At 43.2% G+C, this 125,788-nt stretch overlaps 1 long non-coding RNA gene across 1 annotated transcript; it reads right to left on the bottom strand.

Annotated features, from left to right (window-relative positions):
• Positions 1–4,500: 4,500 nt before the first annotated feature.
• Positions 4,501–65,037, bottom strand: LOC118571966. The gene is made up of 3 exons (XR_004943415.1): positions 64,972–65,037; positions 18,547–18,629; positions 4,501–6,392 (listed from the first exon to the last, which is right to left on the bottom strand). It is a non-coding gene; the product is annotated as an uncharacterized LOC118571966 (long non-coding RNA).
• Positions 65,038–125,788: the final 60,751 nt, after the last annotated feature.

Below are 125,788 nucleotides of genomic sequence, written 5' to 3'. Positions count from 1 at the left end.
CACTGAGGAGGCCAAGCTGGACTTCTGTTCCCTCCCTGGCTCTGCTATGCAGTCTGCCCTTGGTGCTGCTCATTTCCGAGCAGGCTGGGGTGAAGGTGTCTTTGCTGCTGCTCCACTGAGGATGAGGACTGCTGTGGTCACAGATGTGCTGAGCTCACGTATCCTTGGAACCTGCACTCACGTGGTCAGAAGGATCAGCGATCTGGGGAGAGACTTTTCCGCAGGGATATGTCACCAGAGCTGACTTTGGTGGGGCTGTGGGTGTCTGCCGAGTCCTAATCACATGCAGGTGTACAGTGATGGCCAGTACAAGGAAGCCCAGATGTTCTGCAGAGCCTGAGCTGGGTGGATTTGCAGAGGTGGGATTCCAGTCCCTTTGTGAGGGAGTGAGACCTTGCAGGTGCATCTACACCCTGTGGCTCTAATGGACGCCCAGTCAGAGGGTCACATTCCCATCCCAGAGAAGAGGAATTTTCCTATAGACATACCCAGGAAGGAAATCCACCCCACTGTGGGGAGGTCAGCACAAGCCCCTTTACCAGAATGTCTGAGGAATCCAATACAAAATGAGAACGCTCTACTGGGCCTGTCCATTGTCTTGTGTATTGATGCTATGATTTCCTTTTGGGGTACTCTGCAGGGTTAGGGCTCAGTATCTAATAAGCCACATATTTGGTAGTGGTCAATACTTAAACCTCAAAGGTTTTCTAATTATAGCATAAGAAAAGTAACCATTGTAGTCATATCAGCCACAAAGGGTAGTGGCCCCATTTGTAGTTCCTTGGTGTCAGGAATTGCACAGCTGTCTTTGAATCTACTCTGCTTGGGAAATGCATACATGTCTCTGTCCAACATTTTCAGTGGCATGCCTAGTTTGAAATGCAAAGGCCCACAAATGGGACTTCCTGATAGTCTGACCACTAAGAACCTGCATTCTGTGAGAATTTGCCTGCTACATATGGAAAGAAACATTTACTAATTTAGACAACCTAGTTCATACTGAAATCTAGTGTCAGGCTCTATTTTCTGGCAAGCATAGAGATGATTACAACTCAAGCCTGTTTTCTAGAACTCTCCTTTAAAGGGCAAGGAGGGGTGATAGCAGGAGCTAGAAGGAGCTGGTCAGCAAAGCTGCTGTCCCTGCAGTAATGATGCCGAGAGAGCCAGCGGATTTATGAGCAGCCCTCCTGGGTGGCTGCAAAGAGAGTTAAGTTTGGCTCAGGAGGTAGAGGCAGTTGGCATTTTGGGACAAGTCTCAGAGACTGGGCATGATGAAAACTGGAAACGGTGATTCTCAAGGCTTAAGAGCAGGCACACACGCAGAAGAGTGTGTTAGGCACAGAGCACCAGGTGGCGAGAAGTCGTGGCAGAGTGCATCCTTTGTAGACACCAGCATGTGGGCGTTTCCTCTCCCAAAGTACTGTCTGGTGTAGTTTTTGCCTCTGAAAACTGGACAGTTACAGCTTTTAGTCTTTTACAAGCCTCACTTATGATTAACTACCTCTTCTTACTTCTCTCTCTCTCTCTCTCTCTCTGTGTGTGTGTGTGTGTGTGTGTGTGTGAGAGAGAGAGAGAGAGAGAGAGAGAGAGAGAGAGAGAGAGAGAGAGAGAGAGAGAGAGAGAGAGAGAGAGACTGACTGGGGGGGTTCCTCAGTTGCCCTTTGCCATCCTTCCACTCTGGCTAGGTTTGCCCACTGTGGCCTCCAGGAGGCAGCATGGTGTAGTAGAAAGAACTGGACAAAGCTATTTCTTTAGAGCAGTGGCCTAAAGATCTCAGCTCCTACAAACTGTTGTCTAGAAAATATTTTTAAAAGTGTACTTTAATTATGTGTATTTGTATGTGTTTTTTTTTTTTTTTTTTTTTTTTTTTTTTTTTTTTTTTTTTTTTTTTTTTTTGTGTGTGTGTGCATCTGATTGCAGGTTCCCATGGAGATCAGAGACATCAGATCTCCCTGGAGAAGGAGTTGTAGATGGTTGTGAACAGACCCACAAGGGTACCAGAAACTGAACTCAGGTCACTGAGTGGTCTGAGCGCTTATCCACTGAGCCATCTTTCCAGCCCCAGCAGCTATGAAATCTTGAGTGAGGCAGGGCACTTTGCACACAGGTTGTTTGAACACTGGGCAAGTCAGAGCCTCCAAGGACTGAGAAGCCTGTATGTGAGACAGTGATAGCTTAGGGGATACCTTACCTGGACCTGTTCTTCTTTATGCCAAACTGACCCAACTTCTGCCTGTTCTGTATGAGAAAAGGAAGCCCCTTCCCTTCTCCCCAAGGATACTCCCTCTTCACAGAACTATAGTAACACTGTGTTCCCTATGGCCCTTGCCATGCTTCCAGGGTATCACCTGGAACTTCAACAGGTATCATGTTCACTGATACCAGTCTTGGTCTGGAGGTGGCAGAGACCCCCACTAATGGTTCACATCTGCTCCCTGCCTGGACCAATGGGATCATTTACTTCTATCTGTATGGGGCACAAACAGGAGTCACAACCTGTGAGAAAGCAACAAGGACACACTTAAGAGCCTTTCGGTCCTCATCAGGAGAGCTTTGCTCACATCCTTGCATGGATTTGTTCACAGAGCTTGCTTAACTCTAGCCTTTGACCTCTCCTTAAGCCCCACCCCCAAGTGGAGGAGCCCAAGTATAGACTCTCCTCTGTGCTCAGTGGGAGACCAGGAACAGAGGTGTCTCCTGTTCTGAGAAATGCTGTTTCCTGCATCTTTTCTAAGCCCACTGTGAGAGCATCCAAGGCTGTGTGTGTGTGGAAGCTGCATGGCCCACAGCCAGAACGCTGAGCTAGGTCAGTACGTCACTCCTGCACAAGAGCAAGGTCCAGGAGCTTGGAGACCACAAGTATCCTTACTACCTGGGTGACTGAACCAGCAATGGTGCCTCCACTGCATTGGTGAGAATGAAGGAGCTTGCCAGTTCCTCCCTTGAGGTACCTGTTAGAGCTGGCTGGCCATAAGGCAGACAAGATGTTGAGTGCTACGTGCATGACCTCATTGCTTTATAACAAATGAAACCAAACACCTGCGACCCCTAAGCATAACAAACAACAACAACAACAACAACAACAACAACAACAACAACAAAACACAACCAGACAAGTGTTAGTATTATCCCAGATTCACAGGCTCAGGCAGGGATGAAATCTTACGTAGCATTATGATGCTATGAATAAAAGATCTGGGATTTAAACTCAGTTCTCCTTTTTACTGACTAGAAGACATCTACTGTCTGGAGAAGAAACAATGAGACATAGATGCTGGAGAGAGCTTGCTGCATTTGAAAATATTTTATACATCCCCCAAATATTGCGAAGCTCCAAAATACTGGTAGATTTGCCAGGCGGTGGTGACGCATGCCTTTAACGCCAGCACTCGGGAGGTAGAGGCAGGCGGATCACTGTGAGTTCAAGGCCAGCCTGGGCTACTGAGTGAGTTCCAGGAAAGGCACAAAGCTACACAGAGAAACCCTGTCTCGGGAAAAAAAATGGTAGATACAGAGGAAAGTATTTTCTTGTACACCATCTCTGAGTAAACTGGCATGATGCTTCTCAGTACCTAGATACATCATTGTGTTCTCAGTATAACACAGGCATTCACCTACGTTCCCATAGTACAATCACTGAAGCCAGAAAATTAACACTATCACCTTGAGACTCAAATTGTCCCCTAAACTTACTTTCTAATAAAAGCATTCAATTCAGAGTCAGGGGTCGTGTAAGTATGTCATACTCCTTTAGTTGGAATTGTCACAGCTTTAATATAAGTATGAGGGAAATCAAAACAGAGGACGTGCCTGGCCATCCAAGGGTTCAGTGGCTGAGGGTAGCCAACAGGGAAAGGGCCCCAGACGTGAGCTAACTTGAGCGGCCTCTGGAACTGCTTTCATGACTCAAGGGGTCATATGGGCCTGGATCAAGGGTCCAAGTAATGCTTTTCACACAGCATCAGACAGCTTTATAAGAAGCACTAGGAAGACCACAGGGGCCATCATGTGGCTAACTGGAACATACAGGTAGAACCACTGGGAAACAGATCTCACCACCAGTGACCGATTTTCGTCTCCTGTGCTCTCCTCCTCATCTTCCTCCTTCTATGTTGGAGACAGGGTCTTGCCATGTAGTTCAAGATGGTTTCAAAGTACATAACTGGTGCCCAGGGAGGCCAGAAGAGAGTGTCAGATCCTCTGAGACAGGAGTTACAGAGTGTCATCAGCTGACATGTGGGTGGTGGGGATTGGGCTGTGGGTCCCTGGTCCTCCGGAAGAGCAGCTAGTGCTCTTAACCACTGAGCCATCTTTCCAGCCCCTCTGTAATTCTTAAGGATTCAGTCTCCTGAAACCATATTCTTCCCTCTTTCAAAAGTGAAATGACAAAGTACTGTTTTCCCCTTAATAGTGAGTCTAGCTCAGGCCAACTGCTCACATTGTATCCTTGCCCACAGCACACAGACATCAGACCAGACACAGTAGGAATTGAATGTAAAACATTTATTATAAATATCATTAGGTGATTAGATGGGGAAAGGGAATGAGGCACCAGGGTCTTTTAAGTAGAGTTTGGAAAACACAGAGTAATTTCTGGAAGCAATCAATGAAAGCTATTTTGTTCCAGTAGGTCTGATTTACCAGCACTTGTTTCTATGCATTGATTTTCCACCATTGATGGGACCTGTCCTATAAGCAAGGTACTCAGAGCAAGAATCCTGGCTTCCCAGTCAGCTCTCCAGAAGGCCTCGGTGTGCAGATGCCAGTGAGGACTTGTGTGTAGCACCAACCCTTACTGTGTAGCTAATGGTCTTCTCCATGGTCTAAGAGCTCTCCTTGTCTGGAGTTTGGCTTTTCCCCTCTGAGAAGTTAGAGCTCTGATGCAGAAGCCATGCAGAGGCTGAGAACTTTCTTCACTCACCAGGGAGCTGGAGGCACATCACAACCAAATCTTCCATCAGCATCTTAGGTTTGTGAGAGGAAGGACCATCTCACTGCCCCTGAGGAATGATACAGCTATGGGAGCTTTTCTCTAGAAGAAAATGGAATGTTTCCATTGGGCATCAGCTGTCGCTACAGACAGTGGGGTTTACTGGACTCTGGGACATTAGGATAGAGTCAATTAAGGAAAGGCAGCCTAGCTGGCCTTCCACTTCTCAGTCACGAATACACTTTCAGAGGTGCAGTAATACAAAATTTAATGGATTACTTCTGTTCATTTGCAAAATAGTATCTTTCCAGAATAAAATTTAGGCAAATGGGAAATAAATTTATGCTAATGTTTTACTCAACAATTTAAAACATCTTCCCAAAAAGTATGTTCTAGATTTTCAGAAGGGAAGAATTGTAGGGTAGCGAACGGCATCATGAAAGGCACCAGTTCACAGCTTCCTGTGCATGGAGCTTCACTGGAGGAACCACAGCGATGAGCCACTCCACGGCCATACACACCAGATGTGGACAGTCCATCCCTCCCTTCTTCTCTAGAGCAGCCTGCAGGGACGTGGCATTTTAGGGCTCATTGGAGCCTGCTGCCATCTGGCCATCCTGTGGCAGGTCAGAGTCAGGATCCTTCAGCAACTCTGTCTGGTTAGTTGACAAATGTCAGGCAACCCTGATTCTCGGTTTACTGCAGCAGGAAGAAGACATGCTGGTGACCTCAGCCAAGACCCGTACAACGTCTGACGTGCTTTCCTCCATCCCTGAAGGGAAACCAAGCTTACTGCCAGCGTCCCTGCTCATTCCTCCCTGCAGCAGGAAGAGCAGGGGTGCTCTTCTCAGTCTTACACATTTTACACACCTGACTGCACACTTCACACTCATGGGTGGGTTTTCATTCTCTAGTAAGAGTTTCATAATTTCATCCAGGACAATCGACTCTAACGATTCACTTGGAATCACCTATATTTAGATTGTCTTGGGCTTGTCAGGATCCTGTTGGGCAAACTGCACTGTACCGTGCTGTTGGGCTTCTTGTAAAAAGAGGAATCTTTGTGGAGATCTCTGTGTTTCCTGAGTCAGGGAACATGTGGAATGAGTCATCAACTGTGTTCACTTTTAGCACAGGGAGCGGGTAAGACTGTAAGCCAGCAGGGTCTCATGTTCCTTTTCAAGCGTTAAGAATAGACATTCACCAGTAATCAGAACACACCTACAGCTCCCACGAATCAGCTGTAGGTGCGTTTTCCCAGGGCCAGTTTTTATATTTTGGGCAGTTTATGATTCATCCAGTCAGCAACTATGGCAGCCACCTCCTGGCTGAACCCGAGGACAAAAGCATGGGTGATTCCTTTCTCACAGAGTCGGATATCGCCTTCTGGAAAATCTTTCTTCATGTCTTCATAGTACTTTACTGGACACCAGTCATCTGTTTTACCATAGTAAAATGTCAGCTGAAAGACAAGAAACAGCGCTTTATTGTCCCCTCCCAATGCCAACTGATACCTGTGGACTGCAGTGATTGGACGTAGCGCCTGTGCCCGACTCCGCCCACTGGTCCTAAGGTCCCTTCCAGAGCCCTTGGAGACCCCGGGGTGCAGTAAGGACGAGTGAGGGGAAGAAACCCACCTGGAGACTCTGTGGGGCAGACTCCTCTAACCCACTAAGAGAGGGTCTGACAAGGTCATGTGCACTGAGGCTGGAGTGGACATGGGAGAGCAGAGGGGAGGGTGAGGAGACAGTTAAGCTGACACAGTCCTGCAGGAGTGGTGGCCACACATTAACTGTTTTCACACAGCCCTTTGGGAGGCACAGGGACAGGTTTGCTGAATGAAGGCAGGGAAATCAGTCTGCAAAGAGTCAGGTTGTCTCTGGTTTCTCAATGTACTTAGGAAATGTGATTAGCATTCTAAGAGACTCTGTGGCACTCTAAGAAGCTACATGCAACAGGAAGGCACGCGCAATCCAATGAGAACACTTCACACTCATTCCTCAGGTGACAGCAACCAGCCTGTTTGGCAACAGAGCCTCCTTTGAGGCATTAACTAACATCTTACTGGAGATTTATCTATATATGCATGTGAAACAGATGTGTGTACCACACAGATGCTACGTTATAAGCTGCTGCGCTCCAGTGAAAACTATTATGTTCGCTATAATTCTCCACAAAAAAAGGTAAAATGATATTCAGAATGGTACATAGTGATGATTAAAATTTTTTTTTTTAGAAATTATTTGTGTGTGTTTTGGTACATGGCACAGAGCACATGTGGATGCCAGTGGACTTTTTAGAATTGGTTTCATTCTTCTGTCTTTTTGTGGGTCCTGGGGACCAAACAGGTTATTAGACTTTCATAGTAAAATACCACAGTGATCATCTTTATTAAAAAATAAAGACTAGATTTTACGGAAGTTGTGACATATTACCAAACTAAAAAGTTAGACCCAGCCAGCTCTGGCCCCTAAGTGATCTGAAATAGTCACTGGTGGTTTCTATAACATACCACATTGGCTCACTCACATACAGTCATTTACGCATTAGTGTTTAGCAAATATGACTTGAGTACCTCCTCTGTATGGGGAACCTGTCTTGGGGAAGAGGCAAGAGGTGATACCACCCAAGCCCAGATGTGGGTATTTTGGGTTGGCGGGGGACAGCAGTGGTCCCTTGGAGTTGCTTTAGCTGGAGGAGGACGCTGCGGGGCAGACTAGAGTGAGTCACAGGCATGAAATGCATGGCAATGCTGGTGCAAGCCAATGCCTTGTGTTAGGTGGTGGAGGATAAGCCTGGGGACGGGGCAGAGAAAGATCATGTTTCGATCATCTTCTACACTTAGGAAGGACCCCAGCAGCTGCCTAGTTTTCCTGGCTTCAGTTCCTTCTTGACCTCTGGAGATGTGATCTCTCAAGTGGTGACATCAGTCACAGAAACATCATTTCCCAGGCTCTCTTGGCAATTTTTCTGGTGCCACACCCCTTTTGAAAAAAAAAAAAAAAGCTGTGAGCACAAACTATCTGCAGGGATTAATTACCTGCCAATAACGGCTAATTACTTGAGGCTCTCTCTGGACTTCCCCAACTGTCACTGGGAATCACAAAATAGCTAGTGAGAGCCGTCCCTATGTAGGGCTGTAGCATTTCCACAGTGCAGGAACCCGCAGTTCGAAAGCTAGGTGGCCATCTTGGGTTTGGTGTGGTCTGCTCTGCGGCATCCTGCTATCTGAGGCTACCACAGCAGCCTGGGGCCTTCTGACTAGCATATGCCATGGTGGTGACTCTTGTGAAAACTACTACTGAAGAGCCAATCAGAGGGGAGCAGAGCTGCTGCAGAAGATCCACAAAGTTGTCTTGGACGTTCGCTTCTCGGTGAGGCCTTCAGAACTTGAAATGTTTCCAGTGAGAAGCCCAGTGGGATGAACCCTCGGCACTGGGAGATGCCATCAGCTGCCTCATGCTCAAAGGTATTTGGTGAACGGGGGACTCAGCATGGATTTGGGGACCCTGAAGCTACCTCAGGGTATCAGGAGACAGGTCATGTCCACGTAATTAGAGTATACACTGCATACTGACATATGCTAGGAACCTGAACAAAACATGGTGTGAATTCAGTACGGCATTAACAGTAAAGCCTGGATTTCTCTCTGTGGTTGAGTTACTGCTCAGTTCCAACTGTAACTGTTGGGGTTGGGCCCCATTTGGTTAAATGCCCCACTGATGGTTGGGGCAGGTTTGGAAAAGTTCCGTTTTGCTTTATTTGAAAAGTTCTTCAAGGTAATACACTGAAGGGTTTTCTGTGAAAACCCTGGCTTACAAAACATAGGGCTATCTAATGCCTTTACAAACACTGGCTTGACATACTTCCTGTTCCCTAGATCACTCATCATAGAACACAGACCTGACCAGAGGACTCTACGCCTGTAACCCCAGTATGAAAAATAAAAAAAGTATGGGCCATATGAGAGCGGAGTGTAGGTGAAGCAGAAAGGATGAATTAGTTGGACATCTACACACCGTGGTTAAGTGTGTTTGCGACTTCCATCCAGTCTGTGAGAATCAACCAATGGGAACAGAACAGTGTGTGGGCTCTGTGCTGGGCCCTCACCACACACTCTCACTGTATTGATGCAAAAAGACTCAAGATGGAATTTTAATTCCTGTTTTACAGAGAAGGAAACCACATACCTTCATCAATGTGACTTGCTAGGTTCAAGAATCCAGTGACCTACAACGCTGGATTATGCAGCCAGGAGCTACATTCCCCGACAACACTTTTTATTAGACTATCGTGAGTCAGGAAAACAGAGAACCTGAAGACCTGAGCGGAAGCTAGGTAAGAAAAATCACAGCTGTGCTAACTGTTGCCAATGGACCCAATGTGCTTCTGCATAGGTGCGGCATGGCCATGGGGTGACGTTGGTGCATGAATGCTACAGTTACTAAGGATTCCGGGCTGTCAGTAGGATGTTATAATCAAAGGTTTAGAAGAAAATTAATATTTCCTGTAGTTTATTTCTCCTTAGCACTTAAAAAAAAAAGAGATACCCATGAGAGTTTTTTGAAAAGTACTCATAGGTGAGATGGAAAATTGTATTTCCAAATTGTTGGCGTGATAAGTAAATAAACACAACATTTTATGTTTCCTACACTTCGATTGCCACTTTGCTGTTCCTCTTGTGTTTTCTACAGGTAAATGGGATTATGTCACTGAGGTATCTGCTCATAGATATATTTCCCCTTAAATATCCCTGTGAACTGCTCCGGCTTGTCCCCCACACAGAAACTCTTTTTTCATGTATCCACCCGGCCCCCATCTTTCTGTTTTTGTTTCTGTCTCTGTCCACGAACAGGGCCTCTCATAGGGTCTTCATCCTGTGGTGTGGTAACCAGAACTGTGACCTGTGCGGGGCAGAGACCTAGCTGGTAGTGGTTGGAGTGACTGAAGAGACAATGAGACCCTCTGTCAGGAGATGCCTCTCCTCTGCCCGACTTTCAGAGATCAAGGACAAGGACGCTGCTCCCGCCTCTCCACTTTTCTTCCCCTTCTCTGGAGAAACTGCACCCAAAGCAGGGTATAGTGATATTTTATTTGTATTGAAATGTGATTTTATTTGTATGTTAATAAAGTTGCCTTGAGGTCAGAGCAAGCCAGAGCAGAAGCTGGGTGGTAGTAGTGCACGCCTTTAATCCCAGCACTTGGGAGGCAGAGCTAGGTAGATCTCTGTGTGTTCAAGGACACAGCCAGCATGGCAGACACATGCCTTTAATCTCAATACCAACCATAGAAGACCTGGAGGTCTGTACAAACAGGCAGTGATGAGGAGGTCATGTGGCTGGGTTTACAACCAATGAGAAAACAGGACAGAAAGTCTTTAAATAGACAGGACGCACAGAAGTAGGTCTCTGGCGGAGAGGAAGAACAGCAGAAGCAGTGAAGGGTAAGGTTTTCTGCTCTTGCTCTGACCTCGTGGTTTTTAACTCTGCAATTGGTTCTGTGTTTCTTATTTAACAAGCCAGTTACATCTACAGCAGGGCGTTTGTCCGAGGAAAGAAGTCAGGGTTCAGATACGGACCATCCAGGTGCTTACCTGGGGGTGGGGGCAAGTCAATACCCACGGATGAACGCCCCTGTGCTAGTCACCTGTCTTTACTGCCACAGACACGCAACATGACCGCCCTATGGACAGGAAGCTTTATTTTGGCTTTTAGTCTCTGAAGTTCTAGAATGTGTGACCGACTAACCCTACTACTCTGGGTGTCAGGGAAGGCGATATGTCACAGCGGAGGGCATTAAGCGGTTTACCTCAAGACGGCTGGGAAGTGAAGGGAGAGACAGGAAGGCTTTGGACTCCCACTGTCTCCTTGGAGGGCATGCCCATAGCATCACCTAATAGCACCAAGCTGGAACCAATCTTCAATACATCGCTTTGGGAGAATTATCTAGATCCAAACTAAGATATTTCCATTTTTTTTGCAGCTGGACTTCATTGCCCTGTATCCATCATCTTCTGGCTTCCTGGGGAACATGGTACCCGCTTTGAGGTTCTCTACCGAATCTGAAAGCCACAGGCTTTTTCTCCTCCCCCTCCTCCAGAGACCCAGACACTTTGGTCTTAACCCCGTGAAGCATCTTGTGCAAGGCAAGAATGTCCTTTCGGTTCTTCAAGTCTGCCCCTAGTGGATACAGGGAGCGGCTAAATGCTTTAAAATTTCACTGCTGTCTTGAGCACAGCCTGAGAGAGGATACTGGGGAGGTGGAGGCGGGGGAAGAAGGCTCAGTTGCAGCTTACCTTGGTTCCCTCTTTCTCTTTGTCTGGCTGCTATGCCATTCTTGAGGAAATGAAGATGAAAATCTCTGCAGGTCAGAGGAGAAAACCCAATACCTCCTACTTACAGGACACTGCTTCCCTTTATGGCATCAGAAGGGCCCTGCCTGATGCACCCTCTGCAGGCTGAGCAAGCTATACATCCAAAGGTATGCATGGCGACCATGCGAAAGGCCAGAATTTCTTGTCTCCCTTACGGAGGCTTGCACAAAGGCATCTAGCAATCATCTAAACTACGTGGGGTTGCAGTGAGAAGCTGAGCCAGAACACACTTTCCTTTGCCGAGGCAGCTGAGTGTGAGGCACTGGAGGCCGTTTTTTCCTCCTATGCTTCTGCTGCTTCCTGGGTTGTATGCCTCAGAAAAAAGTAGCAGAGGGGCTTGAGTGGGCCAAGTGAACTGAGAAATGACAGAATCCAGTGCATCAGAACCCCTGCACTTCAGTACTGAGCCCAGACCTGGGAAAAATGTAGCAACACTGTCGTGTTGTCGTGTCCCCCCCCCCCCCCCCATCATGAAGAATAGCTCCCTTAGGCCCTTAGGCATCTTGTGTGGAGCAGTGGCTGTGATCTCAACAGGACTGGACATTCCAGAGCCTCAGCCACACACTCAACATCAGCAACACCTCTCATTACAGAAGAAGCATGTGGGAAGGGAGTGTATGGAGAGGGAAAGTATCCAGTCTTCAAGAAAAAGTACTCAAATGCCTATCTAGGTAGGCTGTGGCTAATTTTTATAGTCGTAATAGTGAGTGCTTACTGAGGGCGTCATATATGTTGGACACTCTTGGTAAGGTCTGAATTATGAGATAGGAATAATAACCACCATATAGCACAACTCCCTGAGAATATATTTTACTATGAAATGGTTTTATGGATGGGGGAAGGCATCATACAACGAAGCAAGGGGCAGGCAGAGCTAGGGTTTGAACCTGGGTTGTCGCAACGCAGACTCTGCTCTCCGACGCGGACGGATCTCTTTTCAATCAGGCTCCGCTAGAGGACTTAAGAGCCCGCGATGCAACCCCCTTGAATGAAGCTCTTGAGGTCAAAACGATGGAGTTAAAAACAAGCCTCTCTGCTTCCAGGACGATCACGACGTTCTGGACAGGCTTCCAGTTAAACAGGCAGAACTAACACAATCCGTTTCAGAGCCGGGCTTGGCGGAAAGGCAAGCCTCGGTGAGCTGGTCCGGGGAGCACTCTCCTACGCTCCGCCAAGCAGGACGTGTGCATGTCAGAAGGATTTGCACGGCCGTTCTGCAAATGTCGGCACTGCACAGGGGCTGTTCCCACAGGCAGCGTGCACCTCTGGCTGAGGCAGGCTAAGTAGAAGATGGGGGCAGAGCTAGGGTGGAAAGCTCCTTCCCTGAGAGCACTCTGCCCCCTTTTTGAAAGCCCCATGGTAGCCCTGGCCTACGGCAGAGGCAACACCACCTTGCCCTGCCACAGCTGCCCACCTTCGTCCAAAGGTTGCAGCCCACGTGCTCTGTTTGTGAACAACTGCAGACCCCTGTGGACCCAGAGTGATATTCAGATTCTGCCCAGAAGCAGCACATAACAGCTGTTTCCAAGAGCCTGGGCCAGAGATGGTCACGGCAGTTTAGAATTTCCCTCCTAACTGAGTTTTCAATGAAAATGTCAAGTTGAGAACCAAACACAAACTCACTTGTCTATGAAGGAGACATGTATCTCCTGATGGTTTAGAACAAGGACAGAATAAGGGAAGGCGGACCTTCTCATTACTTCAGATACACTAGGTGCCTGATAAAGCACAGCAGACCTTGCAGGCGCCCACACAAATCTGGAGCGGTCACATGTACCGTTGACTTTCTTCCCTTGGCTTATCTAGTCCAGAGCTCACCTAATGCCGCTCCTTGCCTCTATTCCCATTATGTTCAGCGGCTCCTCTATCTCCAACCTTTAACTTGAAACGGCCAAGCATCAAACTTCAGACGGCTTCTTTCTTTCTATTATAGACTTCCGTGGGTGGCCACCATGCATACTCACACCTCCAACTCTAGGCCTACCATGCCCAAACCAAAACTGAGCCCAGACTCCTCTTTTTAAGTTTCCTAGCATACATCTGGGCATGCATTTGCTTGGATATTCCACAGGTGTCTCACACACAAGTACCAACCACTCCCACAACCTGGGACTACTTCCCATCCTCCCTCACTACCAAATCCAGACCAAGGGCAACAGTCTCAGATTCCTTCACCCCATCTGCTCACACCCCACCTGCACTAAGGGCCTTTCAGTCTTCCTCCTGAATCATTTCATCCCCAACCCCACAGATTCATTCTTCTAAAGCCTGCAAACAGACATGCCATCTAAATGTAACTGTTTCCCAATTTTCTCCCAACACTTCCCAGAAATTATCCCTCAAGTGGGGTGATCTCACCACATTTATTAGGACAAGTGAATATCTGAATGGGCTGTGGGCAGCTGGTTCTGATTGGTCAGTGGCTATATCATGTAGTCAAATATTCGTAATACCCTCTAGTTCAGTGGTTCTCAGACTTCCTAATGCCGTGACCCTTTAATACAGTCCCTCATGTTGTGATGATGCAACCATAAAATTGTTTTTATTGCTACTATATAATTTTGCTACTTTTAAGATTCTTTTTCTTTTCTTTTCTTTTCTTTCTTTCTTTCTTTCTTTTTTTTTTTTTTTTTTTTTTTTTTTGAGACAGGATTTCTCTATGTAGCCTGTCCTGGATCTCATTCTGTAGACCAGGCTGGCCTCGAACTCACAGAGTTCTGCTTGGCTCTGCCTCCCGAGTGTGGGGTTAAAGGTGTGCGCCACCACCGCCCAGCAAAATGTGTAGCCCAGGCTGGCCTTGAACTCATGATCCTCTTGTCTCCGCCTCCTTCAGCAAATGTAAATGTTTTCCACTGGTCCTAGGCTACCCCTGTGAAAGGGCGGTTTCTGCCCCAAGTGTGTTGTGACCCACAGGTTGAGAATGGCTGCCCTTGACACTGTCCCTTGCTCACGACTTGATCAGTGCTCGAGACCGCACATCGTGTTCCCAGCTACTTTGCCAAATGGGCCTTTTAACTAGCAGTCTACAGACCCTCACAGATCCAGTGTTTGGAGTATAAACTTGTCATTTACCCCTAACTATAATGTAATATTTCTTTCAATTATAAATACAGACAATAAGCCACTGTATTATTAATACGTATATAGTCAAATCATAGTAAACTCACTATAGATGAGCAAAAACAGATTGACACTCATTACTGCAAACTCACAGTAGTAACTCTGTATTATAACTTTAATTATATTTAATTTTAATTATATGTGTGTGCATGTGTCTCTCTGCATGTCTATACACATGAATGGAAGTGTACATAGAGGCTTGAGGCATCAGATCCCCCTGGACCTGGAGATACAGCGGTTGTGGGATGCCTGATGTGGATGCATGAACTGAACTGGGGCCCTCTGCAAGAACTGCTAACCACTGAGCCATCTCTCCAGCACCTGTTATTACCTCTTCCTCATCAATGTGTTAAGAAAGGTGCCCATGGTACTGTATCACAAATTAATTTTTAAAGTATGTTGTTGACTGTGTTCAATATAATCCATATGCTATAAAAGCTTCCTTACTGACCTGTCTTTCCACCCACCTAGCTGGCACCCATTCACTGATGGTTCACCAGAGACTAGGGATTGTGCTGCGCCCGCAGATGAAATAACTCTTCCTTCCGTGGGTGGGGGTGAGTGGAAGGCTGTGCACTCACACCGTGTGTGACAAATGTGACATTCTAACTCTGAACAGGGAGCCATGGGAGCCACGGGATGCTGCAGCTGGGGAAACTTCCTGGAGAGGACAGTGAGAGCCGAGTTCAAGGAAAAGTGGGGGTTAGCCCAGTGAAGAGACAGTGTAGCCTCTGATGTCACCATCGGGCTACACTCCTTTGGAAGCAACTATGGTGCTGTATTTTCATCTGAAAGGGAAGTAATTATTTACTGCTGGAGACTGAAAACCAACACAGCTGTCCAGTACTGGGAATACATTCTGCAGGCTTTGCAAGGAAGAAAGCTGGCCTTGACTTTTCAGAGTTAAAATGGTCAGTTTCCCCAAATATATTCAAACCTCTCTTTGTGTGAGCAATGGAAATCTAATCTTCTAATAGAAGAAAATCTAATTGTGACTTTAAAGCTGAAGCCAGTCGATCAAGGTAGAAGAAGGGTCTGGAACACTGTAGAGACACTGTTTTTAGACTAGTTTTCATATTGCTTCTTGGCTAGATGGTACAAAAATACTCTTTCTGTAATGGTTTTGAGTTGAATAGTGAAAAGTTTTTGCATCAACGATGGTTTAGAAACTTCACGCTGGGCAGCGGGAATAGGCATGGAGGTTCTGAGTACCTCTCCTCGGTGGAAAGGGGAGAGGGCATCCTTGAACACGGCATCTCAGGAAGAGGAATTTGCAGTCTCAGGAGCTGGGCTCTTGGCTTTGACTAAATCAGCAGTTCTCAACCGGGGGGTTGTGACACCTTTGTGGTCAAAGGACCCTTTCACAGAGGTCACCTAAGACCATCAGAAAACACAGATATTATATAACAACACATAACAGTGGCAAAATGACAGTTATGAAGTAGCAATGAAAAGAATTTTATGGTTGGGTCACCACCACATGAGGAAGTGCACAGAGATAGGAAGGTTGAGAGCCACTGGAAGCAATGATCTCTGGAATTGGGGGGACAATGCCCACCTTCCTAGAACTGTGTGTCCAGGTAACTCCCCTTATTTTCCTAAGCTGATGGGACATACTATGCCAAGTCACCTCTATCAAAATTCAGTTGCAGCATGCTTCCTCTGGTATTTCACTTCCTAACAGGAAGTTGCCATCCACTTCCTGTCTCTGTATTTGCTCAGGAATGCTGGGGACCAGGGACAAGCCTAGCTGAGTGGAGAGCTGCCCTTTGGCTGGTGAAGGCATTTCATCAACTCACGGTAAGGGAGTCTCAGTGAGACAGTACTGGAGCTGCATACCAGCAGGACCAGCGACAGTGGACTAGCCTTAGATTCTACCATGCACTTGATGTTGTCGCTTAGAAACACATTTATTCCCTGGAGCCTGAGAGCTTCTTCCTGAGCCTGTGTGAACAGCAACCTTGAAATGATGACTGTCTACCAGATTGTCCCCAAGGTTTCTCCTGAGAAAGTGTCTAGAAACATCCAGCCCTGCCAATCACCATGAGCAGACCTCTACCTGGGAATGATTACACGTGCATATGGGTTTAACTTAGCTCAGGATAAGCTAGCCCCTCTCTGACCTCTTCTGAGCACAGCATACACCAGAACAAGAAGTATTTTACAGCAGCTGGCTTCCCCAGGTGACAGGAACACTTCTAACGTGACAGCTCAGTCTCTCCCCAAGTGTGAAGTTTGGAAGTGAGTGTCTGCCAATCTTACTATAAAGCAGGAGGTGAATCGTTTTTACAAACTTCCAACCTGGAGAACTTAAACGCATTCTGGAAACAGACTTGTTTATAATTTAACTACAAAATAAAATGCTGTTTTCTGGTAATTTCATATCTCAATGCTGGAAGTATTTCAGAGCCCTGGAGAGTAGTAGGTCCTCTTTGCCCAACCTTCTCCAGTCAGATAGGAACAGCTTCCTCTTGAGTCAACACTTCTGTCTCTAGACAACTGCTGCTTAGGAAATATGAAGACCACTATATGATGATGATATGATGACATAAATATCATGACATAAACCAACAGATACTAGCATTTTCCTAGGTCCTGCTGGAGTGAATATCTGTAATACAATGAAATCTTTTCTGAGTAACATATATAATGCTTGGTTTCAGGAAACTGTGTTGGGGGTTGGAGAACTCTGAATCAGCACTGTGGACAGGCTTCAGTCTAATGTCTCCCAGTTAAGAAGAGATCCTCACTGCAGTGCGCTACCTAGGATTTGACTTGCAGATCCTATCAGAGTGCGTCATCCATCAGGGATCATTCTACTGTCCCCAGCAGATGTCAGTGTTCCACACCAGCTGTTGAGTTCTAGGTCAGTGTCTTCTCCAGAAGCATACAGCAAGGCACATACGTACTTTCAGAAACTTCTACTAACGGTGTTAAAGCCTGAAGGACTGAGTAAAATTACTGTAGATCCACTACAATCCATCTAAACTATTTCAACATGTCATCAATATATTAATGACATATTTTCCTCCTAAGCTACCTGTGTTTTTCTGTCTGTGCTGAGGTTGAACTCAGTCCTGGATGATAGCAGGCAAACTCTCTCCCACTGATCCACCACCATCCTGAGAACCAGGCACTAAAAGTCAATGTGCACTTAACTTAGGAACATCCCAATTCACACTAACCACACAAAGCACTTCTGGTGTGTTGGTGTGGGAGTTTAAGAGTGCAGCTCTGGGCTGTGGAGAAGTTCAGTGCAGGTCATGTGCCTTCAGCATGTGCAAGGGCCTAGGTTTGATGGAACTGAAGCAACTGAACAACAACAGTGCAGAATGGGGCTGGAGAGATGGCTCAGAGGTTAAGAGCACTGGCTGCATTTCCAGAGGTCATGGGTTCAAGTCCCAGCACCCACATGACAGCTCACAACTGTCTGTAACTCCATTTCCAGGGAATCTCCAACACTCTCTACAGACATACCTGCAGGCAAAACACCAATGCTCATAAAAATAAATAAATATCTAAAACAAACAAACACCAGCGCAGATCTACCCTCTGCAGGATGACACAGACAGATGATGTCTCAGAAGTGCCACGACTATCTATGTATTAGATAGATATACCTTTGGGCATATTCTAAACCATGGTGGCCATATAGCTCCAGATATAGGCACTTCCAAATGTTTGTGTGAGTGTCTAGTATTTGTAGGTATCACACATGTCCAGATATCTCAGAAAGCTGCTTTTTATGTGAGAACAAGACAGCCCTAAGTGTTGCAGAATGAGAAGGCTCGGCTTCCTGTTCATTAGGTCACATGCAATGTTAGCTCCTCTCCACTGTTTGAATTGTCACACTTCAATGGAACTCATTTATTCTACAGGTGCTATTGAGACCTCACGGCTTAATACATTGTTAAAATAAAAAAGCATTTAACAAAACAAGTGGCAAATTAAACTCATGTAGCTGTAATCAGCTTTACTTACTCATGTAACTTTCAAGGGTAACAGAACCTCGTCTGAATCCACAAAGGCTCCATGTCTTCAGTTCTTAGCCAATTCTAGCCTCGTGTCCTCAGTAAGTGTTTCTACCCATCAACTGACATGCCTGCAGCTTCAAAGTGGTTACCTTAGGTAAATGTTCCTTTATGATTTCATCATCTTTCTTCCTCACGTGTATCATTTCCTGGCTCCCGAGGTAGGGAGCATTAGCTTCATTAAAAAACAAAGAAACAAACAGTTAAACACTTAGAATATACAGAAGAAACACAAATATCAAATTAATTTCCTCAAATTCATGCTTCCGTCTTCGAGAGGCCAAGTGCTATGTGATGTTCGGAATGCGGGTCTAAAAGATGTCTGTGAGCTCTCTGGCAGGCTTGCAAAGGCAAGGTGTGTTTACAGAGGACTATGGCTCCAGGGTTTGGCTGACCCTGGGAGGGGCAGCCGACCCTGGCCAGCAAGGCCCCACGATGCCAATGCATCATAGGTCCCAAGAGCATGACCAACACCCTTCGGGCAAGTGAGAAGAGCTTCTCTGGTATTCCTCCCCCTGCATGACAGCCTGGGAACATCAAACAATAGCAGCAGAGGTTTGTAAATTCACCTCACTGGTTCCTCTTCTCTCAGAACCTCTGCTTTTCGCTCGCCAGCATCAGGGTCTTAACAACCTTTGCTTTCACATTTTGTTTGTTTTTTCAGTTGTTTTTGGCAAGAGGGCAAATGAAGTCCTTCTTACTCACCTCAGGAGTGGAGGAGCTATGTGAAGTTATTGTCATTTGAAATGAAAATCCACTTGGGATGTGCCCAATGGAGGGGTTTGGAAACAAGCAATTTAAACACATTGGCTGCCACTTTTACAACACAGAAGTCTTCATTAAGAGATTACACTTTCTGTCTCTGGAAACATCTAGAAAAATGACACCCCTCAGATTTCACAAGGAAGATTTGATGTCTCCATTTACAGATTAAATACAGAAATCATTTTGACTAACACTGACCAAAGTTGAGATACTTCTTGGCTACAAGATTTTATCAAAATACCAACTACAAGGCACCGAGTCACCATTTGGTGCTACAGAGAAGCAGAATTCAAGTCACACTTGTGGGTCCTTGGGAGGCCCTTCCATGGCTGCCATGTAGTGGTTAGGCCTTCTTACAGCCCTCATGAGAGCTTTATCAGTGAGCATCCAACATTTCCAGGTGGCCTTTCTACTGTACTCCCCGGCTGGAGAGTTATCAAATGGAGGGTATGGAACCAAAGCTCCTATTCCCAGAAATCCATACCCTGTAGGTCAGAGACAGATTCCTCAGTGAACAACACACCATTCCTATGCAAGCCACCCCAAAAAGTCTCAAACCCAGGTGTTTACTCTCTGGAAACTCCGACAGAGCATCCCAGCATCATCCCCTTTCTCTTCTTCAAATCACCCCAGGGCTAACAGGGACCAGACAAGAGACCACACAGAGACCTCAGATATAATGATAGGCAATCCTAGATCTCCCCTGCCATGTACCCAGCCCGCCTCATCCCATCGTCCCTGGAATCCACAGGCTCTGGGTCATCTGTCCCTTCTGCCTCCTGACCTGTAAGGGTGCTTCCTTGTGTGGACCTGTCTGGTGTGGCCTCTCCCCACTACTGGGAGCTGTAAGCAATCCCCTCTCCTTTCAAAGGCCGCTGTGTGCATGTTTATCACCCTCCCTATCTGACTGAAACAACTCAATTGCATTCTGCATCGAGGAGACAGGGCCTCTGGGAAGGTGAGCGCAGTGGCTTTGGCAGAGCAGAGCAGTGGAGAGGAGAGATCTCCAGTCACTGAAGGCTCCAGAGATCGACAAGGGTCATCCTTGAGTTCTAGCTGAGTACTGACCAGCACAGTCATGTGACTGACAGTCAGAATCCAGGGAATGAAACTTCAGAAGGGATTGCAGGAACAACCCTTGAACTGGAAACTGTTCCTGCCAGAGCAGGGGGAAAACTCTTAATGAACAACACAGGAGCTAGAGGACTCAGGGTGGTCTTTGGAACCCCATGTCAAGAAGTCAGACTCTCAGCTGTGGCTAGCTTGGCCATGCTACACTCAGCTATGGCCACAGTACACAGGAGAGCTGGGATGTGGACACACAGGTCTTCAGGATAGGAGATAAGCTGGCCCTTGTGGGAATGAAGAGAGTGTCTAAGAAAGGAGACAGACATGCACCATACGGCAAAAGCACTGCATATGTTTTAAAATTTCTAGAAACCAACAAGAAAGAGGTGATGGCCAAACATCGAAATGCGTACAGACTTGAACAGGAAAAAATCTGAACCATTGGAAATGCTCTCATGTCTGAAAATGTTGTCCTTGAGAATATACTCCAACCTACTTTTGTTTCTACTGTTACCTCATCACTTTTCAGCTCAGTAAACTTCTCCTTTCTCTTACACTGCTCCTCCCTCTCCTCCTGCTCCTTCTCCCCCTCCTCCTGCTCCTCCTCCCCCCCCTTCCTCCTCCTCCTCTTCCCCCTCCTCCTCCCCCTCCACCTCCTCTCCCTCCTCCTCCTCCTCCTCCTCCCCCTCCTCCTACTCATCTTCCTCCTCCTCCTTTCCTCCTCCTCCTCCCCCTCCCCTTCCCCTCCTCCCCCTCCTCCTCCTCAGGCAACTGCTCTGTGTAAGGCATATTTGTCATTTCTCAGCAAGGCTCCCAGTGCAACACAGGGTCAGAAATAATAGTACCAGCCGGAAGTGTCATTCCCTCAGTGGAAAACACACTGCTCTCGGCAATGACTGTCAACGGCATGCCTGATACCCAGCAGATTCCCGAGTTCCAGGCCCTGCTGAGAAGGAAAGGTCTAGCACAAGGACTGAGGAGGAAATGAAAACACTAAAGGTGACACAGGAAACAGCGGCTTACTTAAGCTTCATGAAAGCCTAAATGCAGGTGCACAACGGTTCACAAGGCGCTCAGTGCTGTGTTCTCGCTGCTATGACCACCTCCTGATGTCTGACTTTCAAGTGTCACCGTGGAGTGTCCTTCAGGTGTCCAGGAGAAAGGCTGAAGGGTTCAGGGCAGCTGAGCGAGGTGGACAGTCCAGGGCCAATAGGACACTGACCTCACAGCACAGTGACACTGGGTTTTCCAAGTGCTCATAGTCTGCAAGAAAGGCTGCATTCTGTACAAAGGTGGCCTGCTCTGATGCTGTCCACAGTCAGGCTCAGTCCCCTCTCTTCTGTAACTCCTGTGGCCTGCTCTGATGCCGTCCACATGGCCAGGCTCAGTCACCTCTGTTCTGTAACTGACCTAGGTCTGACTTCCTCTAAGTATCACTCACGTCCTGTTCTTCCAACAGCAGACGCTGGGACACACTAACATGACCCACACCTGCCTCTCTGCTCCACTGGTAACTCACGGGCAGGGGCTGAGCCTCATCCATTAGTCTATCCAGTGCTTTGCTTGCGGCAGTTATATTAAGAAAGAGTTAAGTGACATAAATGGGAAGGGGCTGAGGGAGATGGTGCTTGGCTAGGTACTTTTGGAGGGATATGAGGAAAAGCCTGCCTCTTTATCTACAGTGGTCCCTGATCTGTCATCACTGTGGAGGCCAAAGATGGAGGCCTACGCACACGGATAAGCTAAGCAGGTTCACGCGTGGGGTGAAGAAGCACAGGTAAGAGCGGTCTAGGTGTTTCTGTGGACGTCGACCATGAACTTGTAACCCCCAGGGAGGAGGCGAGGGAATAAAACCACAATCAACTAAAATGCAAGGCTCTAAAGAGATACACCAAAACCTTCGAGCAGAATGTGGGTGGACATCAGCTGTGCAGGCCTTTGGAGGCTTGCGCTCTGGTGCTCCTAGTAGGGTTCACAGGAACGTGTTCCGGAACTGTCTGGTGGTGTAAGCATTCTGGAGGATAAGGATGGTTGGTCCTGAAGCAAACAGAATGACTGAAAATGGACCTAGTTTAATCAGGGCAGGGGACTGTGGAGGTAGAGCATTACTGTGTGTGGGCATATGTACTGTTCTGCTCAATGTGATGGTTCCAGCCCAGTGCAGTGGTACACCACTGCAATTCCAGTATATGGGAGGCCGGCATAGAAGACTGAGAATCTGTGGCTAGCCTCCAACACTTGACAGTCCCAGTTTCCCAATAGACAACACACAAAGCCACTGCCAATCATTATCATCACCAACACCATGACTGTTCTTTGTGGTCTCTTGTGACTGAGGTACTTCTCTAGTTACCCTAAGCATTCTCCCATCCCCGCCCCAAGACATGATTTCTCTGTGTAATTTTGGCGCCTGTCCTGGATCTCACTCTGTAGTCCAGGCTGGCCTCGAACTTAAAGAGATCCGCCTGGCTCTGCCTCCCGAGTGCTGGGATTAAAGGTCTGCGCCACAGCCATCCAGGCCCAAACATCTTAAAAAGGGTGAATAGGTCCTATATGTTCAAACCACTCATGTTCACAGAAGGGAGTTTCTGGCGTTTCTCACAAGACTCATTCAGGCAGAAAAGAGTTCGTATGCTAACTCCTCCTTAGGAGAAGGGTCACTGTGAAGTTATGAGCATTAACTATAGAAATCAACGGGTGTAAACTTACATTTTAAACTCTCTTCAAAAGGTAAACTATCATCATCATGGGAACTGAGGGGCTATTCTACAGATAGGTGAATTGAGGTAAGTTATCAAGAGGGTTAGCCTAATCAAACAGGAGTTCTTAGTCTGAGGCTATCACACTAGGATGGATCAGCTGTGGTCAAGGGACGTGGTGTTAACTGGCTTAGTGAGCATTAGGAAGGTGGTTAGCTCTATGAACTACCGGTCTCAGGATCCTTTCCGGGTGGGGATGTGGCAGGTGTGATGTATTCATCCTAACACCAACAGGAACGTACCCATTCCCTTCAATTCTTCTCCTGAAACTCAAAGCCAAACCCAATGACTTCAACGTCCAAACCTGGAGGGACGCAGCTTCTAGTCTACAGGAAGAGGACTGTGGGAGACACTTTTCTTTCTAGGTAGGAGCCAGTCTTTCGCTTTTTTCCTGCTCTTGCCCTTCTCTCTGTCAATGCTGGAGAGGAGGGTGTAGGAGCTGTCCCGTGCGTGACCCTGGGATTCTGACCAGGAGAAAAGCCCACTAAGGACAGCAGAGTGAGAATGCTGGAGTGTCCACATGCCCGACAGCTGTGGGGATGGGTGCTGCTTATTTCTGCACAGGGGTTGCAGCTCTTTCTTGGCGCATGAGACAAACAGCTTCCTATCTGCTGTGGCCACGGGGATTGAACTTCCTGGTAACAATGGTCCATCTCACTCCTACCTCTAAAAAACAAAGCCGGGACAAAGCTCTGAATGTCCTGGGAGCAAAGGGGATGTGGTGCTTTACTGTGGCAGGGGAGAAGGGAGGCACATTCTGCATCTAGATGCACAGGAGGTTTCCCCGAATTGGGCACAAACCCTATGGACTAGAAGGAGCCTTTCCAAGGAAGATCTTCCCTGCAATGCTCTGATTAGTCCTGAGAGTGGCAGGGACACAGACTGTAGCAGGGCTGCAGGTGTAGAAGGTGAGCTGAAGGTAGACTGGAAACTTGGAGGGTCCTTGGCAAGAGCTTCAGTCGGAACAGAGGCCCAACACAGAAAGAGCGGTGGTAGATCAAGGCCGTGTAAACCTGGAGGCGCTAAGAGAAACTATACAGAATTTGACTGCAAAGAAACCCAGACAAAGACACTTAGTAGGGGGAACTTATTTAGCCTTTCCTATTTACATTGTGGTTCATCTTTGCCAATGCTGCAAAATGTGCATAATAACACAGAAACTAGGTTTAGAAAAGAAATTCTCCCATTCTCAAATTTTCCCATAATTTAGAAAAATGTTCCTTACTTTTGCAGTTCATTATGTTTCTTTCTCAGTCCGGCCTCCAGTGACTATGGGACTGCCACACTGCCTGCAGCCCTGAGTAGACCATGTGACCACTCATTACAACCACCCATCAGTGTGCAAACGTACAATATTATCTATAACAGTATGTTTACTACAGGGAAAGATGTAACCAGTGCTCGGTGGTGAACGATTATTAAAACTCTCACATTTTAGACTGGAAGAGAATTTAAAATGTAAGTAAAAACTGTTCAGAAAAACAATAATACCTTCCTAGGAGTACTTAATTTTAGAAGAGAGATGAGGTCCTAGAGCCATATCATTACCCTTGGTCCTAAATCTAGCACAGACAAACACTTCCTTTCTGCTCTTTTCTCCTTGGATTTTAGGCTGAGCTTCCTCTGATCACCAGGTCCCCAGGTGGGTTTTATGAACAGACATTCAGAGGCTCACCTGAGTGAGAGAGCAGATCACATGGATTTCTGGTCTCTTTGTAGTAAAAAATTTTTTTCTGGGACTAAATGAAAATATTCTGAGAAGAAATTTGGGATATGTATTGAAGCTTGCCATCATTAGCTCGTTAGACAGTTTAAAAGTTATTCCCATGTATATTAAGGAAGGGGAAAGATTATGAAAGTTTCGTTCACAAGCATTATTTACAAAGAACTGCAACCCAGCAGCACTTCCTCAGGTCCTGGGTTACGTTTCTCTCATTAGGTAATGGAAAGGAATTAAAATGTCAGGTCAGCCGAACAAAAAGACCTTCAAACATTTTAAACACTTAACTGTTTGACCTAGATACTGTTGAGCTAAAATATATTTTCTTTTAGCTTTGATCAGAAAATCTAATTTAGCTGCTGTCTTAGTGGGAAGACCATGTCTCATGAAATGGAAGCGCACCCTCTCCAGGGAAAATGTGTAGTAGCACACATTCCTGAGTTGAAATTAATGGGAAAATCCACGCCCAGTCTTTCAGAACAACATGTGAGACAATCCAGTTACAATCTAATGCCCCGATGCATGCAGAGGTAATGCTTATAGCACATGCTCATTGAGTGAGGGCCACTCTCCAGCTGGGAAGTGACATTTCTCTCCCTCCCACTGGAGAAGAACTCTACTGCCACAGAACTCGGCCTGCTAGAGGAATGGTGGGGACGTGAGGTGGAGCAGAGGGCTTGGTGTGCCGTCTTTGCCAAGGGGTGGCAGCACCTGAAATGACTGAGTATTTTGGTTCACGAAGTTTCTGAGCCTATGACAACAAAAACGTGAACACACACTGAAGGACGCAGAAGGATGCCCTATCTAGACAGGGCAGGATTTACAGTCTTCCACTTGGACTAGCCAACTTCCGCCATTTGTTTCCATAAGATATCTCTAGGAGCTCAGACATTACATAATGTACAAACACAACAGGGCAGGCTGCAGTCCAACAGGCAAGTTAAAGGTCATCCTCTGATGGACAATCGGACCATGGAGCAGGTCCCCAGGGAGATGATGTAGCTGGACCAGAAAGAGCACTGGGAATGATTTCTGACCTGATCTTCTGTTAATTCTTAACGACATCACTGACGTGGCCCCAGTATTCTAGGGCATAAGATGTGGATTAGCCTACTAACCACCATCAGGCTGAGGACACCTCTTCAGAGCATCCCCCTTTCAGAGGGTGTTGGATCTCCGGGGACAAGAATTACAGACAGTTGTGAGCTGTTATGTGGGTACAAGGGGAGAACTCAGGCTCTCCTAAAGAGCAAGCAGTGCTCTTAACCACTTGCAACTCTCCAGCTCCATCCCTTAATTCTTTAATAGATTTGAACATTTATCTAGTGTGTGTGTGTGTGTGTGTGTGTGTGTGTGTGTGTGTGTGTGTGTGTGTGTGAGAGAGAGAGAGAGAGAGAGAGAGAGAGAGAGAGAGAGAGAGAGAGAGAGAGAAGACATGTATGCCATAGTGCACATCTGGAAATCAGAGACAATTTATGAGATTCAATACGCTCCTTCCACTGTGACCTTAGGATGTGAAGCTTGACACCAGTCTTGGCTATAGTTTGAATCACTTTAAGGTAAACATAACACACGTACAGTGAGGCACGTCAGATATAAATGTGCAGCACAGCAAGTCATTATAAAGCCAACAGTGAGGCTGGGAAAATGCAAAGAGCCCAGCCTGCCTTGAGTCTCCAGTCATGAGGCTTCACGTCAACATCCATCACCTCCTAATGGTTGTTCTTTCTCTGCCTCACATCAGCGCTCACGCTCCCTTCACAACCAAGATCCTCTGGGGAATGAAGTGTATGGACCACAGCACACTTGAGTGTTACTTCTTTATTCACGCCCATGTTTATAAACCACCTTTGTCGACCTCATCTCTGCTAACTTTCCACCGCATGAACATACAAACGTTCTTCATTTTCCTGATAGTTATTTGAGTTGTTTGCCATCTTTATTCAGATCTTACTTTCTGATGCGGTGTTTTCTGTCTAAAGAACGCAACACAGTCCTTGCAAGGGCAGGTCCTGACGACAACTCTCCTCAGCTGTTTTTGTCTCAGAGTTGTTACTTTTCCTTAACCTTTGAAGGGTAATCTCACAGGGTCGAGATTCCAGATTGGTGTTTTTATTTTTTCTTTCTTTTTTCCTCCTCGACAGTAAAGATGTCACATCTTCTCTCTTCCTGTTTGTGTGGGTTCCATGAAGTTGGAAGCGATTCCTGCCTTCTCTGTAAGTAACGTGATTGTTTTTTCTCCTTGTCTCTCGGGATTTCAGTAGTTTGACTTTCTGTACTTTGGAAATGCATGCCTAACTAGTGTGTTCAAGGGAGGTGTCAATCCACTGTGGTGTCTTCTGAGGTCCCTGCCTGCCTTGTGTGGTGTCTGACATGAATGTAGTTGTTATCTTTTACAGTTTCTTTCTGTTTCTTTCTCTCCCCACGGTATTCCTGTTACTCTTGTTACATCTTTTGTAGATTCCTAGTCTTACGTACTAATTTTTCCTCGTTCTCTTTGCTTTTTGACTTTAAAGGTTTCTATTGAGATATCCTCAAGCTCAGAAACTCTTACCGTGTTCAAGTAACTCACGAGCCTATCAAAGGCCATCTTCATTTCTGTTACAGCAGTTTAATGGGCAGTATCCCCACACCTCCCAGGAGTCCCCTATCTGCTTATGTTGGCCACTTGTTCTACTTGAACTTTTAATGTGTTCGTTGTAGCTGCTCAAATTTGCTGACCTGATAATCCTCACAGCCCTGCATACATGGGTCTGTTGCTTGCTCCACTTCTCAAGCTGTGCCCTTCTCACTTAGCCTGTCTTGTAATATTTTTTTTCTTGCTAGCTAGACACAATGTACCAGGGAAAATTAGCTGCTGCAACGATGGTGTTAATAACACAGTGCTCTTGTGGAGTTCACGTGGAGCTTGGTCTCTGCTATGTGTCAGAAGTACAAGTGGATAATTCTACAATACCTACAGTGAGAGTGTGGTTGAGCCCTTAGGTGACTTGTTTCAAAATTATATGGTTCCCACAGGTCTGAGACCTCCTGGACATTTTAACATCACAGTTATCTACTCTGAGCCTTCAGGAATTAGTCAACCAACATGCAGCTTTCTTTCCACGGCACTGGCTCCCACCAGGGGTGTCAACTTATGACTCTACACTCTGCTACACTATCACACCTTGTACGTGTAGCTGGAGTTTTCCTGTCTGGCCCACAGTCAGGACAAATCTCTCTCACCCGCCAGTCCCACAGTCACTCAGACCCAATCAAGTAAGCACACAGAGACTTATATTGTTTACAAACTGCATGGCCGTGGCAGGCTTCTTGTTATCTGTTTCTTCTATCTTAAATTAACCCATTTCTATTAATCTATAAATTGCCACATGGCTCGTGGCTTACCAGAACCTTACATCTTCCTTGTCCTGGCTGTGGCTGGCAGCGTCTCTCTTCCCAGCCTTCCATTTTCCAGAATTCTCTTCTCTTGTCCCGCCTATACTTCCTGCCTGGCCACTGGCCAAACAGCATTTTATTTATATAGAGCAATATGTACGCCACCATCTTTCCCTCTGATTTGGCCCTCAGGCCTGCTTGGCTTTACATGGGATCTGGGTACCTGAACTCGGTTCTCATACATGCATGGCAAGGGCTCTGCCTGGGGAGTCATCTCCCCACACCCCTCTTGCGTTTTATATAGCTGTTGTGTGAATTTGTTCCTGAAGAAACAGAATCAGCATCTTCTCTCCCACACAGGGAATGAAGGACAGAAACAAGGAAATGACCCACCCCATGGGTTTACCTGCAGTTACTTTCAGGACTAGCAGCAACTTCTGGGTGGCTACCCCGTTAGGAAAAACTCTCTTTCCCAGCAACTGTTAACTGTTACTCCCTGGGGAGGGGGTGGGCTTTGTGAGCCCCTCCCCTGCCCTATGATGGAAAGTTAATGAGCTCAATTCTGTACAAGTATCCTTCCAGTAATTACAGCTGCACGTTGCTCAACAAGGCAATGGCCACATGGTGTCTAGAGGACCGTGTGCCACAATAGCTACTCTGGCATATCCTCAGTGACACAACTTTGTGGCTTTTATGTATATGTCCCTGGTGATTGGTGACGCTGAACACATTTTCAGATATGTATTGCCAATGGTATTTGTCTTCTGAAGACATATCAAGTTTTTGATCCTTCCTAGTTGAGTTTGGTTTTCTCTTTTCAAAAAATTTTATATATTAACAAATGTTAATGTTTATGGTGTGTGTGTGGGGGGCATGCACATGCATGAAGTGCACACATGTACATTACAGCATCTGGGAGGGAGCTGGTTCTTTCCTTCCACCATGTGGGACTCAGGGGTCCACTTCAGGCCATCAGGCTTGTGAGCCCATGCCGTTACCCAAGAAGCCATCGTGCCCTCCTGGTCTCTTCTTTCCCAGTTACTGTTCTCTCTCTCTCTCTCTCTCTCTCTCTCTCTCTCTCTCTCTCTCTCTCTCTCGCTCTCTCTCTCTGTGTGTGTGTGTGTGTGTGTGTGTGTGTGTGTGTGTGTGTTTAACAAATTCATCTGTAACTCGGAATCAGGAATTTGTTTTTTCATTCAAAATGTTTCTTTATAATAAATTAGACATGCTGCTTCTTATCTTCTCTACAGTGTAGTCCCAAGCCCTTGGCGGTTTTACATCAGCTGTGGGTCTGATCTCTGATTTCAGATATCAACAAATGTTTGACCATTTCCTTCATGCATTTGTGTCTTTTTCTTGTGTGTGAAATCAATGCAATTTCTTATGTATGTGTGTGTCAGGGTATTTCCTGAGAGGTGGGTTTCTGTCTCTTTTTAATCTTCTGCTGTGGCCAGTTCCTTTCTCATGGTAACCTGTTAGATGACATTGCCCAAATGCAAAATTTGGTCAGGTGTTCCCTGGAACTCTCCCGTTGTGTCTCGCTAACATGGAGCAGAGATATGAGAGTGAAAACTGAGGAGGTTTTTCTTTCTAGTCATATCTTGTTTTCTCTTGCTCCTATCTCTCAGCTGACTATTCAACTATTTCCTGTAGACCTTTTCTTCCACAACAATAGCTGAGATATTTTCTTTCCATTTTGGTCACAACAAATGAGCTTCTCTGGCTTTCCTCCTCTGTCCAGTAAGAATGTATTGTTCCTGGAGCTCCTGTATGGCCTGGATGATGAGGAAAATGCTTTGGGAGGGGAGGGGGAATGACAAGAGATTTTTCAGACAACTTGAAATGCTGCTTTGGTAGCAATACACTGCAAATGCTTCCAAATGCTTCGTAAACAAAATGCAGCATTTCAGCCACAATATAAACTGAGATTCTGAAACTCACACAGCACTCCATTTTGTAAAATTTCTCATGCTATAATGCAGGAATTTTCCATGGTACTTCAGCACCCAGCAGCATGCTCTAGGAGTCTGAGGGGTGAAACTAATGAAAAATCTTTCAGGAATGGAGTGGTGTTCTATTAACCAATGACTTTCCACCTCTGAATTCAGAGTTCCATTGTTTAGGTAATTCTAATGTCATGAGTTCTTTGATCCTGAAATGATAGAGATGCTGTGTTAGACTTGGGGAGACTTAACAGATTTCAAATGGGCAGTCTGTGCAAAGCAGTTCCTCATAGTGGGACAGGAAGGGCTTCTCCTGTGTCCTGTGCAGGTTGCCCAGGTGGGGAGCCTCCTCCCCTCCCCATCTGGCAAGAAGAGCTCTCTGCAGGCTAAGGAGCAGGGTGCTTGGTAGCAGCTGAGAGAGCAACACAGAGATGGAGAAACTGAGTCTCAGTGATGCAAGGTCCTGGGGTGACAACCTGGTAGGGAAGCCAGGCTGGCCCAGCTATGGCCACACAGGCCCTTCTTGGACATTCAGCATTCTTCACAATCCTTGGGTAGACGTCTGTGTGCGGGTGTGGAAGGCTGGGCTGTCACTTCCCTTTCTCATCTGTGTCTCAGTTCCTTTGTACGTGAAGACTTTGCTGAGCTGCACAGCATGGGCCCTTCCCCACTATCGAGAAGGGTTAGTAAAATAACATATTGTATATTCTCTGAATATTCATTAGCTCTCATCTGTGAAGTTAACTGTGTCTCGGTTTTTATTTTCTAGGAAAGTATGAACTATTGATGTATTCAATTTATTTAATAGTTCAAGCTTATCCAGGATATTTCTTCTTGAATTTGCTTTCATATATTTCCCCCCTGGGCTTGAGTCCATTACATTTGAATCTCCAGATTCACTTGCATAAGGTTATTTATAACTTCCTGTTTTTAATACTTCAGTCTCTGAAGTACTAGTAATGATGTCACTGCTCACATTTCCTATATTGCCTATAGTGCCTGAAGGAGCAAACTTTTATAACTATAAAGCAAGTCACTTCATTTTTACTTAACTTTTTTTCTCTTGAGGCTATTTTGTATAGTATTACCCAACTAAAACAGCTTTCTCTTGGCAAGAATTTCAAGATAAGACTTTTCCTATTCTTTTATTTTCTACATTTCTATACAGGATATGGTTGGAATTTTCCTCTATTGAATCTCACAATTTAGTGAGAATACATTTTCATTTAAAGTTACTGTTAATATTTTAGGTATGAACCCAAGGTACACAGATCCCTTCTCCCAGCCCACCTTTCAGCTATCTCCATATTTCTTTATCTTTCTTATCACGTTTTAATAGATAAAGGTAATATAAATCTATAAATGCACCAGGCCACACCTAAAGAATGGAAAACAAAAACTACATAATCAGCCAACTACACAGACAAATCATCTGAGAGAAATATGACATCTTTCATGATAAAATTTCACAGCGAGTTAGGTGTAGAAGGAATGTGTCTCACAACAACGTCCATATATGATATCCCTGGGGCTAACATCATATTCCATGGCAGAGAGTTGGTAGCTTTCCCCACGTGGAAGAAGACAATACTACTTACTGGAGATCCTTACCAAGGTAATTATGTTCAAGAAATAGAAGGTCTGTAAATCAGAAAGAATGGAGTTAAACCATTGTGGGGTAAGATGCATAGGGAAGTCCTAAGGGCACACCAGAAACGTATTTGAATGAAAAAATTAGTTTAGTAGAGTTGCAGGATAAGGACAAGAAAATAACACTTAAAGAAAATCGGCCATGTTTCTATACGGCAGCGACAAACTTCTCCCTAAAAGGGATCAGGAAAGCAATTCCATTGTTTTAAATTTAAGAATGGGTTTAGTCAGTAGGGCTGGAGTCATGGCTCAGCAGTTTGAAGTATCTACTGCTTGTCCAGAGGACCAGAGTTCAGATCCCAGCACCCATGTCAGGTGGCTCACAACCAACTTCAACTCCACCCTCCAGAGATCTGACACCCCTTCTGGCCATGGCTGGTACTGCAATCATGTGTACCTCCTCCCCCAATCCCCCTTTACATAAACATAATCAAAAATAAAAATTTTAAAACAATTAATATAACCAAAGGGATGTATACTCAGATGTACAAAATACTGAAAAAAACTGAAGACATCAATAATGAAAAGCTATCCCATGTTCATGAATTAGAAGACTACTATTAAAATGTCCACATTACCTAGGGCAATCTATATTTTTGGTTGTGAGCCTAGCCTTTAACGGCTGAGCCATCTCTCCAGCCCTACCTAGGGCAATCTAAAGATTCAATTCAATTTCTACCAAAGTTCCGAAGTTACAAAAGGGTTTTTTTTTTTTTTCATGGTTAAAAAAGATAAACCATACACAGATCCACACAAGACTCCAAATATCCAAACCAATCTTTAAGAAAAAGAACAAAGCTGGAGGTATCACATCAACTGACTTCAACATACATTACAAAGCTACAGTCATCTGAGCAGGATGGTAATGGCATAGAAGTCAGTTAGACCAATTAAACAAAGTATGGCCAATCTACAATATACACTTGTAGGAAAATGTCCTTACGAAATACAACATCACGTACAATGACATATACAATGAAACTTAAAAACAAGATCCCTTTCACACACGTGATTTTAAAAGACAGATGTCAAGAACACATACTGTGGAAAGGACACACTCTTTAGTAAATGGAACTGGGACAACAGGATACACATATGCAGAGCAATGAAATCAAATGCTCATCTCATTGGAAATTGAAAAAAAAAAAGCATTTAAGCTTTAACTGTAAGTCCCCAAACCAGAAAACTATTAGAAGGAAAAGTGAGGGAAAGTCTCCATAAAGTTGGTCTGGACAAGAATTTCTTAGAGATGATTCCAGAAGCATAGACAACAAAGGCCAAAAACAAGGCAACAAGATTACATCCAATTAAAGAGCTCTGTGCAGGAAGGGAACAGGATTACATCCTTTAAAAAAGCTCTGTGCAGGAAGAGACATTTGGTAAGTGGAGAGACAGTCTAAAGGACAGGAGAAAATAGTTACAAATCATGCTCTAACAAGAGATAAATATCCAAAGCAGATGAGGAATTCAACACATCAATAACCGGAAAACAAGTAACTTGATTAAAAAATGAAAAAGCGGCAGAGAGATGCTTTGGCAGTGAAAAAGGCCCTGCTGCTGTTCCAGAGGACCAGAGCTTACTTTCTAGCACCCACATCAGAAGGCTCACAACTCCTGTAATTCCAGCTCCAGAGGATCTGACACCCTCTCTGAACTCAGCAGGCACCTGTACTCACATGCACACAACCACAAGACACATACACACATAATTAAAACTATAATGAATCTGTAAAAAAAACTAAGGATGCAAAGGACCACCTCCCTGCATTCAGACCATTGCTCTTCCTTAAGGAGAGAAAAACCAAACCCTACCCCTCTGTATTCTGAACACAGGTAAATGTGATAGCATACATCATGGACATTTCAAATGTTGATACTGGAAATGATTTTTTTTTTTTTTTAGCTCTCCTGGTAAGCCTATAGATAACCAGTGCAATCAACTAATGAAAACAACGTGTCTTCCTCGAAATCTGATAATTGAGTCTTGTTTGGAAACTCAATGTTCACTTTAGTTTCAAGTTCATTCATTTCAAAACTAGACGCCTGTGTTTACCATGTTGTCCTCAGAGATGTAGAGACTCTAAATGGTTAATTCAGTTTCTACCAAACTGAAAGTATCACCCAGATTCCACACTAGTTGTGTAACCCACAGTCCTTAAGGAACTTGGGCTGATCAAATCAGCTGGCAGAAACAGGAAGCAATCATTACTTTTACAAATGATCCTTTACTGTGACCCATGTTAAAACAAAACTGCATGCCAGGAAAACTAAACACACACGAGCAACCCCGGGGTTGTATCTGGTTGATCTCTATCGAAACAGATTGAGAATTAAAGTGCACTCTGAAATCATAGGAACGGACCACAACAATAAGGAAGTTCCACCATTTGCTCTGAACGCCTCATTGCCTCGAAACAACACAAGAAGACCAGAGACTGTTTGTCACAACCAACACTCAGTGGATGGGACAGGCTCCCTCTCCTGCCTGTGGAGAACAGTTAACTACTGCTCAACTGAAACATACTTTCCCCAGACACCATATGATGATTTCAGTGAAATTTATAGTTGAAGTTTGGTAGGAAAAGCCACTGTCAAGATATCTTTTATTCTTCATATAGAAACCTACTTACAAAAGAAATAATTCCCCAGGCCAAGGAAGTGGACCTAATTTTCTAACACAGCTGTGCAGAGCCACTTTCCAACTCTCTGATATGACCAGCCATGTTCTTATGTTACTGCCTCCTTCCAGAAAGCACGTCCACACTGCCTAGCTCATTCTGCTCTACGGGAACGTTTTCATCGGAAGCCTAGCAGAGTCAGCTTCAAAAATATTGTTTTCACATTTAATTTTGGTGTGTGTGTGTGTGTGTGTGTGTGTGTGTGTGTGTGTGTGTGTGTGTTCATAGGTATATGTGCAAGTACACACATGTGTAGGTCTGAGAACAACTCCTGGTAGTGGGTTCTCTTCTAGCATGTAGGTTCTGGGGATCAAATGTCGGTCATCCATGAGGTTTTTAGCAAGTGCTTGTACCCACCAAGCCATCTCAGTGCCCCAGAGATTTAAAAAAAAATTTTTAATGTTGTACAGTGTTTCTCTATGTAGCCCTGGATGGCCTGGAACTCTGGAGCAGGCTGGCCTCCAACTCACAGCGATCGCCCAGACTCTGCCTCCCCAGTGGTGGTACAATTAAAGCATGCAGCACCATGCCTACCTGAGGTAAGTTTTGATAATTAAGGCAAAATCAGGTTTTCTTAGACATTAGAAAAAAGTAAATATGCATATTAGGATTCTGTATATTGGCTACATTTGGGGGTCAGTGGCAGTATTTTGCTGTTTATTTTTCTTAAATTTACATTATTAATCATTCTTCAGGAAAGAAGTCAGGAAACATTCTGAGCTGTGGCTATGGGGAAAGAGCATGATGCTGAGGAGCAGCTATTGTGCAGCATTTCAGTAAGAATCATTTAGTTATTGTTCACAGTATCTGGAAATCAAACAGGAAATGAATATAACACAAAAGTAGAGTAAATCTTAAAAGCCCTCCGTACATTTCACCATTGGGTTAGCTTACTGTAGAGGCCTCCACTGTCCCTGAAGAGCAGCAGTGATGTCGTCGTGTGGTGACCAAGGGAAACCATGACAGCAACACTTTGACACTGTCAAGAGAACACCCTCACACCCTTGCTATTTGTCCATCAGGTGACCTGCTCGGCACAGTAAGGGTGCGTGCTGTCCTGCTCCACAACGTGAAATGGGCAAACACCGCATACAGCCTTTCTTCTCCTGACTGCCCCCAGTTCTTTACAAATATGCAATATAAACCTTCCTTCCAAAGTCGAGGTGGGAACAGTCAGAGTGTAAATCTAGAAATCATCTAGTTCCGTTTGTTCCCTTCCCCATAAAGTCATGTTTTCCTTTCCTCAGTGTCTGTTCAGAGACACAAGCATATATTAGCTTTCTTGGTCTCTATACAGTTTACAAACTGCAAATGTCACTTTATTTCAATCAGAGATCTTGCTTTTGAGACATTATTGTCATTAAAATTTCATGTATCAGAAAGTCAGAAATATGGTTCATTAGCCAAGCACTTGGCTCAGCAATGCGATTATCTGCTATTTTCTAGGCATTACAGAAATGCACTTCCTAAGTGTTCTCTCATTTAATACACAAAACAGCCTTATGAAGTAGGTGTCTTCATTTTCATAGATGAGAAAAACTGAGGCTTAGATACAAAGTGATAAAGACAGTGCATAAACCCAAGCAGGCTGATTTTGGTGCTAACCACTAAATATCACACCTATGAAAAACTTTTTGTAATAGTTATTGTTTGGAAACATCAGTTTCCTCATGATGATACAATTACTACCATTATTGTCAGACAATCTATACAAGTCTTTGAAGCCATTTAACACAAGACAAAATTAACTGCACATCCTGAGAAGCCTGAGATCCTCATGCTTTTTCTAAACTTTAATTATCCCAGTGTAAAGGGGGAAACAGGCCATTCCACGTGTTTAATCTACAGGCCAGAGTGGCTAATTTACAGGGAACACCTGGGTATTTGCAGAGAATCTGCGAGACTTATTACGCAGACATTGGAATTGTGTTTCCTGATCACCCCGTCCTCTCACTCTTGAAGTGTTATCTTTGCGGCTCACATTTCTGATCCTTGGGATGCAAGGTGCTCCTCTCACTGGATGGCTCTGGGAAGGAAGCTGCCTGAGGCTTCCACTAAGAATCCCTTGAGATGATGGAACACCCCAGGCTCACTGCAGACCACACTTCCCAGGCTGCTCTAAGCACGGAATCTTTTAGGATGCAGCTGCCGCTCTGGATGGAGTGCTCTCCAGGTGGATCAGAATCAGTGAGCGGTGACCACTGTCACTCACCCTCATGTCTACAGCTACAAAATTCTCACTTCGACAACTGTGGCCTCTGGCATGATGAGCCTTTACTTCCAGTGTTTGCTGCAGGTCCTTAAGTCAGGACACCTCAACCACTGGGCAAAGAGACAGACTGGTCTAAAGTAGACGCAGTCTTCTTTCTACAGGGGAGGTTTGGGATAGGGAGTGGTTTCTTCACTCATCCATTGGGAAGTATTGGGTATCCTTAATATGCCAGAGGCTGCACTGACAGGGACAGATTGGCAAAGAATGCAGTCTATGACTTGAGAGAGAGAGAGAGAGAGAGAGAGAGAGAGAGAGAGAGAGAGAGAGAATGTGCAAAGGTCGTCTGTATTCTGGAAATAAAGAGCAGGACAAATCTCGTCCCCCAGAGTCTTGTCTACTGTGCCCTAACCCTTGTAAAAGGCCTCACAGAGAATTTTGACAGCACTCACTGGACACCTCCATGAGCAATGCACTGATAGGAAAGGGTTACTCAGGAAACTCACTGTAGATTATGTCCCATTTAACTGCTGAGAGACACTCAAAAACATTTCTGTACCGTACACAAAAATGCTATTTTAATGCTTGCACTGAGGTGAGGTAAAGGTAAGGAGACTATGATTTTCTTAGTTAATCCCATCTATCTTTTTAAAGATTAGAAGTACCTCCTTTGTGTTCGACATCACCCAAGTTCTAGGAACCCTTCTTTGGAATGCGGTTTCTATGGTAGAAAACAGTTACAGTGCATTTGTTAGGAGAAGTACCTGGAGATCAAATGCCACTAGCAAGTAGTGGTTTCCGGATTTTATTTTGAGGTGAAAATATTTGCTCTTCTCCTTTGAAAACTCCTTATGTAACAATAATGAGACCATGAAACAAATAATTACACATCTGTAACAATAAACCATGACACATTTGTTCAGCCTCAAGAGGGTAAATGCCTCTGACATGCTTTCTCATACAGCATATTGAAATGTCTTTAAAAACCACCATTCACTAGTGTATTTCAACGGGTGTGTGTAGTGGAATCTGTACAGGCCTTAAATTCCAAATCACACCAAAGTAGGGACAACTACTTAAGAAACTAACAATCCTCATGGTTGGATTACAGACTTTGTGAGTGTCTTGTAGGTATGTGTGTGCACATGTGTGCAAGTGCGTGCGTGAGTGTGCGCGCGCACACGCGAGTGTTTCCATGGTCAAGAACAATAACTTAGTATGCAAGAATTTACTCTGTTGCTACAAAAGGGATTTTTGGCTCTTTTATTATTCAAACATTTCCATAATCGTTTTAAAGAAGCTTGGTTTTTGGCTACCATACTAACATTTGGTCCTTGTCAAAAAGGTAACTTGGACCTACTCATGTCTCAGCGAGGGCCAGAAGTCCACGTGTTTGCAAGTTCAGCCCACACAAAGACAGACAGCCTCCAAATAACTCATTGAAACTCTTAGCTGCAAGAAGAAACAACAGACCAACAGATAGATGTGAACTAAAGTCATACAGCAAAAATAACTGCTAAAGGAGCTCAGAGGAAGACAATAAAGGGGCAGAAGAAATGGCAGCTTGCTTAAACGCTGATTACAGAGTGAAGACTGAGGTCTAGAGGAGTAGATTAGAGGTAATCTTGCTGAGAGCAGAGATTAGCAGGCAGGGTTCTCATGACAGCAGGGGAGGAGAGTGTAAGAGCCATAGGCTGTACGTGGCAAGGAGGAAACAGTGTCCTCTGGACACAGCAGAGCAGCTGCAATATGAATGCCTAGGCATTGTGACAGCATGCCCAAGACTTGGGCAAGCTCAAGCTGGACCAAACCACAGCATGGAGAGGGAATCTGGGCATGAAATCCCACCCTCAGCCATGGAGCTGTTGGACAGTGCTAGCTGTTGGGAGGGGGTGAGCCCATTTTCTCTAACACCAGAACCCCTTGCAAGTCAACTATGCTCCCGGGGAAGACAACACATCCAAGAAGATTTGGGTAGCATGTATTGGCCTTGGTTTTGTGTTTAAAGGATAAAACTCTGGATGGGTAGGGAAGGGGGGGGGCAGATCTAACAAGATTTAGGGGCAAGGGGTCAATATGATCAAAGCACACTGTATGAAATTCTTAAGAACTAATAAATAAAATTATATACATCTCCAATCCAAGAAAATTAAAGTTCTGCTAAATAAGTTCAAGAAAGAGATTACACACACACACACACACACACACACACACACACACACACACAGGGAGGGAACCTAATAGAATTGCAGCATGCAGGTTCCCCCAAGTCTCTCTTTAGTCTCACGGACTAAATAGATGAAAGATCAGGTAAGCTGCAGCTGGTCCTCTGGAATACCTGCCTCATCCAGTGTCCGCAAACAGAGGCTCTGCAGACCAAGTCACCAGGTCTTTTCCTATGTCTAGAGACAGAGGGACACAAGTGTGATGGCACAAGGATGTCATCCTAGCACTTGGCAGGCAGAGACAGAAGGACCGCCACAAATTCAAGGCCAGCCTCAGCTACATAGCAAGTTCGTGGCTTGCTTCGGATGCACGAGGCAGAAAAGCAGGAAGGAAGCAAAAAGATCCCCCCTGGACCCCAACCCCAAGACTCTTAGCACTAGCCCTTTGGACTTGTTGCCTCTAGGACACTGCATTCAGACAAGAGGGTTGGAGGTCTTCCCTCTCCCAGGGAAACACAGTGTCTTGAGAAAATGCAAACGCTACACACACACACACACACACACACACACACACACACACACACACACACAGAACACATGAGGGAGTAACAGACCCTAAGGTGTCAGGATAGCCGCTTCACTGTTCAGCGAAGCAGACCCACTAACAAAATACTCTCCCAACCAAATGGCATTTCAGCACCTTTGGTGCCCGTTCTTCACTGGGAAGAAATGACAAAGGGCAGCAGACAGCTGAGGGGAGCTTGGACTGTAACAGGTCGAGACAAACAAAACGTGGAAAGGTAAATTCGGAGTGGAGACAATGTAAGACAAAACTCCACAAATCTGCTGTCCTGGGACCCATGAAATGAAAGGTACTACAGAAGGGGCGCAGAACAAGAAACTCCTTAGAAACTATTAGTGTGGGTGCCGAAATCAAAAAGTTCCATTAGCTGAACCAGAAAAATAACAATGTGAGAAATTATTTCTCTTCACATGGAACTAAAAAGCAGGAGATGGACAGGGCATAAAATAAATGAAGGGAATCTTTTCTGAAACTGTAACATGAATAATGAGAAATCTGGGGGACGGTATGGTATTCTTAGTATGTGAGTATGCCAGCGTCCACAGTAAAAGGGATAAACATTCCATGAATACAATCATTAAGATGCAATACTGGGGATAAAGTGAAGGTTCCAAACCTCCCACAGAAAACCCTAGTTGCCCAACAGAGACCCGGACTGCACACGTTTCATCAGATGGACCACTAGAATCTGAAGCCAGACAACAGCTGATAATAGGTGGGGATGGGCAGTGGACTCCTGCTACATCTCCTAGCCAAGAGCAATTAGAAAATCAGGGAAACTATGGTTCAGGAGCCCCCCACCCTCCTACCCCCCAAAAAAAACCCCCACAGTGCAGAGGACAGTCAAAGGGCCAAATCCCAGGAAAAGGGGGAACAGAGAAGGCCAAAGTGTTGAAAAAGCTCCTGGAAATCTGATGGGGCTCAAGGAACCAAAGTTAGATGGTAAAGACGGGGTCCCCCAGCCTTCCGACGGCCTGTCACCAGGCTCAGGTGCCTCACTCAGCCATCGGTGTTCCTTCCTGGAACTTGGCATCTTGCTTCCTGCCTGTGCACTACCAGGAAGACGACCTGGAATGTTCGCTCTCAAGGCGACCATGCACACACTCTTCTTGTCCTTCACTTGGTGCCTCCTAGGCATTTTTTTTTTTTTTCCACTTCAGGGAACTGTTTTGTGGTCTCTGCTGCATATTGTCCAGAGATTTTCCACACAGGCGGGAAGCGAGTACAAACACCCCCCAGCCCTGCTAACTGTGGCCGAGGCCCTCCCTTCCTCCGAGACCACATTCGCGTCTCTTGTCTCCATGAAGAGCTCCAGAGAGAATCTTCTGGACGGAATGAACACCAGAAGGCGGTTTCATGAAGTTGTGTGCATCTGTGTCTGCCCTCTTCCTCTTCATCTCTGCCCTGACACGCATGTTCCATCCGAGAGTCCACAAGCTGAACGTCTATGGATGTCTATGGAGTGCCGCTGGGCAAGTTGTACTTTCCACTCTCACGGTAGAGTGAGGTTCGGATATGGCTGTCTTCTTTTCGAATAAGGCCTGTGTTAACTCAGCTGAACGAATGACACCAATCTCTACTTGTGGTTTTGTTAGGACTTCAGAAGCCAGTGATGAGGCAGACCAATGAAAGGTATACTTCCTAGCCATTTCGGTTATCTGGAGGCAGGGGAGGCATTGGTAGTACAACACAGAGTAGCAGGGAAAAGTGCTAAGAGGAGGCTAGACAGGGCAGAGGTGAAGAGTGGCAGGGTGAGAAGCCGGGGGTGGGGTGGGGGAGCGGCTATTAACAAAGATGTTGATACGCTGGGCTGTGACTGGCTTAGAAATTGGGCTCTCTGCAGAGAAATCATGCTGTGGGTCTCATGCCTTTACTTCGCTCTTTATTCTTAATCTATTGCTACCTAACAAGCCATTAAAACCTTTGCCAATTAAAATAAGATGTGCATTATCTCAGTGGGTGTATGTAGGTCAGGAGTCCAGGTGTGGCTGAGCTGGGTCCTTGGCCTATGACCTCACAGACTGCAATCAGGGTGTCAGCTGGGACAGGGACCTCACATGAGGCTTGATGGGGAAAGGGTCAAGGATCACTACAGCTGTCAACAGGAGTCAGTTCCTTTGAGTGTAGGACCCATGGCTCTGGTTTCTCTTGGCTGTTGGCTCAAGGCTGCTTTTAGCTTCCAGAAGCTGCCGTAATCCCGTGCACACGAGCAGGGCAGCTAAGAGCATGGCAGTTTGCTTTTCAAGCTAGCAAGAGGGACAGGCTTCAGCAGGACAGGGTAACACCTTAGGTATGTAACTCACACAACTCCCCCCACCTTGACTGTGCTTTCTTGGTTGGACCTGGAAGCATGGAGACTACATGTGAACATGGGCATGAGAAGTAGACACAAGACTACAGGAGGACACTCAGGCTCTGCCCGCCACATGCATCCTCACTTTTTTCTTCCGTATTACAGGATATTGTACAGAAGTTTGTGCTGTGCAAATGAAATCTTTAGCTAGTCTGAGGCCACAATAATACTCAGTTCAGTCTTGTAGAAATTGAATTAGAATTGACACTTTACATATTGTGGTGGTTTGAAAGAAAATGGCCCCCATAGGCCCATAGGGAGTGGGACTATTAGGAGCGGGGGGCTTGTTGGAGAAAGTGTGGCACTGGGGGTGGGTTTTGAGGTCTTAGTTGCTCAGGCCATGCCCAGCATGGCTCTCTCTTCCTGTTGCTTGAGGATCCAGATGTAGAATTGTCAGTTACCTCTCCAGCACCATGTCTGCCTGCATGCTGCCATGCCTCCCACCATGATGATAATGAACTAAACTTCTGAACTTGAAGCAGGCCCCAATTAAATGTTTTCCTTTATAAAAGTTGCCATGCTCACAGTGTCTCTTCACAGCAATAGAAAGCCTAACTAAGACACATATCCTCTGCTGATCTCTTCCTGACAACAGGGCAGATGTTTTTCTTAGTCAAGGCAGGTGTCAGAGTCCTTACATGAAGAGAAGAAATCAGTTGTCCTCACAAACCACTGACAAAGTTAACCAGCAGGAGCTGCTGACATAACTGTCACATGTGGACTTAAATTTAATTCAATTAATTTAATTTGATTCAATTCCTTTGGGGATATATAGGAGATGTAAGACCCCACCTTCAAACTTGCAGGTTCTGCTTCTGTTCTTGGGCCTGTGACAAAAATTAGACCCAAGCACTAAGCTCAACAGAAGAGCTAGTAGAAAACATGTTTCCGGCTTTCTTATAGTGGATGATATATTTGCACATGAGTATTTCCTGTATCTCTTGAGAATAGTTTCTTCTTACACAGATTCCAAAGAAATGGACTAATGAATTAAAAGGTATGAAAACGCTTCACAGAAACTTTTCTCCCTAATAATATGGGATCACTACATAAAAAAAGTGGAAACAAGATAGTCATCACTCCAGGGATACTAGCCATAAACCACCTGGGGTCTCTCTGTTCAGACTGTCAGAACTGTGTGCAGGAGACACATGTCCTGGACTCCATTACATGGCTGTCCATGTGATGACTGCACAGCTCATTCACCAGACACCGTGAGAACCGGTCATTCTGTAGACACTAACTGGGTAAGCACCACGTCACACGCTGTGGCAGGTATGAATCTTCATAGTTGTTAGAGTTCTCAGGTCCATTATCTATTGCTATCCTTTGCACTTTTATCTGAGAGCTGGCTATTCTTTTTGTGGATTTCTAGAAACCCTTTATAATAAGCTTGTTGCGTAAGAACATGGTGGGTTCAAATCCCAGCACTGCTCCTCATTGACTGCCTGGACCTGAGTAATTATCAAGGTCCTTCCGAGTCTCCATTTCCTTCTGTATGAACAGAATAATAAAAGCCTCTTCAGGTTGTTGAAAGGATTAAAGAGCATTCCTCATGATGATATAATGACTAACGAGACTTATTAAGCTTACTGTAAATAAACACAAGGGAACTAATTGCATACATGAAACAAAATTTTATATTCTAAAGGGAACTAATTGCATACATGAAACAAAATTTTATATTCTAAAGGTAAGAATTTTACAAGAGCTCAAATTTCTTTTATTTCTCCATGAACTAAAAACAAATAGAGGGTACTACATCATTTTCTCTGTTCTGAGCACAGGGATAAGGGATATGCTGGCCTGAGAGTAATCATTTGTGTGTGCTCGCGCATGTGTGCACGTGCGTGTATGCTACAGAGCACGTGTGGAGGTCGGGGCACAACTTGTGGGAGTCCTCTCCTTCTGTCACATGGTTCCAGAGACGAGGCTAAGATGGTCAGGCCTGGCAGCCTTCAGCCGCTGAGCCATCTGGCTGCCCAAGTCAGGCATCTTTAAAGTAACAGGCGAATTAGTAACGACGGCAGCCATCTCCAGGTAAACGGCAGGCAGATCAAGCTGCCTTTTCCCATGGTGTTTCCACGTTGTTTAGGATGCCACTTGCGGAACAGAAACACGGCCAGCTGTACACAGCCTGTGACGTCCCTCAGGATGCTTCTTGACCTTTGCTTTTTAAACGTTTTTCCTATCTTCCTGAAATCTGAAAATCTCTTAACTTTTATAATTAGAAACAAATTCCTTAAAGAAGGAATACGGTAAAAAGAAGTTCTGGATGAAATGAAAACCAACACATGGACTATATCCATTTCTTAATACACATAAAGAAATAAATAGAAGGTGACCCACCATGAAGACGGAAATTTACTCAAGATACTCATGAAAACAAGATCAAAGTCACTAAGTATTAGTACCTACACTGCTATGGATGATGGGTTTTCATAGATTCATTACATAATTACTTTATTTCTGAAAATTTCAAGTATCTTAATTTTATAACAAGGATTTTTAAAGCTTTGAAACATTCATAATAAAAATGTAAAATTATCAATGAAGAAAAGTTTTTCATTTCTTCATTGCCCTATATAAAAGCATATACTGCTATTAGATAAGACGATTTGCTCCTGAATATAACAGTTCTTTTTTTTTTAATTTATTTTTTATTTTGTTTTGAAACAGAGTCTCAATCTATAACTCAGACTGCCTGGAACTCACTAGGTAGCCCCAAACTACAGTCATCCTCCTGCCTCAGCATACTAGCATTCTCAAGTGTGGTAATGGAAGTCATCCATCTGTTATATGTAAGACAATCACTGTTGTGTAAGGAAGGAAATTAGGCATTGGCTAAGGGAATTTAAGGGCCTTACAGGTATATTCTGAACCAGATATCCCAGACCATACCTATAATCTCAGTATTCTGGATACTGAGGCAGGAGGATTGCTGTGAGTCTGAGGATAAGCTGAGCTACATAGTGAGTTCTAGGCAGCCTTTAGATTAAGATTGTCTTAAAAACAAAACAAAACAAACTAACGTAGAATATTATTTTAACTAGGCAAAGAAGTGTTACATTTGTTTATGCTGTGGAATATTATTTAACTATGTAAAGGTGCACTGTATTTGTTTTTGTTGCCTTTGTTAACGAGGTAAGGATGTGTTACATTTGTTTGTGCTGCATTTGTTTAGTTATGCAAAGTTGCGTTGAATTCGTTTCACTTTGCTTGCCTAAGGCACCTGATTGGTCTAATAAAAAGCTGATCAGCCAATAGCTAGGCAGGAAAGGGATATGCTGGGCTGGCAGGCAGAGAAAATAAGTAGGATTCATAACGAGTAAGAAGTCTCCATGTCATGATTTGGGAGCTGGTGGGTAGCCTAAAAGAAAAAGCCTGCTACAAACAAAATCCAAACCTATTCAGGAGTACACGATCTCACTGAAGCATGTGGTAAGCTAATGTAGAAGGAGAGGGAAAAAAAACAAAAAAAAACTTCTTTCATTAATTTTACGTTTTCATTATGAAACATTTCAACATTTCAAAAATTCTAAACATAAATTGAAGGTATCTGATCTTTTAAGAAATAAAAAGAATTCCTCCTGGACCAGAAAGTGGCATCACAAAAAGTTAATGAAGACAAGATGTGCTCAGCAGCCACTCCGCCTGTCTTATCTGTTCTTTTAAGCACACCGCACTGAGGTCTGGCAGGAATGGGAGGCTCTCCACACATGACACTGTAGACTTAGACCTGCGAAGCTCAGGAACCCCCAGATGAAGAATATTTGATAAAGCACCCAGTGCTGACACGCATGAAGACCGTGCTATTATAAACCTGTTTTTCACTTTCTCGCAGCTTTCCAAAAAATTAGCCTTTTGTGGTGAAATTTTCCATGCTTAGTTTCAGCCCAAAGGTGATTATTTTGCAAAGTTCGAGAAAAATATATTAAATAGTTTTTGAGTTAAGAAAAGATTAAAAAAAAAAAAGACCACATAAATTTTCCACTTTGAAAGCAGTTTCAGGATTTGCAAAAATATTCAGATAGCTAACAATGGATGAAGTTGAAAAGTTGAAATTTTCCATGTGTCCAGTTTCCAACAAAGTAGTCTGAGAGATTCAGAGAAGGCAGCATGTGTGCACACACATGAACAAATACATTCTGGATCTGACAGGATTGCTCAGTGAGTAAAGGCACCTGCTGCCGAGCCTGATGACCCAGTTCTATGCCCGTGACCCACACAGTGCAAGGAGTGTGCTGACCCCTATAAGCTGACCTCTGACCTCCACGGGTGTGCGGTGCTGGCATGTACGACCACACACATCTGCAAACCCAGGCACACAGAATGCACTAACATGTAAGGAACATTTAAAAGGCAAATACTAATTCAAGACTAAGTAGTCACTGGCAGAACAACCTTCTACTCGCATACAAACTTCCCCAGAGTAGATTTACTGTCCTCGAACATGGAAGTCTTTCACAAGTCAGAGGAGTCATGGCTGACTATCTGGACACTGTGCTTTCTCACCCCAGGGCAATAGTGGGTCCCAGGGACACAAGTGTCCAATGACTGCACTGCTCCTGTGGCATTCAGACCCTTCACTGTACTGTCCCATAGGCCCCCATCTCAGTTCTACAAGTCTGATCCTGTCTGTAGTTCAACCTCTGCCCTTAGCCATGTCTCAATGCCAACTTTTTTTACCTTCTGCCTCGACAACCATTCACACGTGCTCTGATCCCTCCAAATTCTCCCCAAACTCCCTGTAAAGCAAACATTCACCCACTTCCCATTACAACTCCCCTTATGTCCCTGAAGAACTCAACTATTGAAGAAACAACAGTAAACATCTTTAATTAAGTAAAAGGAGCTGGAGAGATGGCTCAGTGGTTAGGAGTGCTAGCTACTCTTCCAGAGGACTTGGATTGGATTTCCAGCATACAGGGAAGCTCACAAAGGAGTGTAACTCCAGTCCTAGTACATATGGCGCCCTGTTCTGGTCTCCCCTGGCACTACATGCATGTGGTACACAGATGCACATGCAGGCAAAAGACCCATATGCATAAAGATAAAAATGGGAAAATAAAAAATATATATTTTCCCTCGACCACTTCCTTATTTCCTGTATTGAATTTTTCTCCTCACTGGTTGGCTTCTAGATGAAAATCTATCACTCAACATTCTGCTGCTTCCTCCTCTTATTTCACTAACAATGCACTCTCCAGGGTAACCTCCAGGGTTAACTCCAGCAATTGATGCTTTCCACCTCCTTATCTTCTTGTAGAGCACCACTGCTCTGTCTCAGGACTCTGCAGGTGAGGAATTCCAACAGGCCTCAGCTGGATGGCAGTGCGGCTCCCAGATCAGCTGGGCCACTGATGCAGCACTCAGTGGTCTAAAGGGATGCCTTGCCAAGTGCCCTCCCATGCGGCCAGCCAGCCAATGCCAGAGTAGCTAGACCTTGAATATGGCAGATGCCCACTGAGATGGAGGAAACAGAAGGTCCCAGACCTCCGAGGTCTGGACTTGGAAGTACCAGAACCTCAGCCCGAGCACTTCAGTGACTTGTGAAAGCAGGTCAGGTGCCCAGCCTAATGCAAATGGGAGGAAAGGAACTCTGTGTCTTGAGGGTGAATGACAGGGACCAGGGCTCCCCAGTCCTCCACACACTGCACCTCTGCTGACCTCCTTTCCCTTCTCACAGCTTCTGTGCTATACTAGTCCGGATGAATGATTTTCGAAACTTATCCTTAACTCACAATTAGATATACATTCCAGCCTGTAACCTGAGACAGCGGCACACACTTGTAAAATGAGAAACAAATGTCTCACAATAAATACCTATATTACAATAGAAATACACGCTGTTCTAGTTTTTTATTTTTATTTTTTATTTGTTTTTTTAAGTGCTGTTTTGTCATTCACAAATGATTTCTTCTCTCTGGAGAGCATTAGACATCCCAGACCATGGGCCAAAAACTGGTCATGTGACTTGCCCTGGACTGTGAGGAAGTAGTGTTATCTTCAGGAGACTTTAAAATGCAGCCACCCCTTTCTGTCCTCTCCAGGAAGCCAGACTATGTCAGACAGGGGCTACATGATGAGCTTGGATTCTGGAGTAAGACTGTTTATAGAGAACTTCATAGGGATGGCCTATCCTCAGAGGACTTGTATTACAAGGAAGAAACAAGCCTTTCTGCTCGGGCTTGTGCTCTGTCCCCGTGCAGCTGTGGCACAGCCCAGAGTCTTACCCATCCATGCTAGCAACCTCCTGCAACATCACAGGGTGCACCTGTGGACTGTGGTGATAGTCTGGGACACAGTTATATTTTCTGGACCTTTCACTCTCTCTTCCTTTACATCAAATGAATCATTACCTCCAGTATACGTACTTCTATGGCCCCTTTATTGTACTCTCCACTGGGAATACTGCATTTCGTGGTGCTCACTTGGACCATTTATTACCTGGTTGTTTGCTTTTTAGTATACGTTCCTTTTTGTTTGATTTTCTTCACTGAGAAATGAGTTTCCTACATGTCTGACATGATCTATGCTCCTTCACTGGCTTCTAGCCAACGTGTATTTGTCTGTCCTCCACTATTAGCCCAGGATCTGACCTCTGACAGTCTCTTTAGATATACAACACAGCAACCCCTCTGAACATGTTACCTGCTATTACTGTCTTCAGGAGCCCAGTGACAAAAGGGAATTCTTTCTTTCCCACAGTGTTTCACTGCATAGAGTGTACAGTGACTCCCACTCTCTATCTCCAGGAACAAGTACTTCTAGAAGCCTGTGCAAATATTCTGGCTATGAAGCTGGTTTTGATCTTCTGAGCTGGAAGAAGGGTTTGCTCTCAACACATCCAGAACCTCTCAGTTCTTCCCGACTTTACTTCCACTTCTTATCACTAGATCTGGGCACAGGGCTCTGGCAACAGCTCCTGTGACAGGAATCATCTCCTCTTCCCTCCCGGAGGCGAGCATAACTACTGAAGAGAACGCAGCACAGCTCCAGGCGGTTCTCACCTCATGGCTGACTTGGATGGAGCCGGGAAGGCACTGGATAGTTCAGATCATCACAGGCGGTCTGGATAGCTTCATAGCTGGCAGAATATCTGAGTTTATTTTGTTCTGTTATGGAGGAGATGTACTCCTGAATCAACAAGTTCAGTATCTGAACTTGCATCCTAACTCTCTGTGAAGGTTTTCAAGCTACTCAGTCGCACACATACATTTTTAAGTGTAAAATTCAGACTGTGTGATACACTAAAAGAAAGAAACAGGAGCCCGGTGTGGTGGCTCACCCCATAAACACCCCTGGAGAGATGATCAAGCAGAAGGACACCCCGGGTTACCTAAGCCCAAGGCTAGCAAGTCAGACCCTGTCAGAGCAAATATCAAAACACCCTGAAAAGAAAGGCAAAAATAAACAGAATGAAAAAGAAGAAGAAGAAGAAGAAGAAGGAGGAGGAGGAGGAGGAGGAGGAGGAGGAGGAGGAGGAGGAGGAGAAGAAGAAGAAGAAGGAGAAAAGCTCTGAGCTCTAACTGACCCATGTACTTCCTTTGTTCCATTTTACTCTAGTGTCTTTAGAGAGACACTGTTTATCTTTACAAATGCATAACATGGCTGTCAATTTCTTCTCCCCACAGTAGCGAGCAAGAACAATGGTTTTAAGGAGAGAAATGGCTCCTAACACTAGGGGAGGAGACAGAAAAACTATTAACATAGACAGACAGGATGCATTTCTTCTATAAATAATAAAAAAATGTTCAGGGTACGGGCAAAATCTCTTGACTACGTTTTATCCTGGCACAGTACCACCAGGGTGACAATTACTATTTCTGCTCTGAATCTGTAAGGAAAAGTCCTCTCCAGTCCACAGACCCTGATGAAAAAAGCGAAGTACCAACACATATGGGACAAGGCTTTGCTGGGCCTGGACAAGCCTGCTGCACATTACTAAGTTTAAGCTATCGGGCGGTAAAGGAAGACACTTATGTTGTTCAGAAAAAGCAAGCTCTGTGCTACTGGGCACTTTCCCTAGGAAATGCTAAATTCCACAAGACAAATCTGTGAAGGTTTGCTACCTCCCAGAGATGTTATCACCAAATGTGAAGTTACTGAAATCACCTCACAATTCAGTCCACAGCCAGGTAAGTCCTAATCCTGACTTCCAGGAGATGGCCAATGGGAAGGCACCTTCTTGACATGCAGAGGGCTGATGCTGAGAAAGCACGTTCTAGATAACAGGGGAAGACTGCTACTCTTCACTGCTAGAGGCCCTGCAGGTCTGCACCCCCTTTAGTTGACATAAATGCAGTCATGCACACTGTAGGCACACACCACAGTCTATCTCCAAAGGACCATCAGACCCTCTTTATAAACACAACTAACAGAAGTGCATCCCACTTCAAGATTCAGCTCCAGATGAGGCAGAATCCTGATGAGGCCCCTTTCTCTTACTTTTCAATATAATTAATTTACCTCATCTCAGCTCGAAGAAACCACAGGTCTAAAAACAATTCTGTTTATCATCATAAGTCAGGGCAGCCACTACTTACCAGTCTTCCAAATAACTTGTTTAGAGAAAAAAAAAGATCCCTGTACTAGATATTACTTTCCAAATATCTGACAAACTTCCATTTCTATATTTTTATATGTCAAACTTGATTGAAGAGAGAAACAAATAAAAAATGTTAATTTCAGATTTTAAAAGGGGCAATTATTTTGCACTTAATGACACTACAGGTCAGACAATATGTCAGCTATTATGTAATAAGTCTCTTCAAATGATTTAAGAACAAAGCTGTCAATAATTACACAAATATACTGCAAAGAGCTGAACCAAAGGAGACCAATCCAACCAGCCAGTAAAGTGCAAATATGCCCTCAAAATCTTATGGGAGTCAAAAATTCCAGTAAAAATAACAGGAGAGATGAAAACACAAGTTTCTTATTATCACACTTCATATGTTATAAAACAGAACAGCTAACTTAGTTTTGGCAAAGTGATTAGGGATTGCAACACTCTGGCTTCCCCAAACTCACTTGATTGTCAAATGCATCTCAAATGAAGCATGTCATGTTAACTCCAGGCATGCAGGCACTGTGCTGTCTTAGAGACACTGAAATTTCAACACTTCAGCATGGATCACACCACCAGATTAACAGGCCCAGGTGTTTAATGGTTGAGAGGCGGGATGTAGGGGTGGAGAATTTCAACAATGCTGATAATTGAAACCAGATAAAACTTTTTTAAAAAAAAATTATTTATTTGTATGAGTGTTTTGCCTGCATGTACGTGCGTATAGCATGCACATGACTGGTGTCTGCAAAGGTCAGAAGAAGACGTCAGATCCCCTGGATCTAGAGTTACAGATGGTTGGGAGCTACCATGTAGGTTCTGGGAATTGAACCCAAATGCTCTGCTGCAAGAGCCACAAACATTCTTAACCACTGAGCCATCTCTCAGCCTCAGATAAAGCCTTTGAATGATAAAAACATAAAACTGTACAGGTGACTTCTTTACCTCCCCAAAGGTGCCTTGTATGTACAGTCACTCACATTATTTTCTAGTACAGACACTCATATCTGTGTGTGACTCCTTCCACGCATAAATGGTGTGTGTGTGTGTGTGTGTGTGTGTGTGTGTGTGTACGTGGTATATGTATGTGAGTCTAGGGAATGTAGTATGTGCATGTATACGAGAAAGGCAGAGGTTGATGCTGGTGTCTTTCTCAAGTCTGCTCCATCTTAGATTCGAAGACCCTGTCACAGAGTCTGGAGCTCACTGATATGTAGAGGTTGGCAGACTAGCAAGCCCCCAAGATCTACCTTCCCTGGTCCCATGGAAGTGGTGTTCACACCTGGCTTTTATGTACCTTCTAGATATCCGAACTCAGGTCCTTAGGCAGTGGAGCAGGCACTTTACTCACAGAGCCAGCTCTCCAGCCCATTAAAGAGGAGGAAATACAGTTCCTCAGCTCTCTGAAACCCTAATCGTAATCTTTCTTTACACATAGATTATGTGATGCTCCTGTTTTTCCCTTTCCCCTCCGTCCATCCTTTCCCATCCCCCATCCTAATCCAAGAATTCACAGTGGCTCTGCAGTCTGGGACCACAGTGAAGCTGTGATCAGATTTCTGACCAGAAAGGGATACTAAATATGTACCACTTTATTCTACTAGTCTGGGGCAACTAGAAACTGAGATACTAAATGCATACCATTTTACACTACAAGTCTTTGTCAATTTGATACACAGCAGTAGGTAACCAATACAGTAGTTAGTCTAATGATTGAGAGGAGTCAAGTGCTATTTCCATAACAATAATCATAGGCAATACTTGCTTAGAACATTAAAATCCCAGGCAAGTTCTTAATATTTTGCATAATTCCTCACCAAATCCTTGAAGCACACATAATTCTTTCTAATTTGTTGATGGAAAAAGTCAATGACTTGTCCAAGTTTACAAAATAAAAAATGACAAAAAATATTTGGGCCTAAGGACCATCGAGAGCCAGCGCTCACGGGGACAGTGTGAATAGAAGCACTCGCATGTCCGATGGGCTTTAGCAGATGACAACCGCATATAGCATGGGAAGGATTCAAGGACAGAAAAAATATTGTAAGGCACACCAAGGCTGACATCAAAAGTAAAGCAGCTTCTGAATAAAATGCCCTATCTAGGGAAAAAACTACCACAATTGAGAAGTAAGCATTCAAAAGAGTATAATCTTCAATTTATTGAGTTCATGCTTAGATATAAAGATGTATTTTCTTATATGCAAAGGGGAAAATTAAAATCCATTTGGTATTAAAAACCGGGAGATTATAGTTGCACTCTTTCCAAGTGCTGGTTTGAACGCTGAATGAAGCAAGCTGGCTGGAAAGGAGGCAAATTCCTACTGGGATCCAAGACCCTGCTGGAGATATTTTCTCACATTGGTGAAAAAATGCATGGGCTGGGTCGCTGAGAAGGCATCTCTCCTCTGGCTTAGCTGTCTCATCATCCATGAGACTCCAGGTTCCTAGCTCAGAAACATGCCTTGTCCCCTGGGGTGTCTGCAAGATGGCACAAAAGTGATTTTATACCCACGTGTGCCAAATGAAGACATCAATTATCTAGTAAATTGTACCCACTCGATGGGTCATTTCATGATCCATGAGTTAAAGCACACTTTTAAGGTTCTTCAAGAGTTCACTCCCTTTTGGGGCACTTTAAGTTGGATTCTATGACTTCAATGCCTCAATACATAGTACACTGTTGGACTGAAGAACCAGTTGTATGAGGCTGTGGGTGCAGCTCAGTGGAAGAGGCTTGCCCATCATGCACTGGGCCCTGAATCCATCCCCAGCATCATAACAACAAACATGAAGACAGACAATAAAATGAAAGGAAAGTACGCACATGTGTCTCAAAAGGGCTAGCAAACTACAGAACAGAAAAGAATCTAAACTTGTGACCACTTTGCAAGTTCCACAAAGATAGGCATTGGTCTGTCAATGATGATGATGATAACACATCATTTTGCTTCTTAAAAGATATAGGAATAGTTTCTTACTTAATTTTTTTGGAACCATCTGATGCAGTGCCTGTGGAGGCCAGAGAGGGCATAGGATCCCTGACACTGTAGTTACAGACTGTTGAGAGCCACCATGTGGATGCTGGGAATCACACTTGGATCCTCTAGAAGAGCAATCAGTGCTGTTCACCACTGAGCCATCTCTCCAGTCCATGGATATTTTCAAAACACTCTTTCAATAAAGACAGAGTCCTTTCCATGCCACTGTTAGTAACTGTTCTTAAATATTGTTTCATAAAAGAGAGCAATCAAACATAACACTAGAACTCCAGAGAATCCTAGATTCAAAGACATTCATTTGGAAAAATCTCTATCTTTCCACCATTATTCACTGCAACATTATAGGAATTTCTTAAGCACGGGTCTTTGGCAATAAAGAGACAAAGATAAAGGCAGCCACCATGCATCCCTCCCTCTGCTCTACAAAAAAGCTAAGGGAAGATGAGGGTTTGGCAAGTGCACAATCAGGTACCCACAGTCACAGTCTAAGGCACACTTACAGGCAGCTCAGGAGCATGCTTCATGATCCGAAGAGAAATGAAGCTGCCTATGGAATGGCCAATGAGTATAATCTTCACATCCTTTGGCACGTGAGCTCTCAGAAAGGCTATTTTGTGTTCTATTTGACCATTCAGACCATAGATGTTCTCAATTTCTTGAGCATTTGGCTCTAAAAGCAAAAGTATGAGCGTGTTTTAATTAATAAGTAAATAAGTTTAGTAAAGTAGAAAAAGTATCTACAAAAGTGCCCGGACTCAAAGAAGTAACTTAGAGTTAAGCACTTACCATTTGTCAAAAGCCTGTAATACACTAGCTGCAGTATTAGACACTTAAATTACAGAAATCAGCCCTTACCGCACAACTGGAGAAGAAGCATTATGTGAAACATCACAACTCACAGACATGTAAAGACCGACAGCTGTAGACCCATGAAGCAGGGGAGCTGAGATTCAAATGCAGGTCTGTTCTCAAAGCCCACGGACTTTCAACTATTCCATGAACCACTGTTAGTTTAGGCCAGCAGTTCTCAAGCTTGATCACGTCAGGAATACTCGGGAAGGAAGGTCTGCAAAAGATGGCTGGGCCCTGACACCAGAGTTTCTGACACAGTAAGTCTGGGTAGAGGTCCAAGAGTTTTCCTTTCTAAGTTTCCAGGAGATGCAGACATGCTGAGTCTAGGATTACACACTGGGAACCCCTGGGTTAAGCTGACTCATATCCAGTGAACTGAGAAAACACATGATACTGCTTGACTATGTTGAATAATCTGTGTATATTTAAAGAACTTAAAGACTTAAGTAGAAACCTCAGTGTCAACTCATACAGTCGTGACCTGAAATGACCTGAAGATATACCTGCCAAGTGACAGTTCTTACAGGCTTAATTCAATCTGGGCAAACTCCTCGGCTATGATATTCAGCATTAAAGTACTAGAGAATTGAGTCTCTCAGTGATTATGTGCCAATATTTACTTGTTTTGAAGTTGACGAATTTTGAGCATAACTAACACAAAGCATTTTATGCTATAATATTCTTTTCCAATTTTAAATTATCAAACAGAAATTTTTAGACATTTTACTTAGCTTCTGTAGTGTCTAGATTTTACCTAAGAGGCACATACAATTAATTTGAAAAATACAAAATCTGTTTTTTTTTAAAAAATGAATAAAATCATGTATTAGTCACTGGACTTAAGAGGTGATCTATAAAATATAAGGTTATAAACAAGATAAATTGTTATTATTTATCTACCTACAACGCTTACTAAAAGCTAGATGAATATACTAATCTTCAGAGAGTATTAAGAAGAGTTCACATACATAATCACAACCACAATCATTTTAAAACAGACAACAACTAGAGCTGATATAATGGAGAGTGGCCAGAGTACACAGTTAAAAAGAAATATGAAAACTAGCCTTGAATATCATGTAGGTCATTTATGGCACACAGGTTTGTATATTGAAATCTGTATATTAATACCTAAAAGATTCAGGAATATACAGTCATAAAGAAAACAAAGGTAAATGCTACTGTATCTTTAGAACAGAGAGAGAGGCCTGTAAGAACCAGGAGTGAAACAAGCAATAAAGCTCCTGTCTCCCCACAGCAGAAGACTTGAGCTTGACATCTGTAGGGAATTTAAATTATGGACTTCCTCTCACTTATAAAAGCTTCAAGAAAGTAAACATACTAGAATTCCTGTGGGTAAAAAGCAGGTAGCTTGCCATGCTATGGTAACATTTCTTTCCCTTATAAACCATCTAGCACATTCTCACACAGAAGCCCAGCTCTCCTTTCTCAAGCTAGCCCCACACAGCAGCAACATACCTCCTGACATCACTTCCTTCCATCTATTCTGTCAGTTACATGGCTACACTTGTGTCTCCCCGCAACCTCCACATCCCAAACCCATCCATGCATCAAAACCTCCTTCTATGATCTAATGATCACATCCCCCCTTCATCTACAGATGTGGTACTAGAGCGAATCCTTTGTGAGGGAGCACTCTTATGGGGCTACTGCCCTTAAGGGGATCTCAAGAGCTTGGTTCTCTTCCCACTATGATGAGGTACATAGAGAATGCCTCCATGAAGCAGGCAGTGGAATCTCCTTCCCAGGTATCCATTACCCAGTGTCTAAGCTTGGACTAAGCTGCCTTGAGAAATTATGACACAGGGGCTGGGGATGTGGTTACTGGTGGAGTATTTTCCCAGAACCACGCGATTCTGGGTGCAATTCCCAAGCCTATACCCTCTCCACCCAAAAGCAGGAAGTAATTAGAAACAAATCTGTAAGTTTTCTAGGCAATGGTATTGTGCCATGGCAGCTCCAACTACGACATCCATTACTCCACCAAGTCTCCTTTGACCTCTACTGTGGGTCTCACGTGAGCAGCAGGGCATTCTGTCCTGTAGTCATTCTTCACACAAGAGGGAGAACGTATCTCTAAAGATCTTAGACTCTAAATGTCTTATACTTTCCCTCCAGCATTTCTTCTGGTAGACTTTGGAAGTATGTTATCAACAAATATATGGCTGGTCACTAGTTAGGAAGTAAAGGAGGTGATTCATACTTAAATTGTTGATCTGCTCAAATTCTTAAGAATATTATCTGCAAAAGACAAACTATCTCTAAAATGATTAACATGTGGCACCTGGGGTCTAATACCACAAATAGGTGACCACTTGTGAAACGTGAATGCTAACAGGCTTTCTGGAAGCAAGAAGACCCACTCACTGTCAATCAAAAAGGTGTTACCAAGGACATACCATCTGGTGCTGTAAGAATCTTCTTATCTTTGGGAACCAAGGCAAACCCAGCATGAGAACATCCACACCGGAAAGAGAGAAGTAAATTAATAATAATAAAAACAGAATAAGCCACAAAGAGAAGGAAAATACACAGGGAGTCTGGGTCCTGTATGTTGCTGCACTGACCTTGAATTTTCGGGTTGCTGATAAGCCAACAACAGCTGCTAAGAGCCATGGGACTGAGAGGGACTGACGAAATAAATTAGCCTCGATATTTTAAGAAAGACTTAACTTTAAAATGGAAGTCAAACAATGTCTTGCTTTGGAGAAGAAGTTTTGCTTTTGTTTCCACAGGAAACGAGAGGCTGTGGATTCCTTCAGGATTGATGTGGATCTGGTTTCATCAGGGGAGACCTCCTGAAACTTGACAGGTGAAATCTATCAACAAAGGCTACAACTGGTCTTTCCAGGACCTGGCCATTGTCTCAATTTTCTCAGGGACCCCTAAAGATGCCTTTGCCCATAGACAACAGGAAGCAGTCTAGAGAACGACACCCACATTCCTAAGTGGCGGGGTGTGGATGGGTGGTGGTTAATTGGTGGGTTATGGATCTTTGTTATCACTTAGGGGAATGTAAGAATACAGGATAAAAAGACAACTATTAATCTCAGATAGTTTGCCTTTGCATGGATTTTCATACATTGATACAAATTTGAAATTATTTTTGTTACAATGTATGCATGTTCCTACTCTTGTTCCAGGTAGTGTGCTTATGCAGTTCATTTAAAAATGTAATGTATAATTAAGAAATGAGGTTAGTAGTTAATCTATAATAATCAAACTTAATAAGTCACATTAGTTATGTTTTCAAGGTGAAACAGGTATATTTTAGATAGATGATTTTCAAACACTTCAAAGACCTACAGAATGTGGCGTTTAAGATGTTTAATAACCTAAGGTCTTTTTCATGACAATCAGACACGTCTGCTCCTGGAAGCACCAATTTACTTCATAAAAGGTTGATGGGCATTGAAGAAACTCCATACGGAGTTTGCCTTCAATGTGGCAAGGCTAGCCATTTGGGCAAGAACCTGCTCTTGCCTTGACTGCTGACAATATGCTGTATAGACTGGACAAGCAGGGACATAGGAAAAAGACTGTTGAACTTTGCCAAAACAAGGTAGGACAGTCCTTGAGAGTCCTGTTTCACAGAAGAGTCTGCCAGACATTCTGCAGGACACAGAGGAAAGTAACTGATGAACTTTGCTAATACAAGGCAAGACAGTCCTTCAAATTTCCTGCTTCAATGAAAAGTCTGCCAGATAGTCTAGGCCTGAAGGCTGAAGATGGATGTCCCAACATTGCAAAGACAGCACTGAAGAATAAAAAGGGGAGACATTTCAAAACCACCCAGAAGAGAAGCCACAGGGCATGTCAAAGACACAAGACTATTCAGCTATCTGCATTAAAAGACTGAAAGGCAAATTCAATCCACCATCAGAGGGTTTCCTGAGAATCAGCAGTCATGTGGTCAGGATGAAAAGAAACAAGCAGGATTCACAGTCAGATTAGCCTTTTCCCCTGTGTCTGTTTCCCGCTGGAAGCCACAGTGCCCTTGGGTCACTTCCCCCTCCACTAGTCTGGAGATCTCTGATAGCTCAGTGCCTCACTTGGGACAGGCCCTTTACCTTCACTTGGCAATGGTTGTGTGTGTGTGCGGGAAGCTAGCTCTTCCAGGCTGGAGAGCCACTGGTTCCTCTATGCTCATTCTAGCCACCCTCTTCTGTTCAAATTCTGTAAGCACACTGTTTTGTGTAACTATGCCATTGAATTATGAAGAGGAAGGCAGAGAACACCCAGGACATGAGGCAGTGGCATGCATGATGGTCTGAATGACTTCATATATACAAATGGGTAACCCTGAAATCTTTAAGTAACCCCCCCATCTCTGCTTTTGCCCTCCTTGTACTGGGCACTAGGTCTCAACACTTTAAAACTCTGTCCTTCTAGCCCCTTCATGCCCCAGGGTATCCTGTCCTTTCCTTACGGCCTCCTTGTTTTCTGCTATCACTGCTCATCATTTTATCTTCAGTGACCTCTGGAGTGCTTTCCTGCTGTTGTCAATGACTGAATTACTGCCCCTCACCTCCCAGTTCAAGCCCCACTGGCATCCCTGCATTCACAGCTCTGACCCTGGTCTTTGACATGGTTTGCTTTTGTCAGGGGAGGCCATGCTGAGTTCCTGGTGGTGGGTGGGAGTGGCAGCTGGAGCTTCCCCTGCAGGCTCTCCCTAGCTTGCACTGTCCCCTCCCCTGTGCTGTTTAGACTGTGATATCACCCAGCTGGGGCTGTTTTCCAACTGGAGAGGATTCTGCCACCAAAAGACACAGAGCAAAAACTGGGGCTATTGTTCAGTGTTAGAACTGAGAAATAGCATAGAGTGATGAAGGACCAAGGATGATGCAACCAAACATTGAGTTCCTGCAATAAAGCATCCAGTCCAAAAGGTCAAGGAGGCCCAGAATGGAAAACACTGCCATAGTGCTGGGCGTCTCCAGAGTGCCACTTACACCAGCAGTGGGTAAGGTCTCAATGTCTGTCCCGAGACAGACCATCTTAATGAAGACAGGTGCAATGATGGTGAGGAGTCAGTGGAATGGGACATTCCACACATCTGGAAAACTATCTGACAGCGTGGGCCAATACTTACAACATTTTTGCCTCATTTTGAGGAATTAATTCTAAATAAACAAAAATCACAAAAATACGTCCGTAAGACCGATGCAAGGAGTGCTGTGGATAACCAAGTGCTGAAGAGCCAAGTGGCCATTAATGGAGTTACCGGAACTGTGACAGAGGACTGCACAGTCAGTTACACGAGGACGCCATACTAGGGAGTGATAAACGACAGTTCCGGTCACACCCGCCCCACCAAGACAGCTTTGCTGGTTCCATTTAGCTTTCCCTTTTCCCCCTAAAATTTCTATGATGTCACTTCTCTAAGAATCTGCTGCCCCTTCATCCCCTTGCTCTAGGTTTACATTCCTTTTTCTGTCATTTTTGTGAATTTAGGTAGGAAGAAATTTAAACACGAGTGTTTAAATTTTCATGTTTAACCAACAGTCTTTTTTAAAAAAACTCTTTTTAAAAATTTATTTATTATGTACACAGAAGAGGGCGCCAGATCTCATTGCAGATGGTTGTGAGCCACCATGTGGGTGCTGAGAATTGAACTCAGAACCTCTGGAAGAGCAGTCGGTGCTCTTAACCTCTGAGCCATCTCTCCAGCCCATTAACCAACAGTCTTAATTGATTTTTCTTAAGCAAGAATGCTTAGGAAAATGAAAAACCTTTAAGGTGTGGGAAGCACTCTTGATACAAACTATGAGGACTAAATATGTACCAGTCATCTTTTATACAGACTGATTTTAATTCACTAGTAAATGCCACTGCAGGCTCCTCTCCAGAACTATTGGAACACAGTAAGCGCGTTTGTGAAGGTTTTCTGACATTTCCAATGCACCAGAGACAAACTTAGAAGGACGTGGATACAAAATGTTAAATTAGGGCACTGACTGTGAAGCCACTGGCCACCCTTAACATCTCACTAAATTCAGGGAAATTCAGTCACTAAACACGCCTGACGCTTAACTACTCAATTCCTAGTAATGACACCTTGGGAGGTTGAGTAACCTCAAGATTTATGAGAGTTCAAGGACATCTCAAACTCAAGCACAGTCCATAAAAACTGGAAAAAAACCCACAACTGCAATTCTAAAGCACTTCAAGCAAACTAGAACCGGACTGAGAAGTGTGGGTTCACACGCCTGTCCCCAAGGCACCTTTCACCCCCTCACTCCTGTGTCTGATTCTCCCCAAGCAGTGAAGAAGGGAAGAAAATCTTACCTGAAGACCCGAGGTAAGTCAGTTCTGCAAGGGACGGATTAACAAAACACAGGGTGATGACAATTATATGTTGTTGAAGGGGACAGTTCCGCCCTCTGCCTTGCCTGCAGCCTATGAGCAGGCCTGGATTAAATCCATTTGATAAGCACCAAGAGTCAGGTTGGATGACACCCAAGGGTGATGATGACTTGTGCAATTTACAAAAACCTGTTTGTCTAAATACACGTGCTCATCTGTATGAATAATTTTTAAATTTTACATGCAACATATTTTATTCAATTTAATCTAATGCAAAACTAGGCAATATAGTTTTGCATAAATAGGCAAAACTAGGTAAAACAGAAAACCAACATTTGATCAGTATAAATCTTAGAAGATGAAAACTACATCTTCATTATACTTATTATAATATTTATAATGTACATATGTACACCATTTCTATTGTATGAAGTCAATGAGAACAGTAAAGCTGAAATGCTGAACAAAAGTATTCAAAGTAGATTTGTATGTGTATCTTATTCAGCTTTACATCCAAATGTCTGCTATGTACTTTAGCTACTCAGAATCCCTACAATCATGTAGGAACTGGTAGTGATAACATCTAAAAAGCTTGAGGCAGACTGTCCCAAGAGTTTTCAATCACATTAAACATGAAACAGATAACAGGACAGAGGTTTTCAGATTTCCCCTTTTTCTTTTGGTATGTGTGTGTGTCCTCACCTGTAGTATGCATGCATGGAGGTCAGAGGTCAACTTTAGGTACCTTTGTCTACTGCTCTCATTTTCTCAGACATGGTCTCACTGAAGTGACTGGCTGGCCAGCCAGCTTCCAGGACTCCTATGTCAGGTCCCCTCCCAATCTCCCTGTGCTGGGGTCACAACAGAGTTCTTATGTGAGTCTCAGGATCCAAACTCAGGTCCTTCTGTTCGTAAAACAGATGTCTTACCCATTGAGCTGTCCTCCAGTCTGCAAGAGTTCAATGACTAACTATATCTAATAATAACTTGTATCCTTACTACACACATCAGGTGTCTAGGAAGCTTCTAGAACATCCTCAAAAGCCAATCTTCCTGTGAGTCATCAAACATGCACACTTGTTGTCTCTCCACAAAACACGGCAGAACATACACTTTGTGTGTCTGATTCTTGAACGGAAACTGATTCCTGTGCTTCCTGGGTACCAGTGTTTCACCCACCTGTGAAATATTTAGTGACTAGACATGCACAGATGGACTTTGAAAGGTTCGTGGCAGACACACAAAGTTTGTACTTCATATGGGAAGACGGTATGAGAAGGAAATATGAAAAATAGCAGAAGCTCTACTTCAAATACTAACATGCTGGTTATCTCTTGTGTTAAACCACAGAGCTGAGACTGGCAGTTGGTTTTGATGAGGTTTTTTGAGTTGTGCCAGGGACTGAACCCAGGGCCTTGCACATGCTAGGCAAGTGGTCTACTACTTAGCAATATTACCAGCCATTCAAGGTTTGTTTTTAAGTCTAAATTGTAGTGAATCTGATTTTGCAATAGCAGCCCAGCTTGCTTCCAAAAAAATCTTCCACTGATGGCAATTAGAAAAGCCAGGGAAAAGCTTTTTCTGCCTTAAAAAAAATATCAGCAACCACTAAAAGAATTGTCCAAGAATATGCAACAAATTTGTACAACAGGAAAAACAAAATGTGATAGATGAGTGAGTACAAAGCAGAGAACAGATTTAAAAATATAACATCAAAAATATGGGATACAGAGCCTTCTCTGCTCTCTTTGTTCCCCCAGACCCAATCCTTTGGGCTCATCCCTACGCCTGCAACAGACACCAGCTGCGGCCTCCCTTTCCCCTGCCCACATCTCCTAAGGATCCCACAGACCATTCTCTCCTGGCTTCCCTCCCAGTCTCACTGCTCTATTCCAGCCTCCAACTCAAGCAGATGCCCTTGATCAACTGCAGGTCAAGCCTGCCAGAAATCCAGGCGCTGCCCACAGACCTTCTCCACTTCTCTGTTCCCCCAGACCTAATCCCTCAGGCTCTTCCCTAGCTCTGCAACAGATAACCAGGTGTGGGCTGTTTCTGCTGCAATTGCCCATGTTTCCTGTGGATCCCAGACACCAGTCCCTTCCCACTTCCTTCCCCCAACTCATTGCTTAATTCCAGCCTCCAACACCAACAGGCATTCCCCATGAACACATCAGCCGAGCAGGACAGGAAAACAGGCAACACACAGCCATCACACACTCAGAAAATCCAGAGAGGAAACAGAAATCCAGGAGCAAAATACCCACCCTATAAAGAAAAACCCAGAAACCAGCATCTAGTCCAATCATCACCCCAAACCCAGATGCCAGAGTAAGAACGTAACAGCCAGTACAGTATGTCTCCACTAGAGTCCAACTATCCTATCACAGCAGGCCCTGAATTTTTCAACATAGCCAAAGCCCAGGAAAAACAAAAAGACCTTAAGACCAACTATATGAAGATGATAGAAGTCCTTACAGAGGAAATTCATATATTCCTTAAAGAAAGCCAGAAAAGCACAAACACACACAAACACATATCCCCCCCCCCACACTCCCAAAATAACAGAAACCAACAATCATTGGTCAGTGATATCGCTTATTATCAATGGTCCCAATCCTCCAATAAAAAGACACAGACTAATAGAATAGAACCACAGGAGGTATTACCATCCCTGATTTCAAATTGTACCATGGAGGTACAGTAATAAAAAACTGCATGATATTGGCATAAAAACAGACATGATGATCATTGGAATCAAACTGAAGACCCAGATATAAATCCACATACCTATGGTCACCTGATTTTTGACAAAGAAGCCAGAAATACACTATTGAAAAAAAGAAAGCATCTTCAACAAATGGTGCTGGTCAACTTGGATTTCTGGATTAGAAGACATTGGAAAAGGAAAATGTGAAAAATATCAGGCTATATAGGTTAGGAAAAGATGGTCTTTCAAACAAACAACATGGGCCAAGTAGATATCAATATGGAAAATGAATAAACCATAACACAGAGTTCCACATGTGGCTTAAGATGAAAGTCAACAATAAAGCTTCCAAGAGACTCCTGTTTCCATTACAACAACGTATCTCCTGACCTTTGGACAGTCATTTTGCCAATGATGATCTTACCAGGCTCTGCCACATTCTAATATCCCAACTTCTTCCTCAAAGTAGTTTGGGAAAATGTTGAAGGCATTGGGAATGTAACAGTTTCCAAATGCGAGAAAGGACTTGATTAAAATATTCTTACCAGAAAACAGCAAACCATCACAAAAATGTGAGTGCATACTAAAGTTTAGAAGCTACCAAAAGAATGCTATATAAGAAACAAGAGCAAGGGATTTAAAAAATAACAACTAACTTACATGGTGGGATCAACTGCAGAGTGGAACCGACAAGAACCAGATCAGAGAACTTGGATAGAGTCACAGAATTTCCAAACTTGCATTAGTGGGAAATAGTCTAAAAACTCAGCACGCGGACTGCTACTACAGTGACAACCTAAAACTCACACCATCGGAGTTCCAGAGGAGAAAACGCGGGGCGGAAAGAGACATTCAAGGAAACAGCACCTGGGAACTTCCCAAAATTGAGGACATAAATCCACAGATTCAAGAAGCTGAGCAAACCTCAAGCTGGAGAAATCTACAGAAATACAAGGCACGCCAAAGATGCATTTTGGAAAACTAAAAACAAAAAAAAAAATCTTAAAATCAGTCAGAGAGCAACAACATATTATCTGTGATGGTGAAGGTAATTCTCAGTTGGATTTCTCAGGAGAAACTGCGAGAGACAGAAAGGTTTTTCAACTTTAGATGGAAAACAAGAAAGCATTCAACAGACACCAAACACTCCCGCTTATGGTTTAAAGTTTTGTTTTAAACAAACCGTTGTGACTAAGGACTAGAGATCTCTCTACTTTCCGGGTCTGTTTGGTTGCATCCCCCACCCCAGCTATAAGGACGTGCTTTTAAAACTAAAAGGGCAGAGAAGGGTGGGTGAGTTCAAATGGCAGACTGGAAGTTCTCCCACAGTTGAGCATACAGGACAGAGAGCAGACTGTCAGTAATAACCTGAATGGGAAAAAATTAATCAGTGAGTCATGAAAGTAGTGTCTCAACCTGTATTCTGAGCTGTGAGGGGAGAAAAAACAAACAAACAAACAAAAAACCGCCAAAGGTGAAAGTTTGCAACTAAGGCAGGAAGAGTTAATGAAAAGCAGTGTGGACCTCAGATGCGTGGGCAGCCCCAGAACAGATTCTGACTCATTTCTAGCGGACTGGCTAACAAGGCTCAGGCTCATCTTTCTCAGAGAACCTCTGGCGACCTTGCCGCAGGTAGGATGCTCCTAGTACCAAAGGGTTCCGTGTAGTTCAGCTCAGCGGCTCTGCACCCGGGGTGATGGCAGCTCCGTTATCCTGGCACCGCCAGGCGCAGCACGCCTGCCTATCCTCAGGCAAAACCACCCACAGGGCAGTCTGCAGCAGCTCACCTGTACACCTGCAAGGTGTGCCGGGTTGCTCACAGATATCCTGGCAAAGCTTCACCAGGACCGGAAGTCCCGCCCAGTCATGACGTCACAACACCGCGCCGCGCCCATTCAGGAAGTCGGTCCCCTTTGAATGCTTTGCTTGTGGGTATCACAAGTGTGAGAGTTTTGATGGCAGCTTGGTAGGTATGCGGTCACTAGCCCGGGAGATCGCTGGGAGCACATAGAGAGTTTCCCTTATTTCATTCGAATTTTACACGCTTTCTGTTCTTTGTGGTTTTTGATTATTTCGTTTTTCCTTTCCTCCCACGTCCTTGCATTTGTTCTCTGCATATGTGTCGTCCCCCGCCCCCCCCCCCCCCCCATTTCCTTTCTTCCATCCACAGTTGCTTTTCTTCCCTTCTTCATGAACACAGGAAAGTTGACTCGCAGTTAACCTCAGCGTTAGTATTCCACATCACATATTCTGCACTTTGGGATAATGCGACTGTTCCAGAGGTATATTCAGCTTACTGCCAACTTCAAGATTGAATCCTGGGCACTTGGTACATTGTAGGTGATCAGTGTATTTCTGTCCTAAAAAGTACTGCAGCGGATATGGCATTCTTATATCCAGAAGCAGCAGCATGGAACTTAGAAAAATCGCAGTAATTATCACCCACACAAAAAAACGAAGCTTTGCTCTTGTATTCAGTAACTCAGCGATGGTGCGACCATCCAGCCAGCTGTGGAATGCAAACCGCTAGACTTCATTACTCTTCCTTGTCAGTTCTACTTTCCGTATCGGATAGGTATCATTTAATGACTATAGAAAAAGCCATTCACTGTGCTAAGAGTTTTTCCTGAACTAATTTTAAATCCTCATGGCAGTTCAGTGAGGTCAGTATTAAAAGTGATCATTGAAGTCTGGAGACATAAATACATAGAGTAAGTGATTATGTTACAGTGACATTATGGGATATGTTCAAGGTGGTGTCGCTCATGTACACAGTTTTATGTGTGTAAATTTCCCACCACTAATGCTATAAAACTATATTTATATGATGCCACAATTCACCTATCTCTCCAACAACAGTATACGTCCCAATGTCAATGCAAAATGGAAGTGGAATCTTAAAAACAACTGGAAGCCGAGGTATGGGATTCTCTCCCTCTCCTGACTTCAGATCTCTCTAGATATCTGTCCCATCCTTCTTTCATCCACAGGCTGTGTGACAGAATGCGTTAACACAGTCATGTAACATCTTTTTTAATTCTTGCACATGCATCTGTAATACATTACTTCAGGTAATTTATGTTTCTGATTTCACTGAACCTGTGCCAGAAATAACTAAAGGTTCAGTCTTTAAGTAACAACAATCTTTCCAGACCTTATAGATACTCGAGGTTATTTCCGTTCACTCCACATTGTAAAATGAGGTGTGGAGAAACTAAGTAACTTCTCAAAGTCAGCTGGGAGAGCTAGGCTCAGGTTGCTGGCAGCAACTTCTCAGCTGTTCCTCATGTCTGTGCTGGACCTTCTGCATCGGGGCTATACATGCTTTCACTAATTAAGCTGTCATATTTTTGCACACAATGTTCCCTTTGCTACATGACACACTATAACTGATGAGATTTATTTAAGTAGCTGAGTGTTCTCTGAAGCCTGCAGAATTCATTTGGCACGTGTCAGGTAAGCTGTAATTGTGGAGTTATTATGTATTGAGGTTTGGAAATAAAAATACTTCTCCCTCCCCCACAACCAAGTGTTAAAAACTTGGTTTTGTCATGCAGACCGTTCAGAGGAGGAGCATCTGAGAGGTGCTTTGACCATTGATGATGTCATGTCTGAATGTCTGTTAGAAATTGGGGGCTGGTTGAGGGAGGCAGATCCTTGAAGGAATGTGCCTTTGATGGATATCTTCTTTTATCTCTGTGTCCTTCCTGCACAGCGTTACAATCCCCCCCCCACCATGGTGCTGTTCCTCACCACAGGCATAAGCAGTGGACTGAACTCTTCCAATCTGTAGCCCTTAATAAGTTTGTTGCTTTTTGTTTTGTTTTAGGCATAGTCTCTCGATATAGCACTGGCTGTGCAGGGATTCACTATGCACACCAAGCTGGCCCTGAATTCATAAGTCTGCCTGCCTCTGCCTCTGCTGCCTCTCATGTGCTGGGATTAAAGGCATGCACCACCATGCCCAGGTGAAATAAGTATTTCATTTTTAAAATTTATTTTGGTATTTTGGCACAGTGATGAAAAGTGACTGACACAACATATGTACCTTGTTCTTTTTTGTATCCCTCTCTCTTTTTTAAAACACCAGTTTCCACTCCCAATTAAAATGAGATTTCCCTGTAAATAGTCCTTTTACAATCTTAAGTAGCATTAAAATCCATGTGCATTTGTAGTGGATAGCCATCCCAGCATTGGCCTGCTTAATAATTTCACCAATATGCATTATTCTTTTATTTGAAGGTCTGGAAAATTTTTAAATAAAACCACCCCTTTTGTATTATATTTATTAGTACTTCTTAAATTTTAGTGTAAGTAAGAATCCCCTGGTTTGTTAACATACTTTGTTCCTCATAGAAATCTCTTAGAAGCCAGGAACCACATGTTGTTTTGAGCAAACTACACAATATTAAATCATAATTAGAGATACAATGCACTTTAGGTGTTGTTTTCCAATAATTACAGCATTTTTATTTACAAAAACAAACAAACAACAGTGACTCTGTTTGTTTTTACAGAAACTCAAACCAGGTCTAGTGGCTCATAGTTCACTCCCTGCTACTGCCTGTTGATCCAGATGTAGAACTCTCAGGTGCCTCTCCAGCACCATGTCTGCCTGCATACTCCCATGCTTCCTGCCATGTCAATAATGGACTAAACCTCTGAACTGTAAGCCAGCCCCAATGAAATGTTTTTCTTTATTAGAGTTGCCATGGTCATGGTGTCTCTTGACAGCAATAAAACTGTAACTGAGACAAGGATATTTTGCTGGGCCTACCATTGTTATGAAAGGTGAAAAACAGGGTGGTGGGTGGAGACTGGGGAGAGGGGAAAGGGTATAAATAAATATCCCACGAATGATGTGTCACAAAGCCTTAGGGAAACATGCTTACAAATTTACCTAAAAATACATATGCATTATATAGAAAGGTGCTGTATGCACACACACACATACCCACATACACACACACACACACACACACACACACACACACACACACACAGTTTAAATATAGTTACATGACATGGGGTAACTCCAGGAGCAATAGACCATCTTAGAAAAAGAATCCAAGTGTTAGGCCTGGGAAACATCCTTTGAAGTTATTGGTCAAGGAGGCTGGTGTCTAAGCGACTCCCCAAACAGTATAGGTTATCGCCATTTTCCTTGCTTGCCTCCAGAACTTGAAGGTCGACATTCTTGCTGAAGACAACACATACTTTGGACACAGATCTTATAGGAATCAAGCTGGAGCTGGCCTGAAAGTATTTTCCTCAAGGACTAGCTCTCCATACCAGAAGTTGCTATACAGGCTGCCAACAGAGAAGAGTACAAGTATGCTATTTTAATCTCTAGCCAGTGTATGAAAAAACCAGAGATAATAGCTACAGACTTCCAAATACATTAATATAACTAAAGTGTTCTCTGTGATAGTTAATAATATAGAAGGCATCTGTCATCTGTAAAACTTGGAGAGTCTCACTAAAGAGCTGTTCTTTTTGAATTTCCTTTACAAAGACATTTAAAAGAATTGAACAAAAATCTGACAAATAGCAACGTTTAGATGTCTCCACCATAAAATTATACAACATACAAACATATTAACCTATGTATGTACATGTGTGAGTGTGTTGTAAAGAGACAATAAGTAATGTTTTTAACACCTTCAATGTAATTCACAACATATAATCTCACTGTGACTCCAAATATTTTTGTCCTACCCCACGCTGTTTTCATTAGTCCTTCTCAGTGAGTCCACATCATAAAGAAGCGTTTAGTGGCAGGGCAGGGTAGTGTGAGGATAAGAAAAACATGAACACTGTAGTTTAAATATCTCTATAAACTCAAACAGGTCAGCATTAGCTACAAGTGGACTCCACCTCACAGCACAGTGTGTTCCCATTTTATTGAAGTTCTCAGAAGCTCACTGCACCATTCAGTGAGGTTTTTGTGGGCTAGTAACAGTACTCAGGTCTTTTACAAATCATTCCTTTTCATTTTTTTTTTAGTAATGGAGACTTCATATTCTCCTGTAAAATAAAGATCAGGGTTTTCACAGATCCAAATACTCTTCCATGCACTTCTTCTTTCCAAATGTGGGAAACGCAATGATGGCTATTTGGAGCTGCTAAGGTCCTCTCACCTTGGGAACTGCTCCATGCTCCATTTCATGGTTAAAGGACATTGCCAATGTGCTGAAGATTGTGATATGGAGAAAATTATCTTGGGTTCCTCTGATGGGACCAAAGAAATGACAAAGGTCGAGGAGGGAGGAGGAGGGCCAGAGTTACAGAAGACACTGTGACATTGGAAGCAGTGGAGGGGAGACAGGGGTGTGGTAGTTGAAGCAATGACATGATGGGGGACTCTGCATTGCTGCCTTGTAGAGAGAAGATGGAAGCCACAGAGCAAGGAATGCAGGAATTGCTGGGGGAAGAAAAAATATTCCGAGGAAGCATAGGCCGGTCAACACCTCCATTTCAGCCCATTGAAACAAACTTGAAGTTCTGACTCCCGGAACAGATGTTGATTTAAGGGACTGCATGTGTTTCAGAAGTCACACCAGACGGATAGATCAACAGAACAGATGTCCTGACAATTTCTCCTTTAAACATAAGTGGATGATATTGGTTGGATAGGTGTCACGCTCCTGAGTGCGTATTTCTGTCCCTGCACTCTTAGGGTTTCTCTACTGAACCTTTGCCGCCTTAGCTTTGGAAACCTTTAAACGTCTCATGCTTGCCTACCGTTTCTCAGACCAGCTCCAGTCAAAGAACTGTGCTCATGTTGTTAATACAGAGTTCAAATCCATTCCAGGATCCCATTTCATTTACGGTTATCTATGCAATTCTTACCTGAAATTGAAAAGGTGAAACCAAGTTTGAGAAGAATTGGTGAATTCTGATATCTTTAGTCTCCAAACTTCTGGTTGTGGAACCTTTCAATACTTCAGGAAGACTAGGCAAGCATGTACTGTGTCTCCCCTCCCCTCCCCTCCCTTCCCTCTCCCTCTCTTTTCTTCCCCCCCTTACTTTCCTTCTCTTTCTTCTTAATCCCCCCCATGTTGAAACTGAGACATCAACCTGAACGTATGTTGAAATCAGGAAGATGTGTTCATTTTTGGCTGTTCACATCTGATAGTCTGTGTTTGGAGAATGCCCGTGTGGTGAGTCCTGTTACATTCTAAGCCCTGTGCTCGTCCTGCTTTGGGAAACCTCCTTCTGGTCAAAGAGATGCAGTTATCCTGTGGGAAAGTATGCCGGTGCTGCCAATGACCTCGGGGACAGGTTGGACAGTGAAGAAGGAGAAGTTCAGAAAACTGTGGATTAGATAGGAAGGTCTGTGACTGAAGACAGTCCTTGAGTCTTGCCTTGAAAGATGATGTTTGTGTGAAGGTAACTGAAAGTTTCATTATTGTCAAGGTGGTTATTTCAACAAAATATACAAAATGGTTTGAAATGGCATGATCCAGTGACTATAATGTTGTCAACTCTATACAGTAAAGAGTAATGTCCCTTTTGCTGGGGATGTTGGCAAATACTTGTAATCCCAGTACTTGGGAGACTGAAACAGGACAGCCATGAATTCAAGACTAGCTTAGGCTACATGGCAAGACTCTTGCAAAACAAAACAAAACAATGGAACCAATCAACCAAACTACAACAACAACAACAAACCACAACTACATCACACACACACACACACACACACACACACACAACCCACAAAAACTAAAATGATGATGATGATGATGATGATGATAATGTCGAAAAAGCTGAATGTAACATATCCTCAGATGTTATCATTAGGTTTTATGCAGCTTCTTCTGCAGAACTGTCTCAAGCTGTTCCCTAACTATTTCAGGATGCTTTTCTGAACATCTTGGACCTAAGCTCTCTTAAAATATTATTTCCTTCCTTGGTAACCCAGAATATCCCTACACATCTGATACTCAATACCACTGAGCTGATTTTCCCAGGTCAACGTAGGCTCCTGGGCTCTTGGGGTCTCAGAACTAATCTACATTGTGTATTTGTGTGCTGTGCTCCAACATAGTCATGTTTTGTTTGTTTGCTGTAACATTTACAGACAATTTCACATGTCATGATACTCTAGCCTCAAGTGACTCAGTTGAACCTCTGATAGATAAAGACTTAAAAATAATGTCGTTATCTCATTTCATAAATTAGCAAATACCTTTAACATGGTCTATTATGCAGAGCATATCCGGTTCCCCATACATGGACTTGACTTACTCCACCATCTAGTTCTGTTCTGGAGCTTTTTTTCCCCTTTTCTTCTGAGACAGGATTTCTCTGTGTAGCTTTGGAGCCTATACTGAAAGTCATTGTGTAGACCAGGCTGGCCTTGAACTCACAGAGATCCACCTGCCTCTGCCTCTGGAGTACTGGGATTAAAGGTGTGTGCCACTACTGCCTGGCTATTCTGGAGCATTTATGGGAACAATGCATTTTATTGTTGGAGTTCTTTAATCTGATTATTGTAGTTATAGAGATTGCAGACTCTAATGAGCTGTTTTACATAGTACAACAAGGACACATTTCAAAACAGAAGGAAGAGTGTCTACGTAAGTCCACCTCTCTCTTCCTATAACATGTACTAGAGTCTAAGGACCTGCTTCAGGTTTTAGATTCCGAAGACACGTCTGTCTGGCTTCTGGCAGACTCCCTTTACAATGTGGCAGAATCAACTCACTGTACAGTGACTTGATCTGTTGAGAACTACATTAATCCCTACCCAAGGCCATGCTTCCATGACCTAATTGCCCTGAACTGGGTTCCACCCTCTAAAGGTTCTGTCACACCCCTAGTAAAGACCAAGCTTTGGGGTGCAAACCATCTCTAAAGTATAGCAGCAAAGAATAAGATTTCAGCCTTGAGCACAGTGTAGTCTTGGATTTATTAAATGATGCATTATCGTGAGTCCTACATTCTGGGGGAAATATCCATCTTACACATCAATGGTCCCTGAAAGATAACCAAACATCAATTGCTGATGTATTATCTTCCTGTGAGGTAGAAGCATGATTCTCCTGGTGGTTCTATGTGTTGAGGCTAGTGATTAAACCTAATGGATTTAAAATGGAACAACTCTCACAAATCTAGAATATATTTTCCACTTTTAGTGTTTCTGTGAGAATAACCTTAATTAGTATGACATTCTTGACATCTCTTAATCCTCTGCTTACTGTGCGCTAGGGAAAGCACAATAACTTGGCTAACTGGTAAGTTTTAGAAGACTTAGCTGTGACTGATGAATTAATTGCTTTCTTCTCTTTGAAGTTGGCTTCCCAAAGGGAGGGAAAAGGTTTTGTCTTTTCTATGATACAAGAATAGTCTGGACAGGTGTCCACCACAGCCAAACACTGCCTATGACAGCATGGGTAAGTCTTTCCAAGTCTGGGGGTCAATCTGTAGTTGCTTTTGACTATTTATTTATTTTATTAGGAATTTTTTCATTCATTTTACATACCAGTCAAAGATCCCCCTCCTCACTCCTCCTGCCCCCCCAACAGCATCCTCCTCCCAACCCACCCTCCACTCCCCCGACAAGAAGGCAAGGCATGGGGAGGCACATCCAGTAGAGGCAAGTCCCAACCCTTTCTCCTGCCTCAAGGCTGCACAAGGTGTCCCATCATAGGTAGTGGGATCCAAAAAGCCCACTCATGTGCCAGGGATGGATTCTGATCCTACCGCCAGGGGGTCTTCCAAGCAGATCAAGTTACACAACTGTCTTGCCATGCAGAGTGCCTAGTCCAGTCCCATGCAGGCTCCACAGCCCTTGATCCAACTTTCATGAGTTTCCACTAGTTCAGTTTGGTCATCTCTGCAGGTTTCCCCATCATGATCCTGATGCACTTGCTCATAGAATCCCTCTTCTCTCTCTTTGACTGGATTCCTGGAGCTCTGACTGGTGTTTGGCTGTGGATCTCTGCATCTGCTTCCATCAATCACTGGAGAAAAGCTCTGTAAAATCATCCAGGAAGAACAGATGCCAGGAAATAATCAAATTGAGAGCTGAAATTAATAAAATAGAAACAAAGAGAACAATACAAAGAATGAAACAAAGAATTGGTTCTTTGAGAAAATCAACAAGATAGACAAACCTTATCCAAACTAATCAAAAAGCAGAGAGAGAGCATCCAAATTAACAAAATAATAAATGAAAAGGGAGACATAACAACAGACAATGAGGAAATCCAGAAAATTATCAGGTCATACTTCAAAAACCTGTACTCCTTTTGACTTTGATTGTAACTATGGATCTTAATAAGACCTTTCTCAGAAAAGAGATAACACTTTGGTGTTTTTATGTTTTATTCCTAGTTTTATTTCTCACTTTTTTTAGAACCCCTTGAAGATAAAGGATACCATAATGAGGGAGGGGAATTGTCCCTTCAAAGAGAGAAGCATAGTACTATTTTAACATGTTATATTTACTAATATTTTACGTAGAATTTTTGAGCTCATATGCTGAATAAGGATAAATTTGTATTTTTTTATTTAGGAATTTAGGGTTTTATTCAGAATTCACCAATATACTAGATTCATGAAAAGAATTCAGATGTTCTCCTTTTTTTCTATGTTCTGGAGAAATTTAAATGATATTGGAACTATCTGTAGTTTGTATTTGCTTAAAAATTACCCATTTACTTCCACTTCTTCCATTTGTTTGTTTATAACTGAGGAAAGTAGACACCTGTGAATCTTTAAAGTTTCTCTCTATTTGTAGTTATTTCCTTCTCATTTCCGAGTTTTTGCTTTTTTTATACTTATTCAGATGACCCAGGGAATCAATGCTTATGCATTTTAATTTTAGTTCAGTAGAATAGGCTTGTATTTAGATATTAGTGGTGCATTCATCTCTTTTTAAAATTATTTATTGAATGCAGTTTTATCATGGTTTTCTTCTGGCTTTGTTGGGACTCTGTAACTTGACTCTTATAAATATATTTCAGCTATGAATGTTCCTCTGCTTAGTCTTAGGTTTCTGATGTTACCATAAATAAGCAGTTGCTTGGTAGGCAAGCAGAGTTTTCTAGTTAAGTGATCATTGTCTTGTGAATGAGACAAATGAGGAATCTGTTCTTTGTGTAAGTATCTTTTCAAAAAGTCTCTCTCTTTTCTTCCTCTGTTTTTCCCTCCCTCCTTCTCCTTTCTCCCCCTATGTGTCTCTCTTTCACATACACACATTTAAACACACACCCACCCACAGACAGACAGATGGACACACACACACACACACACACACATACACACACACACACACACACACAGTCTCACTGTGTTCCTGGTTGGCCAGGAACTTTCTATGTAGATAAAGGATGACCTTGAATTTACAGAGCTCTTCCTGCCTCTGCCTCCAGAGTGCTGGGATTAAAGATATGTGCCACTCAGTTTTTAGAAAGTCTCTTTAGCAATAAATTTATTTCCAATTTTCTGTCCTTCCCAGTGAAGGGATGTATTTTGTTCACCATTGACATTGTTTAATCACGTGGCTTACTTTGGAGTGGAATGTTGATATATAGTTTATTTTGGTATTTCATCCTTGTGGGAGTTCTGAGATTCTTTTGCTCTGCCCTAAAATCTTCCTGTTCCAGATTGGGGTTCTTTGTCCTGGGTCACCAAGGAGGATGTAAAGGGAAGATGTGACCAACCAGTGATGTGTAATGTAGCAAGAAGTAAATCTTCATTGTTATAAACTACTAAGAATCGGGGGTTTTTAGTGCAGCAAATGTTAGCAAAACTGTTATGTAGCACCTTTTGAATGTATAGTTATATATTTATTGTATTTATTCTTTTACACTATATTACATATTTATATGTATATAGCATATATAACATTTAAGTGATGTGAGATATTTTGAACATTAATATGTAAGTACATTTTATAAAACATAAAATATAGTTTTTATGTTTAAATCATAATTATGAAAGTTTATGATTGAGTCTTTATCTTAATTTTTAGTACTTATTTATGTATTTATTTCTTTAGATGTGTATGGGTGTTTCGCCTGCATGAATGTCTGTGTACCACATGCCCGCCTGATGCCTGAAGAGTCCAGAAGTGATTGCCAGCTCCTCTAGGGCAGCTGGTTGTGAGTGACCATGTGGGTGCTGGGTATCAAACCCTGGACTTCTGGAAGAACCACCAGTGCTCTTAACTTCCGAGCCATCTCTCCAGCCCCAAGTCTTTGCTTTTTTAAAAAAGGTCTGTTTATTTTAATTTTATATGTGTGAGTGTTTTGTCTGTGTGCATATCTGTACACTATTCTCATGCCTGGTGACCAAAGAGGCCAGAAGAGCTGTCCAATCCTCAGAACTGGCGTAACAGATGGTGTGAGCTACCATCTCTGTGTTAGCAACCAAACCTGAGTCCTCTGCAAGAGCAGCAAATGCTCTTAACCACTGAGCCATCCCTTCAGCTATGGAGTCTTTGCTTTTATGGGAAACTTGCAGCCAGAGTTATGATTTCTTTGATGCCAAGTGTTTAGTGAGAAGTTTCCCTCTTCCAATCCTGTTATATCAACCCAGGGACATAGTTCTGGAAATTCAGTCATACGGAAAATGTCACCGTGTCTAGTTTGCTGTTTCACTTATACCTCAAGAACAAGTGGAAATAACTTTGAGTCAAAATGACATCATGTGCCAAATGGATAGAGTGTCCTATGACTATCAGAAATGAAAACAGGTGAAGGTATAATCTAGAAGTTAGGCAATGTTTAAAGATTTCAAAGTGAACCTCATACTTTCATAGCACACATAATTAATAAATAAATTTTTTAAATATGTGTGCATAAGAGGGGGGCATGTGTGCTATGGTGTGTGTGTGTGTGTGTGTGTGTGTGTGTGTGTGTGTGTGTGTGTATCAGAGAACAACCTCAATCAGTTTGATTCTCTCTTTCCACCTTTACATGGGTTCTGGGTATTGAACTCGGGTTACCAGTCTTGCATGGTAAGGACTTCTGTCCATTGGGCCTCATCTGTGGCTCTCATATCACATGATTGTTTTAGCATTATGTCTCATAGACAGACCTAAGAAAAATGTAACAGGTGCTAAAAGTACCATTTTTGTCTTGTTTGTTTGTCTTCTACTTTGCACACCAGGTTGTTTTATGTTGGAAAAACTGGTACAAGTGAAAACTTGGTTTATTTTCTGTCTTCGTGCTTAGAGATCCAAATTCTCTCTGTGGCAGTACAAATATGAGTTTTAGTAGGCTAATCTGTGAGGAATCAGAGATGCCTAGGGAAAATCATCCACAGAGGAACTGAAGCTGAGGACCAGATGATTCGCATTATTAGTACTTTCCATGTAAGAATTCTACACATTGTTATCATTAGCAACACTGTTTCAATCACCGATATCAGCAAGTTCAGAAGAGATCATTTCGGAATTGTCTCTAGTAGGCTGTGATCAAGAGGAAACAGTACAAGGCTGGGTTTTCCTTTAGTTTCGCTTCTGACGTTTCTAAATAGACTCATTTTCTGTGGTTTCATGTGACCTGTTACATGTGTCACTGGACGGCAAGGAGGCCTGTCTCTCATTAGCACTTCCGCTAGTACTTGAGAAAAATATTCTGCAAAGGAAAAAAAAGAGACCAGTCCTCCTTCCTTGAATTTTAAAGCATTTGATTTTTTTTTTTTTTGAGAATTTTGGTGAACACCATCTCTAATTTTAGCTGCACACTCCCCACAGATGATATAACAAACACTCTATCTGACTCAAAACATGCTTCTCTTTGATCCTAAAAATGGTTTTTGATTAAAAAATTGGCTCTCTATTATGTTTAGGGTGAGATACGATTTAGCTGCGTGTGGGGGAAGGAAGCAGATCTATAAAAGACAGAACAAAAGAGTCGGTTCGGGCTAAATCTGTTACTTGAAAGAATTGTATTTTACTTTGGAGGAACATTTATTAATTGTACATATACTATAGTTGATCAGCTCATGCTATGTGCATGTTATGGAAATGGCAGATTGAAACCCATTACTCATTTTTCTACTTTCTTTTTTTAAAATGTTGATTATTATTATTTACATCCCAATTGCAGTTTCCAATCCCTCCTCTCCTCCCAGACCCTCCCCAATACCTCCATTCTTCCCTATCCCCCCATATCCATTCCCGTTTTTATTCTGACAAGGAAAGGCCTCCCATGCATACCAACCAAACATGGCATATCAAGTTGCTTTAAGACTAGGCAATGCCTCTCATAGGCAACCCAGTATGAGCAATAGGGACCCAAAAGCCAGCAAAAGAGTCAGAGACAGCCCCTGCTCCCACTGTTAGGAGTCCCACAAGAAGACCAAGCTACACAACTGTACCATGTATGCAGAGAGCCTAGGTCAATCCCATGCAGGCTCCCTGGTTGTCAGTTCAGTCTCTGTGAGCTCAGGTTAGTTGATTCTGTGGATTTTCTTGTTGTCCTTGACCCCTTTGGCTTCTACAATCCTCCCTCCCCTTCTTCTCCAGTATTCCCTGAGCTCTGCCTAATATTTGGCTGTGGGTCTCTGCATCTGTTTCCATCAGTTGCTGGATGAAGCCTCTCTGATGACAATTGGACTAGGCACCAACCTATGAGTATACCAGATTATTATGAGGAATCATTTAATTGACATTTTTTTTTTTGGTCAGTCATGTTTGGTTCTATCCTAGGTCTCTGGGTTATCCAGCCTGTGGTTCTTGGTGCTCCAGGCAATGCCAGGGGTGGACTCCTTCTTGTGGCATGAGTCTCAAGCTCAACCAGACATTGGTTGGCCACTCCCACAATTTCTGTGCCACCTTTACCCCAGCACATTTGTAGGGAGGACAAATTGTCAGTTGAAGGTGATGTGGCTGGGTTGGTGTCCTAATCACTCTGCTGAAAGTCTTGCTTGGTTACAGGAGGTGGCCAGTTCAGGCTCCATATTCCTCATTGCTTGGAGTCTTAGCTAGGGTCACCCATGTAGATGATGGGGAGTTTCCATTACTCCAGGTTTCTGGCTCATCTCATAGGTGCCCCAAATCCCCAACCCCATCTACAGTTTCTTTTTGACCGCTCTCTCCCTCCGTCCTCCCCCACCTGATCCCTCCTGTTCCCATCTCCCACCCTCCCTCCACTGGTGATGTCTATTCTGTTTCCCCTTCCCAGGGAGAGTCATGCATTCCTCCTTTGAGTCCCCATTGTTACTTAACGTCTCTGGGTCTATGGATTGTAGCATCCTTTACTTGACAGCTAACATCCACTTACTCTTTCCCTTTTCTTCCATCATCAAAGATATTCCTTAACTTATCTTCAGTTAGGGTTTCTATTGCTGTGGTGAAACACCATGATCAAAAAGCAAGCTAGAGAGGAAAGGGTTTGTTTAGCTTATACTTCCACATTGATTTTCATCATTAAAGGAAGTCAGGACAGGAACTCACACAGGGCAGGAACCAGGTGGCAGGAGCTGATGCAGAGGGCATAGAGGGGTGCTGCTTACTGGCTTCCTCAGCCTGCTTTTTACTTTTCAGGGATTTTTTTTTTTTTTTTTTTTTTTTTGTGACTGGGTTTGTCTGTGTAGCTTTGAAGCCTGTCCTGAATCTTGCTCTGTAGACCAGGCTAGCCTGGAACTCAGAGATCCACCTGCCTCTGCCTCCTGAGTGCTGGGATTAAGGGCATGTACCACCACCGCCTGCTTTTTATAAACCCAGAACCACCAGCCCAGGGATGGCACCACCCACAGTGGACTGGGTCCTCCTCCATCAATTACTAATTAAGAAAATGCCTTACAGCTGGATCTTACAGAGGCATTTTCTTACTTGAGGTTTCCTCCTTTCAGATAACTCTAGCTTGTATCAAGCTGACAGAAAACTAGCCAGCAAAGCATCCACTGGGGACTCTCTACTAGGGTGAACCATTTGGGGTGAGATAGTTATTTTCATCCTGTATGCTGAGGGACAGCCATTCCAGAGCAGGTGTGAAGATATTTCAGCTATGAAAGTCAGCAGCACTCCCATGCTTGAAATCATTCATCAAGCCAGACATAGTGACATGAACCTGCAATCTCACCCCTTGTGGGGCTGAGGCAGGAGGATAAAGAATGAAGGGATCCTGGCCTACATAGTGAGACCTGTTCTAAACAAATCAATAACAACGGTGAGAAGAATCCTGGTCTACTATTCTGGCCCCTGTCTCTCGGCCCAGCGAAGTAAACATACTACATTTCCTGCTGCAGGGTTATGAAGACATAGCAGAAGCAGGAGAGGAGCCATCCTTGTTTCTGTCTTTGACAGTGAATCCGATGAAAGGAGAGGAGATCGAGTGACGAATCTATAAGGAAGACTATTGTACGAGAGTAGCAGCAGATGGCAGGAGGAGACACCATTTGCTGAGAGTCAAGGGGAGACTCGGCAGGATTAGGATTGACCAGGAGAAAGGAAAAGAGAAGGCATGGGTGGTCACTAAGGGTCCCCCACTTGAGTGAGAAGCTGAGGTATATTCCAGTAGGTTATAGAATCAGCCTAGGTGCTCAGCAGCAGATGGACGAATCCAGATAATGTGCTGTGTATACACAGTGGAGTGTTGTTCTCAGCTACAGGAAGGACAGGATTGTGTGATTTTTTTTTCCGGAAAACGGTGGAACATGTTAAGTGAAATAAGTTGAACTTGGAGAGGAAATATCGCTTCTTTCATGTATGGAATTAGAAATGAAAGTGAAGAGGAGAGGGGATGAGCAGCGGAGGAGGGGAACAAGAGAAGGCTGCAGTGACTTGATAAAAATACATAGTATGTGTGTATGAAAACAGCACCACAAGTAACATTACTTGTACAGTCAATAAAACATAGATTCCAAGAGAAACCCTGCAAGGATCTCTCCGTTGTTCTAAGTTGTCAAAAGGTTACATGTGGATGGAGAGGCCCGGTGACAGGCCGCTGCAAGGCCTAGTTGTCGGCACATTTGTGTCCAATAAAAGCTTCTGTCCTTTTTGGCTCAGTATTTGGCATGAGGTGTACTTATAAATCTAATCAAGCATTCCCCCAGGTCCATGTGTCCAGAGAGGCTGGACCTGAACATGCTGATGGAAATCGCATTATTATGGGAACAGAAAAAAAAATTGAAAACCCTTCACTTCCTCCTAATGATTATCCCTGTGCCGAGCACCATAAACCACACTGGAGTCTTTATTAGGAAGGGCTAAAACACAAGGGTCATCCTGGATAGAAAAGCTGTATAAGGAAAGGATTACAGGTTATGGGCCCCTGGAATGGTCAAAAGGAGGGCAAGTTTTTACTGCTTCGGCAGAAATCCTAAGGAAGGACAGTGGAAGCTATGGCTGGACGGGTTAGACAAAGGCCTTTGAAATTTCCCTAACAGGAAAGTGAGGCAATATTGGTTGTTCTAGAGTCAATGAATGGCTTAGTAGAGCCAATGGGACAGCAGCGTCAGCATCACGTGTGCAGTGGCTGGCTCTGGGATAGGGGACGTGGAAGGCAGAGTCGAGAATTTCTCTATAGTGAACAAAAAGAAAGCTTGGGGAGGTGTCCTGCAGGGCAAGTGGCCTTTGCAATGGAAATTGTAAATGTGAGATATGAAGAATGGCTTGGGAATTTGGAACAGTGGATAGGTAATGCCATTAAAGGTGAGGACAGATGACCACATCTCTGCTTTTCTTACTTTAGGATATCTGTCAGTATAATAGTTTGTATCATATAGATTTCTCTTTTTTTTTCAGCTTTGAAGATTATATTCCCAATTTGTCTTACTTGGTAGTCAAAACAATCCATGAGCCAGGCATGGAAATCAAAGAACTATTACTCTTAATCAAGAAGCAGCTGAAGTTCAGAGACCTTAAGTGGTTTGATTCTTCAGGGACCCCACTGAGTGTCTTTGATCAAAGAAGTGAGGAAACACTGGACAAGTATCACGGGGATACAGGGCTATTCGTGAGTACTGGGCTAGGGAAATGAGGGGGCTATACACAGAACGTGTGTAAGAAGAGGCAGGGCCTTAAAGTACCACCTGTCCTCACTCACCCACAAGAGATGAGTACTGTAGACACGGGTCATTAGACATTCACTGAACTTGACTCTGGTGTTGGAGTCTTCCCTAGTAGAAATGGATTGCTGTTCAGTGTAATATTTGTCGTTCTCTGCTCAAATTATTTTGGGAGGTAGTTTGTTATCTACCATGTTAAGAGTCCCCCACTTCCCGTTTAATGTAGGGAAATTAATTTGTATGATGGGGGCCAGCATAAGGTATAAAGGTTGAGATGAATGTGGGAAAGCTGTGGGAAAGATAAACTCTGTCCTCACAAGATGGGAAGAGATGCTTCATGCCACGGCCATCCCATGTGGTACCCTCCAGAAATACTGCTGGGGCAGTAGGGAATGTGTTCCTCTTTCTGTTCTCCATGGGCTGGGGAGAGGAAGAAGTATATGTACCTTTAATCAAAGATCTTATAGTCCCCTCTTCCCATTTGCCTTGGGATTCTGGTAAAGATTCCTATGCTTAGACTAGTTTCTATGTGGAATATGTTTCAGAACACTGTTCTGTGATCTAAGCAAATGTCATGGCCCCAGAATTATAACTTGGGAACTCTGCATCAAGGCTGATCAGTGATACATTATCAGTAGCAAAGAGACACACTGCTGTCATTCCCATAGCAGGGTCAAAACTCCACAGGGGCCAGAAGTCAAGTTCTAGTTTAGATAAATCTTCACCGTCAGGAGTCTGATGTGCGTGCTGCTTCACATTATGTGTTAACTTGGCTGGAATGGGCTTCTTGAAGGAAGACATAGAGGGAGGGAGGGAGGGAGGAAGGGAGAGAGAAAGACAGAGAGAGAGAGAGAGAGAGAGAGAGAGAGAGAGAGAGAGAGAGAGAGAGAGAGAGAGAGGAGAGGGGGGGAATTCAAATTTGATTGAGCATCCTGTTTTACTTGGCACCTACAAAACATACACATGTACAGTCTCTTTCTCTCTCTTGTCTCTATCTCTCTCTGTCTCTCTGTGTCTGTCTGTCTGTCTCTCTCTCTCACACACATACACATACACAGACACACACGTGGGTGCACAGAATGCTGTTGTAGTTGTTTGGTTTCTTGGGAACCCTGACTAATATAGTGTGTTTTTGTTTCATTATCTCATTGTTATATAACAAACAATTCTAAGATTTAGTGCTTACAGCCATTTGTTTTGCTCACAAATTTGCAAGTTATTTAAAATTCCCTGGGAATGGCTCGAGTCTGCTTGATGTAATACAGCTCAAATGGTCCACTGTGTGGGTGCGGTAAAAACCTCCTTTTAAACTGGCTTTCTCTTACATGATATGCCTGTCTTTGCACATTGAATGCCTTCCCACTTCCTCCAGGTCCATATGTTGACGTCCTGGTCACTAGTTTGTGGCCCCTCTGAAACTGTGAGCCAAAACCCAGTCTTTCCTCTTCTTCTGTTATATCCTGTATTTTGTTATAGCAGTTGAAAGCTATTTTACACAGCTGGCCAGTGGGTTTGGCCAGAGCTGCTGGTGAGGAGCTGAGCCCCTGTTTGCTAACATATACTCCCTTCACAGGTTGCTTGGGTGTGCCACTCCATGGTGACTACATTCTAAGAACTAATGGCTCAAGAATAAGAATCAGGCAGCTGTATCTCCATCTGCCCTTGCCTTAGAATGACTCACCCAGCATAATTTTGCCACAAACACAAGTCCACAAGTCAGGAGGGAAGAACTCTTCAGTTTCCAGATGAAATGCCCAGTGTTCAGGTTGATGTGGATTTCAGATAAGTAATAAATGGGCTCTTAGGGATTAAGTCATTGTGGGCAAATTTTGGATTGTGCTGAAGGATTAAGACATTATGTGCAATATTTGGATCATGCTATACTACTAACAAGTTTGGTGGGGTGGGACTTCTTGAGTTTTATTTGCTAGATCTGAATTAATAATATCCCTTTACTAATGGGAGAAAAATCAAAATCATAGTGTAGCAAGAGTATGTGGACCATTTTGCCTATATTTGGAAACAACTCTCCCATGATTTCTGATTCATCCCATGTGTAAAATGTCCAGGGTCAGGAATAGCAAGTCTCCTTCCTCTAGGCATTGACTTGAAGTTTAGAATCTCATCCTCTAAATTGATCCAAGGGTAGGTGAAGGTCTTGGTGTACTGCTCCATCAGTACAACTCCCTTTTTCTTTGAAAACCTATGGAGAGTAGATACAAGCTTTGTGTCCCCTATACAGTTGACCTCTGACAGTGAGGGGGTGGAAGACAGTAACGACAGACTTTTACATTCCTCAGTAGAAAGAACGGCAGTGACTTACCTAGGACAGTTCTGAAGTTATGCTAGGTGAATGTTGCAGGTTCTTGGCTAGTGGCTCAATCCTGTTGCCCAGGGATGGATTCTTAGGCTCTTGTCTGTGTCTAGGTTCTTATTTCTTCCCACCAAGGCACCTTTCTTCCATAAAAATGGCCGGTATTGGAACTGATTAGTAGTTTGACAATTCGAAGGTCTCTTCTTTGTGTTCCATTTCTTGTTTCCCATCTAAGTTTACACCATTCCCTTAAAAATACCGTGAGCATTTGTGTGTCAATTTGTAATCCTCCCTGTTAATACAGAAGAGGCACTCACACATCTTGCAGTAAGGCTGTCTCCACCTTGTGTTAGGAGACTTCACCCAGACTGTGCCCTTAAGTTTCTTAGCTGCTCCATCCCTTCACCGTTGTTTCTTGACTTTGTCTTCAGGCTTGCAGAATGCTGTACAAAGCTTACCTCTATCCCCTTACCCCAGATTTTCCTTTTACGTGTCTTTCCTGGAACTGCTGTACCAAAGCATCACAACCCTGGGTGGCTTAAATCAATAGATTAACAATTCTGGAGATGAATCAAGGCATCCATCAGACCTTGCCTCCCTTTTTATAACAGACTCTAATTCTTTTAGCTCTGTTTGCATGTAAACATGTTGTGTGTTATAGATGCACACATGCATGTGGTTTGTCCACCCTTGTGCATGTTCCAGAGGCTGGAGGACTACATTGGGTGTCCTCCTTCATCACTCCCCATCTCACTCCTTTGAGGCAGTGTCTCTCCCGGAACCCAGAACTTGCAATGTTTGGATAAACAAGTGGGAAGCCCCGTGAGCATTGTGTCCCTGCTTCTTACTGCACCGGGCTTACAGGTGCTCATGGTGCCATTCCTAACTTGTACAAAGGGATCCAAGATCAGGTCCTCATGGTTGTGAAACCAGCACTCTTAGCCACAGAGCCATCTCACCAGGCACATCTTTTAGAGGCTATGGAGGAGACCTTATAAACTCTTTCCTAAGCTTCCCACATCACATCATATGCAGTTTACAGACTCGCCACTCCAGTCTGCCTCTTTCATCGTGTGGCTGTCCTCTTGTATAACAGCAGTGTGATTGTCAACTTCACAAGGGACCCCCCTACAACGGTTTATCATCTTACCATGTACACTCCAGTTTTGGTGATAGAACCAACAGTGTGCCTAGAGCACTTTTGTAATTCCAGGCACAGGTTAGGTGTAGCTATCACATTTTGTCACCTAGTTTCTGTGATCTTAATCTACAACATTTCTATAGCTTCTCCATACTTTGGATTGCATTAAGGTTTTGGAGATAATAAATTGATCCTCTAACTTTTTAAATTAACACTCTCCTTACTTTAATGTTTGTCTGTCTCTTATTAATCTGAGGTTAACAGTTTCAGCTAGAAGACAAGATAAGTGATGTGCCTCTCTTCAGCTGGTTCAAACTCAGTGCCCATGTATGTGTGGCAGGTACTCTACCAACTGAGCTCTGTCTCCAGCCCCTCAGGATTGTCTTTTACCTGCTCTAGAATCAGCCTTAGTTTTTCATAATGGAGATGATTGCAGTAGACCCAGGTGTGTGTACTGAAGTCTGTTCATGCTACAAGGGTATTTTTAGTTTTTGGTCCTTACAGCAAACAGAGCTAGGAAATATGTGCTCATATGCACACATATAAAGTGCACAAAAGTAAACTTGCTTACAAATTTTTATATAGATATCTTAAGTATTTTATTTAACACAACCGGTACCCCAGAACCCCCACCCATTGCTGCCCCAGTGCAGACCAGCAGGGAAGACTCCTACAGACTCATTTCTCCACCAACTCCCCCCATCCAACCCTGCAGTCTACAAGACCCACGCCCTAGCCCAAACCCACCCAATTCCCCCCCTGCCGCCCCCCCCCCCATGACCTCAGAGGTTTCCCGAGACACACAATCTGCCACCTCTGATTGGAACATATTTATTAAGTTTAAACTCATATTTTAATTTTAATGGCATCAAGTTTTTTTCTACCTCTCCATTTAGTATTTGACATTTTCTTACTTCATAATAAGAACACTGTGTGGTGGTACTGTGGTCCCCCAAATATTGCACACCCTAATAAACAGCCACTAGATAGACACAGAGGCCAGAAAATGATGGCACACACGCCATTAATCCTATCACTTGGGAGTCAGAGATCCATCTGGATCTCTGTGAGTTTAAGGCCACACTGGAAATAGCCAAGCATGGTGACTTACGCCTTTAATCCCAGGAAGTGATGTCAGAAAGCAGAAAGGCATGAAAACCGGGAACTAGAAGCATTTGGCTGGTTAAGCTTTTAGGCTTTGAGCAGCACAGTTCAGCTTAGCATCATTCCAGATAAAGACACAGTGGTTTCCAGTCTGAGGAAATAGGGTCAGCTGAGAAACTGGTAAGATGAGGAAGCTGTGGCTTGTTCTGCTTCTCTGATCTTCCAGCGTTCACCCCAATAACTGGCCTCAGGTTTGATTTTATTAATAAGTACCTTTAAGATTCATGCTACAACATCGTTCCCCAACAACAAGGGCATTTAATTTATTTGCTTAACTTGATTATACATTTAGAATAACTCCAATGTTGTTTCATTTAAACCACTACCAAACACAACTGTGCTGCAAAGAGTTAAGTATGTTGTTCTTTCTTGAGCGAGAAAGATTTTTTTTACATGGTGGAATTTACTAATAGCTGGAAAACAAAACTCAGATTTTTTTTTTTTGAAAAATAAAAACAACCTTAATTTTTGTTACAGTATGTGTGTCCTGGCTAGGCCTGATCTGGTGCTGTTGTTGTTGGCATCCGGAGATTTCAAACTAACACCACAGACATTGGAACAAGTCTATACATCAATGTAAACATTTTATACAGCTCTTTCTAAGACAGTGTTCTCTCAGCTGATTTGGAATCTTAAATTCTCCAAAATCACTCTAAGTTCTGCTATATTACGGATTCGGTTTTAAAAAGCTTTAGGTGAGCATTTGTTTAAAAGAGATCTGGCTGGGAGCATGGGATAAGGGGGACCCCTAAGAAGGGGAGGGCAGTTAAAAAAGAAGGAGGGAGGAGGGTACAATATCAGTAAGTATGGCTGATAAGTCACAAGGAATCATACTATCAACTATTTATCTAAAATACCCTATAATACATGTAAGTGTATGTATAAATATACATATAAAATTAAATTTCCTCATCTGTACTGACAACACTCCCTCCAAGAGCCAAGTTCCACCTAGCAAAAATCCCAACACCAAGCCTGAGCAGCCCTCTTTTGACTTCTCAGAGCTGTCGAAGAGACTCCAAAAACATACAGCCTATTGCTGTTGGCCTCAGTGGCCCACTAGAAGTGGAAGGTAAATCCTTGTTACTGAAGATACCACACACTTCATACACAGAGCCCAGAGACCCTTGATTTGGAACTGACCTGAATGCCTCACCCCTGAAGACTAGCTTTCAGGGAACTAGAAGGTGACAGCAAGTTTCCAAATGAGGGACGCAACCATCAGTTCTACCCAGCTATGGCACCTGTGAACCACAACAATGACCGGCATGGCACAATAACCCTATGGGTGCAGTTGGGGCACCCTTAGGAGGAACCAACATTATACAGAAATTATACAGTTGGGTGCCAGCCTGGTCTACACAATGAGTTCCAGGACACCCAGGGCTATATATTAAGACCCTGTCTCAGAAAAAACAAAAACAAAACAAACAAACAAAAAACCCATACAAACCTGAGAATGTTCATGGGACTGTTTATCAGATTAAATAATATTTACTGCCAAAGTCAAATTGGATTTAAGACCTTAACACTGACAAGAAGGATACATGCCTGGTACTAGAAACCTAGCCAACTACATAGGGTGAATGGAGTCATGGATCTTGGAAGAGAACCTACAACCACCACTTCACTAAATCAGCATCATCTCTCACTGCATTCTAAACATTTGTCCTGTTATCCACGGATGAGTGCAGTCTTCACCTTTCATCAAGGAAACTTCTTTTTGCAACAGATGGAGGTGTAGTTAGAGTTTTCCTGCCTGGCCCAGTTAGGACAAATCTCTCTTACCCTCCAGTCCCACAGTCGCTCAGACCCAACCAAGAAAGCACACAGAAACTTACATTGTTTACAAACTGTATGGCCGTGGCAGGCTGCTTGTTATATACTTCTTCTCTCTTAAATTAACCCATTTCTGTTAGTCTACACTTTGCCACATGGCTTGTGGCTTACCGGTGTCTTTACATGTTGTTTTTCATGGCGGCGGCTGGTGGTGTCTCTCCAACCTTCTACTTCCCAGAATTCTCTTTTTTCTTGTCCCGCCTATACTTCCTGCCTGGCCACTGGCCAATCAGAACTTTATTTACACAGAGTGATATCCACAGCATGGAGGCCATTGCAGAAAACCACAACCAATCAAAATTCTAGTTGAGGAGCTCAGTCCCAGTGGATACATCTACAACACTCCCAAACCCAAGGCTCGGGAAACAATGCAGAAGAGGGGATGGGACGATTATAAGAGCGAGAGGGTCAGGAACTTTGCTGTGAAATCATGTCTCCTACTAATGTCAGAAGCTACCCCCATAAAGTCTCACCAGCATGACTGCCTAAACACGAGCTGAACAAAATCAATAACAATAGACATGCCAAAGTGGACAGAGGAAAGCCCACAAGGCCTCAACCCTACACAAAAAACTACAGGCAAATAAGGGATGATGAGTGTGGGAGTCTTCTTCAGGGATGAGTACACAGATTGATTATCCAATATCAAATAGTCATCCCTGAAAACATACCGTATGAGTAACATACAGACTGAGCAGGTTATAGTTAGAAGTGTGTGTGTGTGTGTGTGTGTGTGTGTGTGTGTGTGTGTGTAATAACAATTAGTGAAAAAGGGGGACATGAATTTGAAAGAGATCAAAAAGTGTTCATAGGAAGGTTTAGAAGGAGGAGGAGTAAGAGAGAAATGATGTTATTATATATTATCTCAAAAATTAAGAGAGAATGTTGGCAGAGTGTGATGGCACACGTCTTTAATCCCAGCATTTATGAGGCAGTGCCAGATGACTCTCTCTGAGTTGGGTGCCAGCCTGGTCTACAGAATGAGTTCTAGGACACCCAGGCCTATATACTGAGACCCTGTCTCAGAAAAAAAAAAAAAAAAACCCTGAGAATGTTCATGGGACTGTTTATCAGATTAAATAATCTCCACTGCCAAAGTCACATCTTATAAATTGGTATAATTTTAAATGACTATGTATAGAAAGTTGAGAATATCACTTTGTTTTAAAAATAGGAAAAATGCAGACTAGGGAGATGGCTGAGTCCCTAAAGTGCTTACTACAGAGAACAGAGACCTGAGTTTTGTTCTGCTCACCCTCATGAACAGCTGGGCACAGTGGAATATACTTGTAATCCCAGTCTGGGGTGGGGGTCGGGGCTCTCTGACTAGCCAGAATAGCTTAATTGGTGAGACACAGGCTCTAGTGAGACATTGTGTCTCCAAAACAGTATGGGTGCTAGCAAAAAATGGCTCATTTGGCAAAACGTATGTGGTACAAGCATTAGGACCAGAGTTTGAATCCCAGGTGCCTTCATATGTAACAGTGGGCATGGCATCTCACCTCTAATCATAGGGTTTGTGAGGCAGTGACAGGGGATCCCAGGGCAAGCTGTCTAGCAAGACTAACTGGATTAGGAAGTTCTGGGATCAGAGAGAGACCCTGCCAGAATATATAAGGTAGAGAGTTATTGAGGAAGATATCGGACTTCAACCTCTGGGTTTCACATATATTCATTCCTGTGCTCACACCTGTCCACGTACTTAAAAATACAAAAAAGTATATGCATACATATCACATTCACATAGACATGGGAAAACCAAAACACCAAAATAGACAGTCCCTGAGGTATTATGCCCGAGGCTGTCCTGTGACTTGCATACACATATGCACCTACAGACATAGGACCTCCAAACACACACGCGTGCACGCGCGCACACACACACACACACACACACACACACACACACACACACACAAATAAAAATAGGAACAATGCCCTCCATTAACCTATAATTAAGTCTTATAAGTATGCTCTTTAATTTTCTCTTGTACTTACTTCCTGGCTCCCAGAAGCTGTGTGGGTCTTTGTAACTAGCACTCTGCAGGAGTGTTTGCTTAATACATATTTGTGGGTTGAAAGACTAGTCAGTAGGAAACAATGTATGAAGACATGTTGGCAAATCCCTTTGATCTGAAATGGTTTAGAGGATGGTCACTTGCCATAAAAATGTATAATTTGAGTAGATTTCAATATGGAGCAATGCCATTAAGTCTTTGGTCCTCTGGTGGGAAAGTTGTCATCTTTGGAGTTGGTTATAAACATTGTAGAAGGTATAGGCAGTGATGCCAGGTTGTTTTGAAATTACATCTAGCAATGTGAACTGTCTGAAGTCCAAGGTTATGAATCACCCTAGTTCTGCTCGAATTAAGATACTAAGGGCTGTCCCTACTATCCCTGCTCAAGCACCAAATAGAAGATATAGTGTCCCAATCTCTTTGCGGTTAGTAGAGAATAATCAATGATTTACAAACATAGGTAAAATGGCTGAGTTAAAGCATTAGACTGTAAATCTAAAGATAGAGGTTTGACTCCTCTTTTTACCAAGACTTAAGGTGATGTTTCATGTCGAATTGCAAATTCGAAGGTGTAGAAGACTAACTCTACTAAGGCTTCTCCCGCCCCCTTTTCTGATAGGCGGGAGAAGTAGATTGAAGCCTGTTTAGGGTATTTAGCTGTTAACTAAAATTTCATAGGTTTAATTCCTATCAATCTAGAAAAGGATTTAGCTTAATAAAAGCAAATGGTTTGCATTCATTAGATGCAGGGTAGAGTCTTACAATCCTTATTACAGAAGTTAAACTTTTTAGTCTACTTAGGGCTTTCAAGGCTCTTGGACTTTTTATCCTAAACTTCTGTATTATTAGTAGTGGGGAGATAGGTAGAGTTATTGTCTTAGGATGGTGAGGGATGGTAGTAATATGTTATTTTTAATATTAGTGTGGTGGAGGGATATTTTTGAGTTACTGTTTGTTGGGAATGTGGTTAGTGTGGTAGAATAAATTAGGCGTGTGTAGAAGAATAGATTAATTAGAGCTGTCATTACTATTAGTGTAGCTAGGGTGATATTGTTTTTTAGTAGTTCTGTGATGATAATTCATTCTGGTAGGAATCCTGTTAGTGGTGGAAGACCTCCTGTGGATAATAGAATTAGGGAAATTGTTGGTAGTATTATTGGCGTTTTATTTCATATAAGTGATATAATCAAAATAAACCGGGCATACTGGAACCCTGTGCTGTCTGATAGGAGACATCTATGGAAACGTTGAAACTTCCTGTTGTGAGATCTGCCTTGTGCTAGGTTTTAGATTGTGTTCTTGGATGTGCTTCCTGCCTCAAACTCACAACTGTCATATGTGGCAGGTGTCTCAGAAAAACATTGTCTTTTAAAGGCATGGTAAGGACTTTAAACTTACCAGGATTAAGTCAACCTTCTAATGTTTTCTGGAATTATATTCAAATTCAAATCTCCTGGCTCACCACTGATACTATTTCTCATTAAAACATCAGGAGAAAAATAAAACCCAAAGCATAAGAAAATAAAAAGCGAAAAAGTTAAATTTTATTGGCAGTTACAAATGATAGAGTTAAAACTTTTTAAAATTAATGTGAAGAACCCTGGGATGGCTTTTCTTGGGAGTGGAGCAAGTGGGTTAAACTTTTAAGTTTGGATATGAGGAAAACATTATCATTATGAAATAATGATAAACTCATATGGGAGCAAATACTAAAAGTCAATGATTCACAAGTCATGAATCATTCTAGATTCTTCTGGAAGTTTTCTGTTGAATATTACTTCCTTTCTGATTCCACACAGACTCATGGTAGTGCTCTCAATAACCAATGCAAGTTCCTGTTTTCTGAGAATCCTCTCTTCCAAGTGTCTGTGCATTAGTGGAGAGGGGAAGCCCAGGATGAAGGAAGGTGTGGGTTGAGCTCTGAAGGTACACTGTTGTTGGACATTGTTACTGGAAAATTGCCTAATGCAGAGTCTGCTCCAACAGCATCATCCTCTGTAGGGAAGAAGTCAAGTCCAAGCCCAGATCTAACATTGCTTTAATGTAGCAAGCCTGAGAGCGGACAAGCAACAGAGCTTCCCAGAATGACTGTCCTTTTCATGGCTCTTTTTCTATCTATTGCAAGGCATGCTTGTTCTGTGCCTCTTGAAGTGCAGGATGAAATAATACTAAGAAGTTAGAAATTCAATCTCTACCTCTCTAGGACCTTTACAAAATACATAAAGCACACTTGTGAAAGTCTGTTCAACACATCAGCAATTGCATCCATCTTTTAATGAGTGGCTTTTTGTATAGTGATGACTCTTGAATCTTCTATGTTTGAGACAGGGTCTCACTTTAGTTTCAAACCTGTGCTCATCCTCCTGCTTTGCCCTCTTGAGCACTGGGATTCAGGTGTGTCACTATACCTATCTTATGACACCTGAATCTTAATAAGAGTTGACTCCTTTTCCAACACATGATGGGAGATTACTTAAAGCCATAGAGTTGTTTCCATATCACACTTGAGCTTGCTAGCATGATATTCTGTGTAAGCTGACATAATAGTGAAGATGTAAATTACATGGTATAATCTTGAAAACAGATCATGTGCCAAGTTCCTCCAAGTTCTTCCATATCAGGAGAGTTTGCATTTTTCCTGGGTCTGAGGATGACACCAGGGCCAAGGTTGACTGTTGGGTCAACTTCCTGTGTAAATCTGGTCAGATAGAAGAACTTTCATTTGTGTTGACTCAAAACCCACAAGTGCACAGTAGACATGCTATTCGGGCTGCTTTCTAGAATATTCCCTCTGTTCATGACTTGCCCTGGCTGTTCTCTTCTTTTACAGGTCACATCATCCATCCTGTAGACAACCTTCTCTATCCAGTCAGTCAGTTTGCACATGTTCCCTGGAATCCGGGGATTCTGTGAGGTCCTTGAAAGAATGAGAAGGAGGCAGCTTGTCTCAAAGCTCCCCGCTCAGGTGTCTTCTGGATTCGATCCGGTGTCTCTACCAGCTATAGAATAATTCTCTCCAAACACAAATCTGTTACTGCCACATGTATGTACAAATCTTCTAGAACCTGCTCTGGGGGTGTCCCACCTTTCAAATAGTTAATACTCAGGCCTTCTTCTTTCTCCACGTTTCTGTTCATGTGACTCCCTTCTGCCAATAAGAGCAAATATGCAGCCAAATAAACAAAAACACAGGCAAACAAACAAGCCAACAAACCTCGCTAACCTTCAAGGCTCTGTTCCCGTGCCTTTTCTTCTGGAAGGAGATCGTCCACCCTTCATCTACTTGTTCTTCTCAGCATGGCCACAGAGCACATTATTTATGTAGAACTTATATCGTAGCTTCATATTCACACACAAGTACACCTACATGGGCATGCACTTGTAAGATATTTTGAGCATCTTGTGATCTGAATTATGTCTTCTTTGCACATGTGTGGTATCAGCTTTTAGAAAATGATGAATTAATCAAATAAATGAACAAATGGAACCGTCCCAGAAAAACCATTGAGTTTTTTGGCAACCCAAGAGCTATCTTTACGGAAGAGAACATTAAGTGTCCCAAGTTAAAAGGAATTTCACTTTGTCCTGACTCCCTAAGAGGAAATTAAATACAACATGTTGAAAGTAGGGGCGAGTTATTTAGGAGGCATGGGAACTGTGGCCACTGTAAAAGCTGAGTCTGCTTTAAGCTTTGTAATTGTTTAGGTGGCGCCATTTTATTCCCTTAAAGCAGAAACTTCTAGTCAGCTGGATACCAGGGAAGATAATGGATGCTGAGAAAAGATTAGATCTCTTATGTGTCCACTCTGGTGAAGTGGTCTATTTATAAATTCACTCATTCTATTACTAAAAGAATATTTATGAGTATCTTCCCCTTACCAGGACCATGCTAGGCTTGCAAAATAAATAGAAATAATGTAGGCACATTGAGTTGCCTGCCCAAAACATACTGTCCAGCATCGAACACCGATGCTTCCCAGGATCCATCTTGTCTCTAGCTTCTGTGCATTCTTGGAAGAACACACTGACTTTTGTGGCTTCACTTATGCTATAAACACTCATGACTTTACTTCTATCCCAGATATATACATCTTATGCCATTTAGCTGTCTCCCCCTAAATTCATCTCAAGAACTTCAGTGCAACATATCAAATTCTTCCTACATTATATCCCTATAATATTAATTTTTCTTTTCCTTATTCATGTAGTTGTTATTTATATTTGCACCCCAAGTCCCGAGACCATCAGCTATAAGGGGTCTTTGCTCAGTGCTTACCCTTGACCTTGGACTGTGAGAATATTTTGGCATACATTGTTATTTGTCTCTTCTTCTTCTTCTTCTTCTTCTTCTTCTTCTTCTTCTTCTTCTTCTTCTTCTTCTTCTTCCTCCTCCTCCTCCTCCTCCTCCTCCTCCTCCTCCTCCTCTTCCTCCTCCTCCTCTTCCTCCTTCCTCCTTCCTCCTCCTCCTCTTCCTCCTTCCTCCTTCCTCCTCCTCCTCCTTCCTTCTCCTCCTCCTCTTCCTCCTCCTCTCCCCCTCCTCTTCCTCCTCCTCTTGCTCCCTCCTTTTCTCTCTCACTCTTCAGTGTCCAACCTGACTTCAATCTGTTAAGTTTAACTGTTTTGAAGTTCTTCAGCTCTCTCTCCTGTTAGTACCCAGATTAACATTTTCTCATTTCCTCTTGTGATACCTTACTTCCCTCATTCTTTTAGTATACTTCCAGGAGCTGGCTGGCTTCCTCCCCCTGAAGAATAGCCTCAGTGTGTCATTAGATGTCCTACACACCCTGCCTAGACTTGTTTCCTTCAATGCCTTGATATGTGTGGACCCCCAATGCATCTTTTTATAATGGGCCACAATCTTCTTCTGTTATATTTTGCTTGAGTTGTTGATCTCTTTGGAGGACCATCCTCCTGTTCTGTATTTTTGAAATCCACAAAGGCTCAACATCATACCTTAGCCTCCCTTCCTCCCACATCTCTTTGGACTATAGTAATAGTTCCCTCTCCTCTATTTCCAGAGGGCTTTCTTTGTAGTGTGGTGATGACAATCATCCAGATGAATGAACAGGAGGAGGAGGCAGGCTGTGTCTACAGCCAATCTTTCTTATTATGCACATAATTTCAAATAAGGCAGTTGGTTATTATAAGCTCCATGACCTTGGTTTAGACCCTGAATCTATGGGTAGAGTACACCCTGAACTAATTACCAACAAGATAGCTTTGTTTTTTGCTCTAGTTAAAAAAGGAGAAAGTTATTCAGAATATATAAATATCTCATGTAAGTAAAATCAAACCACTTTTGTGCTCAGCATAGTGGTATCACTGGAGGAGCTTAAAAGGAAGGGACAGGGGACAGCTAATTGGGCTAAGAATGTTTAAAGAATGGAACAACTGTAGCAATGATAACATCTCGAAGCAGCTCCCTAAAAACCTTCATGCCATTTGTGGGGAGCACACTGGGTAATTGTCTGCTTTGTCATTGCTGCTATAAATGACAATTTGGAAATGATCCTTGTATAAAACAGAACATTCTGGAGATGGCATTAGCATTTCTAGGTCAGATGAGGTTTAACTCAGTACACCATTGTAACAAGCAAGTGTTTCTCACCTGAGCATGTGATTTCATTATAAAGTCAGGTGACAGATGCTCTGTACAGAGTCTCTACCTACTCCCCAGACCTGCTCAGGTAGCTTCTCCCTCCCACTGGACTTCCACAGTCTTCTGGACTTTTATTAATGGCAATATGTTTCAGATAATACTTACCTTTGTTTCTGGAACAGACCGTGTATTCCTTTAAGATCTTCAGATCATTTCTTAAAAGTTTTTATATCTTTTGACCAACAATAAAATGTGAAGTTTATTTTTGTGTTTTTATGATCACCTTTGCTTAATGAGCAGAGATCAGAATTCAGGCAAAGATGAGAGCTGTTTGATCTGAGGTATCCCCATTCCAGAAAGGAGTGAGAGGAGTAGACATCACATGAACGCAATTGACAGTACTTCCTAATGGGGTGGATAGCTACTGAGGATCCCTCTGAGGAAGGAAGGTGTGACCGGACTACTGTAAGACAGTGTTTCTCAGGGGTTGCTGTTCTGGACATCACCTCAAACCCTGTGTCTCTAAAGGACAGAGAGAGCAGGGCAGTGACTTTCCCCAAAGGAAGGGGGCCTGACTTCTCTTGAGCATGGAGAGTGTAGCTGCCTTCTGGAGGCAAGCAGCAGGGCACACTACCAGGGTTATACAACCCCTTTCCACTAAGGGGCTCTTTTCTGAGAGGCTGTGCAGACTATAAACAGCTGGAACCTACAGCTCTGTCCACATTTCACCATTGTTCTCATGGGCACCACAAAGCTTATGTTTTCCCTGTCAGGGAGCTTGGAAAGCCAGGTAGAAAAGCAATAAGAGACTGTTTTTGTATTGCACAGCCCACATCTGAGCATAAACACAGATTTTCTGAGCTAAGACAGTCACTGTTTAAAGGTAGCTCTTTTTGTAAGGGTATGCAGTGTCATACACTGTCAGTCATTAGCTTTATGGGTCTTTCCTGAGTGACCATTTCTGAGAATGGGTTTAAGGGAAAATTGGAAGAAATAAATTCATGGCTCAGACACTGCATGGGGTAGGTTTGGCCAAGCAGCCAGGGGTAAGATAGCCTCTGGTCCTCTGAAGAGGGAGCAGAGAGGGGAGGAAAAAAGCCTAGAAAGCCTAGGAGGCCCAGCGATGGAAAGACGAGTGGGAAGGAACAAGAACTCTTCCCTGGACTAAGGGGATTGGTGGCCAGAAGCTTGCATGCTTTGCCTGATCCAGGGAAGGGATTGGAAGCACAGACAGAACTTGAGACAATATGGCTCTTCTTTCCATGGAGAACCCTTGTCAACCTCATAAAGAGAGTCAGTGGAGAGAGGTGCCAGAGAAAACAGACGGACAAATAGAGCCCCACCCAAGGGTTCAGGCCAGCAAATGAACATAGGAAACTGGACTCCTTTCTGAAACAGGCATGTGGGTGTGAATTTCAAAATGTGGAATGCCTTGTGAGGAAGTACATAATACTTCAGTGAAGACTGGTTTCTTTAAGGTCAGTACCAGTCTTCAAAGAACCCCTCGTTCTAACTCCTCACATATGCAGCTTTGGAAAACAGGAATTTCAACCTCAAGACAATTGACAGATAGTTTCTTCTTGTAGAATATTTGGTAGCTTCCCTGGCTTTTCCCTGACAGATGCTAATAGCACCCTTAGCCCAGGTGTGGTGACCAAGAATGTTTGTAGGCATTGATACCTGTCTAATGAGATTATAAAACCTACCCCAATGGAGAGCTACTGACCACATGTTCTTAGGGAGGGCGTTTCTTTGTTAGTTTGCTCAACTATTTCCTAATCTTAGTTTTTATTAATATTTTTCTGAAAACTGGACCTAGTTTAATTTTCCTTTGTTTTTCTTGGTGCTGGGGTTGAACCCATGGTCAGAGGTCCAGACCCTTTATATAAGCTACCTATTTATTTATTTAGCAAGCTTCTTACTCATTAAAGTTGTAATGGTAACAAGAAAAGACAATTTGGGTATCCAAATCAGGTAGCATTGAAGCAAAAGAAAGACAAACCATGTTTTATTAGTGCAACACTGATATTGGAGTCAGAAAACTTCTTCTGAGGTCTTTGTCTGCATGTGTGGCTATGTCAACCCAACCTCTTTGGGTCTCTAAAGGACTCTAACATGGTCCTGAAGTCTTTAGCTATGAAGAAGGTAGTTTTACATTCCCACTTCCATGAACCTAGCAGTACTTGTTAAAAAAAAAATCTCCTGCCAGGAAACTTCTGGTGGTTTATCCTAACATATTGAGAATCACATAAAATAGACTGAACTAATTTCTGTTCATGAACCCACAGAGATGAATAGCTGTGAATTGAATAAAGATAAAAACTGTGATGTAGGAACACTTAAATGGATCAATTTGACAATTCATATATGAATAGGCATAAATTCTTATTAGATACGGGAAGTTTAGAAATACCTGTAGCCCATGTCTAAAACAGAAAAGAACACATAGAAAACAGAAAACTTACGATAAACATCCCTACCTCATAAGAACTGCTATAATGGTGAACTATTGAAAGAAAATTCAGTGGGAGTAGAGTATGGTCAATAAAGTATGGCCAATAGCAATGGTTATATGGGAATTGGCTTCAGAGGGATTGATTTTAGGTTGGCTGGATTTGATGTATTCTCTTAGAGAACTTCACCTGTATGTTGATTCTAGGATTAGAAGATTAGTTTAGAGAGAAGAAAAAGAAAAGAATAAACACAAATACAAGAAATTAAGTAAGGCAATGTTGAAGGACAGAGTGAAGTCTGGATGATATCCTGCATGGATTGCTCTTGATAACATTGCACCATGGTGTATGGTTTAAAGGACACACTGTCTTCATCTGCTTTTTGTCAGTTGAAGGAATACTACAGATCAAGTACTTTACAAAGAAATGGGATTTGTTTAGCTCTTGAAATTGCAAAAGTGTGTCACCAGAATCTACTTAGCATGTCACCCCACAAATAGTGGAAAAGCAGAAGGGAAAACAAAACTTTTGGAAGGGAGGAGAAAGGACCTCAGCCATTGTATAACAGCAGGTCCTTGGTGTAGATGTAGTTCTAAATGGTTTTATTAAATAAGGAACACAGAGCCAAATGTAGAGTTAAAAGCCCCAGAGGTCAGAGAGCAGTAGCTAAGAGCTGAGACCAAGACCACCTTCTTACCCCTTGCTGTCCTTCCCCTGAGAAAGAGACCTACTTCCTATGTGTCTGTGTTTTTTATTTACTTTCTGTCCTGCCTTCTCATTGGTTGTAAACCCAACCACATGACCTCCTATTTATATAGACCTCCAGGTCTCTATGGTTGGTATTGAGATTAAAGGCATGTGTCTTTATGCTGGTGGCGTCCTTGAACACACAGAGATGTGCCTGTCATGTGATTGGGATCAAGGGAGTGTGCTACCACTGCCAGACTTCTGCAAAATGGCTTGCTATTAGCTCTGACCCCCAGGCAATTTTATTTATTAACATACAAATAAAATCACATTTTAGCACAAATAAAATATCACCACACCTTAGGAAGACTAATCCACCCCCATAAAGATGAATCTCGTCTCTAGAGAAACCATTAATCCCTGTTAACCACCTCACCTTTCAAACCATTGCTCAGTAGTCAATTTTCAACACATGATTCTGTGGGGCCAGGCCACACCCACATCATTTCAGATGCTCTCCCTTTCTTCCTTTGTTCCTCATCCCAACTTATTTTTTCTGATATTACTAATCTCATTCTGAGTTGTTTATTTATTTGTGTATTTGTTTGTTGTCTGTCCCTAAATCACAAGCACACAAACATAAACTGTTTAGTCACTACTGTCTTCTACTTGGCTTTTCTTTCCTGACTCATCAGAACTTGTGGGTGCTGAATTCTATTTAAATAAACAATTTTCATGATTAACAATCCAATTATTCCTTAAGTTATAATAATTAATTATAGAAGTATGTTAGGCCAGTTATACATAATCCTTCACAGTGGCTCTCTAAGTCAGGGACCCTATCACACATTCAAGAAATTTAGGTGTGACAGAGTGGGTTAAAAGTATTCATAAAATTAAAAATAAACATTAAAATTTAATAAATCATTAAAAATATACAACATTAAGAATTTGATGCTTAGCTGGGTGGTGGTGGTGCATGCCTTTAATCCCAGCACTCAGGAGGCAGAGGCAGAGGCAGAGGCAGAGGCAGAGGCAGAGGCAGAGGCAGGCAGATCTCTGAGTTCAAGGCCATCCTGGTCTACAAAGCAAGTTCCAGGAAATGTGCAAAGCTACACAGAGAAACTCTGTCTTGAAAACCACACAGCCAACAAATGGTTTATACTTAATGCTGGCTCAATGAATCTTTTCAAAATGTCCCAGTGTCTCACAGGAGCTCCTACCAGTGCCTTGTATGCCTTAAACATTTTTATTTTAGAAACAGAAACCAGATCCATAAGCAATAACTCTCCCCTGTCTCCAACTTCTGGTGACCTTTAACCTACTCACTGAATCTACACATGTTCCTATTCTAGATATTTCTTTAGGCATAGTCATATAACATTGTCCTTTGAGGGAGACCTGGATAATATCGCTGAGTGTAAAATTTATAAGGACCATTCATATTCTTGCATGTATAACAGCTTCATTCTTTTCAATGAGTAATATCCTGTTGTCTGTATATGTACCACACTAAACATTCATTGAGTTATAGGGGAACATACATAGTAACATACAGAATATCTCCCTTTAGTCTGTTGTGAGTGGTGTACTACAGACATTGGTTTAGAAGTATCTGAGTCTTTTTTCAGTTCTTTTCATTGACTTCCTATAAGTGAACTTTCTTCAACAACATGGTAATTCTGTGTGGAAGGCCAGCTCCCACCTTTTAGAGGGTTCCTATGAGGAGAAGAGAGGAATGAGAAACTTTTAGATAGAAAGATCATGGAGAGGAGACAAAAAGAAATACAGGATAGCTTTAGGAGGACCTGGATCACAATCCACTGGCCCCTTCTGTCTCTTCAAAAGGGCTTTTTATAACAATCTCAAGGGGTGGGGCAAAAGATTTCCCCCTTGCTAGATCAAAGCATACCATACAGCCAAGTGCAGACCCTTCCAAATACCTGTTAGCCACTCCTGTGGTCCAATCATCCCCTTATGCAGCCCTGCTGGGTAAAGCAAGCTCAGATTCTCAGACCCTGAGTAAGTTCTCACTAGGAAGCCTCTATGGGTCTATACAGCTTCCCCTTCTTAATATATCAAAGTGCTCCTCAGGTTCCTCAGATAGACTGTGTCTGCCTTAGGTCATTCTTCTTCCCTAGTCAACCTTTCCTGTTCTTGAGATACACTTTCCACCAAGCATACTCTGACTTAGGTTGGAAGCTAGCAAGAATGTTCCCATCCCTGACAACCAGCTTCTGGCAGGGTGAAGTACAGAACTTAACTCAGCTCTGACTCAGGTCCTTACTAAGAGCTTGCAAGTAGTTGGAACAACCACAGCAATCCTTAGGGCTGCCACACCCACAAGTAAAGGAGTAGAGAATGACCGAGATAGAATGTTCATTTTGAATGTGTCTAAGATATCTATAACAGCCTTAGCTGCACAAAGCCCTTTTTTTTTAAAGTCAGTAAAGTCTTGATGCAAATGTATCAAATTAATAAACTCCCGATGAAACTGCATTAAACTCAGATTCCCTTAGCTTTACCAAACCATGTTTTTTAAAAATATCAACAGATTAACATAACTCCAGTATGAATGTTACTATACATCTTTAAAATTCTTACAAACTTACATTCAAAAGCAAACTCTCTATAGGACTACTTTACAAACTTTAGCAAACATCTAAAAGAGATCTCTTAACAGAACGATTTACATTTTCTTCCAACAAAACAAAGAGTTAATGAACCATGAGTCACCACAGCTAAAATTGTAGGTCAACTCAAAACTGTTTCATTTGTGAAGTTTGTAAAAGTCCAGAAAAGTCAGTTCTAATATCAGTCTTATAGTTTCCCTGAAAGCTTGAAATCAGAGGCTAATTCAGCTCCAGAGTCTTTGTATTCAGCTCCCTTGACGCCGGGATTTGGCGTCGAGAACTGCTTCTAGGGGGCTGTAACACTTGGGACAACATTGCTCCCCCCTCCCCCAGCCACATTCCCTGCTGAGTCCTCTCAGCCATTCCTGGGTTGAAGTGTGCCCAGTGGCTGATGGTCTCTGGCTGGGGGAGGGTGGTCCCTTTACTCAAATTTATTGAAGTTCACCTGAATGCAACACTTTAAGTTCAAACAAATATGGCTGAAACTTCACCCCCAGCTACCGAGGCACTTTCAATCAGCTTTACCCAGGGCGAAGACTGCTGCAGGACAAAAGCTGCTCACTGGCTGGGGAGAATCCTTTCAAAGGAAACTTTCTTACAGCCAGCAAACAAAAGCTGCATCACTTTAGCTGCTAGAACTGTTCAGGCTTTTACAATCCAAGTCCTGAGGCTCCAGTGCTTTTACCTGCCTCTTGCCCCAGGGGCTCAGGGTTCCTCCTGCTGCTACATGCCATGGCTCTCAAGCAACCCTGGCTCCAGGAGTAAACACAGTCAAAATAAGCTGCAATTTCACTCACACTATATTACCCTGGGTGTCTGGCTGTTCAATTACAGGGAACATTTGAAAATCTTGCACCTCTTCCCCTCTGCTAGCTGCCTCCTAAATACTGCCTTGAAGAGAAGATGCAGTGCTAGCACTGAGGGTTGGCCATGTTCTGGGAGGTTTTTGTGCCAGGGCAATTATTGGTGACCTTTCCATTATGATAGATGATCCCCTCAGGTAAGTCTAGTTCTGTCCCTACAGAAGGAAGAAAGACTTGGGAAGGAGAGACCTGAAGAACTTCCAGTTGTTGAGAAAGAGAAATTCAAGCCCTTTAGTTCCTCCCTTGTCTCATCCCAAGACTTCTATTCCTTAAACTTGGCCTCATGGCCAAGAGGGAACTGACTTCGATTGGACGATGTTGTAAAAGTGTTCTCATCTAGTGGCAGTTTCAGTGGAGCAGAAGGTTTTGTTCCACCCATGTACACATCAGGGAAAATTCCCCCCTACCACTCAGGGCTTAGATCTAAGCTGTTCCAAACTAATGCCCACAGGCCAAAAGCTTCCATGGGAATCTTTTCCAGCTCATGCTCCTCATAATATTTTTGCATTTCAACCCCAATTCTCCCCCAGGAGTCTGCATCCAGAATCCCATAGTCAGAGAACTAAGGACAGTTTCTCTACGAACTCCAAGAACCTCTGACTTGTTGTGGTTCTACCTTAACTCCCTAGTTTTCAAGCTTTCTACAAGTGAATATACAAACATCTGCTTTCTATTTCCCTGCCCCATAGCAGCTTTCTTTCTCAGAATGCTAAGTCCAAAGTGGCTGCTGGTTTTTGGATGCTGTTTTCTGGGCCAGGTCTGGTACTAGGGAAATTATACTCTCACCCTAAATTTCTTCCTACACAATATTCCTATAAGTACACCCTATATTTTCTTAATTTAATAGATGGAAATTGAGAGAGAGAAACCTAAACAGAGAGAGATACTTGATGCAGCCTAATTTTTCTATATACCATTTTTTTTCTCCTGAAGAATAAAATACCACTGCCTAACCTATTCATATGTAATCGGACCTGTCCAACTGCTTCCATGAGGTTTTCCTACTCTCACTTACTTCTTCTATACTCAAGTAAGTCCCTAGTTCTGATGCCATCTCTGGGAGGCCAGCTTCCACTTTTTAAAGGGTTCCTAGGAGGAGGAGAGAGGAATGAGAAACTTTTAGATTGAGAGATCATGGAGAGGAGACAGACAGAAACACAGGATAGCTTTGGGAGGACCTGGATCAAAATCCACTGGCCCCTTCTGTCTCTTCAAAAGGGCTTTTTATAACAATGTCAATGGGTGGGGCAAAAGATTTCCCCCTTGCTAGATCAAAGCATACTACACAGCCAAGTGCAGACTCTTCCGACACCTGTGGTCCAATCATCCCCTTATGCAGCCCTGCTGGGTAAAACAAGCTAAGATTCTCAGACCCTGAGTAAGTTCTCACTAGGAAAACTCTGTGGATCTCTACAGTTTTGTGTTTACAATATGGAGGAACCACCAAACCATTTTCTAGAATGGTGGCACCATTCTGTGTTTCAGCCTGCAACGAATAAGCATTCCATTTACTCCACATCATTACCAAAAGTTATCTCTGCCTCTTTTGAACTTCAGATACTATTTCTGGCCATATCTAGAGAGCAATATCATACCCCTCTCAGAGTGCCTTCAACTACCACTGGGTAGACTTGGGGCCTCAATTCCATCTACTGTTGGCACAATGAATTAATTGGTATAAAACTTTGCCCACAGATGAAGTGAAGAAGATCCCCATATTTCATGACATTCATATTCTCATACAAGTGAGATCTATCAACATGGAAGAAGTAGTCTGAAAAAGCAGAGCTGGAAAAAATATTTAAGCCATTAGTCCTGCCAATTCAACACCAGGGCATCTTGACCGCAAATTTGGAAATACAAGAAACAAGCCATAAACTTCTGCACTCTGGGAATGATTACATCTGGCGCAAGAAGAGGCTGGTGGACAGATCCCATCATTCGGCCACAGCCAATCCTTAGGGTGCATTTCCAGACTCCCTGAGAGGAGAATAATCAGAGCCCAGGAGCCTGTGCAAACATTGTCAACAGGAAGAAAGGATCACATGAAAGGGTTATGGAACTGGGAAAGGATGGACACAGGAGTCAAATGCTGCCAAGGAGAGTTTGGTACAAGGAAAGGTCTACTGCAGAAGGACAAAGAAGAGGGAACCACAGATCAATGCTTCTAGGGCTAGCCAACTAAAAGTGACTGTGGTTGTGTATAACTGGGCAGGAAAATCCACAGATTCTGCTCTCTAAGTGGTGATTCTCCAATTTTATTGTACAAAGGAGTAAGGCAGGGAGCTTATTAGAATGCAGATCTTAGCAGAACTGGTCTATGTGGAATACAAAGTCTGCATGCCTAATAAGATCCCAGGTGATCTCATGCTGATGGGCCCCACATTTGAGTGTCAAATCTGTCAGTTGAAGATGAGGTAGAAAAAGAATGGAGAAGGTAATTAAGAGGCATAGATGAATATAAGCGTTAGTAGGTCCTTTCTCACTATCCTGTGGTAACATTAGTCCTTTGGATTTCTGGACAACTAACTTACTATCTTTAGCTAGGACTATAACTGAATTCACCCTGTTAAGAGTTATTTACTCTGGTGGCCATTGGTGATGTCTCTGGTATCTCTGTAATAAAGGGTAACACAGAGCTAGAGTGGTTTATTCTTTCTAATGTGTGGAATGAAACACCATGGCTTCAGGGCTGTGGACCTTTTGAAGCCAAGACACTACTGCTTCAAGGACAGGAATGAAGTAGGAGAAGCTGCACCAGATATAAGTGGATGGTTTGGCATCTCTGAGACATTCTCAGGGATGCCTAGATATGTGTTGTTTTGGTCAGCCTGTGAGAGTTAAAGAACTATGTCAAGGAACTCTACATGTACTCTTTTTAACAGTTAGGCCTTCATTGCATGTGTGTTTAAAGTTTTATAAACTAGAGAGACATATGGCCTTCAGAGTTACAGAGACCACTTCTGTTCTTTGACAGCAGTACCATGGTGCATGCATGTCCTTGAGGGTTGCAATGGCCTACAAATACTGTCATCAAATCAAACGCACTATAAACTGGATGCATGGCTGTACCTCAGCTCTCAGAAAGGTGAGACAGGAGGATGAACAGTTCAAGAGCAGTAGGATTTACATAGTGGGAGCCTCCCCCACTTGCCAGCCCCAAGCACTTCAAAGCAAGTAGTGAGTTAAGGCAGGGTGAGTTTAAGTGCTCATCAAAGTTGGCATGGTATTCATTGCTCATGAACTGGTGATATATCTCATGTCCCATGTAGAGTTCATACTTCTTTGTTCTCCCATCCATTCCTACCTATTCTGGGCACATGATATACATTGCCTGTTTATTATAAGATTCATATTTTTGTGCTTCACCTATCCTAGTTTGTGTGTTTTTCTCATTTTTTACTATTGTAGGATTTAATAATCTTTTCAACAATCACAAACATTCACTTGTTTCCCTGAGGAAGTTTGCAAAATATTTGAGAAGCAACCCAGGAGGCCTCTGAATGTAATCCAAAGGCTCCTTTCCTAAACTGAGATTTCTCTCTCACTCTTGGACTAAGTCATTGTTTGGAGCCCCACAGATCCCAGCCAGGGAAGCCAGCACTATTCTTTTCCATCAAAGCCAGGTTGAATCCCACGTGTTGAACAGCTGAGACAGTTTACACATGTGACAGCAAGATGGGGAGCTCGTTGGAGGCCGTTCGGGCCCCAAACTCAGTGGACAGCATGATTGTTTAGACACTATCACCACAGCAGATGACATTAGATGCTTACTGAATATATCTGTACTCTTGAGGGGACAGGGGGAAAGTGGTACATATGAATTCTGCACAAAAACCATCATCACACTGAAATAAAAATTGGAAATAAATCTTGTCTTTTTGCATTCAAGACCCCCCCATATAATTAATGGGCAAAAGCAAAACCTTAACGTGTCCTCATAAAATGAAAGTAGTCATTGTGAAAACTTTATTCCTCTCATTTAATAAGAATCGTTAGGCTTTTGTTTTAACATGGGAAAAGGGGATCAAAGGCATTAAAGACCAATAATTTAAAGTCAAAACAATGTTTTACTGAGTTTTCATAATTAAAATAGATCAAGGACTTTTTAAAGTTCAGAAACAGAAAGTGAACATATTTAAGAAGCATGAAAGAGAGGAAAACTCAAATAACCACAAGTCTTTACCTAAAATAACAGAGCTCCTCCCCTCCCCCACCAGTGTGCTTGATAGAAAAGCAGGGATGAATCATTTTCATTAGCTAAGCATATTCTAATGTTCTGTCAGCTCAATGGAAATCTTGTTACAGTCCCCAGTGGAATCATTTAAGCTAGTATTCTTTATGTGACTCTGCATATAAATATCTAGCTTCAGAATTTTAACCAAGATCCAAATCAAACAAAATTAGTTCATTTCATCTTTCAGTAAGACATTGTTCAACTAACGCACAGGTGTACTCTTTGGAAAGACGCCAACCAGAAAATACTTGAAACCAAGTATGGAGAAATTACCAGAATTTACTAAGGAGCACAGGTTAGATTTTCAATTACTTAAAGAGCAATTTATTCAAATAGCCAGGAGGGGTTTTCATCTCAACTGAAAATGTTTGGGCAGGTTCCATTTTCCTTTTCCTTACTCTAGAATGTAAATCTTTTTGTGTTTTATTCCTCTCCCAAAGTACCATATTGCTTTTTTTGGGTTATGCCAATAAACACAAAGTTCCTTTGAGCTGAAATATGAGCAAACAAGAAAAACACTCCCTCGCTGTCCAGATACTCTCTACTCCTCTGTCCGCAGCTCCAAGGATAAACGATACTCTTGTTGCTTTGTTCTGCAAATCAAGCTGAAACTCTCAGAAGATTAGATTTTCTTGCAGGGCTTCCAGTACTAATACTCAGTCACACAAGGAATAGATGTAGCAGTTGTTTCAGAAAATAATAATAATGTGTGGACTTGGGCATTTGTCATCATCCAGTGTTGGAATTGTCTAGTCCTCATCAGAACGCCATGTAGTTGAAGTCAGCAAGCAGGTCATCATTCTCACCCCGTAGTCTTGACCTCTAACCATGAGAGTGTGCCTGTCTCTACCACTTGCATCCAGCTGTGGTGGATGGATTGGGAAACATGCTCCCCTTACTCTTTCATTTTGTCTCACAAGAACCTTGAAATTGAAGAAAGATGCTTCTGTGTTTTACTTTTTTAAAAAATACAATACAATCAGCTCACTTGTCTTAACTTTACAAAAATACCTGAACATGCAACTGTCTTCCTTTAATTCTGAGATATAAGATCTGAGAGCATTCTTATTGGTCATTACAGAAAGTCTTTTTCATAAAATATTGTTGATAAAGAAAAGTGAAATTATGCCATTTGCAGGGAAATGAGTGCAAATGAACATAATTATCTCAAGTGAATTTAACCAGACTCAGCAGCATGTGCTCCATTTTTTCTCACATTTGTGGGTTTAGACTTTAGATTGATACATAAAATCACGTATGTATATAGAACATGATAGAAGTGAGATTGTTTGTAGGAATCATTGAGAATAGTGAGAGGGAGAGAGAACAGAGAAGTTAGGGGTGAACATGGTTAAAGTCCATGAAACACAAGTATAAAAGTGTCTTCATGAATGCTATCACTTTGTGCAATAAATAAATGCCAATAAAAAGGTAAGTGTAAAGTGCCACCTCATAAGCACAAGGTCCTGAGTTCAATCCTCAGTACTCAGATACAAATGCTGGTCATGGTGTAATGCCATTGTAAGCCCAGCATTGGGGAGGAAAGACAGGGGAGTCCAAGACAGAAGGGCATGGTAACCAGCCCATCTAGCCTAATTGGTGAGTTCCAGGCCAATGATAGACCTTGTTTCAGAAAAAGGGAGATGGTGTTCTTGAAGATGTCATCTCTGGTTGTTTTCCATCTTCTGCGTATATGCACATACGTACATGTGCACACACATGAACATGCACACACACACACAGTAGCTCAGAAACAAGACAGGTTTTGAATATTTAAAGCTATTTAAAGATGAAAGGGTTTGAAATTTGTTTTCTTTCTAGATTTAAGAGGAAACACAAAGTGTTTTAAATGAGATTGAAAGTTATTACTTGATTGAAAAGAATAATAGAATACAATCATCTTCCATACCCTTGTCTCTGAACCTAAAGCTCTAGTTAGTCATTTATTTAGAGAATGCCATGGAATAGTCACCAAGTGAGCAAGTACTGGAAGGGTTTGCCATGGCAACACATCATTCATCACTTTTCAGGGGAAAAGTTTCCAAATTCTTTTGCCCATCAGTCCACTGTGCATTAACCAAAGGGTCGATGGGAGAGAGGCCTCTGCTCCCAAGTTCCAGCTGATGGACACTCCAGTACCTTTTAATATCTGTGATGTGCACTCCACACACCGAGGCAGAAGCCAGGAGCACACCTCTGTTCTTTTGGGATATGAATTGAAAGTGGTATTTTTAACCAGAGTCCACTGGACAGAAGCAAGTTAAAAAAAGGCAAATAGTGTGATGAGTATTATTGCTTCTTCTGTAATCACTCGATATTTGCCATATATGTGACATTTTATATATATATATATATATATATATATATATATATATATATATATATATATAAATGTATTAGGTGGTCACTATAGTGTTTTATGTAGATGTGGAACCTTTTCATGTACATTGATCTTGCATTGCTTATACTTGTGAAATCGGAAGATAGAATGAAAAATATACACTTCCCTTTTTGATATCCATGATCATTTCAGAGACAAAATCCCACTGGGAATCCAGTTGCTCTACTAGAGAATATGAAAGACAACACAGAACTGATCTTAATGTTTCCTCTATGGAATGCTTTGCCTTCACCCCCATGAGCTTGTTGAATGAGGGATCATCATCATCCTTGCACGCTCATTCAGAACCTCCCTTACACACTCTCACTGAAGTCCTGGTACTTTCTACATTTCAGTCCATTGAATACTTTCCATGGGTGTGCAGCCAGTGCCACCATCATCCTGTCTCTGGAACACTGACGTCTGCTTGGCACTCACACCCTTTCCCCTGAGCTGCTTTTGCTGAATTCCTGCACAGGCCCTGATTTCTGAGTCCCACAGATCCAGTTCCTACGCAGCTGGCCTCACTTTCTGTAGCATGAACAGTTGATACCATCGCTCCTTTCGGGAATCACTGCTTCGTGGCCTTTTGTTTCCCTCATTCATCTCCAGCCATCTGCCCACATCCACTCTCCCTGGTGGATCCTCAGTCCCTGCCTTAAGTATTCTGGGTTTGTGGGAATCCATCCACAGTGTGCCGTCTTTCACACTACACACTATTCACTCATTCTCTGGCTAGGCCCTGTGACAGAAGGAACAACCAGGTAGGTACCTGTGCCTGTGAGGTCAAATGTCTGGAGACCAAGGTCGTTTCAGCTGAGAGATAAGCTAGAGGACGTCACACTCTCCGCCTAGGTCTTTGTATCCCATGTAACTGAACTGCAGCAATAGGGGAAGGTCTGGGGGATTTTGGTAACTGACGGCACAGACCCATCCATAAATGACTTCTAAAGTTCTTATGGAGCAGTGAAGGTGAGGAAGGCTTCAGCTAAGACCAGAAAAAAGCCAGTTGGCCTGCATATGTGGGACAGTTCATTGTCCTCCTGTCTTTGGAGCATCCTCCAAACTGTCCTGACTCCTGTATGGGAAACCTCAGATCTCCAGATGTCAGCTGTGTAGTCCTCTACATTAGAAATCGGGGCAGGGAGGGGTATTCTGCCATGCTACTGAAGCATGATGTGAGCGAAGTTTTTCAGCACTCTAGAGGGGAAAGAGAGGAGGCTTAAGGATGGGTGTGGACCAGTGTATGGGCTGGGGAAAGGCCCCTAGAAACACACTTGATCCTTTTATAATTGAACAACAGCTGACATTCTCACAGCACAGCATGAAGGGAAATACACAAACCCACTTTCACACTGAGTTCTCAGAGATACTCCCAGGATGAGGTGGGCGGGCCTCTGAGTTTACTTCCCTGTGACTGACTGCCTCTGAGCCCAGAGCTTGCTAGCCACAGCAGCTACTTTTCAAAATATGACAAAGTACTATGGCTGTCATTATCTAAAATCTGGCGGTAACTGTTGGCATCTTGGGGGTATAACTATGTATAATCAGGTTCCACGTGGAATGGGAAAATAAAAATGCCCAGAAACATCTCACTGATGATCCCAGCTCTAAAATCTCTGTTTAACTTTCAACACTTTCTTGGTGTTTGCTATTCTCCAGAATGTCTTTCCAATCCTGGAAGACTGAACTTTATAGTTCTTTCTTGGTGCACCCTTTCTATCATGGTGTGTGTGTGTGTGTGTGTGTGTGTGTGTGTGTGTGTGTGTGTGTGTGTGTGTTGTACGCATGCACCTGGAGGCCAAGGCTTGATGTCCTGTTTCTTCCTCTATGGCTGTCCACTTTTGTTTTTGAGACAGGGTCTTTCACTGAATTTTCAGTCTCACTGATTTGAGTAGCCTCACTGGCCAGCAAGTCCCAGGGAGCCTTAGTCTCTGCCTCCCCTGTACTGGGAACACAGGCACAGGTTGTCCCAGGCAGCTTTTATTTATGTGGGTACTTGAACTCAGGTCCTCCTGTTTGTGTAGTAAACACTTTACCAACTGAGCAGCTTCTCCAGCTCACACATCACTTTTTGTAGTGTCGGCATCCTTTGTTAGCTGCATTGTGTCTGAAAAATAGGAAACTCAGGAGAAACTCAGGAGATTTTGGATAAATCTGGATAAATTTGGAATGGAATGAGTGATGAATGAATATGAATTGGAGATTCTCTGATTCAGTCTAGGAAGTAAGTTCTTAAAAACGAACAGACGTTCTTGGCTGATGTGAAGCCAGAGATGTTGAGGTGTCTCAGTGAAAGATTCCCGGAGGAGATCTTCCCTCAGGAGAGACCCCCGAACCCACAGAACACGCCGAAACCATCCATCAGATGCAAACAGCAAGAGGGTTTATTTGAATACACAGGTACCTGGGGCGACAAGTCTCTCGGAGGACTTGCGCGCCTTCCTAGGGGAAGGGGGACTTCTTATAGGATCCCAGGGGCAGAAGCGCGGTTACAGTAGCGAGAAGCATAGTTACAGGGTTCCCATTGGTTGATTCAAATAAGGCTAGGGTGAACTTGGGGACATCTCGGAATTTGGATGTGTGTGGCTGACCTGGCCTTGTCTAGGGCATAGTGGGTGTTTTCCTAGCCCAACTGTCTATTCCCCAAGGCCAGGTGGCCCACCAAAGATATCCTGTTTTGACTCAATGGTTTCTCTCCCAAGGCCGGGTGGCCGAACTCCTGTTTGGCCTTCTTCCCCTGAACCGCAGATATCCTGTTCTTTATGTTTAAGCCTTGCAAAATGGCATTACAGCAGTCAAGCTAAAGCTATTGTAGGGGGTCTTTCATCAGGAAGATGCCAGTTGAGGGCCTGTATATGAGGACTTCAAGAATAAATACATGTTATTTCACCAGATTCTCCACCTGACATACCAGGATGATATAAAATACTGGGTCTTTCCCACTGAAGCATTGAGATATTCTGAATAATTTTACTATTATTTCTACCAAAGAAACTATTGACCTTGTGGATAAAAAAATCTCAATAAAATGTCTTTCATAGCTAAATGAGATCACCACATGTGATGGTTCGCTTTAATTGTCAACTTGAGATAACCTAGAATTACTTGGGAAGAGAGTCTCAAAAAAGGGTTGTCTGCATTGGGTTGGGCTGAGGGCATGTCTGTGAGGGATTGTCTCAATTAACTTAACTGATGAAGAAAGATCCAGCCCACTGTGGGCGGCACCATTCCCTAGGCAGAGGGTCCTGAACTGTATAACAGCAGAGAAGTTGAGCTGAGCACAGCAAACAAGCACACATGACTCCATTTCTCTGCTATTGACTGTGTATGTGATGGGACTGTGTTACCTTCCTGCCTTGACATCCCCACAATAGTAGGACCATATCCTAGAATTACAAGTTGAAAAAACACTCCTTTGTTCCTTACTTGCTTTCTGTCAGGGTATTTAAAAAAATAAAAAAAAACAGCAACAAAAAACAAAGTCAGAACAGCCCAAACCACTTAGAAAACAATTACAAGTCTTTGTTTGTCCCAGATCAGACCATTACTCTATCTAAATGGATCTCAGGATTTATGATGTTCCCTGTCTCCAGCCCACAGGACTCAAGGGGGTGAGCATATGGGTCTGTGGATGGAACAAACATTAAACCTTTAAGTTGGGCTCTTTGTTTTCTTTTCTCCTGTTCTGCTTTAAAGATTTAAAATTTTTTTATTTCTTTCTTGCCCTACTCCCCCCTGCCCCCCCCCCCTCTCTCTCTCTCTCTGTGTGTATGTGTGTGTGTGTGTGTGTGTGTGTGTGTGTATGTGTGTATACATGTATGTCATGTATGTGTGGTAATTCACAGAGGCCAGAAGAGGGTATGGGAACTTCTGAGTTGGACTTACGGGTAGCAATGAGCTGTCTGAGGTTGATGCCGGGAACTGAACTTAGGTCCTCTGGAAGAACAGAAAGCACTATTAACCTCTGAGGCATCTCTCCAGCCCTAAACCCATTGTTCCTTCACCACAATTCTTACAGCAACAGGGAGTTTGTCCCTGGCTCTTTTTACATAAAAGTTAAAAAGGGCACAGTAAAGGAAAGAAAGCAATAAATTGTGTGTGTGTGTGTGTGTGTGTGTGTGTGTGTGTGTGTGTGTGTGTACATATTGGCTGGAACCAAGGAAAGGATAGAAAGAAATAAACTTCAGCTCCTTCAAGCTTAGCACCCCAAATTGGCAGTCCCCAGGCCGCTTTTGCCTTATTTCATTATTCTGTTGACAAATAAACACATGGAAACCATCCGCAGCTGGGCACTGATTGCATCTTCCTTCAAAGGCTCAGCAGACCCTGTGTCTTCTGTGAAAAATTATCTTAATCCCCCATTGACATATAACCCACCTTCACATTTTCCAAAAGTTCTTAGTCATGATCTTCAGAAGGTTTTGATTGCTGTCCTTTCAACATGACTTTGCACACAGTGTTTATTTCTCCCTTCCCTTCAATCCTGCGGTTAACTAGAGGCAGAATGGCAGCTGAGCAGGCCTCCAGCTACATCATGCTTAAGATAGAAGCTGAACCCTCCTGGTTCCACCAAGTAGCTCCACCATCCAGGAGGTGTTTCTTCAGAGTGGGAGCTAGCCTTTCTTCTCAGTAATGTGCACAAAAGTAGAACCGTCTCATTGAGATTGTAAACTTTCAAGGTGTCTGTTTGTAGGTCTCCCATCTTCCATAACTCTGCAGGCTAAATAACGGGTCTCAATCTGTCCTCTTTGAGAATCTAGCACCTCAGTCATTTACAGCACAATGGACTAATACCTTTCCCGTGTGTTTAGACTCTTACTAATTATGAATTATCCTAGAAGAATGGGCAAACGAGGACTCAAGTAACTTTTCTAGCTTCATGTGTTAGATGGGCAACATTGGTTGAGAAATGCCAGTAGAATTCAGGATTCACAGAAACAAGATGAGGACTGAATCAGTCATTCGGTGCTACCTTAACCCACACAGGCAGTGCCTGTTCACCCTATAGAACTGATAACTTATCAGGAGGACAATGAAATCTACACATCATGGTCCTTTACTTGCCTGAGGAGAGAGGCATGACCCTCTAACAGAGCTTCTCAATAAAGGCATCCTTACAACTGATGTAAGCCACCGTAAATACTTAGCAAACACTTTCAGGTCTTTGTCAATGACCAAGATCCTACATGTAATCTTATACTTCTAACTGCTGTTAAAAGGCCATCCCTCTTCTACCTGAGAAGCCTTCTAACATCACGATGCACTAGAGATCACTTACATTGCCAACAATATGGGAGATGTGGCAAGCAGACAGGACAGTGTTCTCTGCTTTGAGGTGGCATGTGCTTTAATGAAAGAAACACAGACAATAAAGGAAAAGTATTTATACATATATGACATTTAAATTCATACCATATATGTGGCAAGAGAAAGGCACATTTGAGAAAGTGAATGATAATAGACCTGAAAGAAACTGGTAACATCTGAGGATGAGGATTCCTCAAAGAGAAAAAGCAAATAGAAAAGCCACAGAGTAGTAATGTAAGGTGTTTTTTTTTTGTTTTGTTTTTTTTTTTGAGAAATAAAACAAGTCCATAAAATTTGTGAAACACTGTGAATTTGCAGGATATTCACAAACTTGTTTAGCTATTACTACCGTCCACTCACAGAACACCTTCTTTACCTAAGAGGAAATCTTGCAGCAGCATTATTCATTAGAGCTCAAAGTGGAGACTGCTCACTTACTCAGCAAATAATGAATGGGTACGTTAAATGTTGTGTTTATTTAGTGGATGCTATTTAGCAATACAAAGAAAGAGAGTGTTGATTTTGGGTATGTTATAGGTAAACCTGGAAGACATTCTTCTGAGTACAAGAAGCTAATCAGAAAGGACTGCATGTTGCACGATCCCATTTATACAAAGTGTCCCAAAGGGATAAATCTATAGAGGCAGAAAGTATCTGAGTGGTTGCTAGGGCTGAGGTGGAAGAGGGTCATGACTAAAGGGTGTAGGGCATTTGTTTAGAACAATAGAAATGTCTATAATTATGGTGATGGATACACAATTCTTTTTTAAAAAAGTTAGTGTGTGTGTGTGTGTGTGTGTGTGTGTGTGTGTGTGTGTGTGTGTGTGTGTGTGGTGGGTGTATGTGTGTGTGGTGGGTGGGAGTGGGTATGTGTACCTAAGTGCAGGTGCCCTTAGAGATCAGAGGCATTGGCTGCTATGGAGCTGGAACTATAGAGGTTGTGAGCCACTTGACATGGTGCTAAAAACCCAACTCAGGTCCTCTGCAGGAGCACCTCTTCAAAAGCCTCCAGTCCCTGGGTGAACAGTTCTACAAATACACTAAAAGCCATTTTGATTTGTACACACCAAAGGTCAGTCGTAAATATGTAAAATATGATGCCCTGTAAAGTGGTTTAAAACAAAAGGAAGAGTCTCCATTCTTCATTAGCCACCCACTTTCCATTCTTCTGCTCTGTTCAAGCCTCTGATAGCCACTAATCTGCTCTTTAAACAGTAGTTTTAATTTTAATCAAGCCCAAAGTGAGCTTTGCAAATAGGACCAAGTGGAGTTAGTCTTCTGGGAGTTAGGTTTTTAAAAAGGAATCTCTGTTATTGGCAGGCACTTCCTGTGGTTGCAAGGATACTATTATAATATTTTTTTAGTGTGGCTTTAGGCTGTCGATTTCAAGGTGAGCTTGGAGTTGAAGCATGTGTGATAAGAAAGTTAGAAGTTAAAATAACTACAGGTTCCCTGTTCTAAAACCTCAACCTTTTGTGATCAAGAAGCAGACCCTGATCACTGAGAAACTTTGATTTATTTCCGGCATTCCAAAAAAAAAAAAAAAAAAACGAGACTCCAGTCAATTTCACCAGTTTTCACACTGCTTTTAAGGCAGAGGATTTTATAGTTCTCTCCTTGGCCACTTTTGCTGATACCTCTTCTCTCAGTGAGCACCATGGCTAGGTCAGAGCATGAAGGCTGAGGTCAGAGTGGTGTGTTTAGGGGGTGAGAACACAGCATGTGAGACATACCTTCAAGCCATTGCAAAGCATCTCAGCTTTATTCTGGTACAAGAATTTAGGGGGGAATTTTAAGTAGGTGATGAACGCAAAGGTTTGGGTTGAAACAGAGCAGCTCCGTTAAACTCCACCGTGGAGAGCGTGGCAAGGCAGCCTAGGAGGGAGAGGACACAGATGCAGATGATCTCAGAGGAATACAAGTTGTTTTTCTTCCTCACTGGGCCTTTCATGATGTCTCTCTGCCAGCTCTGTCCCTGTTCTCGACCCCTTTGTAACTTTTTAATCGTGTCCCAGATAAACTGGATGTCTACCTTTCCTCAGATTATGTCCCCATCCCAGAGACTTTGAGCCTTTTGTTTCCCTTGCAGATTCCCGTGGCTCATCTTGCATAACCATCTTTGTTCAGATGTCCTTTACCACGGGGACTGTTGTGATCGCTTAGTATGAAACGGCAACTCTCTCCCTGCCATTTAGTTATCCTACTCAGCGGTTTTCGGAGTCCCTGTCGTTACCTGAATTTATTTATTACCCACGTGTGTGCTAAACATGTCTGACAAAGAGTCTCAGTGAGGAAGCTGAGAGTAAGGGGGGTGGAGAGCGAGGACATGAAGGAAAGTGGCATTTAGGTGAACCACTACACCTGTCATCTTTTCTCCTTGAGCTACAGTGGAACAGCCTGAGAGACTGCAGAGCCTGAGGGCCCTAGAGCAGCCAAGCCTGATGACGCGCTCAGCAGGACATTTTCTGTCCAGGACCTGTGAGCAAAAGGTGTGCTATAAGATGACACATCACAGGAGGATGCCTCGTGGTTTAGACTGATGCAGACCTGGGACCGGAGAACAGAGCTGGCCAGGAGAAAGAGGGCTGCATTCCAGGTCCACAAGCTCCCTTCACAGCACTCACAAACTACGGGGCCCCAATGGGGGGAACCTGGCTACTTCTCAGTTCAGCGCCAAGCTGTGGCTTTAGATGAGAACACAAACGGACGTTCAGGAGGGCACAGCTCCTTAATCAATAACACTGCATTACAGACTCCAAAGTCCAAGCACCAATACAATCAGATATTGGCTCAGATCCTCAGGACCTAGGTTCTGTTGTTTGCGGTTTTGGTTGAAGGCATTTCCACCTCTCAGGTGACGAGCCAAAACTTAAGATGGAAACATTCAATGTTCTGTACTGGAAAGCTTACTTTCTACTCTGAATGGCTCCCATGAACTTGTGAACCTGTTTTGTTCTTGCCTGTGTATGTGTTTATGTGCACTCACATGTGTGCAGATGACATGTGCGTAACTTCACATGCACATGTATGCACTTGGTGGCCAGAGGTTGACACTGAGTACCTTCCTCCATCACTCTACTTTATTTACCTAGGCAGTGTGTCTTAGTCACTTTTCTATTGCGCGTGCGCATGCGCACGCACGCTTGCACACACACACACACACACACACACACACACACACAGACTATAGCAACTTATAAAGAATGTGACTAATGGGGGTATACAGTTTCAGAAACTGAATCCATGACCATGTCAGGGAGCCTGGCAGCAGGCAGGCAGGCAGGAATAGTGCAGGAGCAGTAGAGGAGGGCTTACATCTTATGATCCACAAACACGAGGCAGAGAAAAATGGTGAGTTTTTGAAACCTCAAAGCCCATCCCCAGTGACACACACCTTCTCCAACAAGTCCACACCTCATTCTTCCCAAACAGGTCCACCAACTGGAGATCATGCCTTCAAATCTAGTGGCCTCTAGGAAACATTCTCATTTAAACTGCCACATAGGGTCTCTTGTTGGATTCAGAACTCTCCAATTCAGTCAGTCTAGTTAGCCAGCCTGCTCTGGGGAGCCACCACATCTGCCCAGCTTTCTGTGTGGGTGCTGAGAATCTGAACCCTGGTTCTCATTCACAAGAAGAACTCTACCGACCCAGGTCCTCTGCTTTTCTTTCTAAAAATATCTGTAATTAGCATGCAACGTCATGGGTTTCGTTGCGACATTTTTTGTGCCTATATATCACCATTCCTTGTTCTTCCTTAGTGCTCCTTCACTGCTTTTCCCCATCTTTTGCTGCCCCCTCCCTACCAAGTGGTTCTCCTTTCTGTTGTACCACATCTGCTTCATGAATGTGTCCCAAATATCCCACCATCTACTTTTCAATGTAAATGCCACGGGATACTCTGGGGGGGGGGGACACAACATTACAAGTCACCCCACAAAGTTAAAAACGTGAGTGACAGGAGCAGGGAGAAGAATCAGAAAGTTAAGTGAGCCCCGAAGACGCCCAGTTTTCTGGTAACGTAGATCCTATCTGAAGCCAAAGCTGCTTCTAATCAAAGGTGGCTGCCTTGCTGTTGTAATGCTTTCCACATTGGCCGCTTTGACTGGAGCCCAGTGAATCAGGGGCCTGTATATGCACACACTGTCAGGTTGGGGAGGACCGTTTTCTCAAAGGAAAACCTATGCAAGCACATATAGAAAGAGAAGCCGCAAGAAAACACCTCCTGTCTCTGCTCATAACATCCCAGTATAAGTTGTGAGAAGTGCCAAGTTCTGCAGTCCCGAGTCCCACAGAAATGAGTTGCTCAATTGGCAGGGCTTCGCATTAGCTTTTAGAGGCATTGCTGACATGGTTCCAGGCTTATAATCATTATGGAGAAAATACTGTCAATGGTGCCCTGATGGGACTAGGGTATGAATTGCTCCAGAATTCCCAAATTGGGGTGATCATTTGCCTATAGAGGGGAAGGCAGAGGGATGGATAGCTTAGTCAGTACAAGTCTTGCCTCACACAAGGAGAGTCTAAGTTCAATCCCTAGCACCCACGTAAAAAGCTAGGTGTGGTGGTGCAAGCTTGGAATATCTGTGCTTGGGAGGGATAGGAGGGTCCCAGGAACTCACCAGCCAGACATAATTGATGAGCCATTGTCTTAAAAGAGGTGGACACAGTTACTGAGAATGTCATCTGCGGTTATCCTCGGGCCTCCATGTACACATGCACCCATGTGCGTGCGTGTGCACACAAACACACACACACACACACACACACACACATACACACACATACACCCACACCCCCCACACCTCCACACGAATACCCACACATATATGCATTATAAAAAGAGCCCTCAAATCCATATCATAATGTGTTCAAGGAATAAACCTGGGTTTGCTGAACATCTGAATGTGTAAGTTTTATTAACAAAGCCAAGATTATGCTAATACAACAACTTTCCCGGACCACTGTGACCAAAGCCAACTCCCCCTCCCTTGTCCTGGTTCTTCTGCTGCACTTTTCCTCTGCCTCAAGAATTCCCAAGGTCTTGGTGACTGAGACAGGTGGTCAAGTTCTTGTAGGAAGGAGGGCCTTCTTGAGATGCAGGCTTTCTGAGAATGTGAAAGACACATTGTGCTTTCTGGGCGATTCTTTTTTTCTTTTTTTCTGTATTAGTTCCCCTCATGGAGGCTTTTCCCCTGCTACACTAGGAGAGAAGACTGGAAGTGAAGGAATTTCTTTTCTAAATGCCAGTTCTCCCAAGTCTCTGATGTCCTCTACCTTTTCTCAGCTTCTTCAGCAATAGTATTATTCACATTTAGCACACTCAAATCCTACTAGAATGTGATAGATAGCATGTTATCATTTTGCGTTATTAAGTTATAGGGAACTTTCCTTACAGTTCAAGGTTTCCCCCTTCATTTCCACTTGTGCAATTTATGCAACATTTTCAGTCCTCCAGCAAAGAAACAGCAAAGTAAGAAGCAGAAAAGAGGGTCATCCTGAAAATACATTTCCCGAAGTGAGCATTCTTAGGAGGATAGTGAGAGAACCATGTGTCTACAGAAGAGACTCTTTTGAATGAGAGCAGATTATTGCTCCTTCCTCAACCCCTGGGGGGATGGAGAGTTCATAGATAGCATAGTGGTCTGATTTCTGGCAGTTCTGGATGTGTAGATCCCCTACCCCTGTCCCAATCCTGATATGACAAAACAAGTCCTGTATCCTCAAGATCCAGTGCTACACACACACACACACACACACACACACACACACACACACACACACACAAACAAAGAGAAAGTCACACCTCACAGGTCTTACTGTGGAATGAGGGATGCCTTACTGAGGGATTTTGTGGATAGAAATTGAAGAGCAGGTGGGATGGGCATGCTTTAGTAATGGTTTTATGGGCACAGTGTCACCTCCACCCCTTCCCTTGGCACTATAGTGAGCATCCCAGAATGTAGACATCCATACCTGTGTTTTGAAAAGGATGTCTAGAGAATTGTATACACAATGGTGAACTGGGTCTTTAGGGGGGTATTTATTCCCTTCCACAGGAGAAGTTCAAAGAACATTAATTTTTTTTGAAGAGGTTAACTTTTTAAAAAAACATTTATTAATTATGTATTCAGTGTTCTGCCTGCATATATGCCTGCATGCCAGGAGAGGGCACCAGATCCTATTATAGATGGTTGTGAGCCACCATGTGGTTGCTGGGAATTGAACTCAGGACCTTTGGAAGAGCAGCCAGTGCTCTTAACCATTGAACCATCTCTCCAGTCCCCCAAAATATTCTTTTTCTTGTCTTTCCTTTCTATTCCAACCCACCCCTTCTTTCTGCTCTCCTTCTGTGGATCTAAGAAAAACCAGTAGATATTGGGAGACTACTGAATGGAAGTAGCTCAGGGACTATGAGGTTGAGTCCAAAGTCAATGTCAACCTAATTAGAGAAAAAGCACCCCAGAGGGCCAGCCTGGCTCAGGTCTTCACATTCCCTTTCCCTCTGTGGTCAAAACGACATGAATTCCACTTTAGCTTGGAGCAAGGATTTCTTGCCCTGTCGTCTCAGGCTTCTCTGCCCCATAAACATCTTGACCCATCTCTGGAATCTGGACAAAAGATTATTTTTGTTCATGGAATTCAGATCACTTCTTAGTCAAGTTCAGTTTCAGTCCAATACTGACTTGGTGTCCACAGAGTGGGACACACTAACTGTGAGTAGATATGCAGAAGCATATGGGGATCTGGAGCAGGTCCTGACTCCAGCATGGGCTTGCATGACTTCCCTTACTTCTCTGAGCTCTGAAATTTCCTTGGTTGTTTCTTCTCTTCAATGTCAACAGCTCCCTAACAGTCTCTGATACGGTTTTTCTTTTCCTAATTAGGGGCTGTCCCTCTTATGTGACTAGTGCTTTCTACTCACAGTAAAAACAATGCTTCCCTGACAACAGCTTAAAGTGCTGCCATCACATTGGCTCCAGGGTTTGAGACCTACCTTCACTGATACCATGCTTCCTCTCTCTAGTGACTTCCTATTTCTTTCTTCTGGCTCAGTGGTGCATTCTCTCTCTCTCTCTCTCTCTCTCTCTCTCTCTCTCTCTCTCTTTCTCTCTCTTCTTCTTCTTCTTCTTCTTCTTCTTCTTCTTCTTCTTCTTCTTCTTTTCTCCTCCTCCTCCTCCTCCTCCTCCTCCTCCTCCTCCTCCTCCTCCTCCTCCTCCTTCTTCTCAGAGAAATGGTCTACACTATATTGTCCATGTTAGCCTTAAATCTTAGGCTCCTCCACTTCAGCTTCCCAAGCTCCTTGAACTATAGATATACACCGTAGTGGGTAGCCATTCCAGCTTTGATCTGGAAGTTCCAACCCCCATTGAGGCTTCGGTAACTGTCATGCCTACAAGGCAGGGCTGAGAGAGGACCCTGAAGACCCGAGATCCTGATGTGCCAGCTCTCTTGGTTCCTGGACCCTGGACACTGGAGGTAGACCCAGCAGAGTTCTCCAGAGAACACCGCCAGACTGCACTACACATTTCCCAGACCCTGTTTCCTATCACTTCACTTGTAAGTTACCCCACAAAATAAACCTCCCTTTTAACGAAGTGGAGTGGCCTTAATAATTTCATCAATAATACACTTATCTGGATATAGATATCTCAGCTTATCTGGAAACTGAGTTTCCCCAGGCCATCTCCTGCTCCTGCTGAACAAGACCACCCTGGTCTTTCTTAGTCTCCCCCTCAGGATTTTCTCATATATACATCAGTGATATCTGTAGTGATGACTTTGACCTCACTCCAAACTGTAATCCCCACTTCTACCCTCATATGAAGAATGACTATTCTGATTAGAAATGCCATATACATTTGTGCAAAAGGTAGGTGTAATTGAAATGTTCTCATAGGTAGGCTGAATATCTACCATCTAGAGAGAAGCACTATTAGGGTTTGGGACACACCCTGATAGTTTTTCTGCATGGAAATATCAACTGTTCCTTTTTCTCTTTATGTGCAATGTCTCTTAAGCTTCAGAAGTTAATTAGTTTTTGTTTTTATGCACTCAACTCAAGCTGGGCAAAAGATTCAGTTCTTAATAGGGTACAGTAGCAAGCTAGCCCAAGATGTCTTTACTGGCCTTTCAGTAGATTTGCTCTCTATTCTTCTCTTCTACTGTCTTCAATGTCGAAGTTGTTCTATTGGCCCATCAAGCTGCAAAAATAGGTATATAGGAATTAGATACTAGCCAAGCAGGCAGTGGGAAATTGAAACTTAGTGGCAGTGTGGTAGCAGTAGTGGCACGTGGAAGGGTTCAATATCACACTGAGGTAATGGAGGAGAATGCCTGGAGAATATAGCTCCCAAGAAGAGGCAGGATGAGTGTTTGCCTTTGGGAAATGACAGGGTCTTGGCAAGCATCCTCCCTCCAATCATCACCCCATGCTGGATTCAGGCTGAGCCAGTAACAGCCCTGGAATGGAAAGTGAAGCATTAGCTGGAAAGCCATCAGAATTCATTGTCTGTTCTCTGGTCTTGTTGAACTTGATTGTATCAACGTTCTGGGAATGTCCATGAGTCCTGGCATTCATATGCTTTGTAGATTGATAGGGGTGGACAGGGATGTAGGCATCTTTCTTATTCACCAGTGTGAGACTCTGATTGGATGTTTGTAGTCTTTCTATTCACTTCTTCAAACTAATGAAGTACAGAGAACAACCTTGCACAAAGGTACTATCAGGCTGAGAGTGTATGTCCCTCCTCTGGAATTTTTGCAATACCCCTCCACACTAGGGAAGAAAGGACACACTCTACACCTTTCTTCCTCTTGTCTGCTGTGGATGATAGTGTCAGATTTAGAATTTCTTGAATCTCACAAATAGTGTTAAGTTGCCACATATCTCTTGCATTTCCTGTAGTCTAAAGCAACTCCTAAATCCCCTGATGTTTGACTTGTACACTTTTGAAGAGTCTGATTCAAGTGTTTTGCAGACTGTTTTTCAATTTGAAGGTGTCTGATTGTTTTCTTATTAGATGCATGTATGTATGTTTGGTAAGAACTCTCAGTTCTCAATGGCATGTTCCTCTCAAGGCATCTCTTCAGTGCAGAATGACTTGATCCACAACTGAGTCACATGATTTAGGTGACAGACAGATGTATTTCTAGTCTATGTTAAAGAACATGCCATCAGATTTCATCCACACATACTCTTACCTATGCACCTTGTATTTGCTGAACACATATGCATTCTCTCAGCAAAGGGAATGACTTAGTCCCCACCCTCAGCCCTCCTGCATCTGTCTCCTTTTGCATGTGAAAGCTCAGAAGAGCAGTCAGGTATATAGATATAGAAAGGGGTTGAGTGAGCAATGCTGGGAACTCCCCAACAGAACTACTCTTGCCAATCTGACCCTTGACCACCAGTCTGTAGAACAGCTTCCTGTAGACTCTAAGAGACAGCCTCTCAGCCAGTTTCTCACCCATGGTGTCCTTAGGGCATCTGGCTTTGAAGAGCTACCCTTGAGCCTTCAAATGGCATACACACTTGCATTTCACCTGTCATGTGCTTTTAGTACTCATCTGAACCCTATAACACCCTGAAGTTGACAGGGTAAGATCCAGAGGGTAGTGAATGATGTCAGTGGTGATAGGGGGTTACTACTCTTATCTCCTATCAATTGTGGGAAATAAGAAGGATAAGTCAAGCAGCCACATCCCTGAGAATGTGAGCCAGGCCTATGATTGCCACAGATAAGAAGAGAAGAGGGACACTGGGGTGGAACCTGGCTCCTTTTCCAGGTTAAGTCCATTTGCAAGACATGGAATCTTACAAGTAACCTAGGGCTCTGGCTATACTCAAGGTTGCTCTCTCTAGAAGAACTTAAACTTTGTGACAAATCATCAGGACTAGGACTTTTTCTGCCTCATTTTCAAGGTGGTGAACCCATGAAGACATAGACAACACTATATGTGTGCACTCCTGGCATGTGGCAGTCTGTGCTGGTGCCAAATGAGTGTCTGGGTGAATGTGAGTGTAAATATACTTCCCAATCTGTAAGTGAGTTGTATGGCATTCCCCAAGTTCTAAATTGTTCTGTAGAGGCAGTGTTCAACATCAGCAACCATTCTTCCCTCTCTAAGGTAAAGCCTGAACTCTTTTTCTGGGAGGCTACTTAGTTCCTAGCCCGTGGTCCACTGATAGTTCCAACAGAATACCAGAATCATCTGCTGGTGATTCTCTCTCTCTCTCTGTTTGTATGTTAAGGTGTTTTTATTATGATATCTTTCTTCCCTTTTAACCTCTTTCATCCACACCAAGAACCAGGACAGCTATTATAATATGGAGCATAGGAAAAGTGCGTGACAAATACCTGAGTAGTGAAGGAATGATGGTGTGCATTTTATGGATAGAGGTGCAGAAGGGTGTCACTGCAGTGGAAACATCTTAGAGTCTATAAGACAATGTTCTTAGTCATTACTTCGTCTTCAGACTGACTCATTGCACTCTCTGTCTCTCTGTCTTTCTCTGTCTCTCTGTCTCTCTCTCTGTCTCTGTCTCTCTCTCTCTCTCTCTCCCCTTGACTTTAAAGCATAGATTTACATATAAATCCTTCCTCCAGTCCAATTAATCAATCCCAGGTCATAGAACTGGCAACATTGTGGGCAGCATCAAAAGCTGATGCCATGAACCAAACAGGAACCCATTCTGAGCTACTATCGGTATGAAAACCTGAACTGATTGAAGGTCCTTTGAGAGTGGAGGAGTGGAAAAGAGGTGGTAGGCAAGCACATCTCCTTTACCCTGTGCACATCCATCCATGTGATCTGTGCTGTGCAGCATGGGTGGCTCCTCTCTGTGGACTCATGTTGTTTTTCACTTACTTTTGGGAGAAACTGCTTCCCATGAAGACATTTTGTCCTGTTGCTCTGAATCCAGGAATAGTGCAGTGTCTGCAAAATGCATGTCTTTGTATGCCCACTGCCAGGCTAAAGGGTTCAATCCTCGTGTCCCACAACGTTTCCTTTAATTTCAAGGATTGAGGCAAGGTGGGAATCACTGATGTGTGTTTCCTTTGTGTGTTGACTTTCTCCCTTATGGTGACAGAGGTGCCGTGTTTTTATTTTGTTTATGAGAAAGAGGTGTGTGGACCAGGGATAACATCATCTCAGAGTCTACTATTGCAGACCATCAGAAACTATGCTGACGTCCTCTAGACAGTGGAGAACATGCTTGTCAAGAAAACTCTGGAGATGAAATGCCTGGACCTGAAGCCAACACCCTCTTTCATTAGTGTTGTGAACTTTGCAAGGTTTCCTTTGTTGTTGTTCCAGAATTTAAAAAAAGAATGTGGTAACTACATGAAATCTCTTTTTGTCATTTGAAGTGTACAGTTTAGGGAGTATGAGTTACATCCACATTGTTGTGCAACATTTACCACTATTTTCAGAAAATTTCCATCACCCCAAACAGAAACCCTGTACACACTAAGTAATGACTTCTCATTCCTTCCTTTCCCAGGTCCCTAGTAACGTCTAATTTATTTTTTGTCTTTGAGAATTTGCCTATATGTTTCAAGATCCATCACATAAAAAAGAAAAGGCAAGGAAAATAATATATTAATAATTGTTATGTGTATGGAATATCTTGGAGCCTAAAAAGAAATTGATGAGGGTGTGGGCTTGTATTTCAATGGTGGATCACTTGCCTTGCATACATAAGGTCCTACATTTGATCCCCAACACCAAAGAAAGAAAAAAAACTAGTGGATAATATTCTTCGCCTGGAGGAAGGGTAGATGCCAAATGGATATAGATTAGAGATGGGATTAAGTTGCCTAGGGATGTTCACTAGTGTGTGTGTGTGTGTGTGTGTGTGTGTGTGTGTGTGTGTGTGTGCATGTGTGTATTATGCTCTATACACGTGTGCACATATGTATGTGGGTATGCACACAGTGCCTTCTGTTTTCCTCTGTTGCTCTGCCTTATGCCCCCGAGACAGGAAC

This window comes from Onychomys torridus, chromosome 21 (genome assembly GCF_903995425.1).
Source record: "Onychomys torridus chromosome 21, mOncTor1.1, whole genome shotgun sequence".
In the NCBI taxonomy this organism is placed as follows: domain Eukaryota; kingdom Metazoa; phylum Chordata; class Mammalia; order Rodentia; family Cricetidae; genus Onychomys; species Onychomys torridus.
The sequence above is the reverse complement of the archived record's forward strand: the minus strand, read 5'-3'. Positions and strand labels throughout refer to the sequence as shown.